Source organism: Selaginella moellendorffii, unplaced genomic scaffold, assembly GCF_000143415.4.
Source record: "Selaginella moellendorffii unplaced genomic scaffold, v1.0 SELMOscaffold_16, whole genome shotgun sequence".
In the NCBI taxonomy this organism is placed as follows: domain Eukaryota; kingdom Viridiplantae; phylum Streptophyta; class Lycopodiopsida; order Selaginellales; family Selaginellaceae; genus Selaginella; species Selaginella moellendorffii.
The window spans coordinates 1,013,068-1,138,867 of NW_003314277.1; the positions used below are offsets into that span (position 1 = coordinate 1,013,068).

Consider the following 125,800-nt stretch of genomic DNA (forward strand, 5'->3'; position numbering starts at 1 on the left):
ACTTCTGTTTTAGCCCCAATATTTTTATTAGGGAACAAAAACAAGCAAGATTTCTAGATGGTGTTTGCTGTATTGCTCCAACACTGATGCTAACCACATAAAGTATCTTAAAGACATTATAGTGATAAAATCTGATGCAATACCTAAAAATGGCTAATTGCTAATAGGGTCGCACTCACCTTGAATGAGATTGAAAACCTTAAGAAATTTTGTTTCAATCTTGAGAGGAGAGTTGAAAACATGAGCAATAGAACTAACACTATTCCCATAGAGATGCACATGAGACCAATAAAAAAAGGTAAGGCAATTAAATTTATTGGTACCATTTCCATGCAAAAGTAAAGTAAAATACACTATTTTTACCATAACATATAAATGTATGGTTTTAGCTCAAATGCTTGAGTATGAGATTCTCTCCACAAAATACATCACTATACTTGCAAAAGAGTATATAGTCAAAATAGAAGGTGAAGAGTACACAATTGTCATTTAAGATTTTCTTTGCAAATGTCCAAACTTTATTAAATGGAAAGGCATATACTCCTTGCAAGCATATATACTACATTTTTATCAACTCCTTACACTAAGATCTTAAAATGGACATTTATATACTTTACTATTACTGAATTATAGAAGATTTTTGGAGCTAACAAGATTTGCTAAAACTATCAATGTTTATTCTCTATACTTTATATAATTAAAAATAATACTTTTATTTCATATACTTGTGAGTGTTCTTCTCATATACTCATGTGTCTCCATTTCTAACTTTACCATCTCAAAAATATTTCATAGTAGTCTTTTGGGTGTGTGATGTTGCAACATATCGCAAGAGTATATATATTGTGATATTAATTATCATTATTGTTTCCACCGGAAGCTAAAAAATATATAAGACATTTCTTGAAAGTCACAGAATTGTAACTTTCTAAAATAAGTAGAAGGGCATTCTAATTTGTTGCACCTTATATCATTGTGTTTATCTCAAACTTATAATCACTATCTTTATTGTCCTCTCTCTTTTTTTTTTATGTATTTTAGTTGTGTGTAATGGTAATTCTTAGCTTTTAATTTATTACCTAGGGAAAAAAGATTACATGAGTTCAAATTACTAACACTAAATCCTACATACATTTTATGTATATTTCCTCTTTTCAAATGAAAGTGTGAATGAAGATCCATAAACTTTAAACACTATGCTATGATAAACCCCTTAAAAAAGTATTCTAAAGAGAATGCATTGAATAGAGGATAGAATCTCCTACTCTCAGCTTGAGTTTGTCGAGTTGTCAAACAACAATGGGTGATTAGCCAACTCTCTCAAATGTCAAACAGAATGTCAAGCACTGTTTGTATTGGTGTTAATGGGAGAATTAAATCTCTCTTTGATATTCAATAAACTTGTATCAATGGTTGTTTTTCCCTTTCAAATAGTTATATGACCTTGCAAAAGAATTTTATTTCAAATTCAATCATTTTAAAATTATTTTAAATATGATATTTAAAAACCAAAAAGCATATAGTACAGATTTTAAGAAAATGATAAAATTACTTTTTCTGTAAATAAATTTTATCTTGTTTTATATTCTAGCAAACCTTCCTATTATAGCATACATGTAATTCAATTTTAACTAAGGATGCATATCTAATTAAAGTTCATATTCAACACTTGTCACTGAAGGAAACTAAGATCTTAAGAGCTCATGTCTAAAAGATGTTAAAGAAAGGTGTTATTTGAAAGTGTTAAAGTCCTTCATCTTATGTCAAAGCCTAATAGAAATATTAGTTATGCATCAATTATTATTTGTTAAATAATGTATCCTAAATATATACCCTCTTACTCACATTACCAATTTCTTGGATAATCTTAGGTGAAACCATTAGTTCACTAAGTTATATCTTGCTTCTGAATGCTAATGGCTAAGGAAAATATTCCTAATATTATTTTCCATTCACCATTTGGTTTTTATAGGTTTTTAGTGATGCCATTTAGTTAGAGGTTTTCTAGTGGATGATGGAAGATGTTCTTTTTGATATATTAAAGATGATTACTAATTTTATTAATGATATTTTGATTTGTTCAAAGGGGACAAAGAGGAGCACATTCATGATGTTTGCAAAATATTAAATTAGCTATAAGAAATTTGTTTGAAACTCACTTGCATTAAACCAAAACCTTTCCCCATCCATGTTCCCAATCTAAATGCACGTTTGGATCTAAGGACTTTGGGTTACTGCATTTCTTACAAGGGTTTGTAAATTGATTTTGATAAACTTGTGGTAAAATAGATTATAGTTAAAATATATCAAAACTGTAGGAGTCTTCAACAACTCTTTGAGATTCATAAATGCTTATTCACTCCCTTTAGTTTTGAACTTTTTTATACCAAAGCATGTGAACAATATGCAACACTTCTTTAACAAGGTACAATATGTTAGATGTTTTGTTAATCAATCTTTTTTATTACATTACATCATGAAGATTGCAATTAGGCATTTTCAAATCTTAAGGTAGTGTTGATAGCTCCATTAATTTTAACATACCTTAACTATATTCAGCCCTTCATTTTACGTATAGATGGTTTTGATATCAATCTCTAGGGCATGAGAGTACAAGGGTCCTTCGTCAATGTTATCCTATTATATACACCAATTATACTTTATAGCTAGTTAAGATGAATTATTCACAAATAAATAAGTGTTTAGTAGTGGTTTAGGACTTTAAGAAGCTCTATGTGTCTTTGTATTGTTTTTGGATATTACTAAAGAGTGATCATACTGTAATCACTTTATTATTAAAGCATAAGAACATGGTTGATTGTATTGCTTGAAGCTTCAAATCTACAACTTTGAGATTATTTATTGCTCTAGGGGTTCAATAGTTGATATTGATTTTCTATCTCAAGCTCCTTTTCCTCCTCCTCTTTCTTCTTATATTTCTAAGGAGCCTATTATTTCAATATCATTGAAATTTTAGATGAAGATTCTATACTATTGGTAATTGTTGTGCATGATGTTTAGTGTTTACAAAGTGTAAAGTTAGCTTTGCATTCCCTGGATGATGTTTAGAAGGCTCAAAGGGTTGAGTTATGGTATTGAAGGTCCTATAAGAATCTTACATCACTTACTAATAACTTATCATTTTAACATTTATATACTAGAAATGAGATGAAATATCATTTGATATGTATATCTTTGTAGGCCAAAATATAAGATGGAGCACCATCATAAAACTTTTAGCACAATTATAAATTCTTGAAAAAGGTTTGTGGTGCTAAGTTTATAATACTCCCTCTTGTGTTACAAAAGGACAGTTAAAATTAATTGCAATTTCCCATCCATTTGAGTTAGTGGTATTTGATTTGATAAATTATTTTTCATGATTAATTATTAATAATGAGTATATCATAATTACTTCTTACTATCCAACTAGTTGGGTGAGTTGGTGCTCTTATTAATGCATTTACAATTGTTATTAAATACTTCTTTCTCATTTATGTGGTATTCTAACATTCTTGTCTATAGTAAATTCTCTTAAACAATGGTTCTAAATGGTCTAATATGGTTATGCATGCATGAGTTTAGTCCACAGTGTGGTCTAAAGGGTTGTATTCTATAACTATGCAATTCAAACAATTCTAAATTATTACCCATTTAAATTCTATAGTCTAAAATATAACCTTTCACACAATAGTTTGAAATTATGTATATATAACCTTAATCTTGCATTATGGCTAAGGTATTTGATGTTTGACGTATTTTATGTTTGACATCTCAATTATACCTTCTAAATACTTATCATCTATAAATGGATGGTTTGATAGAATGGTTTGTAAAGACTTTCAAAGAGATAATAATGAATATATAAACTTTTAACATTTAAATTGCAATAATTATTTGCATTTTCTCTGGTATATATATGTCATTATAGTGCATCCTATCTCTCTCCCCTTAGCCAACTAAAAAGGACGCAATTACTTAATGAAAGAGCCTTTAGTGGCTATTTTATCCCCATTTATCCCCTAAAGTTCTAATGATTCACGATAATAATATATCAAAATTTTATCCCATGATTACATGCATTACAGTTATGAAAGTGTAGATTTTTATTAATGCTTTACTATATAAATTTTTATATAGTTATAATTTTAAACTATGAATAAAGTTTAATTTGCCTTCACAAATGCATAAGCTACTAATGCTACATTTTGAGATTAATATTTGGCAAGCATTTTTCCATTGATCCAAGTGAAGTTTACTTAACACTTATGCAAAAATAACATTAAAACTCTTACCATCATCCAATTGTAAAGTAGAAAGTAAATTAATTAGAATTTGTATATTTTCTCAATCTTACTATATATGCTTTATCCAAAGGGCTCTTTCTTCAGTGTAAGTGACTATATGAAGTGTTCTGGCACAAGTTTATGAAATTTGGCACAATATTTAACAAATTGATCCTCTAAAAATTGTATATATACAATAGTTAAAATATTTCATATAAAAGGATCAAAAATTACATTACATCCGAATGTCAACATCCTTTAATAGGTGAGCTTTAGAAAGATCTGACATCCCAGGAAAAGAAATGGGACTATACATCCTTTTCTAAAAAACAGATGGAATACAAAATGTACAAAATATTTGATTACTCATTTATATAGAAGAGTGAAATCCAGCAACAGGGCAACCAAATCTTTTTTCAGGACTAGAAAATCTGCTCCGTGATTACCCTTTGCAGGCAGATGTTTAGTTTTAATTCTTACAACAAGGGATGACCAGCTTTCTCTTTTTCTTACCTCTTTCTCTGCGGTGGCTTCTTTCCATTCAGACGATGGTCTCTTGCAACCAGGAGATCAGCCTCAAAACCAAGGCTCCTTTCAAACTCGTGCAGCAAACAAACTTCAAGCTCAGAGCAGATGCTCACCACCTTTCTCGTCCAAAGAATCCTGTGCACGCCTGCTCTCGCCAAATACCTATCCGCGGACTCGGGCATGTCAAAGTTGATAACATGCTGCCTTCCACTGTAGATTATGTTGGTGATTAGAAGCAAACCACGCTGGCAAAAAGCCCGATTCGTCTCTTCAATGCAGTGCTGTGGCATGCCAGTGTGTGTTGCAGCCACTTCAAAACCCGCACTTTCCATCCCAGAAGCAACCAGTTCCACCTGCGATACCGAGTTGCAGTACACTGTCACTGTATCGCTCCTGATCCGAAACAACTTCCACACTTCCCCGAGCTTGGCGAGCTTGTCACTGGCGCTCTTGACAGCTGCATAGAAGTGCTTGACTGAGCTTAAGGTGATGCCTGGCCTGGGAATCCTTGCAGTCTCGCCCTTGCAAAACCTTGTTACAATGTCTTCTACGTCGGGAGATGGGTTTAGGGAGTGGATCCCCAAGATCACGTCTCGGCTCCAAAGGATGGAGCATATTGCCTCCACATGTACTTTGTGTGTCGAAAGAATCACATCCGTCTCCACCAGGACCGCTCTGTGTGGCTTCCAAGTCGTGCTGGCCCCGCACAGTGCTTCCTGCATCCTGTCCGGAGTCCCGATTACAATTCCGGGTGAAAGTTCATTCATGATCGCTGGCTCGCTGAGGTAAGTCACCTTAACTTCAAACAGTCCCAGGACGTCCACGAAGGCCTGCAACAGCTCCAAAAGCTGAGGAATCCGGTGGCCTGGAGCGAGAACTATTGAGGCGGTGCTTGTTGAATCGGGAATGAGGCCCGGCATGAAGGCCAGGATGCCAGACCAGTCCTGGCACACAACGTTGCGTCGAAACACGGAGAAATTCTGGACCGCATTGCAGAAGCACGGGTCAAGGAAACCAGAGCAACACGCTGCTTCTGAAACAATCAAAGCGAACTCCAGATGAAGAAAACAGAAAGAAGCGAAGATACATACCTGGGAGTGACAACTCTATAGCCCGCAATAGCTCTTTGCTCATGTTGATCGCTTCCCAGGGAGCAAGGTAATTGATTACATCCACCTTGGCAGGCCTGAAAATACAAAAGTTTGGGTGAGGCTAAACAAGGAAGGCAAACCTGCAAGGGGAAGGTTTCAGTGATACCGGGAGACTGAAAAACAGGAGGGACTCTACCAGGTCCATAACCTGTCAAGCACACCGTCAGATCGACTAAAGCACTGAAAGGAGCAAAACACCTACTCGGCTGAAAAACTCGGGGTTGTCGTCGTCAACAAGAACAAGCGCTAGAAGTGTCATGCTGGCCTTCAGCTTGCGAGCCTCTTGGGGGCTCGCCACAACTATATCCAGACAATCCAGCATCCACTCGTGCTCCTCCATGCTTCCCGCCAGCTTCCAAGGGTGGTAGTAGCAACGCAAAGTGTTTCACATTGGCTGGAGCTGTGACGACGAGCATGTTGTCAAAGACGTTGGATCTCGGCCTGACCAAACGCAGCAGTAGCTCGAGGAGGCGCACGGACTTGACCGGAGGCGGAGCGTCCTTGAACTCTACAAAAAGGAGTTTTAGATAAAAGAGAAGCTTTTTTTTACGGTTTTCTACCTTTGCAGCGCTCAATTCCGCGGTAGATCGAACAGATGTTGTCCCAGATACTGTGCTTGGACAAGTTGCCAGGGATGACAGAGCAGTTGAGGATGATGCCATGGTAACCAAAGAGGAAATCCGAGAGAGAGAAAGCATCAGGCTCTCGTTGCAATTGAATTGGAGCTTGCCTGCGGGATAGCACCGAATGAAGGAGAAAAGGACTTGACGGCACCAGGAGCTCGAGGAAACACACGGGATCCTCCATGCTCTATGGGGAGTATATATTAAAGGGTAAATCCACAAGGGGGAATATTTTCGATGGCTATGGCGTCGCATGGACTCTCTCGGCGGCTCTGGATTATCCCCGCTCCAACGCCGTGGCTGGATGATCGCCATGGCGATCAAATGCAAACAGGTACGGCACTTCGCATATGGGGGATCATTACAGTCACAAATCTTACTCCGCCGCCTCATCATGTTTCAGATGCACGAAACAAAGAGCGAAGAAAGTTGCAAAATGCCCGCACGTCAACGAGGATTTTTTGGCATCAACCTCCTTTTCCTGTTTTTGTAGGGGCAGGCAGAAAAATTGAAGAGCCGTGCTAAAAAGTTGTTGGTATATAATGCTCTTAGTTGAGTCCTGAATACAGGTGCTAGATTTCGAAAAACAACTTTTAAATCTAATCGAGTGGTTGTAGCCCACAGATATCTGAATTCTTCTTTTTTCATTTCCAGTACGATTTCGAGAAGGAGAAACTTGCACTTGAGGTAGAAGAGGAGAGAAAAGCGCGGCTGGATCGTGAAAAGAGAGGAATAACAGAAGACTGAAAATCTGAGCTCTTTAGTCTTAAGAGAGGTTTTTATGTTATTTGTTCTGAAATAATCTTTTTAGCAGGTTTACGTGGCATTTTGGACGCATCAGCTAAGGTTCTGGATAAGATCATTGTTTTATGTGTCCTTATTGCTTGTTTTTAGGAATGCCTTTATTGGAGCCCGTCATTTCTGTCGCATTCTCGTGACGAAATAATAAACAACGAGCAAGGACAGACCAAATGTTGCTGATGAAGATCGCCTAAACCAAAACTCGATGCGACTTCAAACACAGAAGACCAGGCAGTTCCGTGTAATGAGCTTGTAAGTCTTGCGTGCTGCAAAGCTTAATGCTCCAGATGCAGCAGGTCTAAATTAAAGATGGAAGGAACTCCAGGTCTAAATCCCGTTTTGATTCAAAGGTAAAAGCTCGTCTTCCTCTTCTCAATAAAATGTCACTGCTTTTTTTCAGAGCAGCGGATGCGACTGAGGAACTCCCTTATTTACTATCATAATTGAAATGGCTACTTAAGCTGCGGTGTACTCATTTATGCTTGATTTCCAGGAGCATGAAACAGCTTCCTCGAGAGAAAATACAACCAGCTCAATGTGGGAGGGAGAGAGAACCTGCCACTTGTATCTTGGATCGTCAGAAGGAAGCTGGGCGTCCGAGCCTGCTGTAGGCGACAGAGAAGCCGAGCAATGGGACTGGATCTTTATGCCGTGGCCGCTGACTACTGCACTCTGGGTCTAGACGGCGAGGACATCGAAATTGAGCTGGCGTGGGATCCTGTGAGGCGAGCACCCAGGGTATGTGTCCTCGATTTCTCTGAAGCCCTTCACAACGATCGACAAGGCATTCTCTACAAGGAGAGTTTCTACCCGAGGCCGTCCCAGGAGCTGCTGTGGGCAACATTCGCGCTTCACTACAGCGATCACAAGTTCGCGCGGTGGGTTGAAGAGATCTACAGAGGAGCTCTTCGAGAATTTCTCATAACCTAAGATCATTGTTTTTTTTTTTTAGAGATCTATGTTGTATCAAATTCTTGCCTCTCTTGACCTAGCCCAAGCGCTACGGCGACGTACAATGTATGTTCCTTTCCTGAGTTTTGCAATATTTGGATATCCAGTTAATATGCGCGAATATTCGCCATCAATTTCTCTGGAAAGTTTAGAGTTCGTGGGTGATGGTGATAACTTATATAATTTCTCAGTTGACAATGTCTATATCACCACAAGCTTTGCAAAGAGATCACCATTTCTATTAGCCAGAGTTGCAACTATGCCAAACTCATAATACTCAAGTTTATAAAACTCGCAATTGAATTTGAAGAAATAAGTAATGAAGTTAGAGTTTTTTGGTGGATGGGCTGGGATGTAAACATCAGGCATGCACAATTTTTGGTTTGCTGAATATTAAGCCAAGTCTCCAATTGCAAGGCGTGGCCAATCGGCTCGCTAGAGAGCACGCCACGCAGCACAACTCTTCCGTGTGGCCGTTTACTCCTGATCTAAGCATTAAGGTAGTGCATCAAAGAGCTGGCTGTCAACACTGGCCTGGTGCCTCTCTAGCCTTTTGTAAGAGCTAGATGCTAAAAATAGACTCTCGGGCTAAGTATTGTATACTAATAATATAATTTACAAAAAAAGATGTATAATTATTGTTGACACCCCTTTTTCTCCTGCAAAGGGCAACCAGATCCTGGGACATAGAAAATCTGTTCAGTGATTACCCTTTGCCAGCAGATGTTTAGTTTTATTTCTTTTACTAGTGACCAACTTTCTTTTTTTCTTGCCTCTTTCATTGAGGTGGCTTCTTTCCACTCAGATGATGGTCTCTTGCAACCAGGAGATCAGCCTCGAAACCAAGGCTCCTCTCAAACTCGTGCAGCAAACAAACTTGAAGCTTAGAGCAGGCTCACCACCTTTCTCATCCAAAAAGCCTGTACTGCACAAACTTGTGAAGAATCAAACTCGTAATCAAAGAGGCAGTCAGAGTGGTGATGTGGATTAGGACTGTAAGGTGGTGGAGCTACAGCACATGTAGAGGATTTTGAGATCCTGAGAATCTCAAAGCTGGAGAAGATTATAGATTCCTAGAAAATCATTATGAACTTACACATTATTCTTTTTCTTGCCTATCTCTAGCCGTGGCGGCTTCTTTCCATTCAGACGATGGTCTCTTGCAACCAGGAGATCAGCCTCGAAACCAAGGCTCCTCTCGAACTCGTGCAGCAAACAAACTTCAAGCTCAGGGCAGATGCTCACCACCTTTCTCGTCCAAAGTCTCCTGTGTACGCCTGCTCTCGCTAAGTACTCATCCGCAGACTCGGGCATGTCAAAGTTGATCACATGCTGCCTCCCGCCGCTGTAGATTATGTTGGTGATTAGAAGCAAACCACGCTGACAAAAAGCCCAATTCGTCTCTTCAATGCAGTGCTTTGGCATGCCAGTGTGCGTTGCAGCCACTTCAAAACCCGCACTTTCCATCCCAGAAGCAACCAGTTCCACCTGCGATACCGAGTTGCAGTAGACTGTCACTGTGTCGCTCCTGGTCCGAAACAACTTCCACACTTCCCCGAGCTTGGCGAGCTTGTCACTAGCGCTCTTGACAGCTGCATAGAAGTGCTTGACTGAGCTTAAGGTGATGCCTGGCCTGGGAATCCTTGTAGTCTCGCCCTTGCAAAACCTTGTTACAATGTCTTCTACGTCGGGAGATGGGTCTAGCGAGTGGATCCCCAAGATCACGTCGTGGCTCCAAAGGTTGGAGCATATTGCCTCCACATGTACTTTGTGTGTCGAAAGAATCACATCCGTCTCCACCAGGACCGCTCTGTGTGGCTTCCAAGTCGTGCTGCCCCCGCACAGTGCTTCGTGCATCCTATCCGGAGTCCCGATTACAATTCTGGGTGAAAGTTCATTCGTGATCGCTGGGAGGCATGCCACTTGAACTTCAAACAGTCCCAAGCCGTCCACGAAAGCCTGCAACAGCTCCGCAAGCTGAGGAATCCTGTGGCCTGGAGCGAGAACGATTGAGGCGGTGCTTGTGGAATCGGGAATGAGGCCCGGCATGAAGGCCACAATGCCAGACCAGTCCTGGCACACAACGTTGCGTCGAAACACGGGGAACATCTGGACCGCATTACGGAAGCACGGGTCGAGCAAACCAGAGCAACATGCTGCTTCTGAAACAATCGAAGCAAACTCCACCAATCACTAGAAGAAAAAAGAAAGAAAGAGAAAGAAGCGAAGATACATACCTGGGATTGACAACTCTATAGCCCGGCGTAGCTCTTTGCTCATGTTGACCGCTTTCCAGGGAGCAAGGTAATTGATTACATCCACCTTGGCAGGCCTGAAAATACAAAAGTTTGGGTGAGGCTAAACAAAGAAGGCAAACCTGCAAGGGGAAGGTTTCAGTGATGTCGGGAGGCTGAAAGACAGGAGGGACTCCACCAGGTCCATAACCTGTCAAGCACACGGATCAAGTAACGCACTGAAAGAAGGAAAGGAACAAAACACTTACTTGGCTGAAAAACTCGGGCTTGTCGTCGTCAACGAGAACAAGCGCGAGAAGTGTGATGCTGGCCTTCAGCTTGCGAGCCTCTCGAGGGCTCGCCACAACTATATCCAGACGATCCAACATCCACTGGTGCTCCTCCATGCTTCCTCCAAGGGTGGTAGTAGCAACGCAAAACCTCCACAAAGTGTCTCACATTGTCTGGAGCTGTGACGACGAGCACATTGTCCAGGACGTTGGATCTCGGCCTGACCAAACGCAGCAGTAGCTCGAGAAGGCGCACGGACTTGACCGGAGGCGGAGCGTGTTGAGATTAGATGCTCAGGTAGATGCTTAGCTAGGCAGTTAGGATGATGTGGCATTAGGCAGTTGCCACAGCCCATGTATATATAGCTTCATATATACAATATGAGCAGTCGTTGCCAGCAGTCGCTGCCTTTTTTATCATGGTATCGGAGCACAGATCTTGAGGACCTGTGAAGGATGAAGAAGAAGAAGAAGCTTCCAGATGCCAACGGCAGAAGCAGAGTAGCCTAGAGAGCAGCAACAAAGCAATGGCAGAGCCATACCAGCAGCGAGGAGTGGCAGATAGTAGCGACTCAGAAGCCCTGGAGCGGCAGAAGATGCTGATATGCTCCAAGAAAGGAGCAGCAGAGCAGCCAAGAAGCCCAGGAGCAGCAGAGCAGTGACTCAGCAGGCCGAGAAGCAGAATGGCGGCAGGAGTGGCCAAGATGCTCGAAGAGAGGAGCAGCAGCAGCCAAGTGAGCGGTGGCAGATAGCAGCGGCAGAGTTGGCTGAGAAGCCCAGCAGTGGCAAAAGAGCTCCAAGAGAGGAGCAGCAACAGCCAAAGGAGCGATGGCAAAAGAGCTCCAAGAGAGGAGCAGCAACAGCCAAAGGAGCAATGGCAAAGCAGCCAAGAGTGGCAGAGGCAGCAAGCCCTAGAGCAACAAGATGTAGTTGCTTTGAGTGGGAGTCAGTGTCAGTTGTATGCATGCTGAGTATCTTATGTTCAGGCTTTGTCTCAGTTTGTAGACACGCCTGAGTGGGAGTGTTGAGATTAGATGCTCAGGTAGATGCTTAGCTAGGCAGTTAGGATGATGTGGCATTAGGCAGTTGCCACAGCCCATGTATATATAGCTTCATATATACAATATGAGCAGTCGTTGCCAGCAGTCGCTGCCTTTTTTATCAGAGCGTCCTTGAACTCTACAAGAAAAAAGGATTTTTAGATCACAAAGAAGTTTTATTTACGGTTTTCTACCTTTGCAGCGCCTGATCTCCTGGTAGATCGAGCAGATGTTGTCCCAGACATTGTGCTTGGACAAGTCGCCAGGGACGACAGAGCAGTTGAGGATGATGCCATGGTAGCCAAAGAGGAAATCCTCGAGAGAGAAAGCATCAGGCTCTCGCTGCGATTGAATTGGAGCTTGCCTGCGGGATAGCACCGATTGACGAAGACAAGGGATGCTTGACGGCACCAGGAGCTCCAGCGCTGCCGCTGCCTGCCGATGGAAACACACGGGATCCTCCATAGCCGCAAGGGTAGAGAGAGAGTCACCCTATTGGGAGTATATACTATATAGTAAGGGATTCGAACGATACGGAGAGAGAAATGGCGCCAAATATGCATGTAATCATTGATGGCTATAGCGCTCTCGCCATTCTTCTCGCCTTGCTGTTCGTGTTTGCTGATCATCACAGTCACAAATCTTGCTGCGCCGCAGCCGCCACCGCCACTGGATCGCCAGGAATCCGACCTGCGGGAGAGCAAAGTGTCGCGCTTAGAGCTTCTCTTAGTTGAGTCCTGAAAAAGAGTCAATCCCTTTTCCCAGGTACTGTGTTTGCGTATGGGCAAACCAGTAGCGGGAAGACTTACACGATGCAAGGTTCTGCTAATTATCCTGGTATCATCCGAGACGTTTTTGACAGCATATTTTACTGGAGATCGAATCTCGGAATTGTGAGTTGCTGACTTCTGTTCATTTAGAATTCTAACAGGGAGTTCCTAGTTCGTGTTTCTTACATGGACATTTATAACGAAGAGATGAACGGCCTCTTAACACGAGAATTTCAAGGTAACATTTGCAAGTATTTCTCACATTCTTACACTTCATTGTACAGAAGGGGTTGTTTGTTGCTGGACTCAGAGAGGAAGTTGTTAACAGTCCTGACCATTCTTAAAGCTTGGAGAAGGTACTAGGAACGCCATAGAGGGGTACTGACATTGTTGCAGCACATCGTCATTTTGGCGAGACGAACATGAACAGATACAGTAGTCGATCTCACTCTATATTTCGAATGGTATGTATCGTGAATCACGCACACAAGTCATTGACAACAACAGAAACAGGACTCTGTTCGAGTGTGGTAAGCCTAGAATGTTACGATCTATACGTTTTCACTATAACTTGTGCTTTTCGATCTAGCCAGTTCTGAGCATGTTGCAAAAACAGGAGCTGGAGGAGTTCGACTTAAGGAGGGACAACACATTAGCAAGAGTCTCATGACTATTGGAACTGTTAGAAATAAGCTGAGCGAGGGTCCAGGAAAAGGTAACACTTTCCTCCTCCTAGCTTCATTTTTTTTTCATAAAGGTTATATAGCATACCTGGACAGCAAACTGATGCGCATTCTTTAATCCTCTTTAGACGAACGCGCTGGACCAAAAACATGTTTTTGAAAGAATGCCGCAGTTCGATATTGAATGCAAGTTGTTTATCCACAATGCAGAATGCTAGCTTCAGGCTACCGAATCTTTGAGAACATACCACGGTCGTTTTGGTCCAACAATGCCAAAGAAGCCACCAGAGGTTATCTTTGATCTAGGGCTCATGAACCAGGCCAAGAGATTCTTTAATGAGGTGCCACAGCGAGATCTTTGCTCGTAAGGTCACCATTACACTGGGTGACGTAACACTTCAACGACTCAGTGCGTCAAAGTTTCGTATCATCTGTTTCAGATACATACAGACGAAACAAACATAACACTTCAATTTGCCTCGAGATCGAAAAAAGCTTCACATGCACGCACGTCAATGAGGTATGTTTTAGTTGGCTGCCTCCTTGATCCCGGAGGCGCAGTTTGCAGCTGACCAGCCTTCTCATGCGTATTTTTTCATTTGCTGTTTTTGTAGATACAGCTCTCTTAAGCGGCAGGAAAAAGAAATTAAAGAGCTTCGTGAAAAGTTGTGGTATGTTTGCTCTTAATGTTCTTATTTGAGTCTTGAAAACTTATTTTAGGGGCTATGTTCAGACGATTAACTTTCTCCTTTTGCAGTAAGAATATCTGAGTTCTTAAGTTCAACAGCTCAAGATGACCATTCGAAGGTGGTTTGTCCTCGGTTTGAATGGTATTTGTTCTGGAGTACTTTTATCCGTACTTTTATCAGCAGGTTACTCTCCGACAGACATGGTCCCCGCGACAAGTCATTTTGGACGCATGAGCTACAGCGAGATTAACAGAAAGGTGGTGATTTTCAGTCAGAAAACGATCGTCTTCGTGAATGTAGGACTTTGCAGGTAAATAGTTATTGTTTGATGTTGGATGTTTAACAATTTTATAATTTTAGTTGCGAGCAACTGCTTAATGAAATTCAGAAACGGAAGACAATGTATGAATTGGCCGTTGACCCGTGTTCTCGTGGAGGACAGACGCTTAACGTGTGAATTGTTCATCGGGATATATGCTTGATTTGTAGGTGAAAGGTTTACTTTCTTATAGGAACGCTGGGCTCTCAGATAGCAATCGATGGAACTGCAGTTACCAAACTTCAAAAAGTTCCAAAACGTGTACATAACAATTACATGAAGAGAAACACAGTCGAGGATCAAGAGGAAGCCAACAACGAGCTTAACTGTCACAGGTACCATGAAAATATCAGCGAAAAACATGTTGCGATAGCAAATAAAATTGCTTTTCCTCTTGAATTCATAGGAGCGGAGGTATGAATTACAGATATGGAAAAGTCAAGGAGCTCTCTTTTGCGTCTTCTGCTATCCAGAAACTATGTTTTGGAGTATTTATTGAGAAAACCCCTTTTATCCGAATTACCGATCGCGTGATCCAGCTCGAACTCCTGGACAAAGGAGTGCACGGGAATATGAAGTTTGCTTTCAAGAAGAATCAGAGGAGGAGGACTTGGAGCGCGAGTATGATACGCACAAGGTCGTGTTCGAGTCATGTAGCCGCGTTTCTTCCACCGTCCAGGTCGCTCGCCTCATCGCATTCTTTTCTAGTGCAAACGAGATTGCAAGATCGCTCAACGCTTGAAAGCCTACGATGTTCCGGTCATCGTCATGGAGAAGCTGGAGACGTTTGCCATTGTCGGTTCTCTCAGATCACTGGTGGGAGGGGATCGTCAAAAGGAAGCTGCGTGCCCGAGCCTGCTGTAGGCTTCACAGAAGCCGAAGCAATGGGACTGGATCTTTGCGCCGTGGCCGCTGACTTGGGGTGATTCACTGCACACCTCCACCGCACTCTGGGTCTGGACGGCGACGACATCGAAATTCAGCTAGCGTGGGATCCTGTGAGGCGAGATCCGAAGGTGTGTCCTTGATTTCTCTGACGTGAAGCCCTTCACGACGATCGACAAGGCGGCGAGGAGCATTCTCTACAACGAGAGTTTCTACCCGAGGCCGTCCCAGGAGCTGCTGTGGGCAGCGTTAGTGCTTCACTACGGTGATCACAAGTTCGTGTGGCGGGTTGAAGAGAATCTATAAATATCATCTATAAATAGATAGTTTGGTATCAAGACTTTCAAAGAGATTTTCAATATTTAAATGGCAGTGGTTATTTCCCTTTTCTCTAGTGTGTGTATGTCATGTTAATGCTTTACTATATAAATTTTTATATAGTCATAATTTTATCTTACCAATAAAGTATAAGCAAAATGACTTAAAAGATAATTTATAGAGTTCAAATATAAAAAGAAAAAGCTTATAAATAAGAATGCACTTCATTTTTCAATCGATATTTAGGGTTAAGCATTTGTAAGTTGACTAAATTTTCCACATTTAACCACACTTCTAACCACTTGGAGGAGTCTCACTCACAACCTCTGTAAGTTCTATTCTGGACTTAAAGACTTGTTAGCTCCAAGAATGGCATCTATGCCACTTAACCATTACACTTGGTCTAAGTGCTCCATGTGTCAAATCCCAAAACCGACACCCTAAGGTACCATCGATATATCAGTCCGTTATGCTAAGGCTATGCCCATTCACTTTGGTCACATCGGTGGTCTAACACCACCTACATCACAATCCCGTCTCTCAAAGATTGAGTCATCCATCCATGAGTGATCATCCTAAATCTACTTCTTAACATCTTTAGGATGCCTGCAGACAAGGGGAATAACCTTCCCCAATATCTCTTTTCCGGTCCCCACTAAGTTCCTTTTTGTCTATGGCCGCATTCGCCAATACTACCACTGGATGAAGGCTCACAGGCCCAACCACCAAGTCCCACTGTCCACTAGGACTTCCTTACTGTATGATTGTATCCTTGGTTGCCACTCCAGAGGACTACTTCTCTTCCTTTCCACAGTTTGGGATTTTAGGATAACATTTCAAAACACCGTGGCTCTACGCGAGCCTCCTGGGTACTTTCCCCACCTTCCGCCTTTAGGTGCTCTAGCCATGAGCTTAGAGCAAAGTTCTGTTGAGCCACGTCAAATATCCAAGTAGGTAGTGCCACCCACACTTGGATTAGGAGCATCGATTATTCGATCTTTCGAGGGAACTAAAGTTGGCTTTTGAACACTTCGTCAAGCTATCCCGATTATCAGTTTATATTCACTCTAACCTTGGACTTCCCAATGGTCATCCCATCACCTAACAGCTGGGTATGGCATTCTTGGGCCAAACTGGCTCTATTGGGTTCCAACCCCCACACTCTCCCTACTATACTTTTGGAACCCTTTGCAGCCCGCACCCCCCCCCCCTTCCCCCCCCCCCCGGGGGACAATTGCTTTGGGCTTTCATTCAATAGCCTATATTAGTATTTGGACTCGGACTTGGTCTTGGTTCCGATTTTGGACTTGGACTCGGGCTCGGTCTCGGTCTTGGATCCATCTCGGGTCCATCTCAGACTCCATCTCGGGTCTATATTGGGTCCATCTTAGATTCCATCTCGAACTCCATCTCGGGTCCATCTTAGGTCCATCTTAGACTCCATTTCAACTCCATCCCAAACTCTTCCATGTGTCATGTGTTGGTCCTCTTGTGTCCCTTTTTTAAAGACTCACTTATTGCTCGTTTTGTGTTTGTTCTTCGAGCCCTTTGTTGGGAATTCCACTCTCGCTCTCGGCCTTTCAAGTTAGAACTTTTAATCCAAACGTGTTACACTCGTTTGACTTTCGCTTTGGCCACTACCACGTGGCACCTTTTCGGCTCCACTTTGGGGCTTAGGGATTTTGTGTCTCACAACATCCTTGGGTTAAAATAGTACTAAATCCATGGGTTTAAATTTAAAACCTTATTTAAGACCTTACATAGAGTTTTATTTGCTTTCACAAACACACAAGTTACTAATGCTATGACAAGTTACTAATGTTATATTTTGAGATTAGTATTTGGCAAGCATTTTTCCATTGATCCAAGTGGAGTTTACTTAACACTTATGCAACAATAACATTCAAACTTTTATTATCATCAAATTTATAAGTAGAAAATAGATTATTTAAAGTTAGTATATTTTCTCAATCTTACTATATATGGTTTATCCAAATGGCTCTTTGTTCAGTGGAACAGACCATATAAAGTGTTTTGACACAAATTTATGAAATTTAGCACAATATTCAATAAATTGATCCTCTAAAAATTGTATATATACAATAGTTAAAACATTTTATATAAAAGGATAAAAAAATACATTGCCATCATTTTATGTATCCCCAATGTTAACATCCTTTAATAGGATTTATTGCTATGAGCTTTGAAAAGATCTGACATCCCAGGAAAAAAAAATAGACTATACATTCTTTTCTCAAAAACAGATGGAATACAAAAATGTACAAAATATTTGATTAGTCATTTATATAGAAGAGTGAAATCCAGCAACAGGGCAGCCAAATCTTTTTTCAGGACTGGAAAATCTGCTCCGTGATTACCCTTTGCAGGCAGATGTTTAGTTTTAATTCTTAGAACAAGGGATGACCAGCTTTCTCTTTTTCTTACCTCTTTCTCCGCGGTGGCTTCTTTCCATTCAGACGATGGTCTTTTGCAACCAGAAGATCAACCTCGAAACCAAGGCTCCTTTCAAACTCGTGCATCAAACAAACTTCAAGCTCAGAGCAGATGCTCACCACCTTTCTCGTCCAAAGGATCCTGTGCACGCCTGCTCTCGCCAAATACCCATCCGCGGACTCCGGCATGTCAAAGTTGATAACATGCTGCCTTCCACTGTAGATTATGTTGGTGATTAGAAGCAAACCACGCTGGCGAAAAGCCCGATTCGTCTCTTCAATGCAGTGCTGCGGCATGCCAGTGTGCGTTGCAGCCACTTTAAAATCCGCACGTTCCATCCCAGAAGCAACCAGTTCCACCTGCGATACCGAGTTGCAATACACTGTCACTGTATCGCTCCTGATCCGAAACAACTTCCACACTTCCCCGAGCTTGGAGAGCTTGTCACTAGCGCTCTTGACAGCTGCATAGAAGTGCTTGACTGAGCTTACGGTGAAGGCTGGCCTGGGAATCCTGCTCGTCTCGCCCTTGCAGAACCTTGTGACGATATCTTCTACACCAGGAGATGGGTCTAGGGAGTGGATCCCCAAGATCACGTCTCGGCTCCAAAGGATGGAGCATATTGCCTCCACATGTACTTTCTGTGTGGAAACCAGCACATTGGTTTCTACGAGAACGGCTCTGTGTGGCTTCCAAGTCGTGCTGGCCCCGCACAGTGCTTCCTGCATCCTGTCCGGAGTCCCGAGTACAATTCCGGGTGAAAGTTCATTCATGATCGCTGGCTCGCTGAGGTAAGTCACCTTAACTTCAAACAGTCCCAGGCCGTCCACGAAGGCCTGCAACAGCTCCAAAAGCTGAGGAATCCGGTGGCCTGGAGCGAGAACTATTGAGGCGGTGCTTGTTGAATCGGGAATGAGGCCCGGCATGAAGGCCAGGATGCCAGACCAGTCCTGGCACACAACGTTGCGTCGAAACACGGAGAAATTCTGGACCGCATTGCAGAAGCACGGGTCAAGGAAACCAGAGCAGCACGCTGCTTCTGAAACAATCAAAGCGAACTCCAGATGAAGAAAACAGAAAGAAGCGAAGATACATACCTGGGAGTGACAACTCTATCGCCCGCAATAGCTCTTTGCTCATGTTGATCGCTTCCCAGGGAGCAAGGTAATTGATTACATCCAACTTGGCAGGCCTGACAGTACAGAAGTTTAAGAGAGGTTGAGGCTAAACAAGGCGAACCTGCAAGGAGAAGGTTTCAGTGATACCGGGAGACTGAAAAACAGGAGGGACTCTATCAGGTCCATAACCTGTCAAGCACACCGTCAGATCGACTAAAGCACTGAAAGGAGCAAAACACCTACTCGGCTGAAAAACTCGGGGTTGTCGTCGTCAACAAGAACAAGCGCTAGAAGTGTCATGCTGGCCTTCAGCTTGCGAGCCTCTTGGGGGCTCGCCACAACTATATCCAGACGATCCAGCATCCACTGGTGCTCCTCCATGCTTCCCACCAGCTTCCAAGGGTGGTAGTAGCAACGCAAAACCTCCACAAAGTGTTTCACATTGGCTGGAGCTGTGACGACGAGCATGTTGTCAAAGACGTTGGATCTTGGCCTGACCAAACGCAGCAGTAGCTCGAGGAGGCGCACGGACTTGACCGGAGGCGGAGCGTCCTTGAACTCTACAAAAAGGAGGAGTTTTACATAAAAGAGAAGCTTTTTTTTTACGGTTTTCTACCTTTGCAGCGCTCAATTCCGCGGTAGATCGAACAGATGTTGTCCCAGATACTGTGCTTGGACAAGTTGCCAGGGATGACAGAGCAGTTGAGGATGATGCCATGGTAACCAAAGAGGAAATCCTCGAGAGAGAAAGCATCAGGCTCTCGCTGCGATTGAATTGGAGCTTGCCTGCGGGATAGCACCGAATGAAGGAGAAAAGGGATGCTTGACGGCACCAGGAGCTCCAGCGCCGCCGCCTGCCGATGGAAACACACGGGATCCTCCATAGCCGCGGGGTGCCGAGTATATGGGTAGACTATTTAGGGTAAATATAGCAGCATGGACTTGGATTCCTTGTTTGTCCGAGGGGAAGATCGCGTCATCCAGCTTCACTACCTCGACACAGGAACGCACGGCAGCGTTTATTGCTGGAGGAACTAGGCATTCAAGGTGGGATCCCCGGAGAATTCCCTGGGGGATCTGGAGCGTGAGTTCCAAGCGCAGAACTTGGTGTTTCAATCGTGGGACAGTGCTTCTTCCACCATCGAGATCACCCGGCCGATCGCATTCTTCCCCCGTGCAGATAGGATGGCAGATTCCCTTGGCGTGGAGCTCCGTGGCTTGAAAGCCTACGATGTTCCAGTGATGATCACGGAGAAGCTCGAGCCTTTGCCGTCGTCGATTCTCTCCGATCAGTGGTGGGAGGGAGAAAGAACCTGCCGCTTGTATCTCGGATCGTCGGAAGGAAGCTGGGCGCCCGAGCCTGCGGTAGGCTACACAGAAGCCGAGGCAATGGGACTGGATCTTTACGCCGTGGCGGCTGACTTGGGGCGATTCACGGCACACCTCCACCGCGGCCTGGGTCTGGACGGGGACGACATCGAAATTCAGCTAGCGTGGGATCCTGTGAAGCGAGCACCCAAGGTATGTGTCCTCGATTTCTCTGACGTGAAGCCCTTGACGACGATGGCGAGGAGCATTCTCTACAACGAGAGTTTCTACCCGAGGCCGTCCCAGGAGCTGCTGTGGGCAGCGTTCGCGCTTCACTACGGCGATCACAAGTTCGCGCGGCGGGTTGAAGAGATCTACAGCGACGAGAAGGAGGAGCTCTTCGAGAATTTCTCATGATCTAAGATCATTGTTTTTTCTTTTTCTTAGCTAGAAAACTATAGAGATCTATGGCTGTTGTATCAAATTCTTGCCTCTCTTGGTGTTAGCTAGCCCAAGAGCTACGGAAACTTACAATGTATGTTTCTTTCCTTCGTGATCGGAGTTTCGCAATATTTGGATCATCCATAGCCCGCGAATATCCAGTTGCCGGGCGAGAATATGCCAGTTTTTGTTTCCCGCGAATATTCGGCGTCAAACACACAAAAAAGTTTGTGTGGCCACGTAGGGCTTTCTCTGGAAATTTTAGGGTTCGTGGGGGGCGTGTTTGCTGGGGCGGATATGGGGATCGGCGACGCACCTTCGGATCTCTTTGCAAAGCTCGCGGCCGCGGGCGGCGCAACCAGATCCTCCTCCATCGGCGCCCGCGGCAAGAGGAAGTCGGATTGCTGCGCGCCGCTGGAATGCCCCCTCTCCATGAAGCACGCCAGGGCCGCCGACGGCTCCAAGATCCCTAGTGCTGCTCCTACCCCCGCCGCCGGGATCGCCACTGCCAGCGCCGCCTCGCCGCCACCCAATCTTCTCCACCACCACCACAGTCACTCCGCCGCCGCCGCCGCCGCCGAGGAGGAGGAATCCGACCTCGCCCTGGCCTCCGGCGCCGCCGCGGTTGGGGCGATCGATGATTCGTATCCCTACGCTTGCGAGGGCGAGGATGGCAGCGGCAGCAAGCGGCGGATCTTGCCGCTGTGGGTGTCGACGATCGATGGCGGCGAGCACGAGTGGGAGGCGACGGCGCCCTGGAACGTCTTCACCAAGGGTTTCTTCCACGTCCGTGGCTCGGATCTTCGCGCGGGCTACTGGGTCTACTACAAGGGCCACTGCGTCGCGCGGGCGCTGGTGTGGAACGACGAATTCGACGAGATGAGGTACGAGCACCAGGGCTACTCGCCGATGATGCGAGGATTGGACAAGGGCAGCGTGTCGGCGGTGTCGGTCGGATTGATGGCCATCCTGGACGCCATCGCCTGGTCCAGGAGCTTGCTTCCATTCGCGCAGTGGCACATCTACGTGGACAATGTGGACGCGCTCAAGCTGGTGGACATGTACCAGAGGAACCTCCAGTTCATGAAGTTCCACCCCGAGAGGCCGCTGCTGGATCTCATCGTGGACGCTGCGCAGTCTGGCCGGATCCACTTGCACAAGAAGTGACGGGAGTGGATTGGATCGGATCCATCGTCGCAAGAGAAGCCATGATCGATCAATCAATCCAACAGGAAGGAAAAGGAAGAACGCAAACAGAATCCAGCAGGGAGAAGGAAGCGATGAAGGCGAGAAGATGAAAATTGGATTTTTTACAGCCGAGAAAAAGGAAGGAAAAAAAAAAAAGGAGTGAAAAGAGAGCTACTTATTCTTCGTTTCTCCTCAGTGTTTATACCCAAAGCATCAAAGAGCGCAAATTCCTTTTTGTAAATACCAAACAATAGGAAGAACACCCTCTCTTTTCTTATCAGCTTATCTATCTTGTTAACACAAAACACGCCCAAAATTTTCACAAAAAAAGAGTTAGAGAAGAAACCAAAACTTTTTTTTTTCTTTAATAGTACCTAGCCTGTGCTGCTGCGCTGCTGTTTATGCTGGCTGCCAGCAAGATGAAAGCAAAAGAACCAAGTAGAGAAGAAGTAGAAATAGAAGAAAAGTGAAGAAAAAAAACGAGAAAAAAAAAATTTTCGCCACATACCGACGCGATGATCCATCTTTCGATCAAGTATGAGCCGTTTGAGCAGCCGACGAGGACGCTGGCGGTGGCTGCTGCGAGTAAGACTCTGATCCTGGAGCACTGGCAGCAGCAGAATTCGCAGCGGCACCCTCGGCTGCTTGAACATACTGTCCCGATTGATCGTAGGCATAGGACTGATCATACTCGTAGCCATAGCCAGTAGCACCAGCGTACTCTTGATCCTGGTTGTAGCCGCCCGCCTGGTTGTATCCCGATTGATCGTAGCCTTGCGGGTACTGCTGGTCGTACGGTGCTTGCTGGTCGTAGTAGTACCCCTGCTGTCCATAGTTGTAGTTTGGATCGCCCTCGTTTTGCTGGCCGCCACCCTCCGAGTTTTGGTAGTAGTCGTAAGAGCCACCCTGCTGTTGGTTTTGGTCCCAGTAGTTTCCATACTGCTGTGAGCCGTAGCCTTGCTGCTGCTGGTAGCCATAGCCGGACTGGGACTGGGACTGGCCACCCCAGGCCGGTCGAAAGCCTTGCTGGTAGCCTCCGGCCCTCGAGCGTCCCTGCAAGGTCAGTGTATACTTAGCATAAACAGACACAAGCACAGGCATATAGAATGCAAGGAAGAAAGTATAAGAACAAAGAAGGGTTTTCGAAAAGCATAGATAATGTGACTACTCTAGAGACCTCAAGAAACATACCATTGGGAAAAGAGTATCATGGTTTTTTTTTCACACTGCTGATGAGACGAACTTTTGCCTCCTAATGCTTACTGTTGAAGGTTAGAGCCGCACAGAGAGAACATAAAGGGGACGGCAAATTTTCGCAAGGTTGTCTTACCAAGCAAGCAAAATGAAATGGTTACAAGGCAGGAGGACGACACGACTTCCAAGAATGCTATCACCAAACCTGAAATACTGATAAGAAATACCTCTCCAATGACATCTTTGATCATGTCAGTTGCAATGTCGGTCTGTTGCTTGGTCCCTACTAACGTCACGATCCTCTCCGTGGCACCTGGCTCCGTTTCTCTATCATGTTGCACCTAACAGGAGAAGAAAAACGTTAGGAAAATCTCCAGCCCGTTGGCTAACAAACAGCCCCTCAACTATAGATTTGATACCTGAATTCGTGCCCCGGATGTTTGTTGGAGATTTCTAATGGTCTCACCACCTTTCCCGATGATCAGACCGACCTGTGACGAAATCTAGATTAAAATAGCTCCAGCAAAGACTGCATAAAGGACCTTGTTATTTGGAACCCGGACGTGTATTGGATCTCCAACACCGCCAGTGCCTCCACCTCCCACAGGTCCTCCCACGATACCCTGCTGCAAAACAAGCGTTACCGTCAGCTCCCTTGCAAAAGAGAAAGACCAAAAGGCCAGAGAAGAAAACAAAAAAGAAAGACTTTCGCGTACATCTCCCACGACTTCTCTGATAAGTTGCTCGGCCCGAGAAATCTGTTCAGGGGTACCAGTGAGCTCAACCTGCCTTGTTACTGCGCCCGGATCAGCCTCGGCATCTCTGGTCACTTGAATCTTAGCACCGGATTGCTGTTGCAAGGTCCTGATAGTCTCACCTCCCTTGCCAATCACGAGCCCAACCTGCAAAACCAAAAAAACTCCATATCACCATAAGATCAAAAAAAAAAAGAAAGAAAAAGAAAAACAACAACAACAAAGGAACTTCTCGATACAAACCTTGGTATTAGGAACGTCCACTCTCTTGGTCTGGTGCTGGACGTACGAATCTGAAGGAGGCCGATCATCTAAATGAAAATTAAAAAGGGGAAGAAGATTGAGGATCGTCCTTTCTAGCAGCAATCAACCAACAGTAGCGAGTACCTTGATGCCCATAATGTCCCCCGGCGCGCTCCACATTGCTGGCCACGCCATCGTTGTCATCCGCGCTCGTCCGGGCTCTCTTGTACTCCACTTCCCCAACCAGGCGCGCGGCAATCTGCTCGGCGCGCTGCTTCGCCGCCTCGAAGCCCGAGAGAGGAGGAGGGACGCTCTTGTAAGACGGGCGCTGGCTGTCGGAAGAAGGCGGCGGCGGCGGAGGAGGACGCTGCTGCTGTGGCGGCTGCCGCGGTGGCGCCTCCACTGGCTCCTCGTATTTCCGCTTACTGGAGGCCATCCGTGGGGACGAAGATCGCCGCTCGTAGTCGCCATGAGCTGGGCGCCCGCTCTCCGCCATAGCTGCTGTACCCCCAAAGCCCTAATCCAAATGTACAAACCCTAATACTGGTGCCGGGAATATACTTCTCTCTCCTCGCTTGGGGCTTAGGGTTTATGGTCGTGAGGAGGAGCGATATTTTGCTAAGATGATCGCCGACTCGGGAGGGGGATCGCGCAGTGCTGCCTCTCTCGCTGGTATCTCTCCTGGATCGAGCGCCACATTCTCGGTTTCTATCTCGATCTCTCTGTTTGGCAGCTTGGAGGGAGTTTCTATGGGGAGGCCTGGCGTGCGGCTTCGGCGAGACGATCATGCATCCCGTGGACACGATCAAGACGCGGCTCCAGAGCGGCTTCGGCCAGGTAGAGAGATTTCGCTCCCTTTTCTTGCGTCGGTCGATCGAGCAGAGCTTCGCTTTCGCAGAATGCGAATCTTGTCCAGGTTTCCAAGACCATCGGCGCTAGGGACGGCATCCGAGGTGCGATATTTCGATCGTTTCTTCTACCGGCATTGACGCGATTGACAGGATTCTATCGGGGAGTCTTTCCGGGTGTCACTGGATCGTTCGTAACGGGCGCCACATATTTCGGTTTCATCGAGACCACGAAGGACTTGCTACAAGAGAAGAGGCCAAACTTACCAACACCATGGGCACTGTTCTTCGCTGGCGCAGCTGGTACTTTGGAGTTCCTTTTCTTTCTCTAAACGACGAATTCTCGCTAATGGATCTCTGTTCTCTTTCGATTTGCTTCTTCCAGGAGATGCTCTTGGCGCGGTGGTCTACGTCCCGTGCGAAGTTATCAAGCAGCGAATGCAGGTCCAAGGCTCTCGAAAGGCGTGGGAGACTGCGAAGCAGCAGCAGATAAAAGCTCCAGTCTTCCAGTACTACTCGGGGATGTTTCATGCGGCGAGAGCGATCCACGCGCAGGAAGGAACTCGCGGCCTTTACGCTGGGTGAGTTTCTCTGATCTGGAAGTGAGCTAACGAATGGTTTTCTTTTCTTCTTTGCAGCCTTCTCTCCACCATTGTGCGTGACATTCCTTTTGCAGGCTTGCAGGTAGTATACACTTTAACTTTGGTCGTCCGTTCTTTTGTTTTTTGTCCTGCTGACACTTGTTTGGCGCATTTGCAGATCGTTCTCTATGAAGCATTCAGGAAGACAGCCTTGAAAGTTGCCAACGGTGATCTTTCGTGCTCGCAGGACTTTTTGCTCGGCGGAGCGGCCGGAGGTGAGAGCTCAGTGCAAATGCCCCGCTTTAACTCTTTGTTCTGCTAGGATTCAGTGCGTTCCTGACGACTCCTTTCGACGTTGTCAAGACTCGGATGCAAGTCCAAAGTACATCGGCAAGGTGTGTTACTAAAGTTTGCTTTGCCAGATCTTCGATTGCTTGCTTACTTGCGACTCATCGAATCCAGGTACACTGGCTGGCTCGATGCGATCACCAAGATAAAGGAACAAGAAGGAATCAGGGGACTGTTCAAAGGAGCTGGGCCGAGAGTGATGTGGTGGTGTCCGGCCTCGGCACTGACGTTCATGGCCGTGGAGAAACTCCGGAGAGAGTTTAACGACCAAGGCGGGCTCCAGATCTTATCGCAGGCCGCGTAGGCGATTCTAGGATCAACGATTCGACCGAGAAAACGGTGAATTTTTTTTGGGCTCTCACCATCGACAATTGGATCGAGGCTCGATCGCAAACTCAGCTTTCTAGTTTGTTTTTCCAGCAGCTCGGATCTTGTTAGAAGAGACATTTGAATTGCGACGAAAGAGAAGCATCCAGATTATAGAACCACCTGGAAAGAAAGGAGTGAATTCAAGAAATCGAGCTAAGTGATGTTAGCAGTACCAGCGAAGATCGAGACTGTGGCGAGGTTTGAGAGAGCCATCGTCTTGTAGATCAAGAACTCGGTCACAAAGTGGCCAAGAGCGTAAACGAACGACGCGAATGTGACCCAGTAGAGCTCGCGATTCTCCAGATTAAACGCGCAAGCGAAGCAAAGCGTGCACGTTAGCAGCGTCCACACGCCAAACGTCCGCCCGTGGATTTCAGTCACTGCAAGCGAGAAAGAATGGATCGAATGGATCGAATCGGTCGCGAATCGATCATCTTACTTGAGGATTTCGAGAAGACTGCCTTGCGCAGGGCCCAAATGTCGAAGAATCCAAACCAGACTGCAGAGAGCCGCAAGATCCCAACAAGGATCAGCCATTGACTTAGCGCTCGCATCGCAAAGAATCTCAAGAACCCTAAATCTCTCACGAAGAGCCCTAAAAAATTAAAGCCATTTTGTTTATCTCGCCACCTTTTAGGTATTTTTAAAGGATCACCCTGTCAAAGCTGGCGGAAGCTTCATAGCACATGTCTCGTGCACATGGCGCTTTGGAATTTTAATCAAATTCCTTCTTCTCATATCTATCATGCGCCTCTTTCATGTACCATATGGTCTTTCTCGCGTACAGTAAATGGACGACCAGATCTCGCGGCAACGTGGCAATCCAACGGCTAAAATACAGGAAGCCCTCCCGACCGTCGATGCCCAGATCGACGGCTCTGCCACAGCCTTGCGCATTCCTTGCTGGGAGACAGTTCATCGCTCCCCTGATCCGCAACACGGCGATTCTCGCGACGGCGCTGCGCTTCGTGGAGTCTTCGGCGCGGTTGGCGTTTGCGTAGCGGGATGGAAGGCGCTCCATCGGCCGCTCGCTTGCCGCTAGCTCTCTAGCTCCATTCTCAGTGATTCTTCTTTCTTCTCGGTGTTTCATCCGGTTTGTGCAGCGATATCGAGCATTGGTGCATGGCAGGCTCTCCGTGGCGGTGCTCCTGGTGGATTCGCCGCAGCACTTACCAGATTTCGAGCTCTCGCGGTCGATATTTCGAGAGCTAGGGTGTTCTTGCGTGGATCGAGCAAGGTTTTCGCGAAATATCGGGCATCGGCAGTCCAGGGAGGCCTGCATTGGCTCTAGCAGCAGAGATTTCGTCGTCGCGGCGCGATGGCTCGATATTACGGCAAGATGCGCTCCTCGTTCGACTCGGAAGGGACGAGCGCCGGGCTCTCTCCACCGCAGTCGCCGCCGCGCCATCCAGTCTACTTCGTCCAGAGCCCGTCCCGTGACTCCCACGATGGCAACGAGAAGCCATCGTTCCACTCGACGCCCGTGATGAGCCCCATGGCGTCGCCTCTCCATCACCAGTCCTTCATCAAGCACTCGGGAAGCTTGCAGAGCGAGGCCAGCTCTGTGCCCCCTGCGCCCAAGCCAGGATCACGGAGAGTTCTTCCCCACGGCGGCTCGCTCCCTCCCCATCACAGGCCGCACAAGAAGGGGTACAAGCAATGGATCCCGGGGACCATCATGGAGGAGGAGGAGCAGCAATCGCACGGAGAATCGGGCAAGAGGAAGCCCCTCTCGCGGTGCTGCCTGTTCTGGATCAGCGTTCTCTGCTGTGTTCTTCTCCTCAGCTTTGGAGCGCTCATCTTCTGGCTCGTCTGCCAGCCTCACTCGCCCAAGCTCGTCGTCAAGGTATGGTTTTTACTTTGCTTGCAACAAGGGAATTAATGCGCGGCTTTGTTTCTTTCCTGGCTCTAGAAAATCATCTTCCACGAGTTTACCGTCGTGGCCGGGACGGACTCGGGCGTCCCGACGCGAGTGCTTACGTCCAATTGCACGCTCATGGTGAATTTCCGCAACCCATCGCAGTACTTTGGCCTCCACGTCCACGCTGCCGACATCAATCTGGTTTTCAACGAGCTCACGATCGCTACAGGCCAGGTAAGTTTCTCTCGTTTCTCCCTCAAGTTTGCTCTAGAACGTCACCGAGTTTGATTGAGTTAGTAGAGACTTTGCTCTGGAACTTAGAACTGTAGAAGCTCTAGAACTTAAAAAGAGACTTTGCTCACTGTGAGGCTCTAGATGAGACTTTGCTACTGTGAATTTCTAGTTTTCGCTTTGATCTTGATCTGGGCTTTGATGTGGACCAGATCCCAAAGTTCTACCAGCACAAGGACAGCATGAAAACTTTCCCCGTGAATGTGGAGGCGATCAAGGTGCCGCTCTACGGCGCGGGGCCGGATCTAGAGGGCTACACGAGCGGCGGTGGCGACGTGCCGCTGGCGGTGACTGGAACAATCCAGTCGCGAGCCCACGTCTTCCCGCTGGTGCGCCCAAAGTACCGCACTTCCTTCTTCTGCCGCTTCAAGGTCCATACCAGCCAAGTCAAGTTCCTCCGAGTTCTCGCAAACTCCTGCGCCTACGCGTGAGAGCCCCCACGCAATAAAGTCGGGTTTGTTTTGTTTGGTGGGATATTCGATTTGGCCTCTTTAATTATTCTTTTAGGTCATCCAAGTTGGTTTCTACTTGACGGCGGCGGAATATCTGTAGGGATGTTTGACGGCGACGGAATATCTTCCGCATAGTTTGTTTAGTGCCTTATTTTAGGGTTTATGTTCTTCTGCTCGAGCTAACGCGCTTTGTCGGCATGGATTTCCTCGGGAGAGGGTTCAAGGCGGCGAAGTGGTGAGTGGATCGTCGTCGCAGCGCCCGGCCTGGATCGGATCTGTGATTTGATGCCTGTCGTTTGATTGGAATGGATGCAGCAAGACGCTTCTCCGGCTGGCGATGTCCCGGATCAAGCTGCTGCGCAACAGGAGGGAGCTCCAGGTGAGGGGCATGCGCAGGGAGATTGCGAATTTGCTGCAAACTGGACAGGAGCCGAGCGCCCGGATTCGGGTATGCTTGTAAAATGGAACTCAAAAGTATCCTCTCGTTTTGTTGTTCTTCATCAAATAGGTTGAGCACATTTTCAGGGAGCAAAACATCATGGCTGCGTACGAGATTGTGGAATTGTTTTGCGAGCTCGTTGTTGTGAGGCTGCCGATCATCGAGTCCCAAAAGTAAGTCTCTCTCCGTTTTTTTTTTTTTTGTGTTTTTCTTTTCTTACCGAGCAAACTAATGCCAACCTGTTTTATATTTTCTTGCAGACAGTGTCCTCTCGATCTTAAAGAGGCAATTGCTAGCTTGATTTTTGCTGCTCCAAGGTGTTCCGATTTGCCGGAATTGCTCGAAGTACGTGGGCTCTTTGCGGTTAAGTACGGCAAGGAATTTGTGGCATCCGCTGGAGAGCTTAGGCCCGACTGTGGCGTGAATAGAAGGGTACCCTTTCCTTTTCATTGATTGGATGTACTAGACGGTTTTTTGATGGAAGCTGTGTTGTCTTTGCAGATCATAGAAAAGCTTTCGGTCCGTGCACCATCTGGAGAAGTTAAATTGAAGCTCTTGAAGGAGATTGCTGCCGAGCACAATATAGAGTGGAATGCAAGTGAAACAGAAGCTGAGCTCACGAAGCAACATGAAGACCTTCTCGTAGGTTCCTTTCGATCTTTCTTCTTTTCTCATGTTAAAGAAGTTCTTTTCAGGATGGACCAAGTCAGTTCATATCGTCTAGCCAGAGACCACTCGCAGCGTCGTCTCGAGTTTCTAGCCAACACGCTTCTGACAACGATATGCCTTCTGTCCCGTCCCAGAGCATGCGATCGCAATTCGAATCTCGGCCTGGAAACGTTCTCCAGATGCAGGATCTAGAACCGGAAGAGATTAAGTCAAGTAAGTACGAAGAACGGCAGCCAAGTATCCGTCCGGTGTCTCCGCCACCAGAACCAGCAGCACCTCAACGAGACAACGAAAGGCAATTCGTCCCGTTTATTTCTCCCCCGCCAGTCCACAACTTTGAAACGCCGCCACCGCCGCCGCCGCCGCCGCCGCCGCCGCAGTCTGTTCCTTCATTCCACGAGGAGAAAGAACCACCGATGGAGTACAAAGACGTCGTTGCTGCTGCTCAAGCCGCTGCGGATTCCGCCGAGCGTGCTGCCACTGCCGCCCGAGCTGCCGCGAACCTGGCCAAGGGAACGTCGTTCTCTCGAGCTAGGCCATCTCAGGAGGTTGATGCCGACGGCAGCGATGTTGAGATGCCCGCTCCGCCGGCCAGTTTCGCAAACAGATGGGACAGGACTAAACAGGACGAAGACGAGGACGAGAGCTCCGACAGCGACGACAACCATGCAACGTCCAAGTTCACTCCGAAGAAGCCATTCTTCGACAGTGACGACGAGAGAGACGAAGACGGGAGGAGGATGGACAGGAGAACGAGCGTGTCGCCCCCAAGAGCAGCGCAGCAGCCAGCAAAGTATGACCTCTTCGATCTCGGTGCTGAGGAGCGGAGAAACTCGGGTGGCTTCTCATCGTCGGCTCCTTACAAGCAGCAAAACAACATCCACGGCAACTTGTTTAGCGACGAAGGCCAGACGTTCTTCACCGGCATTGACGACGGCGCTCCTCCGCCCTCCTCGTCCTTCCACCGGCGAAGAGACAATCCCCCGCCACCTTCGTTCGACTTCTCGCCGACGCCTTCCATGCCTCAGTTCGACGAGCCCGAGTTTAATGGCGATGGAGACGATGGAGCATCCATTCCTCTCTCGAAAACGAGCAGCGGCAGTGGTGATCTCAAGTGGCAGAAGAGCATCCCACCGCAGCGAGCTCCACCCGAGCTTCCAAAGCCGCCGGCGTCGCGTACGGACTCGGGCGGCTCGTCCGGCGGCCACTCCGTACACCCCAAGCTCCCGGACTACGATGATCTCACGGCTCGCTTCCAAGCGCTCAAGACGAGGAGGTGAGCGAAGGTTAAAAAGAATTCATGTTGATTATAGCCGAATTTACACAAGGGCGATAGATACGATACTAGCATAGTACATAACTAGCTATGCTGCTCTCTCAAATAATCATTGATCATAAATATAGTGGCGACGTTATTTGTAAACTCCGCGATCTCTTACTAGTCTCCATTGCTGTCGGTCTGATCCAAAGTCACAGTGATAAATGGAAGAAAAAAACCTCTCTTTCATACCTTTCGACGCTTGGCTTCGCTCTCTTCTTGCGGCCCCTGGCACCAAACAAAGGAAACAATGAAACACAAAGGTGGAGCGCGAATAGAGAAATGGGATTCGTAGTACCTCGGACTCTGGGGTCGTAGACATGCAACTCTCAGCGGCGCCGCCACCCTCGGCTCCTCCGGCTCGTTTGCGTGACGCTGTTCTCTCTCCCTCTGCGCCCTCCGAGGCCTGCGGCTTCACGGTGGTGCTCGCTTCCATTTGGTTTCCCTGGGATCCCTCATGGGCCTACGAACTTGTAACACCAAACTAGGATAAAAACTTCAAACACAGGACAAACCTCGTCTTGGCGGCCTTGTTCTGCGGCGGGGAGATCCATAGGCGTTGCGCTTGCGTTTACAGCGAAGTCCATCCCGGTATCTGGAAGAGCAGAGATTAAAACCACCAGAAAAATAGTTCTTTTACCTGCAGAGCCGTTTTGCGCATTCCCTCGAGAGCTCGTCACGTCAACTGGGATCGTCACTGCGATACCAACTGGCCGCTGTCCTTCCGACGCCTGCAGCACTGCTTGCGTCCATGGATGAGCATGAACTTGTGCCCGGATGCCAAGCACCGGGACAGTAACAGCTTCTGACGACGACCGCAGGCCCCGGAACAAGGATGACGAGTGAAGATTGACGCTAGTGGCCGTTCGCGTCCTCATTGGTACCAGCCTCACGGAGCCGTTGTCTTGGACTAGCAGTGCTACGCTCTGATCGGGATTCTCCAGATCACTGGGAGAGCGAGCGGGATCTGGTGACTGCCTGGCTTCGGAGCCTTCGCCCGTTTGGCCGCCGTTCTCGTCCACCGCACTAGGCTCCAAGGCGGATGCCAGTAAGTCGGATGCAGTATGCTGGAGATGACGTAGGGAGCCGCCAAATAAAGGAATGTGTGTGAAGGGTCGACGAGTAGAATCACCCGCGTTTAGGTTCATGCCGACGGTCCTGGCACTTCCAGCTTCGGCCGCTGTTCCCAACGGAAATGCTCCCAAAGGCAAGCCTGTTTGGAACGGAAGAGGCTGGAAAGGAGTATCAATCAAGTTAAGCTTAAAAAATGTAAAAAAAAGAGAATCCTTACTTGCACCATCATTGGATTTGGACCAGACGGTGAAACGAACACTGCTGGACCAGAGTTTACAACAGCTTGAGCCTGTTTACGAGACATCAGACAAGGAAGATAAGCACGAAAGACTTACTGGAGATGGCCCAAGCTGCAACAATAAAGTTGTCCGACCAAGTTCCATTAGTAGCGCACCGAGTTGTTGCATTATGTTTCCACTCCAAACAGCAGTGGATTGCAGATCTACACGAGCCGCTGTATCGGATAGTGTCGCCTCCGTTTCTAGTTGGGAAGCAAGATGCTGAATTTTGAGAATGTTAGAAAAGCATCATCAGAGATTGATCGATTTTTACCGCAAGAGCTGAGCTGGCTTGACCATGCAAAAGTTCCTGAGCACGAGAAATAGTAGCACCCAGGGATGCTGGAGTTGGAAGGGGTCGAGAAGGTAAACCGGTCGCTGCAGACGAACTAGCGCTATTATACCTAGGCCTGGAGCTCGAGGACAAAAGGGGGTTATCTAAAGCGTCGTAGCCTGCATATACAAACGATGACATTCAAGCACCTGATCTGAAAGAGATATAGCATACCATATTCAGCAAAAGCTTGTTCCATTCTCGTCAAGTATTGCGATATGGTTGTTAGCGCATCTGGAACAACCTGTAAACTCGAGAGTTAATTCAAACATACACCACCAACCAAGTTACCTCTATGTTCCTAAAATGAATATTTTCGGCCGATGCTTGCGCTGTGGAGCGTCTGCCTTCGGTGGAAGGACCAGTAGCAGCAGCAGGGGTGGAGGTAGCGGTGGCAGGAGCATTTGAGGTGGAAAGACCTGATGAAGCCACTTGCATCTATGAATCGCATGTATAAGTAAGAAAAGAGAAGAAACACAGAAAGATTCCAGCTTACCACGGCAACACCTCGTCGATTGTCCAATGCTGTAGCGCCGGAACCGACAGAATTAAGAACAGCCGAGAGAATCTGTAAAAAACAAGGTAAGTCCAAGGACAACAAGAGATCAAGGATTCGCACCCTGCTTAAGTCGGGTATGCCTCCTTCCGGTACCTCTGGAATGTTGATGGTCCCGAGTAGCAAGCTATGAGTAACATGAGAGGGGCGATGGCGAGATGTCGAGTCTGATGGCGCTTGTGTCGCAGTAGCTTCTGGAAATTCAGTCCCAAAGTACCACCAGCAATCAGTACTAGAGTACCACCAGCAAGGACGCTTACCTTCAGTGACCGCTGGAGGTCTCGCAACCAGGTGTAAAGTGTGTCCATCTTCAACATCTGCAACACAGAAGATAAGGAAGAGAGAAAAAAATCAGATAAAAGAGCATACTGTATGAGGAGAGAAGCTGATCGTCCTTGAGGACTCTTCCTCGGCATATCAATCTCTGGTTTTGCGAAGGAACACCCACAACAGGAGCTAGACGATCTTTCAAGGCGGGGACGGGCATCTGAAAACCCAAGAAAACGAGTTTTTTTTCCCAAATGCATCCAATTAAAGCTTACGTCTTTGTCGACCCGGACAGTGTAATTGGAGGAATCGAGAGTCCTGATTCTAATCTCCACTGTAGTCACCGACGCTTGCTCGGAGCTCGCTGGAATACTGCCCTCCATCGGCGCTAGAGCAGACGCTATCCAATCAATGTCAGCTGTAATCCTTCGATTGCCGCCGCGAGAAACCCTACCTCTCGCCCCAAATCTGCCCAGCGCCCCTCGATTCCACCCCCGCAATCGCTGCCCCCTGCCCTGCTCGAGATGGATCGATCGATCCGAGCGCGCAATGCTACGCTCTCCCTCTCTTTGCTCTGCCCTAGTAATATTGACAGAGGTTATTACAAAGATCGACGGCCGGGATTGGCGAATCTGCGCCGTTGGATCCTCGAACCAAATGAATCCGACGTGTCCAATGCATTTTCAAATCTTACCTTTATTTTCTTCTCTCTCCTTTGGTTCTTCCATTAGAGCTATGGACGCTCTCCAAAACCTGTATAGCCAAGCGCGAGGAGCGTCCCAATTTCGAGGAGGATCGCCATACAACCAGCAAGAACAATGGTTCAATCCGCCAAGATCGAGCACTCCACCACCAGGTTTCGCGCAGCAAAGACCGATGCCTCCTCCTCCAGCAGAGTTTTACCAGCCGCAACGATCGATGCCTCCTCCTCCGCCAGAGTTTCTCCAGCAGCAAAGATCGATGACTCCACCGGAGTTCCTCCAGCGCCAGAGATCGATGGGCTTCGGCCAGCCGAGATCACTGACTCCACCACCGAGCTTCCAGCAGCAATCCTACGATTATAGCAGCTTCCACCAGCAGCCGCGATCACAGACTCCACCACCGGGCTTCCTCCAGCAGCAAAGACCAATAACTCCTCCCCGCCACATCAATCAGCAACAGTTCTTCCAGCAGCAATTCCTCCAGCAGCAAGCTCCATATCCACAGCAGCAGTACCAATTCTCCTACGAGCAACAATCCGGCCAGCAGCAAGCTTCTCCCTACGAGCAACAATCCGGCCAGCAAAGAGCGCCATCTCCTCCTCCTCGTCCCCAGCTCCAGCTCGGTGGAGGAGCTTCTTCCAGGCCTTCTCCAGCAACGAGAGTCTCCCAGGCCGTGGTTCCCGAGCCTTCCGCCATAGCTTCCACCTCGTCCACCCGACAGCAGGTCCACAGCACGCTCACGGAGCCCGTGTCGGTGACGCTCGCCCGCGACGCGAGAAGGGTCGCGAACAATCTCCAGCAGATCGTCGTCTTCAACTCCAACCGGAACGATCCGGCTAGAACTCTGCGCGACTGGGATCTCTGGGGACCCTTCTTCTTCATCATCGCTCTCTCTTGCATCCTCTCCTCCACCGCCAGCACCAACAAAGTAAGAACTCGTCGATCACTCAAAGCTTTGATCCACTGATTCGTGCTGTGCTTGATCGATAGTCCACAGTGTTTGCAGTGGTTTTCGCAGTGCTATCCGCTGGAGCAGTGTCTCTCACCATGAACGTAGTTCTTCTGGTAAAGCCATGCTCGAAGCTCCAAAACTTTGACAAGACCTTCGATCGCTATGCAGGGTGGCAAGCTCAATTTCCTCCAGAGCTTGAGCGTCCTGGGCTACTGCTTGTTTCCTCTCGACATTGGAGCGATCCTCTGCGCGGCTTACAGCGGCAAGCTGTATAGAAGCGCCATGATCTTCGCGACTTTGCTATGGAGTTCCTGGTCGGTCTATCCTTTCGTCTCCACTGCCGTGAGGCCGAGTAGAAAGGCCCTGGCGGTGTACCCAGTCTTTCTAATGTACATCTCAATGGGTTTGCTCGTCCTCGCGAATGACTAGAGCTAGAACTCGAGAAGATTTAAGTGAAATCTATATCAAAATGAAAAGCTTACATGGTCGTCTTCGACAGTGATCTAGTTCCTGTATGATCTATAGAGTGAATCCACCAGTGGCCATCGCCGTGACGAGCTTTCGATCTGGAGCTACCGTTCCAAAGCCACAGTCCTGGATGAACTGGCTCGACGAGGCGTGGAAGCCATGGAGCGAGCAAAGCTTCCTCTATCTTCGCCACCATGGCTGAGCTTCACGACGCCAAGAGAGCCTCCACTCTAGCGACGCTGGCTTCTTCCCTCTGTGCCGCTGGGCTGTGGTTCCGCTGGTCGAAGAGGTCGTGTTTCCATTCGCTAGCAGCAGCGCCCCTGGGATTCGCCACCACAGGCCCGCGAAACCTGTTGCTGTTGTTGTTCCTGGCTATGGCGTTCCTTCCTCCGGCTTCTTCCTCCCCCCATCGCCCTCGTTCCATCTGAGTTGCCACAACGTTGCCTCTGCCATTCACTCGCGGGAATCCACCTCTTCTGCCTGCCATCCTGTCACCGTCTCTGAACCTCGGGGGAGGGCCGTTTAGTCTGCCACCTTTCTTGTTTTCGAGCTCCAAGAACCGATCGTGGTGCCACCGATCTGCCTGGTTTCTTCTGCCTGGAGCTTCGGGGTTTCCTCCTTCCCAGCGCTCCTCAGGAGGCTTCCGAACTGGCCCTCGATCCTCCGGCCGACTTCCTTCGCCTGGAAAACCTGAGCACTAGCGTAAGAACAAAGAAAACTTCCAGCAGAGAAAATAGAGAACTTACAGCTCCGTGGTTTCGCAGTACCGTAGACACATGTAGAGGCAATTTAGAAACCATCTAAGACAACAAATGTGACAAGACGATACCGAATGGCCTGCGCCTGGGAGTTGTCCGTGAGCGCCAGTTGCTATTCCGATCATCGTGCTGCAAAAGCACAAGTATGGAGTACGTCTTTCAAGTCAGCTTTAAGACTCTACCGCCACTCTACCTCGAAGAAAGCTCCCGCACGAGGGACGAACTCGGGATTCTCTCCATTTTGAGTCTCAAATCTCCCTCTTTTCGGTCGCCTTCCACCCTCCTCGGCATTGTTGGCGTCTTCGAGAGCAACAGGGTCTTGCAAGCGGCGTCGACCCCTCCCCTCTTCTTCCACAGGAAGCTCATGCCTCTCAGTCGCCCACTTGTCCTTCCTTCTGCCCCTCACAGAAAATGTTAGAACAAAGAAATCCTGGAGCCAAGATCTCAAGCACAAGGACAAGGCAACAAGAAATCCTGGGAAACAATCGGAAAGCCAAGATCTCAAGCACAAGGACAAGGAAAAGAATGAACTCTATCAATCCAAGACCCACATTTCTCACAGGAAAGAAATTCCCTAAGTTCCGGGCCACGATCAAGACGCTTGACAAAGACATACCTGTGATTCGCACCATCCGCCGAGGAAATGACCTTGGATTGCAGGCGCTTGGCACCACCTCCTCCTCCTCCTCGTCCTTCCATGGCACTAAGAACCCTAACCCTAAAGTGCGATGGAAAGCAACACTATCTCCATGATTTCATCCGCTCATCTGCACGGCGGCATTTGTGCCACGTCATTACAATGATGTGTTGCTAGCCAAGTCAGCTATTCTACCTCTTTTTCTTGTGTTTTCCGCGACGGGAATAAAGAAATGGCGCCAGGACGAGAGATCGTTTGCAAAGGTCTGGTCCCGCAATCTTCTTTCGGTTGATCGATCGATCTTATCTTCCTCCAGCGGCGGTGTCCTGGGAGCCGGAGCAGCTCTCTTTCGAGGACATTCGCGTCGCTCCACCGCAATCCGGCGAGGTCAGGGTGAGAATCGTCCACTCCTCGCTCTGCCACAGCGATATTACCTTCTGGAAAGGCAAGGTGAGCACGCGCGCGCCTATCGATTCCTCCAAGATCGATCTAATCTGGTGTGATCTTGGCCAGGGATCGTTTCCAGTGATCTTCGGCCACGAGGGATCGGGGTGAGTGAGATTATCGATCGATGCTTTCTTGGGCCGCCTAGATCCATCCAGAGTTGCCATAACATTTGTGCCAGGATCGTGGAGAGCGTGGGCGAGAATGTGGACGGCGTTCGCCCCGGCGACCACGTCGTGTCGGTCTTCCAGCCCGAATGCCAGGACTGCCGCTACTGCAAGATGCCCAAGACGAATTTGTGCGTGGTGGCGTTCGCGGAGCTGAAAAGCTGGGCGATGCTGGATGGAAAGACTCGATTCTCGGCCATGGACGGGACTCCCATTCACCACTTTCTCGGCTGCTCGACCTTCTCCGAGTACACTGTCATGCATCACTCTCACGTCGCCAAAGTCGACCCATCGGTGGCGCTGGAGAAGATTTGCCTCCTCAGCTGTGGAGTTCCCACAGGTGAGAACTCTTTCGAGCTTGGTGACCAAGATCGTGATTCTTTTCGTGTTTCTTGGCTGATGATCAGGCCTGGGAGCTGCGTGGAACATTGCGAAGGTCGAGGCCGGATCTACGGTGGCTGTCTTTGGCCTTGGAACAGTCGGACTAGCCGTAAGCTTTCAGATATCAATCGTAGTCCTCTAGTACCACTTCTTCCGCTCATACTCCATGTGCTTGCTTCGTTCTTTTTGCTTATATTCCTTTTCGTGGCGTCCTTGAAGGTTGTGGAGGGTGCTAAGACCGCTGGCGCATCTCGCATCATCGGTGTGGACATTCAGCCAAGTAAACAACGCATTGGTGATCAATCGCTTTCTCTGCCTCGGATTTTATATGCGAAGTATTTCTCACTGTTGCTTTGCACAGGAGAGGACTTTGGGCTGACTGACTTTGTGAATCCAAAGGACTACAACGACAAACCCATCCACGAGGTTAGTCTCCTGTTGTTCATACTATAGATTTCTCGTTCTCCTTCGCTCAGGTGATCCATGAGCTGAGCGGCGGTGGCGTCGATTACAGCTTCGAGTGTGTTGGGAATCCCAAGCTCATGGTTGATGCTCTCAAGTCGCTCCATGCGGTAAGTCTTTGACGAGCCGCATTCCAGCTTCCAAGTGCTCTCACGCTGCTTTTGCGCAGTTTGGAAGCCTCATCATCGTTGGTGTGACTCCGGCTGGCCAAAACTTGAGCTTCGATCCAAACATCCTCTTCTTTGGCCGCCAGATCCTCTCGGGATCACTCGGTGGATTCAAGATTCGCAGCCAAATGCCCGAGCTGGTTGACAAGTTCATGACCGGGGTAAGAATTCTTTCCGATCACGCTAGAAAAGCTTTATGGATTGGAAACATCACGCGCAGGTGATCGATCTGGATCGATACATCACGCACAACTTGCCGCTGTCGAGAATCTCCGAGGGATTTGGACTGCTGCTCGAGGTGGAATGCGTAAAGTGCGTGTTCTCACACTGACGTCGACCTTAAATATCGCGGAACGATTCGGGGCATATTCCACTACCTGTTTTCCCTCGCCAAGAAAGAAGCAAAGAAATTAAGCGCGTTAGGTGTCGAGTCTCTACCAAATTCTCTCTTTCCTTCTCTACCAATAGGCTGGGAGGCGTTTTGATATTTTAGGGTTCTTGGGCATTGCGCGGCCGCCATTATCGATCGGCTTCTTGGGCGCGCAGTGGAATTTTGAATGGAATCGAGGAGGCCAGGGCGCTGCGCGTCGCCGACGAGCGATCAGCTCGTGTTCTTGCATGTGGATTGCGATTGCGAGCGCCAGGTTTTCTTGTTTCCTGCCCCGATTGATCGATTGATTGGGAAATTGCGGTCGTTTCTTGGTATTTCAGGGCGAGGGGAATTGTTCTGCGATTCTGGCCGGGAGCTGACGGCGAGCGATGGGGGAAGTAGCCTCTAGATACCGGCTGCGACGGAGCAATGCCGCGCTCATGATTTTGGCCATGCTCTGTTTTGGCGTTGCCAGCTTCTACATCGGCTCCGGCATCCACATTCTTCACGAATCCCAGAACTCCCAGAGTGTTCTTGCGCTGTCGAGCAACTTTGTGAGTGTAAAATCTGGTTTCTTCTCTTAGTCGCTCTTGTTTCTTTGCTCCAGACCGATGGAGAGCTCACGAACCTTGCTGAGATCCTGACCAATGCTGCCATGGACGACAACAAGACCGTGATTCTAGCACCGCTCAACAGTGCCTGGGCCAAGCCTGGAGGTATTCTAGACGTGTTTTTGGAGAGCTTCCGTGTTGGCGACGGCACAGTCCCTCTGTTGGATCACTTGGTGATCATCGCTCTCGACAAGGATGCTTACGACCACTGTCTCGACACCCACAAACACTGCTTCCGGCTAGAAATCGACGGCGTGGACCTTTCCGTGGACCAGTTCTACATGAGCCAAGACTACGTGAAGATGAACAAACGAAGGCTCTACTTCCAGGGAATTGTGTTGCAGCTGGGATTCAACTTCATCTTCACGGTATGGCTCGTTATTTTCTTCTCTAGATGGTCCAGAGATTCATCGTTTCCGGGGTTCTATATCTTTTTACAGGACCTTGACATTGTCTGGCTACGCTCACCAATCAAACACTTAGCCGAGGACGCTGATTTCCAGGTGACTTGCGACCGCTATTCACGCACTACGCCCAACATGGGGCTCGTCTACGCCCGCTCCAACGAGAGAACCATACAGCTTTTCAGCTACTGGCATACGAGGAACGTGATCGACCACGAGCACAACGAGCAGGAGATTTTCATGGAGTTCCGGCACTCTCGCGAGTTCCTGGGCCTGGGAATCAGGCTGCGCTATCTTTCCACCAGGTACTTTGGGGGGCTGTGCGACCGGAGCAGCATGGACATCAACACAGTGTGCACGATGCACGTCAATTGCTGCAAGGGGACTGCTAAGAAAGCCGCGGATCTCAAGCTCGTCATCGAGGATTGGAAGGTGTTTAAGTCGACAACAACGCCTGAGGAGCGCAAGAGGATTCGTTTCAGGGCCCCGAGGCAGTGCCGGAAGAGTCTAATCGAGTACCTCCAATGATACAATCCGTGATAAAGCAGGAAAAGGTTCGCTCACATCGTCGACATCGAGGCTCTATATTGTCTTCTCAGCATTTGTACACTTTGCTGGTGGGACACAACACTTAAACTGCGGGGAGGTAAAAAGTTCCTTTGGATAGCTTCACTGATTCTTAATTCTTTTGGCCCAGCATCGTCTCATACGGAACAAAAGAAACTCTAGTCCTCTTGTTTACTGTAGTGCCGTGTGCTGAGAATATGCAACACTGCGCTTCTAGATCGTCCTGTGTCGCTGTGAATTGTGAATGGCGGAATTCTGGAGAACGTTATAACATATTAGCGTGATCCAAATAGAACATTTAGATGAACAAACAGGAATCTCTGGATAACAAACAATAACTGAGAATGCCACTTAGCAGAATGTCCGGAAAGGAACAGAATATCCAATGTTCGAATTTATGACAGGTAAGCAAAAATTCCGTACATCGTACCATACCATCGAAGCGTTAGCTCAGGCAGCGGAATTCTCAAGCTTTAGGGTTCTTTAGAGCGCCCGGATGATCGCGATCGCATCATGAGGCGCAGTGCTACATTTTTTGCGGTGATTCTGGCTCTGGCCATGGTGGATTTCATTCTTCTTTGCAGGACAAGGAAGTAAGCAGCTCAGATGAAGCACATGGAAATACCGCGGCTTGTAATCGGGGAATTTCACTGAGCGAGGGGGCTTCTTGCAAGATCGGGAGGCTGGCATCGAGGTTTGTGATTCTTGATCATCGGCATGTTCCTAGAGCGCTGGAAAGATCAGAAGTCTAGAGCTTTCGCATTTGCTGTATCCTGGTTTGCTCTTTGCAGAAGAAAGAAATGGGCATCGGTGAGACGCGGGGAACTTTACTTAGCGATGGAGGAGTCCAAAACACCGAGATGCTCAAGGAGAGTGAGATTGCTGGATGTTTCCTATGTTAAGCGCGCTACAATCTTGGTTTGTTCTGCAGAACAAAGAAACGGGCATCCCATGTCGGAAGAAGCGGCCAGTTTACCTGACCGATGGAGCCACTGGGACACTGGAGCAGAGTGTGATTGCTGGAGGCGATCATTCAGAGGTATGTGTTCGCTTGCTAGGCCATGCACTATATACAAATTTCCAAGATGTCAACCATAAGGAGAGTTATAAGGAGAGACAACGATGCTAACTGGAGCAGCTGTCAAGGTTTGTGATCAAGATATGTTCAACCATTCTAACAAGAACTTGAAACAGGGGAAGTACAAGATCAGGAAGCTTAGAAAATTTTCTCTAAATATGTAAAAACCTATGGCTGCAATCTGCTTTCTTTTTCTTAAGACAATCTTTTTTAAGCTTATACAATACAATTTTAAGTCTTATTGCTTTTAATATTGGAATAAACAATTATAAATTAGTGTTATTTTTTAAGGATAGAGTAGTGGTTATAGTGGGGGACTTTTCTAGTTAATTACATAATCAAATTATAAGTTACTTTTTTATGGAGATGTTTTGGCATTTGGAATTGATTCTCAAAATGAAGTTCACCCTTTAAATTAATTAATTAATTAATTAAATTATATATTAAATATAATATTATATATTTAATTGAGTAAATTATATTTTTATTATATGTATTTCTTATTAATTGTTTTTTGGGGAATCTAATATCATAAAGTTTACCAAATGTTTCAGGTAAATTCATATCAATAAAATAATATGTGTGTTTTGTGTGTAGTCCAATTATATGCCTCGATTTTTCACAAATAACAAGTTAACAAAATGAAAACATTCATTTTACGAAGATTTCCTTAAAATCTTGGTAACATAACGTATATAAAATTGTAATTTATTTATATATTATATATTTATATTTAATTCTTTAAAGGTTTTTTTATACTATTGTTATTAAAGATTTTGCAAGAACGTTCCAATAAAGCCACTTTGATATAGGTATAATTTTTAATTTAAATGTCTTTCTATTTTAATAAAATTTATTGTATTAGGTTTTATTCCTGAAATTAATTTTGCAGTGGATAGTGCATTATAACAGATTAGCCACACTTCAAGTTAAATGTTTCTAAGGAAATTTTCAGAACTAAAATAACTATAGATTTTTATAAGCTTTTTCATTTCCTATTAACTGTAAGAATCAAAAAATAAAATTTTTAACTTTCAAAGATCTTATCTTAAATATATTTTTTGCTTGTTAGAGTGTTTGCACATTAGCAATTTCTTATAATCAATCTATCAATTCACACAGAAGCTTTGTGCTTAAATAGAGAATCCAAACATCCCTTTTCAGATAGTTTTTTAGGTTCTCTCCTATCACAAGCATGTATTATACTGACAAAGATTGCTTGCATTTAGCAAAACACTGATAAAATGATATACTTTGAGGCACTCAGAGATTCAGTAAAATGGCTGTTTTTGTGTGCATGTATCTATCATTGAATATGTTAAAAGGATTATAAAAATGAAGCTTACCAACATTCTGTTGTTGCCCCTGCTTTCAGTAATCAGAGCTAGATGAACTACTAATTGTTCACTAAAACCATGACCAACCTTGTTCAACACGTTTCTCTCCCGCTCTTGAAATTTGTTGGACTCGGAGAGCAAACACTTTACACATCGAAGACTGTAGATAAGAAATGAATACCAAAACTTATGTTCCTGATAACATCAGGCTTTGCTAAAAAACACTATGTTTTCTTTTATTTAATTACAGCTCCAAAACCTGCTGGTCTTGTTGTCTCGCGAGTACAGAGCTCCCTTTGAATACTTCACAATTGCTCCGAGAGGGTACCTGAAATGCTCGCCCATGCTGGAAGGCAGCTCTGGCACGTCTTGAAACAAGGTGGAAGTAGGCACCGAAAAGCACTCCTCCCCCCTAAGTGGATCAAAGTCTTGAATCTCTCCAGCGTAGCCAATGCATGCCTTGAAGTATAGGTTGTCTGCATCATCGATGCAGGCACTTACACCGATCACCAGCTTGACACTGGCCACCTCCATGATCCTCGCAACGTTCTCCCTCAATTTCTCGTGGCTTTCGTTGTAGAACGCTAGCTCCACCACAACAATCGGCAGCTCCCGCTTCGTCTCTGGGCAGCGCTGAAAGAGGGCGTGATCTACCATCTTCATGTCCCCATTGGGGAACTCCACCATGAAGTTCACCCAGTGATAGACGGGGCCGCAGAGTGGATCAAGACCGAGCTTGAGGAGTTGATCCATCAGAACAATGGCTACGTACCCCTTCATCCCTGCGTGGACTTCGGTGTTGTCCCCGCAGATGCTAACCTTTCCTCCATCGTGCTCGTATGCTAATCCATACTTTCGCACGTTATCCTGATCCGCCAATCGCTGAAACTCGGCAGACTCCACACCCGAAACACAGTGAAATGGGCCCTTTTTGAACTGCCTCTTGTAATCCTTCCTGGGATAGATCTTATCGCAAGCTACCTCACAAGCTCTCACAAGCCTATTCATAGAGATCTCCGCCATTAGAACCCTAAATCTAAATCGCTGCGCTCGTCGCTTTGAATCATAGCCGTCCACATTAACCTTGAATACTTTCGGCGCCCAGGTACCCGAGCTTCATCGGGACGAGGAGCTCCTGGTTTTGCTGGGCCTGGACGCCCACTTTGGCCGTCAGAATTCGCCTCGCCCGCCGGAGATCCTTGTCCAGTATCGATGTGAGCAATCAGGGCCTCGTGCTCGTTCGACTGAAGAGTATGGTTGTGAGGTAGAGACTCGCTAGTGCGTACAGGCAACCCTCAAGGGACGAGAGCTTGGCGGTTAGTTCCCGGAGCTGCGATTCCTTGCGTGTGATGGATTGTGCCATGCAATCGTTTGGAACATGTTTGCCTTAGGTACCTGGGCCTCCAATGAGAGAGTTTAAGCTCGTTGCTGGCCTTCGCTTGTTGTTGATGTTATGTTATACGAGGGAGTAACTTTTTAAAGTTTAATTACGTGCAGTTTCTTTGATCAATTTCTGGAGGCTGGTGTTTTTATCTGAGAGTACTTGTAGTTTTCTTCCTGCAAGAAAGTAAAGCTATTTGACTGTGCATCTTAGAATGAAAATTATACCCACAAGGATTTCAGTTGTTCGTTTGTCCTTTGAAGCTCCTTGTTTGTGTTTACCAGTTCATGGAGCTGTGTCTTGTATTTCTCTTCCTGAGAGAATTTGCTCGTTAGACCTGCTGCGTTTTGGAGTGAACCATAAACATTTACCTGAGAGAAAAGCCTCTCCTCAAGTAGGTGTTTTTGCTTGTTTGTTCTAGCTGTATTTTCTCTCCAGCTCATTGAGCTTGTTCCTAGCTCACGGACATATAGATCAAAACATCATTAATGAAGTCAATAGTCATATTTGGCATATTATAAATAATTTCATTCATCATTCACTAAAAATTATTAAAGCATTATTAAAACCAAACAGCATCACAAAAAACAAGTACAAAATAAATGATGTACAAAAAATAGTTTTGGGAACATTTTTCTCAACCATCAATATTTGCCAGTACCTAAAAGTAAAATTTAACTTAGTAAATCAGTTATTTTTCCCAAAAAATTTAATAAATCAATAATGTGAGGAAGAGGGTACATATTTAGGATAGTGACCTTGTTTAATAAATGATAAATGATGTAGAATTAAATACTCTTATCGGAGAATACCTAGCTCTTTTGGGTGTTAGTGGTGCCCTACATATAATGTTATTTTGCCTATATAGCCATTTTATGAGAAAAAAAGGTTTCATCACAAGATAAAGTTCATATAGTTAAAGACTTTGAGAACTTTTGGATAACTTCTGTCTTTAACATTTCTTTAACATTTATGTATAAATCTTAATCTTTTTTGGTGACCAACACCAAATGATAACTTTAATTGAATAAACAACCCCAATTGAAAAGATTACATATTGCAATCTTAACCCCAAATGGTAGATCAAAGTCAAAGAGATTAACATACTCTTCCTTGAGCTAGTCAATTTTTGCAGCATAAAGATTATTTGAGGGATCTAAAAAGAGAATATAAGAGCAAAAAGGAAATACAATAGAAAGTTATTATTATTATTATTATTATGATTTTTTAAAAATCTATTTTGATTTCTAGAAACCTCAAAGTGAAGTTGAAGGTGTGCCATATAGTAATGATCGAATCAAGAGTTTAATGAGCATAACATATTTGGACTAAAAACTCTAACTCGAAAAGTTCAAAGTAGAACTGAAACTCCTAATGAAGTGCTTAGGGAACGAGCACAAAGTAATTGATAAATGAGTCTCTGAAAAAAGGATACAAGAAAGACAAACAGGAGAGGGGGGTGTTGGGTTGGGCTATAGGGTGTAGAGTGTTTAAAAGTACAATAGAGAGATTGTGAAAGTTGGATTTCAGTGGAATTAGTTTAGCCAAGAAAGGCCAATCAAACCCAAGAAAGCTATATCTATATGGTGGGTGATAATGTAACCACTAAGGAGTTTAAGACTAAAATGAATATAAATGGACAAATGGGGTAATTTAATGAAGAGTTCAAAATTAATTTTATCTCCTCTAAAAAATCAAATGGTTGATGTTTCTAATTCAAGTGTGGGTGACATTACTTACTTAGATACTTAACATGGCTTATCAAAACATCATTTTAGCCACGTGGTTAAAGTACTCAAAAGCAAAAAGTGGGAGTATCTATGAAACTTGATAGGGTTACGGTATTTCAAAATGTCATCCTAAAGTTCTAAATTATGGAAAGGAAGAAAAATAAACATCTTGTATACTAACTAAAGGTATAATTATGTGGTGAGGAAGTCTTAAAGGTTAATAGGATTTAGTGGTCAAGCCTTTGGGCCCTAATCTAGTGGCAGTATTTGTGAGTATTGTTCTGGATGGAAAGGGATTTAATAAGAAAAAAGAATATTAAAGAAAAGTGTTTTTTATGTCTTTGGGCATCATAAGGTGTGGTTATAAAATGACCACTTATATATGGATGGTGAGAGTCTTTTATCTTTGAGTGTCTATAATAAAATTAAACAAATAAAGCATGTCACTCATGGAGGTTGTGATTGAAATTCTTCTAAATGGTCAAAAGTGTGGTTAAGTGACTAAAGTTGAATGGAAAAATTAATCATTTACAAAAATAATAATGAGACAAAAGTGATAAAAAAGAGGGAGAAACATAGGGACAAATTAGAACAAAAGTGAGCTTTATAACTTTCATCATTATCAATTTACTTTTCTCAATGGAAGGGACTATTTAAAGTGTTATAACAAATTAGATTGCAAGTTTATAATGTTTTATGTGATATCAATCCTCCAAAAATTATATATATGCAACATTTGAAATGCTTTATACAAAGATTAAGAAGAAATTCCACTAATGTCTATTCTTTCAAGATCTTAACCCATCAACTAGATAATTTTAAATGCCTTCCATCTTTCTGATAGGAGGAGATAATATGAAATCAAAAGGGTATAATGTCATTAATATAGTGAGATTTCAATAGCTATTATATAATTTAAGGTTTTTAATTTAATTAAATATACATATAATACACTCATAACTACTTTATAGTTTCATTCTTTGTATTTCACAACCTTTATCCTCATTGTTCTTTCTATTAATTTGAGGTTTGTTAATCAGAATGTTTAGGTCAATTAACCGTGGAGATTCGAACAGCGCACCTCCCAAGGCTTGGACGAGTCGCTCAAGCTACGCAATTGGCGGCCCTACTCCACTTCGCGCTCGCGATCGATCTCGCCGTGGCGCTGGAGCATGGGAGTTCAAGGTGCCGCCATCTCCTCCTCCTCCTCCTCCTCCTCCTCTTCCTCTCCATCTCCATCAGCTCCTTCCAGGGCGGCGGCGGTGGATCGGGTAGGCGACCGGGAGATGCTCATGCCTATCGGCAATGACCTCGAGGATCCTCTCAAGGAGGGCGCGCCCACGCCGTCTGGGTATCACTCCGGCCGCGAGGTAAGGGATTCAATCCACGAAATTTCGGAGAGAAATCTTTCCTCTATAGGCTTTCTACGCGGTCCTCCAGAGCTGGGCGTCCAAGAAATTCATGAGTGGATGGTAAGAGCTCTCTATCATCTCCTCCAAGGAAGGAAATTTTTTTCCTAGCCTCGACGAATACTATTTAAGTTCTTCTTTCGTATGTGTTCTTGCTGTCTGTTCTTTGCAGTGTGATCCTCTTTCCGCTGGCGATCACCTTCTACATCACTTGGTGGTTTGTGGAATTCGTGGATAGCTTCTTCCGGCCGGTCTATGCCCATCTGGGGATAAATTTCTTTGGTGAGTTCTTTCCCTGGATTCATTGATCTCTAAGATTTTTCTCGCGAATTGTTTAGGACTTGGATTCGTGACCACCATCGTCTTCATATTCCTGGTGGGAGTATTTGTTTCGTCGTGGATGGGAGCGTCGGTTCTTATGGTCGGCGAGTGGGTTATCAAACGAATGCCTCTCGTGAGACACATATACTCGGCGTCCAAGCAAATCAGTGCTGCGATCTCTCCAGGTATGAGGAACTTCGCACGATGGATTAGTTTTGCTTTGCTAATATTCTTTCCAACAGATCAAAATACCCAGGCTTTCAAGGAGGTGGCGATCATACGACACCCTCGTGTTGGAGAGTACGCAATTGGTTTCATCACGTCTAGCCTCATTCTCCAGGTTGATCAAGCTCAAAGCTCCAATGCTTCGTTTCATCGTCTCGTTGTCTCATTTGTTGCGTGATCTTCCAGAATGAATCTGGCGACGAGGAACTTTGCAGCATCTACGTTCCCACAAACCATCTCTACATCGGAGATATCTTTCTCGTGAACTCGCGGGACGTGATCAGGCCCAACTTGTCAGTTCGAGAAGGCATCGGTAAGTTCTTAACAGTCTTTTTCTACTTGGTTCTTAGAACTTCGAATCTTTGGTTTTATCAGAAATTGTAGCATCGGTTGGAATGTCCATGCCGCAATCGATCACTTCCATCGACAGGCGTGATCGAAGAAGTAGCAGCAGATAAATCAGTGAATTGTTTCTTTCCTATCGTGACTACAGTTTTGGTTTTGTTCTAGTCTTGTAAACTAAATGAATCAAGAGGTGAGAGATGAAAAACTGTGTGATCCTTCAACTTGTCAGAGATTTTCTTGTTCAAAGTTTTGTCTATCACGAGATTTCTCTGAAGACCGTCGTAATTTTCTCATCATCCAAGGGAGATCGATCGAAGGAAAAGGAAGAATATCGCAAGAACATCTCTCAGACAAATGCCTCGATTCGTGCTTCACTACTAGCGGAATTTCAAAGAGAAATCCAGCTTCTTCCGGCGTGATTCCATAGCCAGAGCACGAAGAACAATAGAACATTGCTCCGCGATAGCCATTGGGCACGCCAGGAAAGATGAAAGCTCAGACTCGTCATCTCTTTTTGTCATCACAGAGAAAAGAATACAAAAGAAGAGCAAAGCGGTCGATGCATCAGATTTAAAAAGCTCGAATTTCCTGTAAGCCTCATGCTTTGATCGGAATTGGATCTCTTTTCTCATCATCTGCGAGGAAGAAGGCGGCATCACTCAAGCCCTAGTGCTAGAACAAGAGCCCTAGAATCCACGGCGCACATTAAATCGTCGCAGTCTCACCGTTGGATCAAAATCTAGGGCTTCAAGATCTAGAATATACTACGAATATATTTCCACTTTAAAGAGTAGCTTCTCCTCCTGTTTCTTTACAAGAGGAGGAAGGAACCATCCCTTCCGAGAGCTCGCTGCTCATTTGCTCCTGCCTAAAATCGGTGCGCTTGCTCATCGCGCTGCTGGATAATCTCGTCTCCTGCACAAGAAATCGAAGGTTTTCTTTCTCGATCGATGAGAATTTCTACCTCTCTGTAAGGGAAATCGTCAGACTCCAGCATGTGAACGATGTATCCCATCTTGGGTCTCTTGATCGCGTCCGGATCAACGCAGCGGAGAGCCACAAGAAGCGCTCGCTTGAGAGCTCTCGTCGATGGCTTGGCATCTAGGCGGGAATCGGCAACTTCTTCCGATCGCCTACTTGCTACCATGAGCTTCACCCAATCTACCAAGTTCACCTGGAAAAGATCGAGCGAGCAAATCTAAGAATCGATGAGAGAAACTAGAGATTCTTTACCTCTGCCGAAGGTCGTGAGTAATCGACTGGATCTCTCCCAGTGATCATCTCCATGAGAAGAACTCCAAAGCTATAAACGTCGCTTCTCTCGTTGAGTAGACCAGTGTTAGCGTACTCTGGAGCGACATAGCTGCGACAAAGAACAAAAACTTTGATCGTTCGCGAGCAAAGAGGATTGAATTCTCATACCCGAAAGTCCCCATGACTCTGGTTTTTACGTGACTGTTGTCGGATCCGAGCAGCTTTGCGAGACCAAAGTCGGAGATCTTGGCATTCCAGTGTGCGTCTAATAGGATGTTGCTGGCTTTGATATCGCGGTGGACAACTTTGGGTTCTAGAGCTTCGTGTAGATAAGCAAGCCTGTGAGAAAAAATCGAGAGAGTTTATACAGACCCAAGACGATTGAGGATGAAAAGCTTACGCTTTGGCTGTTCCAAGAGCGATTTTCATCCTAACCTCCCATGTTGGAGAGTTGAGAATGGAGGCTGGGCCGTGAAGCCACTGCTCCAGATTACCATTGTCTACGTACTCATATACCAGCATCCTGTAGAAGTTCGTCATCCAAAGTGAAAAACTCTTTCATGAGAATTCGACGTACCTGTAATTTATCTCCACGCAGTAGCCGAGCAAACGCACCAGGTTTTTGTGCCTCACCCGACCGATGGCCTCTACTTCTACTCGGAATTCCTTCTCGGCTTGACCACTACGATCAAAAACAAAACAAAACAGAGGATCAAAAGGCATGAATCAATGAAGCAATTGCTACAGAATCTCGGAAAGGCTGAAAGAGGACAACAAAGCTAGAATAGTCGAAAAGAAGAAAGCAAGCTTTCGAAAGAAAAAGTATAACGTAGATGGGACTTCACAAAATGCCGGAAGGAATAGACAACAAGCAACAGCCACAAGACAAGCAATGCCCGAGCAAAAGCTTTGAAAGAAACAAACATACAATTCAGCTATGGAAGCATAAAGCAAAAGCAAAAACCGAAAGAAGATGTGAATTCCACACGAAAGAATTCCAAAGATCTTCTTCCAGGACGACAAACAAGCCAAAACAACGAGAAGCTCAAATCATTCGCAAGAAGAGCGAGTGGGACACGAGAAAACCAGACAATCCACGACGAAAAGAGAGATTTTTCTCTCCTGGATCGATCGAAAACTTACCTGTTGTTAAGCAAGCTCTTGACCGCCACTGGAGTTCCATCGCCCAAGCACCCGCGATAGACAATCCCATAGCCGCCCTCCCCCAACACATTATCCGGCGAGAAACCACACGTCGCCGCCTCCAAATCCCGGAGCGTGAACCAATGCCCCCACCCCAGCCGCGATACCACGCTATTCTCCCCACTTGGGCCCCCGCCAGCGCCACTAGTGGGGGTGTTATTCAAATTCTCCACCAGAGCCCCGGAATCCCCACTCCAGCCGTGCGATCCGGTTGTGGTCGTGGATGCCGCAACCGGGCTGTCCGAGTAGTAGGCTCCGCCAGCCCGGACAATTTGGAGATTCTTGGCGGCGGCGGCGGAGGACTCCTCCGTGATCTCGGAGCTGTTCCTCCGCCGGCTACCGCCCATCTCCACCCCGACGATCGCGGTGGAGCCGGCGGAGGAGGTGGAGGCATTGGCGGCGGCAGCGGCGCGGCGATTGAATCCGACGTGGACGTAGACCTTATCGGACTTGGAGTCGGAGGTCTTGTCCGAGATGGTGAGGAGGACCGAGTCAGCGGTGCCCGAGCTGGGCAGCGCGATCGGGACGACCTCTTTGATCTCCTTGGACACGGCGGGGATGCGGTGGAGCGACGACGGCGCCGCGGGCGTGGCGCCCCCCGAGGAGGAGGAGAGAGGCGGCGGTGGCGGCGGGAATTTGCGATGGTATGGGCTGGAGCTCTTCCTCCGGCGGCGCGAGGAGGCGAGCCAGACCGAGAGGAGGAAGAGGATGAAAACGATGAAGACGCCAACGCCGATTCCAATCACTACCCATAGCCGGAGGCCGAAGAAGCCCGTGGGCTTGGAGAGCTGGCTGTTGAGCATGCCACTGCCGCCCATTGGGAGGCGTCGCTCGATCGAGCCGATCGGATCGATGGGTGTTTCTCTCTTCTAGCTGCTAGATCAGGGTGTGGCTCGCCGGATATCCCCAATGTGGGTCGCCTCCATCTCGAGCACCCACATTCGATCCATCCATTGCTGCTCCCCCCGAGCCTCGCAGGCATCCAGATCCAAAACCCACTAGGAAGACCGAGCTCGCGACTCTGTTCTTGGCGCCGATGGATCAAATCAAAGTCGAGATTGAGAGAGAGAGAGAGAGAGAGAGCGAGAGGGCGAGAGAGAGAGAGCTCTTACTACTTTCGAAAAAATAACAAACAAAGAGAAAACAAACAAAGAGAAGATGGTGATAGTGATGAGAAGGGGGGGAATGCGAGCCAGCTAGCGGAGGGATTGGCGATCCCTTTCTTGTAGCTACAGTGATCGTGGTGGTGATCGTGGTGTGGGCGCCGCAAAATCGTCAAACTGGCCGTTTGAGAGAAATCGATGGGTTTCTCCCATTTACCGTTTGATGGGTCGGGCGATTCCACCCAGAAATCTCGTGGGCAGTGGCCAAAGTCGCAGCTTGGAGCGACCCAAGTGCCGATCGATCGCCTCGTACCTGATCCAATCCAAGGAGCTAGTTATTTAGCTTTCACTCCTTTCCCTCCTACGTTCCGGCGTTACGAGCTGGAAGAGCCCTACATTACATCTACGTGGTACTGGATGAGAATGACCTCCAATCTACTTTGGGAAATCAATGCCAAAGGCCAGCTCTTTCAAAACAATTCCAATTCACTTCACTGGATGAAATGTAGTATTTTTTCATTTGGTTCACTGCCAAATTCGTATATGATTCCCTCTTTCCGTTTGTAAGAGATATCTTGTAGAAAATGTATGCAGCAAGCAAACAAAGAACTTAGTTTTATAGTCCACCAACTTTCTCTCCTTTGTCTGGTTTGTTCCTGGAAATCTGTGAAGAACGGGATTAATAGGGAATGAATGTCAAAAACTACAAATAAAAAAGACAAATATTCGAATATACAAAAAAAAGAATAGAGAAAAAGATTTCTGCTAGAACGGAGACTCGACTCAATTGACAGACAGCACCACTTGGAATTGTGACTTGCTCCTGCCAAACTCTGCCTGTAGAGACGTGGCGTAAACAGCGCTTAAATTCCGTACAGAGGCACATCAGCGTCCGTGCAGTTGAGGAAGGATGAGATTTGTTTGTTTGCAAGGGGTGAAACTTTATTCTCCCTTCTCTCTCAGATTCATTCCAAAGCCTGGTGTACTTTATTTAGTCCCTGAGCTGAGAGAGAATGACAAGTTTTGTGTATTATGTGTGTGTGTGGCTTGAAAGCATCCTACTAGACAGACAATGCATAATTCCAACACATGGTGTCACACAGAAAAAAGGGGGTCTTTCTTTGCTGGCTAGCACACAATACCAGCAAACAGGCAACAAATACTAGACAGAAAAAGTGAGGAAATTTGGTTGGCTGGCTGGCTGCCTTGGACTCTCTATTCCTTTGGACTGAATTTGGACTAGATTGGACTGAAGGAAACTAGGGTGAGTTGGCTGGGGCTGCAACAAAAGAGCTCCAATTCCCAAGCCAGTTATGCTCTTTTAGTATTATGTTTAAATGGGACTTACACATGGCTAGAGAGACCTCCATGGCTGAGTTGCTAGTTTCCTTTGGTATTATATTTCTTTTTATTTAGGATTATATTAATTGGGGTAAAAACCTCTATATAAGAATGGTTCAATCTAAATTAGATGATCTATATACTATATTTCTAGAAGTAATATTTTAACTTTGTAGTATTTACAGACTTTAGACCATCCTCCTCTAGTTATCTTTATATTTTATAAGCTTTTGGATTTGGATTTCACAACCTAATACTATTCAAACCCAAGGATGTTTAACACTAAATATCTTAAAAAATTTAACCGATTGGAAAAACTTTTATTCATGGGCCCTTTCCCTTTATATTTGAACCTTAACAGATTATTTTTTAAGTTGTTCTATTTAATTAATTATAATTCACCATGTTTCCAAAGTTGGGAGCCACAACTCTCTTGAGAGCTCTACTCTCTTGACACCCTACCCCTCAAGTTGAACCCAATTAGAGGTAAATCAGATTTACAAGATATTAATCTTTGAGGGGTAAGGTCTAGTTGGAGGCAAATTAAACTTATCAAATATCAATCTCAACATATAGTGCGAAGCCAATTAATATCTAATAATAAATATCAGCCTTCAGATTTGGACTTCTCATGAGGTCATTTAGGCAATATTATTCAAAACCAAGGACATTTAACCCCAAATATTCTAAAACCCTTAACCGATTCAAAAAAGGGGTGCACTCTTATTCATAAGCTCTTTCCCTTTATATTTGAACTTTAATAGATCATCTCTCAAGTGGTTCTCTTTAGTTGTTTACAATCTAAAACCGAGTCTAAATTGAATCTAAGATTTGCTAGGGTAAAATCCGACAAGCAGAGGACTATAAAAGGTTCCAAAAGTATAATAAAGATAGTGATGTTAATCTTGAAGGAATTCTTTAATGGTGCTCCCAAACTAAGTTAGAACTAAGGGTTAGTAACCTTAGATGAAGTCCAAACTGAGGTATGTATTTTAGTCCCTAGCTCAAAGTTACTTATTACATGAGCAACTTTGGTAAAAAATCACTTGTGATATTTATTAGCCCCCAAGGGAAGCTCAAAGGTAACTCTGTTAAGATTCTTATTGACACAGGTGCTTAAAATAATTTTGTGGTTACAAACATAGGCCAGCAAACTAAACTAATGGTGCAATGGCTGAGAGAACCAAAGACTATAAAGTTTATTCAAGGTAACCAAAACACTGATAAGGTACTTCAACAAATAAGGGTTGAAGTAAGGATCTAAAAAGTGGACATGTATTTCACTATTTTAGACATGGCAGGATTTGATATGATCTTCAAAATGGATTGATTCAATTGGTTTATGCTAACTTTACATGGATAAGGTAAAAACCTAATGATATTACTAAATGCCTAAGGAGAACAATTTAGAGTGGAGGCCTAAAATCTAAATGTAGAATAATATAAGGCCAAATACTCTTACTTGAACTTAGTGTCTATAATACTAAAGGAACCAAGATAACATTTTTATGCTTACTCTTAATGAGGAGTGACAAAAAGTTGGGAACACCTTTAAGCTTAACCTTTGAAGGAAACAAGATTGATAGGTGAATGCTTTGGCCAAGTTCAATTGTGAGATATTTTATAAACCCGAGAAGAGAATTATCATGGCAAATGCTTTAAGTGGTAAAATGAACTTAAATTTGGCAACATTTAGTGCAACAACCTTCTAGAACAATGTGTAAAAGGTATATAAGGACAATGGTCTAGCACAGTAAATATTGGTGCAAAATATAAAGTGTTGCTAAAGAATACGAGGTGTTGCTAAGGAACAGAGAGGCATAAAATGCTCAACAATAAAGTGAGTTGCTTAGGGAAGAGAAAAATTAGGTATGTAAAACATAATAAACTTATTTATTATAAATAGATAAGAGTATATGTTCTAGAAACAAGGTGAATTAAGGAAAGTAGTTTTAAAATAATGTCATGATAAACATTTTATAAAATATAATGAAGTGCCCAAAAAAATGGGTTTGCTCTAAAGAATATATCACTAACTATATATGGTTAAGGATATTCATGACTTTATAAAGACATGGCCAACATATAAGCAAGTGAAAGCCATGACTAAGGCTAGTGGGAACTTGTTACAAAACTTTAAAATCCTAGATCGCTAATAAAAATGTCTTATAATGGACTTTATTATAAGACTTCCCTAAGTTAAAGGTTTAATGTGATATTCGTAGTGGTGGATTAATTTTCAAAAATGGCACATTTTATACTCATTATAATAGAAGTGAATACAGAAGGTGTGGCAAAGTTGTTTTTTGAACAAGTGGTTTGGTGTAAGAAAGGCCAAAGGAAATTATTTTAGATTTAGATAAAACTTTCACTAATAAATTCTAGAGAAATATTGCACCAAGCTAAAATTTAGTATGGCCTATCACTCCTAGATATGTATTAAGTATGGAGTCAAATATTGTAGTAATAACACTTCTTGATAGATGAATAAACAAAAAAGTTGAATAAACAATTGGAAGATTATTTAAGATGTTATGTTTCCGGACACTAAACGAATTGGGTAGGTTATTTAGGACTTGTGAAAATGTGTTATAACGACTCATCACATTCGAGTATCAAGGTGAATCCATGGGAAGTTATCAATAGATAAACTATTGAAAGTTTTGTAGAACTCAACTGGCTAAGTATTATAGAGAGTTACCTATAATGGAGGCATTAAGAGTAGAAAGACTTAATATTTGGAATTTAATGAAGAATTCTTTGAAACGAAACAGAGGCAAACTAAATATGTGAACTAGAAGTGTGAAGACATAGAGTTCCAATTTGGGGAGAAGGTATGGCTGAAACATCAAAAACCTAAGATTATCAAATAGAATCAATCAGAAATTAATCCAAAGGTAAAATATATATATTTCTAGAATGAAGTGATCTTGAGTTTTTTAAGCATGTTTGCAAGATCCTATAAGATTGAGGCCTAAATTGATAAAGTGGCTTACCATCTCAAACATCCTTAGGAGATGGGAAAGATATATCAACTTACTCAAGCCATACTTTAAAGACCCACTTCGCAAAGACTAAATAAGACCCTTACTTGAGGTTATCTAAAGGGATGAGGAATATGAAGTTCAAGCCATCCTCAATGTGAGTAGGAGTAAATGATAAAGACACAAGGTGAAAGAGTTCCATATGAAGTACAAAACGTTTCCACTCTACATAGCAACATAGGAGACAAAAGAGAACCTAGCAAATGCTCAAAATTTAATAGAGTAGTGTTGGGTTTCGAAGGCACACTAAAGGTAAGATAGTTAGCATGGGTTTAATTAAGTAAACCAAGCATAAGAAGCTTCAACCAACTCTCTTGAGGGGATGTCAAATCTTTAAACATATTCTATAGAGGTTGAGTTCAAGTCCCAACCCTCTAATAGGAGTTCAAGTCCCATTGACAACCCCCTACTAGGGTGAGCTAAGGGAGGTGTATAGTCTTATTGTCATGAGCTCCTGGCCAAGGAGGCTCCATTAAGTGAGAATGCTCTAGAGTCAAGGTCAACAAATTGTAAGATTAATAGGTTTATTCAATGTGGGCATCAAACTTTTTCTATGGGTGGTAGAGTTGTAAAGAACCAACTCATTGAGGTGTCGTAGGCTAGAAGATCCCCTAAAATCACAATCAGAATAATAAAAAATTTATTAGATGAGATTAACTTCAAAATCCAAAATCGGGTCCGAGACTAAGTTTAAAACCCAATATTGAATAGTGGTGCTTCCAAACTAAGTTGGGGTTGAGACTAGGGGTTAATAGACTTAAGTGGGAGTGATTATGAGCTTCAAGTGTGCCAAAAAGGCTCCTCAAGAAAGTGCTTAAAAGCAATTACTACTCCCAAAAAGGGAAATTGATTATGGTGCTCATGGCTTAAGTGGAGTGGTGTGTAAGCAATTAAATTTTCCATTCTATTTTAGTCATTTAATCACATCTTTAACTACTTGAACAAGTCTCACTCATGACCTTTATAAGTCTTGTTCTCGACTTGGGGATATGCTAGCACCGAGAATAGCATTTATGCCACTCAACCTTGGCATTTGGTCCAAGTGCTCCACATGTCCAATCTCATGATTGACACCTAAAGGTACCACTAAAATGTCAGCCTGTTAGGCTAAAGCCATGTCCATTCACCTTTATCACATCAATGGTCCAAAACCATTTACATCATAGTTGTAAACCACAAATTTTTCCTTTTCAATTTGCCAGCTTACCTCGTCTATCCGTCCAACACTACCTTGGCTTTTGCTAAATTCCTTTGCCAAAGTTCTCGCCTATGGTGCCAGCTCCTACTTGGTTTCAGCTACTCACTGCACAAGCGACCGAGCGTTAGCCATCCTTCCACGGATTCCCAAATCACTCCCAATCCCCCTCCCTGGGTTAGACTGGATTTAAGGTTCGGCTACACTCCCCACAAGCACAAGCAGCCAAGCACACCAAGCTTCCAGATTCCTAACATCCCATGGTACCACAAGACTTGATCATGGGACCCTCTAAATCCCAAGTCTTGAGTGCAACACTTGCTTCAAGACGCCGGGGCGAAACACCGTGGCCTAGCGGCCCGGTATGGGTACCTCTACCCCCCCACTTCCATCCCGAAGGAAGGCCCAAGCCCCTAGGGAGGGCGAGGACCAATGAGCCGCATGGTACTCAAGTGGGGCACCACTCCACATGAGCCGGGAGCACCGCAATCGGTTTCCCTTTCGAGAGTGGGAGCTGCTCTTGAGCACTTCCCTGGATGGCCCCTCCGGCACCAACCAAGTCCATGCTCACTCCCACCCAAGGCCCCTCGGTCCCAATCTCAACCTCAAGTCGGTTTGGAAGCCCCATTGGAGAGTCCCTTCAAAACTGGTTCCTGGACCTCACTATCCCTACTATACTTTTGGAACCCCCTGCACCCCCCCCCCCCTGGGAGACGCACGCTTTGAGCTTTCACCCCTTGACCCATATTAGTATTTGGACTTAGTCTCTGGCTCGATCTCGGACCCGATTTCGGATCCGACTTCGGATTCGGTCTCAGACTTGATCTCGGACTCAATCTCGGACCCGATCTCGGACCCAACCTCGGACTCAACCTCGGACTCGGTCTCGGACCCGATTTTGGATCTCGGACCCTGTCTCGAGCTCGGTCTCGAACTCGGTCTCGAACTCGGTCCCTGAGTCGGTCTCGGGCTCCATTCCGGACTCTATCTCGAACTCAGTCCTAGAGTCGGTCTTGGACTCGATCTTCAACTTGGTCCCATTCGATGAACTCTTTGTCATTTTGGTCATGCTTTCGGGGTTCCTTTAGCCTACGACACCTCGGCGAGTTAGTTCCTTACAACTCCACCACCCATAGAAGAAGTTCGATGCCCACATCGAACGTCTCTCTTTTTGATCCTACGACTTGTTGACCATGTTTCCGGGGGCATCCCCCCACTTAGCGGTGTGCCTAAGTTAGCCTCCCCGGCCAAGAGCTCATGACAACGGAATAAGGTGTCCTTATACTCCTCACCTCACCACGCCCTAGTATGGGGTCGGGACTTGAACCCAGCCTTGCTTTACTAGGGGGTTGGGACTCGAACCCAACCTCCGTAGAATACGTCTACGGATTCGACATCCCCGCAGGGAGTTGGGCGTAGCTCCCTACGCCTGGTCGACCTAGCTAACCCATGCTAATTAGCTTACCTTTGGCGTGCCTTCGGGTCCCAACATATGCCATTGCTCAACTTCTCAAATTAAAACTTTTAATTGAACTTTGCATAAGTACATAGAGTTCTGCCTTGCAGAAATTCCTCCACTAGATCTCATGCGTTCGCTAGGTTCTCCTCCGGTTCCCATGTTGCTTCGCAGTGTGGAAATCCTTTCCACTTCACATGGAACTCTCTCACCTTGCGTCCTTGTCGCTTGCTCTTGCACACATTGAGGATGGCCTCGACTTCGTATTCTTCCTCCCCTTGGATAACCTCAGGTAAAGGTCTTACTTGGTCCTTGCGAAGCGGATCCTCGAAATACAGCTTGAGTAAGTTCACGTGGAACACGGGATGCATCTTCCCCATCTCTCGAGGAAGTCGGAGACAGTAAGCCACTTTACCGATTCGAGCCTCAATCTCGTAAGGCCCCGCGAACCTGCTTAAGGAACTTAAGATCAATTCATTTACAGGAATACATGCATTTTTACCTTTGGGTCAACTTCCGGCTGATCCCACTTGGTAGCCTGAGGTTCTTGGTGTTCAGCCACACCTTCTCCCCAGCTTGGAACTCCACATCCCGGCGCTTCTGGTTCGCGTACTTAGTTTGCCTTTGTTGAGCTCGTTCCAAGGAATCCCTCACTAGATTCCAAATGTTGAGTCTTTCCGCCGTGAATGCCTCCACTGCAGGTAACTCTCCATGATACTCAGCCACGCCGAGTTCCACGGGACCTTCAATAGCTCGCCCATTGATGACTTCCCATGGACTCACCCCGATGCTCGAATGTGGTGAGTTGTTATAACACATTTCTGCAAGTCCCAAATGACTTACCTAGTTGGTTTGGTCTCCCGAGACATAGCATCGCAAATAATCCTCTAGCTGCCTATTCACCCTTTCCGTTTGTCCGTCTGTCAAGAAGTGTTAGTGCCATCAATCTTGACTTAATACCCATTACCTGTCTGTGGGTGATAGGCTGTGCTGAATTTCAACTTGGTGCGATACTGTTTTAGGAGTGTCCTCCAGAACCTACTGGTGAAGATCTTATCTCGATCTGAGATAATCTCTTCTGGCCTTCCCTGCACTCGAACCACTTGTTCGAAGAATAGCTTCGCCACACCTTCTGCATCCACTTCCGTTGTGGTGGGTATGAAATGTGCCATCTTCGAAAATCGGTCCACCACTACGAATATCGCATCGAACCCCTCGCTTGGGGGTAGTCCTGTGATGAAGTCCATCGTGAGACATTTCCACAGACGATCTGGAATGGGGATGCTTTGCAACAAGCCCCCACTAGCCTTAGTCACGGCTTTGACCTGCTAACATGTTGGACATGTCTTTACATAGTCTTGGACGTCCTTAGCCATATTTGGCCAGTGATACTTCCTTTTGAGTAAGCCCATTGTCTTGGGCACTCCGCCGTGTCCCGCGAGAGGTCCGTCATGACACTCTTCCAAGGCTACCTTCCTTAGTTCCCCTTCTGGAATATACACCCTCGTTTGCTTGTAATATATGAGTCCGTTGCATTCCGCATAGCCCGTTTTCTCTTCTGTTGGCAGCTCACCTCTCTGGTGAGCTTCCCGCGCCTCTAGATTCCTCAGCAACACTTCTTGTGCTAGACCATCGTTCTCGTATGCAGTCCGCACATCATCCCAAAAGGTTGTTGTCGCGCTAGATATTGCCAACTTCAAGCTCGCTTTTCGACTTAGCGCATCTGCCACGATGTTGCTCTTCCCAGGCTTGTACAAGATCTCGCAATCAAACTCGGCCAAAGCATTGGCCCACCGACCTTGTTTTCCCCTTAGGTCAGGCTGTGACAAGAAGTGTTTCGTTGCCACATTGTCCGTGTAAACTTTGAAGTGTCTCCCAAGGTAGTGTCGCCACTCCTTAAGCGCCTTGACCACCGCAAACAATTCCTTCTCATGGGCAGGCCACTTCTGTTGAGCCTTGTCCAACTTCTTCGAGAAGAAGGCCACTGGATGGTTGTTTTGCTTCAAAACTGCGCCCAACGCAAAGTCTGAAGCATCTGTTTCTACCTCAAAGTCCTTACCAAAGTTTGGTAATGCCAACACGGGAGCCTTCCTCAACTTCCCTTTGAGGTGGACGAATGCCGCCTCGCATTCCGCTGTCCATACCATCTTCCCTTTTCCCGTTTGGTCCGTTAAGGACAGGGTTACTCTCGAATAGTGTCTAATAAACTTTTGATAGTAGTTGCATAGCCCCAAGAATGCCCTTAACTTGTGTACATTCGATGGTCGCTCCCACTCCTGGATCGCTTGGACCTTCTCAGGGTCCACCTTGAGCCCATCCTTGCCCACCACATGCCCGAGAAACTTTACCTCTTGTTGAGCAAAGTCACATTTGCTCTCTTTAGCATACAGCTGGTGTTCCCTTAGTTTCTCAAACACCTTCGTCAAGTGTTTGGCATGCTCCTCTAGCATTTCGCTATAGATCAGGATGTCGTCAATATAGATGACCACAAAGTGATCCAGATAGGGTACAAAGATATGGTTCATCAACGCCGAAAACGTTGCCGGCGCATTGCATAGCCCGAAGGGCATCACCAGAAACTCGAAGCTCCCATACCTCATTCGATAGGTTGTCTTCTCGACATCTTCCTCCGCTACCCTGATCTGGTAGTATCCTGACCTTAGGTCGATTCTCGAGAATTATTTTGCCTTTCCCAACCTATCGAACAGGTCCTCAATCCTTGGCAAAGGGTATTTGTTCTTCTTTGTATACTTGTTGAGCAACTGGTAGTCTATGCACATGCGCATAGACCCATCTTTCTTTTTCACAAATAGCATCGGCGCCTCATACAGCAATTTGCTCAACCTAACATACCCCTTGTCTACCAACTCCTCTAATTGACGCTTGAGCTCCGCGAGTTCTTTTTCGTTCAAACAATAGGGTGGACGAACCACCGCCTCAGCGCCCTCGACCAACTCAATCTTATGTTCTATTGGTCGTGCAGGGGGCAACCTTGCCGGTAGCTCCTCTGGCATGGTATCCTAGAATTGGTCCAACACCCGCTGAATCACTAAAGGTGCTTCTTCCGTTCCTGTCTTTTTGTCACTTCTCACTGAGAGTAAGCACAAAAATGCAGCCTTTGTCCCTTTAGTGAGTTGTCCTCTCGTGGACACCAAGTTTATGCACGATTCTTTGGCCTTGCATTGCCCTACCTTTAAATCCTGGGCCTCCACCCTGGATCTTCTTCCTTGGGCATTCGCTAGTACCACAAGGTTCCTACCTTGTCCATGCAGGGCTACCACGAACCGATTAAACCAATCCATCCCGAAGATCACGTCAAATCCCGCCATGTCCAACACGGTGAAATCCATGTCTACTTTCCAAGTCCCTACTTCGACTCTTGCTTGTCGAAGTACCTCATCGGTGCTTTGGCTACCTTGAACAAACTCTATAGTCCTTGGTTCGCCCAGCCGCTGCGCTGTTAGTCCGGCTTGCCGGACTATGTCTGCAGCCACAGAATTATCCGAAGCACCCGTGTCAATAAAGATCTTAACAAAGCTACCTCCGAGCTTCCCCCGGAGGGCTAGTAGATGTCGCGAACGACTCTCTACCAAAGTTGCTCGTGTAATAAGTAGCTTTGAGCTAGGGACTGGATCACATACCTCATTTTGGACTTTACCCGATTTAATGGCTATATTGGCTCTAGCCTTCTTCGGGTAGGGACATTCCCTCGAAAAGTGTTCCACTTCACCACAGTTGTAGCATACATTGTTTCCCACGCTACTAAATGACTTGACCTTCTTATCCGTGGGTTTGTCTCTTTTTGCTTGACTCCCCCACGTACTTGCTCGTTGGCCACCGGATTTGCCTTTCCCGAACCCCGAGGACTCATTCTTAGAGAAACTCTTCTTGAATTTCCCCTTGCTATATGTTCCCCTCGGTTTGGCCCCTTTGTGAAACGTGGACCCCAACCCTGTCGCGTTCCCTTTTCGCAGGTTATCGTTGAAATGCACCTTGATAGCCGCATCTAACGCTTCCTTGTAGTTGGTTGGGTTCCAGCGCATCACTTCACTGCGAGCCCAGGTTTGCAAACCTGATATAAAGGCATGGAACGCATCCATATCCCCCATGTCCGTGACAAATATCCTCTTTGCCATGAACCCATTCACATATTCCTGGATGGTTCCAGTCTGCTTCAGCCTACTCAACTCATCTCTCAGATGCAGAGTGGCATTCGGAGGAACGTATGTTGCGCGGATCCTCGCCTTCATTATGTCCCAAGTGGCCACTGGTCCTTCGTTGGCCTCCGTCGTTCTCCACCAAGACTTGGCATTATCTGCCAAGTATGGTTTTGCACATAGGACCTTCTCCGAGCTTGGTAACCGCAACGCTCGGAAATAGTCCTCCATATCGTAAAACCAATCCTCCACCACCTTATAGTCATTCACTCCCTTGAAGACCGGTGGGGGCTTTCGTTTGTACTTAGGGACTGCCTGAGGGACTGATTCCACTTCGGTCTATTCGACCTTGTTTGGTTTTGCCTCAGTCCCTACCGAAGGGTCCGCATCTTCTGCGCTGCCAGCATCCGCAGTCTTTCGCTTTTTCTTCCGCTTCTCGTCACGCCTTAGTTTGCGTACGAGAGTCTCTAGCAGGGCATTGGTCTGTGCCAACTGTCCTTCTAGAACATCCAATCGAGCCTTGGACGACCGAACCTCGCCACCAGACTCCTGCTTGGAAGTTTCCTCGCTAGAGTCATCCTCATGCAAGGATTCCTCATCCACAGCCTCTTGTTCGACCGGAGGCTCCAGCTCTGGCGGAGGTTTCGTCTCCGCCTTGGTTCGTTTGCGCCCCGCCTTTGCCATCTCCCAGCAATCCGCCTCTATCCTTCGCTAGAACTGAGGAAAAGGCTCTGATACCAAATTGTAAACCACAAATTTTTCCTTTTCAATTTGCCAGCTTACCTCATCTATCTGTCCAACACTACCTTGGCTTTTGCTAAGTTCCCTTGCCAAGGTTCTCGCCTATGGTACCAGCTCCTACTTGGTTTCAGCTACTCACTGCACAAGCGACCGAGCGTTAGCCATCCTTCCACGGATTCCCAAATCACTCCCAATCCCCCTCCCGGAGTTAGACTGGACTTAAGGTTCGGCTACACTCCCCGCAAGCACAAGCAGCCAAGCACACCAAGCTTCCAGATTCCTAACATCCCATGGTACCACAAGACTTGATCATGGGACCCTCTAAATCCCAAGTCTTGAGTGCAACACTTGCTTCGGGACGCCGGGGCGAAACACCGTGGCCTAGCGGCCCGGTATGGGTACCTCTACCCCCCCACTTCCATCCCGAAGGAAGGCCCAAGCCCCTAGGGAGGGCGAGGACCAATGAGCCGTATGGTACTCAAGTGGGGCACCACTCCACATGAGCCGGGAGCACTGCAATCGGTTTCCCTTTTGGGAGTGGGAGCTGCTCTTGAGCACTTCCCTGGATGGCCCCTCCGGCACCAACCAAGTCCATGCTCACTCCCACCCAAGGCCCCTCGGTCCCAGTCTCAACCTCAAGTCGGTTTGGAAGCCCCACTGGAGAGTCCCTTCAAAACTGGTTCCTAGACCTCACTATCCCTACTATACTTTTGGAACCCCCTACAGCCGCCCCCCCCCCTGGGAGACACACGCTTTGGGCTTTCACCCCTTGACCTGTATTAGTATTTAGACGTAGTCTCTGGCTCGATCTCGGACCCGATTTCGGATCCGACTTCGGATTCGGTCTCGGACTTGATCTCGAACTCGATCTCAGACCCGACCTCGGACTCGGTCTCGGACCCGATTTCGGATCTCGGACTCCGTCTCGAGCTCGGTCTCGAACTCGGTCTCGAACTCGGTCCTCGAGTCGGTCTCGGGCTCCATTCCGGACTCTATCTCGAACTCGGTCCTAGAGTCGGTCTTGGACTCGATCTTCAACTTGGTCCCATCCGATGAACTCTTTGTCATTTTGGTCATGCTTTCGGGGTTCCTTTAACCTACGACACCTCAGCAAGTTAATTCCTTACAATAGTCTTATCTCTCAAAAACTAGGCCACCCATCCATGAGTGGTCATCCCTTGACCACATTTTAGCACCCTTAGGATGCCTAGAGATGAGGAACACCCTTCCCCAATATCCTTTCTTCAATCTCTACCAAGTCCCTCTCCAAACACGGTCGTGTTCACTAATATTGCTATTGAGTTATAGCTTGAGGGCCCGACCACTAAGTCCCACTGACATCTGGGACATCCTCACCATGTGACCATGCCTTTGGTCACTATGCAAAAGGATTACTCATCTTCCCTTCTATAATCCAGAACTTTTGAACAATATTTTGAAACACTATGGCTCTATACAAGCCTTGTATGTACTCTCCCCACCTTCCACCCTTAAGTGCCTTAACCATATAGGTAGAGCGAGGTTTGGATGAACCATACTAGGTATCCAAATAGGTAGTGCCATTCACACTTGGATTAAGAGCATTGACTATTCTATTTCCTAAGGGAGCTAAAGCCGGCTCTTGAACACTTCACTAAGTTACCCCATTTTTCCATCTATGTTCACTCTAGCATTGGACTTCTCAGTGGTTATATCATCACCCACCACATGAGTATAACCTTCCTTGGCTACATTAGGCTTTCCTAGCTAAACTGACTCCACTAAAGTCTTTCCCCTACTATACTTTTAGAGCTCACCAAACCCCTTAGGGTTTAGGAGATGATCACTTTGAGCTTTCACCCTCGGACTCAGACTTAGATTTGGTCTCGGTCTCTAACTCAGTCTGGGTCTCGGTCTTGATCTTGGTCTCGGTCTTGGTCTCGACCTTGACTCAACCTTGGACTCGACTATGGACCTAGTCTCGGTCTCCATCTTGGGTCTATCTTAGATGGGGCACCACTCCACATGAGTCGGGAGTACCGCAGTCAATTTCCCTTTCGGGAGTGGGAGCTGCTCTTGAGCACTTCCTTGGGTAGCCCCTCCGGCACCACCCGAGTCTATGCTCACTCCCACCCAAGGCCCCTCGGCCCCAGTCTCAACCTCAAATCAGTTTGGAAGCACCACTTGAGAGTTCCTTCAAGACTGGTTCCTAAACCTCACTATCCCTACTATACTTTTGGAACCCCTGCAGCACGCCCCCCCCCCCGGGATGCTTTGGGCTTTCACCCCTTGACTTGTATTAGTACTCGGACTCGGTCTTGAACTCGATCTCGGACCCGACTTCAGACTCGGTCTCGGACTCGATCTCGGACCCGATCTCGAACTTGACTTCGGACTCAACCTCAGACTCGGTCTTGAACCGATCTTGGATCTCGGACTCTGTCACAAACTCGGTCTCGAACTCGGTCTCGAGCTCGGTCTCGAGCTCGGTCTCCGAATCGGCCTCAGGCTCGATTTCGGACTCTATCTCGAACTTAGTCTCAGAGTCAGTCTTGGACTTGATATTAAACTCGGTCCCATCTGATGAACTCTTTGTCATTTTGGTCATGCTTTTGGGGATCCTTTAGCCTACAACACCTTAGGGAGTTGGTTCCTTACACATTCAACTAACAATTTCCATTAAAACAACTTACATTTTGCATAACTTCATTATTGATACAGGTGACATAGGGGAAATATACATTGAGCATGAGCCAGTGATTTATCGACCACAAAGCTGGCAATTGGAGCCTCATGTTGTTGCTACAAATCTTAGAAACATTCTCACTAATTATGTAGTAGACTTAAACAAATCCACTTGAAGTTCACGAATTATTTTATTTAGCTACAAGTATCTTTAGTGTATTGATTTGCATGCTTACTAATATGTCATATTTTGCTTGCTTTGTGTCCACAAAAGTTTTGCAACTGGATCCTACGCTATAGTGAATGGAAATTTTCTTATGGATGGATTTGGAAATGCCAAGTAGGAGTAAACAAATGGTATGTAGTCTTAAATATATTACAATTACTTTTTATTCTATTTTGTTTTTTTTTTTTTTTTTTGTGCAAAAACAAGCCTAGTTGATGATCTGAGTGATGAGTTGATTGAAGACCAGATGCCAAAGAAGGCTTTGAGTCCAAACAACAAGTTGAACATAAGCTACCAATTGATGGTGTTCTCAATCACCTATTCCTAAAATTGATCTATTTTCTAGTAAATCATTACATCTTCATTAGTTCAGCATCTCTCTCGTTGCTTCAAAGATAGTAATCAGCAACACTGTAAATTACAAAAGTGAAGTTCATGAATAAGAAAATGAATTGACTTACCAAAGAATCAACAATTGCAAACAAAGCTTGAGATATTTAATCCACACTCTTCACCATTTGGCTATCCATAATTAGAGTATGCTTCATGAATTCTTCTTTCTTTAGATTTTGACAACAAATTTCCTTCTAGCTTTCTTCCATTGTATTAATAAGGCTCACATTATTGTCATGTAGTGCTCTTGCAAGTTGTTCTACAAGTTGTGTGCAAGACTTCTTCCTCAACCAGTCTAAACTATGTTTTTCAGGATTGTTGTTATTTCCTGTTATTGCCAAAAATGATTATGAACAAAAACTACAAAACATACCTTCAAGCTTTAGTTCTCCACATGGAGGTGATGATGATCGTTGTTGTGAAGCTCTTGGTGTCAATAATGGTGATCACTAAAATGTAACTGGTGAAGACATTAATTCTTAAATTTGTCCTTGTGAATTCACAATTTGACGGTCTTGAAGCCCCTTGTCCATCATTGTGTAGAGTTGATTATAAAATTTTGGTTTCACAACATTGCTTCATTATCATGTTCTAGTAACTGCTTCTGCTAGTAGGAACATGATATTTACATAACTTGATTTTGTTGAACTCTTTATAGATATACTCCCACCGAAATTGGCATTGCCCAGGCAAATGGTTGACATAATGTGTCAAATAGTAATTGCAAACTTAGTGAACGACTGGAAGTCTGAAAAATCCAAAACTTACTCAAAGACTTGTTGCTAACAAACAACTACAATCTTTTTTTGTGCCTCTCCTAAATGCTACTTCATTGTTATAAGAAGAAATCATGCTTCTTTGTTTCATTCAGAATCAATAATTCATTCAAAGACCAATGTCCTTGATTTCTAACTGGTTTTGGAGGCTTCAATGGAGTAGGAGCAATAAAATTCCCCTTGCTGAATTAAGAACTATAATATAGGACCTCTTGTTGATATTGAGTGGAAAACATAATCTCCAAGTCATTTAGCTGCTACTCTCCCATTCCGCTCAACCCTAAAACCAAAAATTGACATGTCAACAATAGTTGCAGGAGGAAATAATTACCATATTAACATTTTAACCTACTATTGCAGGTTTGATAGTGGTCAACCAGCTGGGCTTTTTTTAAAAATCATTCAAATTGATTTCATTGTCACAAGGCCACTGTCAAAAAAATGACAATGACGGTGACATGTACTAGGGCAACTTCACTTCAAATTGCTGATATGGCTATCAACATTTGACTGTAATGGTCACATGTGCAGCATTGGAAAGTTTATTCTAACCATATGGTTAGGGCATCTTGGTGGTGAAGGTAGTGGGAGTACCCACAAAATTTATATTAGGTTATAATGTTTTAAAATGTTATCTTGAAATCTCTAATTGTGAGGAAACAAAAATGATTAATCCTTTTGCTTAATAACCAAAAGTATTACAGAGTGAGGAAGTTCTAAAGGTCATTAAAACTTAGTAGACCTTTAAATCCCATCCCAATAGCAATGTTGGTGAGCACTACCATGAATTGAGAGGGACTTGGTGCAGATTAAAGGAAGAAAACTAAAGGAATGTGTCTCCTTAAACTTTAAAGCATTTTAAAGATGCTAAAAAGTGGTTATAGGGTTAGAGGAAGGATTATTATACACTAGTTTTATATTATAATCCTTTAATATCTCTAATTCATGGGTTATGAACATTGGAGTAGAGTGGCTTAGGGTAGCTAGAAGGCTACAAAAGAATGTTATATAGCAATGGCTCTAGCATCATGTGAAACATTGACTTAAGTAGTATAAGGGAGATCACTATGTTTTAGTCAATCAAATACCTACTTAAATAGTAATTTGCAAAGAAAAATTACTCATTCAAATTATGGCATAAGTATCAAGAATTAGATGGTAAAAGATACTAGGATAATGAAAGTAAAAATTCCTTTTTATATTTAAAATAAATATTAATAAAAATGATAACATTCAGATATGTTGAATAAAGAAATTATGTTACACATAAGTAATGACTATGTAAAATCCACCAAATAACATTAGGATATGCTGCTAGGTAAATTTTTAAATTACAATCATTTTGAATAGTTAAGTATGAAGATATTATACAATTAGGTTGATTAGAACAGTATTTATTGGTTGTCCATAATACTCTTTTATTACTATATAAGACAAGGTTACCATCATTTTGGAGTTTTAGTACACAAATAGTATCATGGTTTATAAAAAATTTTGTTCCCCATATCTTTACGGTTTTATAGAAAATAATAACTTGACAATTTGATGTTACCATTAAAATAACTTTACCATTTGGAGAAAATAAATATTAATTTTGTTGTAGTTGTTGTGGATTATATAATGTATGTTGTCTAAGAAAGCATACAGGATTAGAAGTTTCACTAAAGTTAAATTGTAACCTATTATGAAATACCCACTCTTGAATTAATTTATATTGCATAAAATATCCTTTATTTTCATTTTCAAAAAAGTCTGGACAATTAAGTTGTATATAATTAATATTTGCATAAAAAATCCTTTCAAAAGCAGCTATCAAAATTTTACCTGTAATTGTTTCTTCATTTTCACATTCATACTTTATTTTGAATCTGAAATCAAGAATTTCTACTGAAGTACTAATAAGCTCACCATCTGAATAATCCATAGGATATATTTTATTATAATCTAATTTAGATAATAGCTTTTGAAATATTGTACTAATTTTTACAATGTCCCGAGGATTTAAAATTCTAAATCTCCCAAACTTTGGTTTATAAATTGGTGCTATAACATATCTTGGAAAAAGAAAAACTATAATAAAAATGAAATTTAATTTTTGTATCATTGTTTAGTGATTTATAGACTTCAAAATGACTTTAATTGAAACTCAGATAGTTTTAATATTACCACAAATATTCTACAATTGTTCTTTTTTATGTGAAAGATGAAAGTGAATACGGGAATAATATATAGCATTTACAAAAATTTCTAGTTTATATAGTTATGTTGGAAGAATCCCATAACTTACACCCACTTATTGTTGTGAATGTTTGCTTCTATTCCACATCCATTATTTTTAATGAGAAATAAAAACTAATTGATTCAAGATGTAATTTTATATTTGGGGTGGAAAACAAAGAACATTTGAAGTGGTTATTTGGCTTCTTCCCCGGCATTCTTGTAGCATATAAAAAGACAAAAAGAGAAAAATTAGTGATGGACACGTGGATATGTTTTCCCTTTGTAAATATTTTAAATAAACAACTTAGAGTAATTTAGTTTTACTTTTTTAGCTTACTGTAATAATAATTTTGAAATTAAGAATGGAGAAATTTTTTGCTAGAATTCACAGCATATTAGAATAAACTCTTTAAGATCTATTTAGTAAAATTTTAGCATTTCCCAATTTACCTTTACAATTTCAATAATTCCCAATCTACCTCTTCTTTTTAAGGACATCACACATTGGTGACTTATTCTAAAACCAGGGGAAACCCAGAGTTCCTTTAAAGAAAATTGTCCAAATATTTTCTCCATAGCCATTGTGGCTATGGAGTCATTCTCTCAGAGCTGGAAAATATAAAGGCTAAGTTATGGCAATAGAAAATTTGCTATCTGCCCATGTTGATTCTCTTTCGAAATGTCTACACAAGATCTTTCAAATGCAAGTCTGTATTGTGAGGCCAAATGCATCTAAGGCCTCATTGCATCCTGGTTCTAGGCAGATTGGAAATTGTAGGAATATAAAAAAAAATTCTTAACACTAATTTATGCTTCTTTTCTTTTGCCTGGCATATTCTTAAAAAGATATTTGTTCATAGGGTTTAGGGTTTAGGACAGGAATATGCTTCTTTATACCTTTCTGCGGAGAGGGCTACATTCTAGCAGGGAGAGCGCGGACTGATACATTCGAGCTATGAGCACCAAGGGTTAGGTTTTTATGTCTTTGCGGCAGCGCGAGCTATGGCTGCTGCTGCTTGATCGAGGAGGAGGACGAGCGATTGTCCGCCACTACACCGCCAGGAGCTTCCCCAGCGGTAAGCCAGAGCGCGAGCACCTCACGCCCGATTTCGTGCGTCGCGCTGATCTGGTGACCTCGATTGTGGAGACGATCAAGGACGTGAGGCTCGACGGCAGCTCCTGGTCTGTCCATAATATCCGCAATGTGCTCGGCCCCGTCCACGGCCAGGTGCTTGGATCCCACGTCGCAGCGGTGCTGCGATCGCTCAAGGTCACTGGGACGGCTATCAGTTTCTTCCGATGGGCTGGAGAACAGGCCGGATTCCAGCACGATGTCTTCACTTACAATTGCCTCATGAATCTCCTGGTGGCCGAGAAGAACTACTCGCAGTGCTACGCGATCCACGAGGAGATGCTCAAGGCCGGGATCGCGCCCAACACTTTCTCCTTCAACATCTTGATCCGGAGCTTCGCCAGGACGCGCCGGGCCGACGACGCTGTGACGTGCTTCGAGATCATGAAGAGGAAGAGGTGTAAGCCCGACTTGCATACGTTTCTGATCCTTGTGGATTGCCTGTGCAAGGCTGGGATGGACGAGAAGGCTTTCGAGGTTTTTCACGAGATGATGGCAATGGGATTTGTTCCTCCGGATCGGGCACTTCACACCGCGATGGTGAGAACGCTGCTCAAAGCGAAAAGAGTGAAGGAAGCTCGAGAGGTTTTCGGACAGATGGAGAAATGTGGCTTCCCTCCCGACGCTATTGCTTACAACACAATGATCGACGGGCTCGCCAAAGCTGGCCATGCACAAGAAGCTCTCAAGGTTCTCGACAATATGCTCGCGAAAGCTTGCGTTCCAACAGAAGTCACGTATGGGATTCTAGTGAACAGTCTTTGCAAGGCAGGAACCTTGGAACGGGCCGAGGAGCTGTTCCGAGTGATGGCAGCTAGTGGTTTTCGGCCGAATTCAGTCATCTACACGTCTCTCATCCACGGATTCGCAAAGTCGGGAAGAATGAAAGAGGCTTGCTCTCTCTTTGACGAAATGGTGGAGGCCGGGTACCGTCCAGACGTGATCACCCACACGGTTATGATAGACGGGCTGTGCAAGTCGGGAAACTTTGAGCAAGCTGCAAAGAGCTTTGAGGAGATGATGCGAGGCGGGTGCAAGCCAAACGTGGTGACTTACACGACGATCATCCAGGGCCTCAGCAAGATCGGGAGAGTGGCCAATGCTTTCAGGATTATGAAAGGGATGATAGCTCATGGATGTTTTCCAGATTCTGTGACGTACATTTGCCTTCTCGATGGCTTCTGCAAGCTCGGGAGGCTCGACGAGGCTGCCCAGCTCTTGGACGAGCTTGACAAATGCTCCAGCTCTCCAAACTTACAGCTCTACTCGTCACTTGTAAATGGACTGTGCGATGGTGGCAGCGTTGAGAAGACACTCGACGATCTATTCGAGCAGAGCAAAGCCGCAGCAGAAACCTTGGATCCCGGCCTGTGCTGCAGCATCATCGTCGGGTTGTGTAAGACCGGCCGGCTCGACGAAGCTTGCAGGATTTTCCAGAGAATGGTGTCGGAAGGATGCAAGCCCGACGCAACGACTTACAACATCCTGATCAACGGGCTGTGCAGGAGCCGAGAGAACCGAGTGGAGCGGGCATTCGCTTTGCTCCACGACCTCGAGAAGGTTGGCTACTTGCCAGACGCCGTGACTTACACCCCGCTTTGCATCGGCCTGTGCAAGATTGGCGAAGTTGACAGAGCTGTGAAGATGCTCGAGGAGGCGTCTAGCCGGGGTTGGAACGCCGACGTAGTGGCTTACACTGCTCTATGCACCGGCTTGTGCTATCAAGGCCAAGTCGATCGAGCAGTGAGCTTGTTCCAAGAGATGGTCCGCCAGGGTGGTGCTCCGGACGCTGCTGCCTATTGCTGCATCATCAACGGGCTGATCAAGGTGAAGAAACTGGAAGACGCTTGCAAGTTCTTCGACGAGATGATCGGCAAAGGCCAGAAGCCGACGGTTGCTACGTACACGGCACTCGTCCAGGCGCTGTGCCATGCCGGGAACGTCGACGAGGCGTTCCACAGGTTCGAGAGCATGCTTGCTCGGGGCGAGCTTGTTGGAAGCGTCATGATCTACGACGCTCTCATCCACGGCTTTTGCAAGGCGTTGAAAGTGGACGCGGCGCTTAAGCTGTTCGAGGACATGATCTCCAGAGGCAACGTTCCCACTGCCGTCACATCCGCTTCGCTGTTTGATGGCCTGGTGAGGTCCGGGAAGACTGAGAAGGCCCAGGAGCTTTTACAGGAGATGGCTGCTGGCGGCTCTCCTCCTCATGCTGCTACTTTCACAGCGATCTTGGACGGACTTCGCAAGTCGGACGAGTCTGGCAAGCTGCTAAAGTTGGTCCAGGAAGATGGAAGCAGCAGCAGCAAGCAAGAAGCTGGAAGCGCTGTTGAAAGTCCAGGCCCGAGGAATGGTGACAGTCCAGAGAGGGAGGAACAGGATGAACGAGCTGGTAGTCATGATGGAAGTCTCATGCCGGATCAAAGCTCTACAAGAGACTGTGACGACCTGGACGGCGACTTGAGAAAGGAACAGGACGAGCAAGCTGTGGGCGATGATGAAAAGCTCTTACAGAATGAAAGCTCTGGCTTTCATGATGGGGACGACGAAAGCCATCAAAGTTTTGGAAGAAATGGTGGCGAATCTCCTGGAAAAGAGAGTGAAAAAGCTGTCGAAAGCCTCTCGGTGGATCGAAGTTTTATGCCTGATACAGAGGGGGATCAAAGCGAGAACTCTCAAGCTCCATGCCCCGAGACAAAGGATGGAGAGGAGGAACTCTTACGTTCTACTGATGACGATGAAAAACACACAGGCTCTTCACTCCACTCTAAGTTGTCAAGGCCGAAACGTCGGTGGCTTCCTTTTGGTGTATGAGAGATCTTGGAAACCATCAACTCGGATCCTGATAGCTCCATCATCTCAAACCTGTGAGAGCTCGTTCGATTGCTCTTTCGCTCGCTCGCTCGGCCCTTGAAACGATTGCTCGTCAAACTTTGTACATCTCCTCGATGCTCCTCTTCATCTTCTTGGTGCCCCGAGGCTTCTCGATCGGCTTGTTCATCCCGGCCATCTTGTTGTTGTACTGCGCACGAAACTTGTCATTGGAGCTCCACCTGAAAGGCCGGAAAAACTTCGATTAGAACGAATCAAAGGCGAGGGAAGAACAAACTCACGGCGTGTCCCATCGCGTCGTGTCCTCGTTCACGAGATCCGTCCACTTCACTCGCCCACTGCGGCCAAAGTTCTTGACTTGCATCACTTTCGGGAGTATGCTCTTGTTGAGCTTGTCCTCTCCAGTCGGCTCCGAGTAGTCCCGCTTGTAAATGTCGTTCCCTCCAGGGACAGCCGGATCCTTGTCGTCGGACATGAAGAACACTCCCTTGTGATAGTACTTTTGCATGTACTTCCACTTCTTCTTCGGAGCCGGGGCCTCCTTCGGGTTCTTCCGATCGTACTCCTTGCGTTCTTCCTCGCTCATCTTCCTCAGCCTCTCGATCTCCTCCTTCTCCTTGTTGGCGTTCTCCTTCTCGTCCCTCTCTCGCTTTATCCGCGCGATCTCTCTCGCCTTCCAGGCCTCGTACTCTTCTTGCCCGTTGGTCTCGTCGTCGGTGTTAACTTCGTCACCATTCGTGTCCGTCACCTTGTTCTTCTCGCGCTCTTCCTCCTTCCGGATCTCTTCCACCAGGAGGTGCTTGGACTCGATCTTCCGCAGCTCCAGCTTCTTCTTCCAATCCTCCATCATCGCAATCTCCTCCGCCTCGAGCCGCTCGCGTTCCGCGATAGTCTCCCGGTCGGACTTCCTCACGAAAGTTGGCTTCATCATCGGCATCCCTCCCAGCTCGTCCTCCGAGTCGGTCTCTTCCTCCTCCTCGTCTTCCTCGTCTTCTTCCTCTTCGCCATCCTCTTCATCCTCCTCCGTGGCGGCAGCGGCGGCCTCCTCCTCCTCCTTTTGCTTCTGTAGAATCCTTTCCCTGTTCTTCTTCCGCCGCTCCTCCACCGCCTCCTCGTCCTCCACCTCCTCCGCTCCAGCATCTCTAGCGCCCGACTTCTCTTCCTGGCGGGTGGACACGATCTCCGCCTGCCGGATCTCTCTGTGCCTCGCCACCGCCTCATCGCGGTTCCTCCGGCTCTCGGCCAGCCGCCGGAGCCGAGGATCATCCTCCGCCCTCGCAGCGGGTCTAGCGGCAGCAACCTCCTTCTCGTCCACCGGAGCTTTCGATTTCTCTGGCTCCGGCTTCTTCTTCTTCTTCTCGAAATTCTCCTCCTCTTCTTCCTCCTCCTCCTCCTCGGCCGCCCATTCTGGCTTCTTGCCCGGCCAGTAGCGCTGGACCTTGGTCTGGCCGATCTTCCCTCGCAGCTTTTCCCTCACGGCTATGGCGACGTCTGTCACTCCCGCCGAGACTGACATCGTTCTTGCTCGATCGAAATCCCTCCCACTGTGCTAAGATCTAGGCGAGTACCTGGTTCGTGTAGCCCATTCCAAGCGCCAGGAACCCTAACCCTAATTGTAAAACCTTTCCTCTTTACTCTTTCTTCGTCATGGCGTCTGGCAGCAAGCTCAAGGCGCTCATCGATGCTGCTGACGATCTTCTCGCCGATCCCGCGGCAGCGTCCTCGGATCTACTCCGCGAATCGATCAATCAGGTTCGTATGTGTTTTTGCGTGATCTAGAAAGAGATTAGAGCGTTTTTGTTCGTGTAGCTCAAGAAGAATGTGGAGAAACTGGATGCTTTGTCGCAGAGAGATCCAGATCTACCCGCTCGACAGAAAATTCAGGTGTGAAATTCTTTTTTTTTGGCGTTTATTGTCGCGTGATTCTTTCTTTGGTTAGAACATGAGTGCCGAGGTCGTGGGAAGTAATCCTTACAGCAGGTTGATGGCTCTCAAACGCATGGGAATAGTGAATAACTATGAGAAAATTCGGGATTTTTCAGTAGCGATTGTGGTGAGCATTGTCTTTCCTTGTTGTTGAGCTTGTCAAACTCTTCTCTTTTTTTTTCTCAGGGTGTTGGAGGAGTTGGAAGTGTTGCAGCGGAGATGCTCACTAGATGTGGAATAGGCCGCCTCCTTCTCTATGACTACGACACTGTGGAACTCGCCAACATGAATCGTCTTTTCTTCCGTCCCGAGCAAGTACTGTCGTTTTGAGTGATCTTCTGAGTTCCTTTTCTGTGTTCTTCGTTTTAGGCAGGCCTATCGAAAACGGATGCTGCCGTGCAAACCTTGACCAGCATCAATCCGGATGTTGTTTTGGAGGTAAAGCTTTTCTGGTAATGACCAAATGACCAAAGCTCTCCAGCCTGCTGCAGGGGTATAAGCTCAACATTACGACAGTGGAAGGATTCGGGAGCTTTATGGAGAGTCTTGCACGACCTTTCAAGGAGAAATCGAGTGCTTCTCCGAGTGGAGTTGATCTCGTTCTTAGTTGTGTGGACAACTACGAAGCACGTATGGTAGTAAATCAGGTAAAGCTTTTTCTTGGTTTTGTGTTGAAGCTTTTCTCATGTTTCCTTGTGCTAGGCCTGTAACGAGCTTGGGCAAACTTGGATAGAGTCAGGTAAAGCTAATACATCTTTTCAAGGTGGAGCCACATAATTTTTGGAACAGGAGTTTCTGAGGATGCTGTCTCTGGTCATATACAGCTTTTGATTCCTGGCGAAACAGCCTGTTTTGCTTGTGCACCCCCGCTGGTAAGACTTTCCAGATTTTCTATTCCTTGCATTCATGCGTGGCTTCAGGTGGTCGCATCTGGAATTGATGAGCGAACGCTTAAACGTGAGGGAGTCTGTGCTGCTTCTTTGCCAACCACGATGGTGTTATTGCGGTTACGGTTTCATTCGTCTCCGTCTTGACCCTTTGGAATGTTTTGCAGGGAATTGTTGCGGGTCTACTGGTCCAAAGTACGCTCAAATATCTGTTGGAGTTTGGACAAGTGTCGAGATACCTGGTAAGTGGATCATTTACTTCTCTTCGCTATCCAGTTCTTAAAGAGCTGCGTATATCAGGGCTATAGCGCACTCAAGGATTTCTTTCCAACGATGGAAATGAAGCCCAATACCCAGTGCACAAATGCTGCCTGTGTGGAGCGTCAGGTAGGCATTAATTACGAGGAAAGCAAAGTCGACCGATCGAGAGATGTGTTGAATTTCTGTACAGCATGAATACGTGAAAAAGAAGCCCGAGAGAGACGCTCTTGCGAGAGCCAAAGCCGAGGCGGATCGAGCAGTACAGGATGTTGCACCCCTTCACGAGGACAACGAGTGGAACATCACGTAAGTTTTCTTCTTCTCGTTTCTTCTTCGTTGTTTGGTTTTGCGCTCTCGGGCTTACTCCTCCTGTTTGGTTTCATCGCAGCGTAATGGACGACGACGACGACAAAGACGTGTTTTTGGATGCTCAAACGACGCCGAATTCGCGTAAGTTCTTCGTTTTCTCATTCCTTCTCTCCAGAGATCTTGCGAGGGAAATCTCATACGTTGGCGATGTGTGCAGAGATTCTTCCCGAGGGATTTCTGCGAGAGCTCCCAGACGCGGACGATGCGTTTCGCAAACTTGATGAGGCATTTGTTGGTGGAGCCGCAGCGCAAGATAACGATCTAGAAGAGTTAGAGCGGCAGCTCCAGGCTCTAAACTCGGATTAGCTTTAGCTTAAATGCGATGTCTTTGGCACTAACCAAACCCCCCCAACGTTCCAAAATTTGAAAGGCGACAGGAGTAAAATTTGAAAATTTAACCCTGTGTCGCCGGTAGCACTTCCCGGCACGCCGGCAAAGCGGTCACGCGTGCGTTTGGGCTTTCCGGCCATTAATCCCGGCCGGCAGGTAACCGTTGCCAAAATTGCCACTGCCCGTCAAAGGCCTTTGGAAAGCCGCCCGTCGCTGCCCGTCACCGCCCTTCCCATCGAGCAAATACCGTTCTGTGGGCACTCGGATCCACCGTCCGTCCCCCAATCTTTCGAATCTCCACCGTTAGATCCGCCAGGTATGGACGCGAGCTAAGGAGCTAGGGTTTCGTTTGGTAGCGAGCATGGGGCGCCATGGAGTTTCTAGGGTTTGTAGCGCCTGCTGGGAGCTGAGATTGCGGCAGGCGCCTTGGCGCGGGTGTCCCGGGGCCTTGGATTTCGATTTCCAGCATAGATCTTTGCAGCTTACTTGAGCCGGGGCATAGATTTTCAACAGGTATGGTAGAAATCGCAATTAGGAGCAGTAGCAGATAGATGGCATCGAGCAAGGTCAAAGGCAGCAACAGCACGACTGATGATCCGCCCCACTCCTCCATTTGTTCCTCTGGAGCGGACACGGACGACGATGCGACGAATCAATTGCCTCCGGTGCAGGGGTATGGCTTGGATTTCTCGTGAATTGGCTTGATTTTGGGATTCTGTCCAGGCGAATTGGCGGGCCAACGAGGAGATCTTCCAAAGGAGGCTGGACCGCTGACGAGGTGATTGAATTATCCATTAGTACCGTTTGGTTCTTCCAGGACTTTTGTTTTTTAATCTAATTTTATTTCTTCGTCCAGGATGATGTTCTGAGACGAGCTGTGCAATGTTTCAAGTCGAAGAATTGGAAAAAGATTGGTATGTTGTGTCGATCTGATGCTTTCAGTTCTGTGCTCAACGACGTCTTTGGTTTGTTTCCAGCCGCGTTTTTCAAAAATCGTACCGATGTGCAGTGCTTGCATCGGTGGCAAAAGGTTTTAAATCCCGACCTTGTGAAGGGTCCGTGGACGAAAGAGGTGAGAAGAACAACAACTAGTTGATACTAGCCGTGAAGTTTGCTCATTTTTGGTTCTTTGTAGGAGGATGATAGGATAATTGAGCTGGTGAACAAGTATGGTGCTAAGAAATGGTCAGTCATTGCGCAAAACTTGCCTGGACGGATCGGAAAGCAGTGTCGAGAGAGATGGCACAACCATCTTAATCCTAATATCAAAAGGGATGCTTGGACTCAACAGGAAGATCTTGCTCTAATTTATGCACACCAACGCTACGGAAACAAATGGGCCGAGATAGCGAAGTTTTTACCCGGAAGGTAGGTGCTCCTGCTTCTGTTGAATAATCGGCCTGACTTCCGCATTTACAGGACGGACAATTCCATCAAGAATCACTGGAACAGTACCATGAAGAAGAAGGTTGATCCAGCACTTGCAAATGACCCGATTTCGAAAGCCCTCGCAGACTATCAACTTCAAATGGAGGCTAAGCAGGCACAAGCGGTCCCAAGGCCTCCGCATCCCAAAATTCCTCTGGCTCCCGGCTTTGATCCATCGCTTCGACAGAAAAGGATTGCGTCTACGGAACCCGGACTGATTTCTCAGCCACCTTCGGGATTGTATCCTGCGTATTATTTGTCGGGAGAGTGCTCCATGGACGCAGCCAGTCAGCCTACAACGGAAGATCTAGCTCAGTCCAACTCGCTCGACGTTTCGACTGCGACAGAACCATCTGCAGCGGCATATGGACAGGATCAGAATATGGTTGAGCACTTTGAACCGGTTTTCTCATCGCTGAACGAGATGAAGCTCGAAGAAAGTGCCGGGGAAGGGACTACCAAAGCAGATGCCTCACAAGAAATTACCGAGGAACAGGATCTTCTTTTCTACGAACCGCCTCGCCTGGCCAGCTCGGACTTGCCTTTTATGAACTATGACCTCAGCAGTGCGCATGAAGAGTACAGTCCTCTCGGGGTGAGACAGATGATAATGCCGTTCGTGAATTGTACAACACCGTTCACGTACTCTCCATCCAGCTTCACCAGTCCCCAAGAAAAGCTGAGGTCTGCTGCAAAGAGTTTTGGAGGAACGCCTTCTATATTGCGAAAGAGACCGAGGCAGCTCTTGAGTCCTTCGCAGGCTGGTGGTGGTGACGGAGCCAAGTTTGCAGAGCCAAGGCTGACGGATAATGCTGGGAATGCGGCCAGCAAAGCGGAAGGCAGCGCGGTTTTACTGTCTCCTCCTTACAACGTTTCTTCAAAGTTGTCTTCAATATCAGAGGCAAATGATATTGGAGTGGACGAATTTCGAAGACTCAGGCAGCACTTCCAGGCATGCAGCGCTGATATCAACGCAGAGTGCAGTAAAGGCGACTCCGAGGAATCTGCTCGTGGAGAAGGAGAGGTTAAGTCGAAGAGGGGAAGACTTGGCGATGGTGGTGATGCCTCAAGCGAGAAGCAACAAATCCAGGTATTCTACTCTCTTCTTACTGCCCTGTTTGTATTGTTTTTATGACATTTTGTCGGCAGCAAACATCGTCCTCTGATCGGCCTCTTCTGTTGGATCCTGGAGAATCACCGCCACCCCATAAAGCGAAGGGAAAAGCAAAGCTGACGATCAAAACTCCTAGCCGGCTTGGCGTCTTGGGTCAGAGCACACTGAACTCCGCTAATAAATGGCAAGTCATGTTTCTTTCTTTCTTTCTTTGCTTGGTACAGTTTTAACCGGAATGCGTGCAGTGATCGTTTCTTCAGCGGTTTGTCACCACTTTCGAAGTCTCCGTGGAGGCTTGATTCGTTCCTCTCCTTGGGAAAGGATGGCTCGCCTTCGCTTCTTCAGGTGTGCAAAGATTTTCTTGCAAGGATTTAGAGAGTCTCGCTAACGGTCTTTCTAGCAGGGGATGAATTTGCCAATGGATGGTGGAGGAGACGACGCGCTGGGCATTATGATGCACCTGAGCGAGCATGCTGCCACAGCGTACTCGGACGCTGAGGAGGTGCTGGCCAAGGTACCGTCCTCTGAAAGCGCGGTCACCCCCATTCCACTTCGTAAGATGCGAATGGATGAAAACATTTTCTCTCACGACTCCAAGGAGAACATGACAGAGTCGGATGACAACGCAGGGGGCACCTCGGGATCGTTACTAAGTTGGCTCCTCGTAAGTTTTGCTCGTCCTTCTCTCTACATCTCTTTCCCAACTTGGCTTAAGTAGTAATCTGCCTTGCAGCCTTTCCAAGCGGAGATTTGCTCGCCAAACATGGACCTGACGAACTTGCTCCGCGGACCACTGGCAGCCGACGACACGGGCCAAGCTGCTGCGGCGGGGCTGCTGGATCCATTCAGTCCGTCCATGTATCTCTTGAAAGAGTACCGGTAATTTATCATCATATACCTCTAAATCTCTCAGCTTCCAGGTTCTCTGTTTCCTCTCGAGGAAAGGTATGTACCCATTTTTGTGTAAATGTAGCAGCGCTCATACTGGTTTTTAAGCGTGACTTTCTATCTGTATTTACTCACTCTCTCTTTTCTCGCTAATGACACACGGTTTGTTACCGCGAGCAGAGCCCCGCGGTGTCAATCGACCGGAGCCTTCTAATCTCCTCGTCGAGGCCCCGGATTATCCTGTCGTGGACGGTGTAGACTCCCGTTTGCAGTAAGTCGGCCTTCTGCTTGGTGAGCCTCACTATCTCAGACCTCTGGAATGCAGTTATCTGTGATAGGAAGGGCTCGCTGTCGTCAAACGAAGGAGCAACTATGTGCTCCATCGCTGCTAGTCTCTCGAAAAGCTCTCCTTTCGGTGGTGGTGGTGGCGGCGGCGGCGGCGGCGGCAGTGGAGGCTTTTGAGGCACTGGATTGCGTTGCTCGGGCTCGGCAACTGCTGGATGACTGGTTGCCGGGATCACAGCTTCCTTGTGCTCCTTGGTCTCGTGCTTGCTTTCGTCAGGTTCGCTCTCTTTGGCATCGGCAGTGGCCTCTTTGCTCAATGCCTCGGTATTTACTTGGCGTCGTGATACAGCAGCGGTGGCAGCAGCAGCGGCGGCAGCTGCGGCGGCCGTGAGAGCCGTTTGCTCCTGTTGCTGGAGGCGCTCCACTTGTTCTTTCAGCTGCTTGAGCTCGAGCTTGTCTTGGCTAGCTGCGCGAAGATGTTCCTGGAGCATTGCCGTGAGAGCCGTCGTGTCCCGACCGCCGCTGCTAGGCCGCGGGGGCGGTGGCTCTTGCGAGCGCTTGCGCATGTTTGCGAGTTCTTTGGCCAGCCGTATCACCTGTGAGCAAATCCCTCCCTCTATTGAGTCAAAAGGAAAGAGAAAAGGTGGTGGAACTTTCTTGATACCTGTGCTTTGTACTCGTCTCGGGTCTTTTCGGCTGCGTCAGCTTTCTTTTCCAGCTCGTGGCATTGGTGCTTGAGGACTAGGATCTGGGCTGCGAGGTCGGCCTCGGAGGATAGCCTCTGTGCGGATTTGTAGGCCGCAAACTCCTTCTCCACCGCGGCCAGCGTCGCGTTTGTGCTTGCCAGGCGCTGCTCCACGGCAGCGTATTGCTGCTGGAGCATCACAAACTTGCCGTGCTCCATCTCGATTCGTTGCTGGTAGTCGGCTTGCATTCTCTTGGCAACATTCTGAAACGCACAAGCAAAAGATTTGAGCATTGGCAAAAGTGAAAAGAAAGAAAGCGAGAAAACCTCGGCATCTGCTACTCGCTGTGCGCATTCTCGTTTCAAGGCTTCCTTTCTCAAAGCCGCTTCTTCTTCGGCATGAACCAGCGTTCTATCTCGTTTCTCCACAGCTAGTAGCTTCGTCCTGGAACAAAAGAAGAAGAATGACTCTCAGGGCGCTACGAAGGAAAGCTCGTCTCATAGTTCTTTTGTCTTCCTTACCTTAGCTTTGCTTCCAGATTAGCGAGCTCAAGTCTAACCTTGTCCAAGGCAGCAGCTTGATCCTTTTGTTTCCTCTTGGACTCCTCTTCCAGGGCCTTGATCGTCGCGACTTCCTTCTCCTTGAGCTCTGCGCGCCACCTCGCTTCTTCCGACCGCCGCCACATCTCAAACTCCCATGCCAGCTCGTACTCGACGTGCTCCCGGAGATCATCGCTCTTCTCGTCTTTGGCAGCACAGTGCACCACGTCTTTGCTAACCGGTTGGAACGAAACCGATGCCTTCTCGTGCTGCACGGCAGGAGCAGTCGAAGCAGCAGCAGTGGCCGTGGTCTTTTCTTTCTCGGCGTTCCTCTGCCCATTCTTTTTGGAAGCTCCTTCGGCCGCCGAAGTATCGGTTTGCACAGCCACGGCCTTCGATCCGAGGTACTGGCTGATGTTGTTCTTGAGAAGAAGGAACGACTCTTCCAGCCCCGGACACGGATGATTCAGTGATGGCTCCTTGCCTTCCACGCGCTTGTGCTGTGATCCACTGACGGGTCCTAGTTCCTCGGCCGCGAGCACGATCCTGATGGAACCAGTCGTGACCTGTCTTACAATTAGCGCGATCGGAAAAACTGGATGCAACCCAAGTTACTTGTTTCTCGTTCCTCACAGTCACGTAGCCATCGAGTCGTGGGTCGTGCATCAACGGAGCCATGGAGATTCGAGCAATTCCTATCACGCTGTCCGCTGCATACCTGTGGAAGAACAAAGAGCTTGAAACCAAAAAGGAATTTGTTTTCTTGGTACCTATCGCGATGATAGACTTCGGCTAGAAGATGAGGATCTTGTGCCAGTGTCGCAGCCAAGCCAAGCACAGAAACCGGCAGCTCCAGAGCAACGTAGCTGAAAACCAGTTTGGCAGCACCAGATTATCATCTGTAGAGAAGTGTATCATTATAAAAGCTCGCAATCCTTCTAACACTCAAACAAACAACAAAGAGCTAAAGGAAAAGCGTTTCTCTCTTCTTTTTTTTTCTCTCGGGGAAGAGATCTCTCTTCTTTTCTTCCTACGAGGAAGAGGAGACTCACCCATTTGGAATGGTGACTTCGCTGCATCGCTCCACGAGAACAGGAGGATGGCTCCTCAGCGGCGCCGTAAGCTTGGCCGCATTGCTCCCCGGAGTGGCCGACTCGAGGGCCAGCTTGACGATCTCCGGCGGTAGCACCACCTTGACGAACGCATTCACGGCGCGCATTGGCAGGCGCACGCCCGCCTTGAAGCTCCGCACATCCACGCTCACGCGGAAGAGCCGCAAGGCGGCATCGCCAGCTCCACCCCCGCCTTCCATGGACCAAGAACCCTAAATTTCCAACGAACTAAAGAATTTTTCTTTTTTTTAGGGCAAAGCTTCGCATTTGAAATTTAGGGCAGGACCATACAAATTCCCATTACCAAAGGTTCATAATCGTGTGATCAGTGGCTAGGGTTATGGGTGGCGGCTTCACTTGCGTTGTGGGCGGCTTGCCCTGGTATGCCGATCAACGAGACCTGGATGGATTCATCCGGTTTGGAGATATCACCAGCGCCAAGGTAATAAAGATTCAATGCCTTTTTGTTTTGAAATTCTCTTCTTTTCTCAATTAATTAGATCATGCGTGACGAGAAGAACTTCCCAATGGGCTATGGCCTCGTCACCTTTAGCAGCGAGAGAGGCATGCGCAAGGCCATTGAGAAGATGAACGGCAAGCCCTTGCCGGACACGGGCTACGAGGTCCACCTGCTAGACGTGTTTGAAGCAACACCGGGGAGGGACTCTTGGAGCTGGGACACGCGAGAGTGCGAGAGGTGTGGACTGCCCGGCCACTGCAAAAAGGATTGCAACTCCATTCCCCCTACCGATCCAAAGCATGTCTTTGCGGGAGAGCTCAAGCCCCACCCATTCAGACCTGAGGTGCGTTAAAGCTTGCAATTTCTCCGTGAAAGTTTGTCATCTCTCCTCCTTGTGTGTGTGTGCGAGGTTATGCGGTACACGCTCACCCGTGAGGACTGGCCATGGGAGCCCCCGGCGCCTGATTACACCCAGAGAGAATGGCGGCAGGTGAGGAGAACGTATTGGAACATGACGGTCGCTGTGGATCCAAATCGGCTCCGGAAGAGCGTTTTGGAAGCCTTTGATCGCTATGGCCCCTGGGAGTTCTTCCATGATCCTATGGACAGAGCTGATGGCTCTTTGCGTCCGGTCCCCAGGATTATCAGGCCGACCTTTGTTTTCTAGTAAATAAAGGGTTCACAAAATTTAGACTACAGTTGCAACGAAACCGATGCCTGCACAGTCGAAGCAGTTTCTCAGTGTTCCTCGGCCCATTTTGTCTTTTGGAGCTCCATCCGCCCAAGTATCGTTTCACAGCCACGGCCTTCGATCCGAGGTACGGGCTTAGAAGAAGGAACGACTCTGGATGATTCAGTGATGGCCTCTTGGTACCTAGCGAGGATCTTATAAAACCTCGCAATCCTTCTAACACTCTAGCTAAAGAACTAAAAAGCTTCTCTCTCTTTTTTGAGAAAACGAATGGTGACTTACCAAGAACCCTAAATTCCCAACGAACTTTCTAGGGCACATTTGAAGTTTAGGGTTCTTGAGCTATGGCAGTGCTGCTAGGCAGCTTGTCGGCTCCTGGCATCCATCCTCTAGCCAGGAGATCACCACAGAGGAAGGGCTTCTCGGCGTCTAGGTTGTCAATCCGGTGCTGCGAATCTTCTCCTCCTCGCGACTACGTGCCAGTGGTGAAAATGTGTGGGATCACCACACCCGGGGATGCCAGTCGCGCGGCGGCGGCCGGGGCGAGCTACATTGGGATGATTCTCTGGCCGCGATCCAAGCGATCCGTGTCGATCTCCCTCGCGAGAGAGATCGCCGCCGCGGCCAGGGAGCAGGGCGCGGTGCCGGTGGGGGTTTTCGTGGACGAGGACGCGCACACGATCGCGGATTCGTGCCGGGAGGCCGGGCTAGATTGCGCGCAGGTAAGCCAGTGCTCCAGGGAATTGGGGAACTCTTCCAGGATGATGAGATTGGCACTGGCAGCTCCATGGAAGCGGTGCTAGAGCAGCGCTCGATGGCCTCGCATCGTCCTCGTCATCGCTACGAGTGATCTACGTAGCTCACGCCGACAAGGATGGATCCATCCAAACTCCACAGCCTGTGGCGGGGGCTCCCGTGGAGTGGACACTGATCGATAGCATTCAGGGTGGAAGGTATGCGATCTTTTCCTTGCGTGTTCTTCGGCTAGAACAAACTTTTTTTTCTCTGTGGGACTTGACAGTGGCGAGAGTTTCGATTGGGAATCCTTGAGTCGGCCAGGCTTGGGCTTTGTTGGGAAGAGAGGATGGTTCTTGGCTGGAGGATTGAAGCCCGAGAATGTGGGAAGGGCGATCTCGCTGCTGAGGCCGAGTGGAGTGGACGTTTCGAGTGGGATTGCTGGGCCGGATGGGATTGCCAAGGACTTGGATCGCATCGCCTCTTTCGTGAGCGCCGTCCACAACTGGAGGAGCCAGCGAGAAGAGAATGCTCTGCTATTATGAACAAGTTCCACTTCGCTTGGAGCATTTACCGCAAGAAGGCATTTTGTGTTTGGGAAGATTCCGTACTACACTTGGCTTGGAGTGAGACGATTGTCTTTGAGAGTTGTGAACGTCATTGGCGTTGTTTCTTCTTCAGCTAGCTTCGGCCGATTGTCTCGATGGATCGAGGTGGTGCTTGGAAAGATCACGCGTTTTCAGTTACCCTTTGGACTTGTGTAGAGTTGCAAGCGCCCAAAGGCACTTGCATTATTTGATCAGCACTATTTCTTGACGATCATGATCGCGTTTTTAGCTGTGTTTGTGACAATCCTCCTTGGAATGGACAATGGTGGAACGCAGCAGCCCATAAGCGAAACGGCCAGAAGTGCCGGCAGTAACACTTCTTCGCTTGGAGCACGAGAAGGCATCTTGTGTTTGGACTCGGAGTGAAAGAATCAACTCAGTCCCAGTCCCTTACGCTCGTGGCCTGATAATCCTGGGGAACTCACGGCAAGAGCCATCATATCTTGGCGCATCATTGTGGAAGTACTCCTCGGGCGGTAAGATAGTGAAGGCTCTCAAAACGCTCTCCTGGATTTGCTTTGAATCCACAGGGACCTTCATCTTCCAATACGGTCTCATCACCTGCCGGCATTATCTCTGGCTGTAAACAGGCGACGGGGCCTCGCAGGGCGCGTCCTCACGGGTGAGCGTGTACTCCATTTCCTTGAGATTACAAACTTCCAGGAGAAATTACGAACTTTAACTCACCTCAGGTCTGAATGGGTCGCGCTTGAGCTCTCCCGCAAAGACATGCTTTGGATCGGTAGGGGGAATGGAGTTGCAATCCTTTTTGCAGTGGCTGGGCAGTCCACACCTCCCGCACTCTCGCAAGTCCCGGCTCCAAGAGTCCCTCCCTGGTTTTGCTTCAAACACTTCTACCGGGTGGCACTCGTAGCCCGTGTCCGGCAAGGGCTATCTTATCAATGGCCTTGCGCATGCCTCTCTCGCTGCTAAAGGTGACGAGGCCATAGTCCATTGGGAAGTTCTTCTCGTCATACATGATCTAATTGAAAAAGAAGAGAATGTAAAAACAGAAAGTGCAATTTACCTTTGCGCTGGTGATATCTCCAAGCTGGATGAATCCTTCCAGGTCTCGTTGATCGGCATACCAGGGCAAGCTGCCCACAATGCAAGTGAAGCCGCCCATGAGTGCTCTATGAATTACAGCCTTCCGAAAAAATATCTATCCAATTGTGAGCTTTGTTACACTTCATACAATCAGCTGTTGAAAATTTACATTTTAACCAGCCAAAATAGCTTAAGCTTTTGTAATGATGCTATAACTCACCTGTCTGAATGGGGGTCAAAGGTATGCTTTGCATCAGTTGGCTGGGCAGTCCACACCTCTCGCCCGTCCCTCCCTAAACTAAACAAGAGGGTTGTTAATTGAATTTAAAGGACAAAGTTCAAGGGTTTTTTAATTATTACTTTGCTGATAAGACTGTTTATCATGGTAAAACAACATCATTGACGCAAATCTGGGAAACTTAGGAATCTCTTTGAATCAAAGCAAAGCAACAATAAAACAGCAAAGGGGACATACAAAACAATTGACGTGTGGAATAATCTTGGGCTCATGAGAGATCAAATTGGCCATCCTCTAGTGACCGGCAGATAATTTTCTAAAGAAAATACACGACTTTTCAAAACAAAGACATTGTTTTAAACATTTTTAAAGTGAAAAAAATTAGTTGTGGTTACTACTAGAGGTTTTATTTGCAAGAATTATTTTATTCACATCATCCCAAAAAATAATCACTCCATTCACAGTATACTCTCTCTACCTGAATCCTCCCTGCTGCTGCGATGGGTTATACATCCCCATCCCCATGCCATTCATCATGGGCGGCGCCATGGGCATCATGCTAGGATGCATTCCCATGGGCGGTGGAGGCACCATGCCCATGCCCATGCCCATGCCCATACCCATTTGTCCACCCATGATGGGTGGTGGCGGCGGAGGTGCCCTGTGCATTATACTAGCACCAGCCAGCCCGAGACCAGAGCCCGACCCCATTGCCTGGCCTTTCGTCGCTGGCACCGACGATGTTTTCTTTTCTTCTCTTCTGGAAGCCGAGACTTTGGATTCCGTCAAGTGGATCCCCAGCTCCGCGAGAGGATCGCTCTTTACTGCAAACAGTGAAACAAATGTGAGTTGGGGGGGGAAAAGAAGCAGAGATGTCATACGTACATGGTCCTATGTTGAGGTTCACGAGACCCGAGCTGAGAGTGTCGGCCCAGACCGCGGACTTTGGCTGGAAAGGTTCCTGCTGCTTCGGCTTGGCGTGCAGAGTTGTGTCTTGGACCGAACTTTGCTGTTGCTGCTGCTGCTGCTGTGGAGCAAAAGGTTGTGAATAAGTTGGAGTTTGCTGCTGCTGCTGAAGAAACGACTGCGGCTGCTGCTGCTGCGGGAAACCGGCCTGTGCAAAGTGCGGCGGACGGAAAGTTGGTGGCTGTGGCACGAAAGACTGGGCCTGCTGTTGGAAGGCCGGTTGTTGTTGCTGAGGGAATTGCTGCTGCTGGAAGGGAAACTGCTGCTGAGGAGGGAACTGTTGTTGCTGCTGTGGACGGAAAGGTGGCATTTGCTGCTGCGGAGGAAACTGTTCCTGGGGTGGAAGCTGCTGCGGAGGGAACTGCTGCTGCGATGGTAGCTGCTGTGGAGGAAACTGTTCCTGGGGTGGAAGCTGCTGCGGAGGGAACTGCTGCTGCGATGGTAGCTGCTGTGGAGGAAACTGTTGCTGCGGCTGCAACTGCTGCGGAGGAAACTGTTGCTGCGAAGGAAGCTGCTGCTGCAACTGCTGCGGAAGAAACTGTTGCTGCGATGGAAGCTGCTGCTGCAACTGCTGCGGAGGAAACTGTTGTTGTGCATGGAATTGTTGCTGAGGCAAGCTTTGCTCTTGCTGCTGCTGTGGAAGTTGCTGCGGCGGCGATTGACTGTTTTGCGCTTGGAAAGGATTGTCAGAAGACAATTGCGATGGCAACTCAGGCTGAGATTCCTGTTCGTACTGCGACTGTGGAACAAGGGCCAACGCTAGAGAGTCTTCAAATGAATTCGCTACACCATTGGTTGCGCCATCGGGAGCATTAGCGTGAAACTCTGGCGTACCGAAAGGATTCGAGGGGTCAAGATCCTAAACACCAAAGCACGTGATTATAACATGAACTGCGATTCGTCCCCATACTTACGGTGCTTGACGCGGAGGGAGCACTAGTGGGAGCAAATAGCTCCTCGACAGCACTTAGAAATGTCGGAGGTGCAGTTCCTGCCGATGTCAGTTTTGGCTCGTGACCAAAAAGATCTTGGTCCGATGAAGAACCTATACAAAGGTGATCAGTCTGGCAACAAAATAAAAAGAAGAAACACAAAGTTGAGCAGTACATACCGGGTATGGAGCCTCGTGGGTCAAATTCATCAACTGGAGAGCTTTCCGTCTTGGTTTCTTCTCGTAACTCTTCCTCTTTTTTAGCGTGGCTCTCTAAAGGAGCAACAGTATCGTTCCTGCTGACATACAACATATGCAAGTAAGCGCCGGTGCACGCATACATTAAGTACGTATATACCCCTTGCTTTGAGATCCATTTGCCGGACTAGAAACCTCTTCATAGCTCGGGGGATTCGACCTCCCTCTTGACTGCTTTCTCTCGGATTTCCTGAAATCGCGATTGAGAATAAGTAAGCATTATAACGACAACTGCATACATACCAGTCGTCGTCATCTTTGCTCCCACTACTTCTGCAAATTGCATAGTCAGAATGGGAAGAGTTATAAGCACTGAGGTTGCATACCTTGCATCCTCATAGCCACGGTCTCTATCAGTGCCATCATACTTGTCGGAATAAGGACGATCACTGTCTCGGCCATAGCGATCATCATCTCGGTATCTGTCTCCGTCTCTGTATCTGTCGTCATATCGATCCCCGTCCCTGTATCTATCTCCGGAATAGCGACCACCCCCATATCTATCATCGTCGTCACGGTCTGAATAAGTACCGCCAGTGCTCGAGTAAGAACTCGAGCGATAAATCCCTCCAACAGAAGATACGCCACGGTACCTGCATATGCAAGCATTGAGTGACAATCAACTGACGGGTGATCTACGTACTTGTCTCTGTTCGCAGCTGCTTTTTGACGAAATTCACGAATTTTTTCTTTGTCGTTTATAAGAGAAACTAATGCCTGGGCTTTCCTCCTTACAGTAAGTCCTTGGTCCCTACCACTAGAGTCCACATATTGAAAATCGACTAAAGTCTGCAAAACAACGCGGCTAAGAACTAGAAATAGTTGTGCTTGTTCTGCTACGAACCTGGATTTGGTAAGTGTGCTCCCGCAGTTCATCTATGAATCTTTCAGCGCCATGACCAACAAGAAACTCCATCACCGTCAGAGACTGTTACAAACACAACAAGAAGTTCAAAAAAACTTTGCTTGCATTGGAAAAAAAAGGGTTTAAAAACCTTACCTTCAAGACATGACGCCAGTTCCTGCCTCGGTCATTCAGACGCTTCCATAAAATAGTCATGATCATCTGATACTCGTTACTGCAAGAAGGGAAAGCACAAAAAGCGATCAAGCACTGTGAAAAGCAAAACAATCTTCGAGATTACAAATTCCGAGTCGCTTGGGCGATATCAGCCATGAGTGTTCCATGAGGACCCCAAGGCTCGTTGCAAGTCGCTTCTAAGACCTTCGAAAACAAAAATGTAGCGCTACATGTAAGATCTCGAGAGCCAAAACCAAAAGACCTTTACCTTTCTCTCGATTTCTGGAACTTTAAGCACCTTCTTGTTCACTTCTCTCTTCCTGCAATACCAAAAAAAATGTTGGGCATCACCAGGAATTCCCCCCACTGTTCGAAGAAAATCGAGCGAAAACTCACATATTCCGGACCGTCTTATCCAGCGCCTTCTTCAAATCCATTTTCGCTACACCCAACAGGCCCTCGGGAGCTCCGGATCTGGGATCTCCGCGCTAGGTCGCGATATTCAGCCGGATCTGAGGCAGCCGCAGCGAAATCTCTTCAGATGCCATCGCCGGAGGCGCCGTCAGCAATGCTTACCACATAAAAATCGCGAATTGACGCGCGCGAGCAACGCAAATCCGGAGGAAACGATGAGCCGCCTCTCGGAGGAGCATCAGCGCACGCGCACGAAAATGTAGAACAGGGAGATTCAGTAAAGAGAAACCCCTATCGTGGAGCACTTTTGGTCGTCCATTGGTTTAAAAGAACGGCGAGATGTGGCCCAACTTAGTATACTGCATAGCCCCAGGTGGCGCCCCCAGGGCCGTCGGATTGCCCGAGTCAACTTTTTAAAATTTAGGGTTAGGGCTCATGCGCTGTGGATGGGGACGTTGCAGCGTCGTGAGAGCGGCGCTCCACGGATCGATCGCATCGCCTCGATCGATCAGAAGCAGCAGCAGCAGCAGCAGCAGTGATCGGCGTCTCCGATTTTTCTTCGATGCTGAGAATGAGGTGCCAATCTTCTACGCGAACAGGATCGGTAGCTTCTGGTTCGAGCAAGATTTCCACGCGCTCTTCCGGAGAGCATACAGAGGGACTAGCGGCGATGGAGCAATGGATTACGCGAAGCTCGATCCGGCCGCCTGCATTGCGGCGATGGAGACGATCGGGCACACCCCGGCCAACAGGGAGATTGGGGTGTGCACGATTCCAAAGCTCTTCCACGAGAAGGGATGCTATCGAATTCGCCAGTGGACAGGGGAGCTGATGGGGCGAGAGTTTTTCTACCACGACGTCCTGCTGAGGCCGCTGGAGCTCCAGAGATTGCTACTCGAGGAAGAGCTCGCCAAGAACGGTGTTGTTCGTAGAGCAAGGTACTAGAGCGAGGAAAAAAAAGGTTTTCTTTTCTTCACGTCCGAGAGCTTCGCACAGATTCGCCAAGACAAAAGCGTGGATCGAGTCGGCCGCTGTGAAGCACGGGTTGGAAGTAGAGCTGATGAAGCAACAGGGATCCAACCTCGTCATCTTTCTGTCCCGGCAGGGATTGGAAAGGCGCAGCGCGATCGTCAAAGAGCTGGAAAAGGCTGGAGTTTGCGTCGAGGATGGGATCAAGCTCCAACTTTGGAGGCCCGAGGAGGATGCGCTCTACGCAGACACTCCACTTCCCTCGGAAAAAATGGCGGCCGAGAAGATGAGACGCATGAACGAGCGACTTGCGATGACGCATTGTCAACTTTGTCCAAGAACAGAGGTACTCTTACGTTCTTCTTCTTTTTTTTTCTTTTTGTTTTTCTGAAGCACGACTTTTTCCAGGGAGAACCTGTGGAATGGTACGAGGAATCGCCATCAAGGCCATTGTACGGGAGAGATTACGGATTCACCACGGACAAGCTGGTGATAGACATCGATACAAATCGATGGAGGAGGAACGAGAACGCCATACCCTGGGAGGAGAGACTGCTAGCCACGCCTGGAGGGAAATTCAGAGAGGTACTCACCATTGTCGACATTGATGGCACGCCAGCAGATTTAATGCTGCCGAAAAAGAGAGTTCGGGGTTGGGGTGCTGCCAAGTTTGACAGTGGCAGCGCCAGGAGAAAGTCGCCGTCCCGGAAAATCAAATTTTTTACAGACTTTCTCAAGAAGTAAAATAGATCGCACAAAAGGTTGGTTGAATTCACATGTATTTTCTCTTACCAGATTCTAGTTTTTTGCAGGATCTACCTCAGGAGTAAACTGTTCGTTGCAACGTCAAGCTGTTCATTCCTGTCGATGACGTTCGTATCCTCCAGATGTATTATCAGATGTATCTTCTCTTACCGGATTCTTTTTTTTTTTTTCCCAGGATCTACTGCAAGCTGTTCGTTGCTACTTCAGGCTGTTGAAGATGTTGCTCGAATTTCTGTCGATGACGTCTCTCCTGGTTCGTGTCCTCGATTCGAGAGTATCGTCCCGGCTCCCAAGAGCAAAGCCTGTCCACGATCGAGAAACTTAACTTCACCAGCGTTCCTCCTCAGTCCTCACAAGCACGACTAGGCAAATCGAGAAAGCCTGTGGAAACCAGACTTTCAGTCACTCTCGGCTTCTTCCAGAAGATCTCGTCCCAGATCACGGCAAGGTGATCTCGAGGACTGTGGATCTTGCACTCTCGCTGCTAGCGCCGATTCGGCAGAGAATTGCCATGCTTGTCCTTCCGTGCTGGTAAAGTCGGCATTGCTACAAGTCAGGCACAAAGTTCCATGGAGTTTTCTAGCGCTGGAAGTTTTCTAGTCCCGTTTCTAAGTCCGTTCTAAGCGTTCATTGTTACTCCAATTGAAAATCGCCCTTTTTAGGGCAACCATAGTATAGTCCTCTGTTTTAGGGTTTTTCTCTGGAAGCGCAGATCAAATGAGCTCCCAGGTACCGCCGTATGGAGCCCCGATCCGGCCGGGCGGATTCCCTCCACAGTATGGATCTATGCCGCTGCAAGCTCCCCCCGATGGATCCTTCATCCGGCCGCCACCGTATGGATCTGCGCCGCCACCGCCGCTGCCGGGATCTCAAGCCGCTGCTCCTCCTCCCGGAGCTGGAGCTACGCCAGTGCCACAGTATGGCGCGTCGAATCAGCCGGGCATGGTAGGTTTTCGGCCACAGTATGGCGGATCTCTGCGACCTCCGCCTCCATTCCAAGGTATGGCGCCGCCTTCTCGTCCATTCCAGGGCCCGGGAGTGGGATCAGGACAGGAAATTTCGAGCTTCCAGGCGAATTCAGGCATGCCGGCGCCATTCCAGAGCCAGTCGGCGTCGATCCAAGGGCCTCCCCAGTTCCAGGGCCCTCCTCCATCGTTCCAGAGCTCAATCCAGGGGCCTCCATCTTTCCAGAGCCACCCCTCCTCGATCCAGGGACAGCCGCCGCAGCCATTCCAGAGCCATCCTCAAGCTCCTCCACAGCCTCTACAGATGCAAGGGCCTCCACTCCAGCCTCCACAGTTTCTAAGCCGGCCGCCAGGGCCTGGTTACTCGCAAATGCCGCCTCCTCCTGGCCAGAATTGGAGACCCTCTGTGAGTATCGGGTTTTTTGGAGAAAGCTCTCTAATGCTTGTTTTCTCTGTTGCTAGATTGGAGATAATTTACAGCAGCCTGGCTCTCCCTCTACGACTCCTTCGCAACGCATTGATCCATCTCAAATTCCCCGCCCTCAGCCCAGCTTCGCTACGTCCGTTTATGATACAGTTTCTAGCGGTCCAATTCCTCCGGTAAGCCTGCGAAACTCTTGTGTTCCTCCTTTTATAACTTTTTCCTTCGATGCAGTCTTCGACGAGTGATTTTTACGTGAGAGATGCCGGAAACTGTAGCCCAAGGATTATGCGAAGCACTCTTTATCAGGTAAGGTGGTAAACACTGGTGTTTCTGGCGTTCTGATTGTGAGAAACTTAGGTTCCATGCACCGCGGATTTGCTAAACACCTCGAAAATGCCTCTGGCTCTGATAATTCAGCCACTCGCCCTCCCTCACGTGAATGAAGAGCCTATCAAGGTACTCAAGAGAAGCAAAGATTGTTGTTTTTGGTAGCTCAAATGCTTGGCAGGTTGTTGACTTTGGAGAAAGTGGGCCAGTTCGGTGCAATAGATGTAAAGCATACATTAATTCCTTTATGAAGTTTATCGACCAAGGACGCCGTTTTGTTTGCAATATTTGTGGTAAGATGTTTTCTATGCAAGCATGAAATCTAACGTGCTACATCAACAGGACACACAAACGAAACTCCGCGAGATTACGTTTGCAACCTCGGACCGGATGGACGAAGGAGAGACGCTGACGACAGGCCTGAACTCTCTCGTGGAACAGTCGAGTTCGTTGCAACCCAAGAGTATTTGGTACGTATTAGCAATATACAGACAGTCGTAAGAGTTAAAATAAATTTTGTAGCTTCGACCTCCAATGCCACCAGTGTTCTTCTTTCTGGTGGATGTCTCAGCTAATGCTATCAAGACGGGAGCGGCCGCCGCAGCTTGCAGTGCTATTCAGAGAGTTCTGGCGGATATTGCAGTAAGCTCGGTGCATAGTTTTTTGTGCTACTTGAATCATTCAAAATTTTGCTTTACGTTCAGGAAGGTCCTAGGACAATGGTTGGAGTTGCAACGTTTGATTCAACTATACACTTCTACAATTTGAGTAAAGACCTGCAACAGGTTTAGATAATGTTCTTTTTTTATTCAAATCCTTCCTAAGTCGATATCGACAGCCATCCATGCTCGTAGTGCCAGACATACAAGACGTATATGTTCCAGTTGAAAACGGACTTGTGGTTCCTGTCGCTGAGGTTTGTAGTTGACCTTTCTAGTTTCTGTATTCATCTTTGATGATTGAAGGGCCGCGAGCACATGGAAACTCTTTTGGAGAACATACCCAACATGTTTCATGACAACGTGGTTCAGGAATCAGCTCTTGGTGCAGCAATGAAGGTGCTTGGGCTTTAAGTTAGATACCTTGATACAAGGTGTTATTCTGTTGCAGGGGTCATTTCTGGCTTTGAAACCTACTGGGGGAAAGCTCTTAGTTTTCCAATCAGGTACTATGGACTAAAGCTTTTGTTTCGAACGTTCTTAAATGGGGTTTGCAGTTTTACCATCTATTGGCCTTGGAGCTTTAACCCCAAGGGAGGCGGAGGCGCGAGACAAATCTGCGGTATGGAGATTTACTTGTTTAGCATGTGACTCTATTGTTTTATTCTTAGGAAGCGCACAAGGTGTTACAACCTGCAGATAAAACTTTGAAAGCCATGGCAGAGGAGTTTTCTTCGTCCCAGGTACCAAGCAACTAGGTTTGTCCCTGCAACATGTAAGCTTTCGATCATGCAGGTTTGCGTGGACTTGTTTTTGACAACCCAAACATACGTCGATATAGCATCACTTTCAGTTGTGCCCATCACAACTGGAGGTCAAGTATGTTACTGTCAATCTCCTTACTTTTTGTCCGACTGACATCGTGTTCAGGCTTATTATTATTTTCCCTTCTCTGCTACCATGGATTCAGCTAAGTTGTATAATGATTTACGATGGAACTTAACCAGGCCTCAAGGACTTGAAGCCGTGATGCGTGTGCGATGTAGTCAGGTAAAAGATATGAACTGGTTAGAACCTGTCTGAATCTCTCTTGTAGGGAATCAAAGTCCAGGACTACTTTGGCAGCTGTAAACGGGTTACCACTGATGTCGATCTTCCTGCGGTAATTGATCTACATGGAACTAAGCTCCTGTAATGCAGTGTGTTTTTCTAGATTGATTGTGATAAATCCATTCTGGTCACGTTCAAGCACGAAGACAAATTCCAAGAAGGAGCGGACTGTTGTTTTCAGGTGCGCTTGCATTTACATAATGCTATTGCCTGTTCTGACTATTGCCAAACTTGTCAATGCTTTTGTAGTCGGCGTTACTCTACACCACGGTCGATGGGCATAGACGTATCAGAGTTAGTACACTATCACTTACTTGCACGAACGTTCTGAGCAACCTTTTCAAAGGCGCGGATCTAGATGCACAGTTCACTTATCTTTTGAAAACTGGTAAGTAATCTGTGTGATTTTCGTTCAAGGTTCTGAAATTGCCTTTGATACAGCTGCTCAAGGCGTGCCTGTCTCCCCTCTTTCGCAAGTTAGGGAGCAAACCATTGGACAGTGTGTTCAGAGCTTGTTTTCGTATAGAAAGTTTTGCGCAACTGCATCTTCTTCGGGCCAGCTTATCTTGCCCGAATGCCTTAAGCTGCTACCGCTATATACACTCGGTAAGTTTCGTGTCGTTTGTTTTTTTAACTTTTCACAATGTCGTTTCCTTCTTTACAGCTCTTACAAAGAGCGTGGGTCTCCGGCAAGATGTTCGTGTTGATGAAAGAGCTTACTGGCTTATGCGAGCTACAAGCATCTCGGCATCCCTCGCGATACCGTTGGTGTATCCCAGACTATTTTCCGTCCACAACATACCAAAGGTACTAGTTATCTCTTTGGTACTCTGATTAAAGCGCGTTTTGCATAGCTGGACGAGTCGAGTCTACCACCGACGCTTCCTCTATCAAGCGAGAACCTGGACCCAGAAGGAATCTTTCTTTTGGAGACCGGTGAGGACGCTTTTCTATACGCAGGGAAGGCTGTCTCCTCTGAGCTGCTTCATCAACTCTTTGAAGTGCGGTCTGTGAACGAAGTGATTCCCGGACAGGTACTTCATTCCCTCGCTCGTATGACTCGTAATTTTCTTACTCTTGTTCTCTTTTGCAGTTTTTGTTGCAAGAGTACGATAACGAGCCATCAATTTTGCTGAACAAGATGGTGAACGAGATCCGTCGCCAACGCTGCTCTTACCTGCGGTATGTTTCGATAAAAAAAGCTCTCACTAGTCTTTCTAACGCGGATGCTTGCTATTCTAGGTTGCATTTGCTGAAGCGGGGAGATCCTTTAGGTGATCAAACACTCTCATTTTTTTTCTTTTTCGAGGCACTCTTGCTCATTCGGTTTTGTTACAGAGATGATGTTCCACTCCTTCATGATCGAGGACAAGAGCGGGCTGGGCTCGTCTTATGTGGAGTTCCTTGTCTACGTGCACAGGCAAATCCAGGTAAAAATGCAGTCTGGGAGCTGAGCTTATTAAAAGCGGAAGAAATTCATTCAATAACATTCCCCATTAGTCATGAATCTAAAAGATTCTCAAGCATAGCATTTGCAAGAATTATGTTTTGGCAAACCCATTTTACTCCAGACGTTGTAAAACATTAATGTTTTTTACTACAATGAAAGCACAAATACCCAAAACGTCTGACTTCGCGCTTGACACGGTCGAAGATCTACATCCGTATCCGCGCGGCTTGACATTTTACTTTTCAACGTCGAAAAAGTCAGCAAGTTATCCGGAACTATAACACGCTCTCCTGCACTATAGATCCTCCCACTCCATACTCAAGCACATCAAAGCTCACACTCAAGCTCCTCCAAGTTTCTCTAGCTTTCTCCGATCTCGTTCACAAGTCTGGGATCACATCAAAGCAAGAGGCGTTCTTAAAAAAGATGGCGAGCAACAAGATGCTGCTGGCGATGCTTGTGGTGGTGCTCCTGGTGGGAGTTGACATTGGAGGAATTGCAAGTGCGAGCACCCAGGGGCGATGCAAGCCGGGGTGGCACTGGGATGGGAAGAAGTGCGTCTATTGCCAGCCAAACTGGTACTGGTACAACAATTCTTGCCACCGCTGCAAGATGGGCTCGCACTGGACTGGAAGTTCCTGCAAGAAGAACTGAAGTTGCCTATCAAGATCCAAGCTTATGTAATATGTCAACGACAATAAATATTGTGGTTGTGCTGTTTCTTGTGATAACCTTTTGGTGAATAAAATGTGTGTGCTTTTCTTTCCATGACATCCCATTCTAAGGCTCGGTTTCCTCATCCAGAATCCGCTTGACGAGAGACTTGCTGCCAATTTCACTTTTAGTTTCTAGCAACTCGAGCAGCAAGATTATCGAAATACCGAAGTCTTGCGCTGCTGAGTTTCATACTCGAGACAAGAGATGAGAGAGAAATGTGAATCATGCCTCTTAGTTTGGCCACAAGTGGACTTTAAGAAATTACGGTTCGTAAATTTCTTGCAGTTTCTAGCTATTTACTTTTAAAAATATTATCATATTTTTTAATGCATTGTCTTTTGATGATTTCACGGGACTTAAATAGAGACTGTTTCATCTGGATTGACCCCGTCAATCAAGCACAAACACGACATGTCGTGCCGGAGACGCAGTAAAAACCGTGTGCATAGCTACTCAGCCTCAAATCCTCCATATAAATTGGTCCCACATTGGCAACACCATAACACAGCAAAGCATTTAATCAAGAGAAAGAAGAGATACAAGAAAAGCAATCAGTTTGCATTTCTATTGACGATACAATGGCGAGCAAGTCACAGCTGATGCTTCTGGCCACGTTTGACAATCCTCCTGGTTGGAGTGGACGTTGGTGGAATCGAAAGCGCAGCAGCCCAGCAGAAATGCAAATCTGGCTGGAACTAGGACGGCCACAAGTGCATCCAGTGTCCCAAAGGCTGGTACTGGTATAGCAACGATTGCCACCAATGTCTCTCCGGTTGGAAGTGGAGTGGAAGCAAATGCGTGAGTTGCCCGAGCAGCTGGTACTGGTACAACAACAAGTGCCACCAATGCCAATTTGGCTGGAAATGGAGCAAGGACCATTGCATCAAGAACTGACCAAGTTGGAATCCAATATTTGATGGATCGTCACAAAATAATTGTCCCATGTCCATTTGGTTATGAAAGTATATGAAAGATGTGAGCTCGAACTCCCGACCCCAGCTTTCTTTCTTTCTAACCTTTATTTATCCTGCGGCTGCATTCTACGACTGATTTTTACTTTCAGCCAAGATACTCCACGAACACAAAAGAAGGCTTTAGTACAAGAGAAGCTACCAGAGAAGTGTCTATGTCATCTTTTCGACATTGTTTGAGGTAAACTTCAAGAAAAGTTTACGTGAATTTTCTAGTTCACTTGGTTTCCATCCTTCCCCACAGGATTGTGTTGTCTCAAATGCGGACCAAATCTGGATCAATCGGTACCCAGTCCAAGCCAAGGCCGCATTGTATCACAGCTTCACATTTGATTTTTTAACGTAGATATTGTCAATGAGTAGCCCTGAACTAACTTGGAGAAGCTTGAAGTGTTGGATGGGAGGATTTACAGTTCTAGGCTGTGACCACGTCTTATAGGATTAGCACTCAAAGTTTCTTATCGTTTGCAAGTCGAGACAGAGGCAAGAGGAGAGCTTTAAGAAAATGGCGAGCAACAAGAAGAGCGTGAGGCGGTGCTCCTGGTGGGAGGCATTGCAAATGCAAGCGCCCTGACGTGGGAATGCAAGTCGGGTTGGCACTGGGATACGATTAGGAAGACGTGCGTCTCTGGTACAACAATTCCTGCCACCGATGCCCGGAGTACTGGTTCTGGTATACCAGTTCTTGCCACCGTTGCTCTGTTGGCACTGGTATGACATCGGTTGCCACCGATGCGAAAAGGGGCTGGCGCTGGACTGGAAGGTTCTGTAAGAACTGAATTGCCCATCATTTCCATGCTGAAACGTGTATAAAGCCAATTGTAATAACCTTTTGGTAAATAAACTGTGTCGTCCATTCTACGGTAGCGGAAGTCCCATTTCCTCGGCAGGATCGGAAGAGATTTCATCCTGCCTTGCTGCTTGAGTTTCATTTTCTAATATTTCATAAAGTTTTTTTGGAATGTTTAGAAGCTTGGAGGCCTTTTCTCCACCATATCAATAAGTGCGTTCACTTTTGAAAACATTATCATATTTTTTAATGCATATGAGGCAATTCATATAAAATAGTGATTGATCGCAACGAGATAGATAGATAGATAAACATACCGGGATATTTTTGATAATTTCACAAGGAAACTCGAGGTTGTTCATCTGGATAAAGTCGTACACTTGTTTCTTGACCACGTCAATCAAGCACAAACACGACATATCGTGCCCGAGAAGCAGTAAAAACCGTGTACATAGCAGTGTTAGCCTCAAATCCTCCATATAAATTGGCACCATAATACAGCAAAGCAAAGAAGGGATACAAAAAAAAAATTAGTTTACATTTCTAGATCAGATGGAAGTGGAGTGGAAGCAAATGCGTGAGTTGCCCAAGAAACTGGTACTGGTACAACAAGAAGTGCCACCAATGCCAGTTTGGCTGGAAATGGAGCAAAGGACCATTGCATCAAGAACTAACCAAATTGGAGGCACAAAATGAATTGTGATTTTAAATCTGATTTAAATACAAACTTATTGGGAGAAACATGGGGTGAGAGAGGCTCGAACTCTCTACCTCAGGTAGAATCAAAGGGCTAATGGAGCATTGGTTAAAAAAAGAGGAAGTTATGGTGTGCAATTTAGCGGATGATCATATGCAAAAATTGACATGTTGTCTTCCAATTCGTCTATAATTTTATGGCCATAATATGCCCATCGGATGGCCATGGCATGTTTCCATTATCACTCCATACACTCATTAGCATAACTTTGATTTGTTAACTTAGGGTTGGTAGCTTGTCCTGGTCCTTAATGTTGCTGCCCAAGACAGGATTCAACTGGCATGGTAGATGAGTTTTTCTGGTAGGAGGTGAAATTTATTTCTTGTTTGTAGATCATTTGTTTTTTTCGGTTGCAGTGTCAAAATTGTTTGGCCTAAAGTATTTCCTAATGGTGTGTGTGAAACCACCTGATTTATGGCTTTAAATTATCCATTGTTATACTAATTGTGTACTAAATTTGTACAGTCGCAAGGCTTTGGAAATCTAATTAATTTTGTTACTTGAATTCTCTAGACTAAAACTACTAGTTACCTTGCAACTTACCTTGGAATTTCAAAACCAATGCTGTACAAGTACATGAGGCTTATTGATCCCAATTGGAGGCATGTATATAACATGATGCCATCAAGAGAGGTATTGAATATTATCCAAGCTAATATTTCTATGAATCATGTTGTCACAAATTGGGGGATTATCAACTCCTGCTTAGGCTATAGAATTGCAAGATATTGATTTAGTCGACGCCAAATAGGAGCCAAACTAATATTTTAAATGATCGAACATATATTCCAACCACTATCCCTACTATACATTTGGAACCCCCCCTCCCTCCCCCTGGAGAACACATGCTTTAGGCTTTCACCCCTAGCCTCCCTTAGTACCAATAGTTAATTTTTAGGATAAACTTAAAACTTATTATTTATGGAATGGCATTAGATTGCGTATTTGGACACAGGACCAACACTATCGTGTTTAAGACAATCTTTACATTCCGTAAATATGCCAAATTAGTAAATCAAGGCACATTCCATAAATAATAATGGACTAAACGTTAGGACATGATAGCGAGTGTGTTTGGTAGACATAGTAAGCTATCATTTAGCAATATTGAGGGACTAATCTCAATATACAGAGGTTCTTGTCACTAGCCAGTGCAAGTTATAACGAGACGGGAAATCCTTACCAAGCACAAAAGGGGCTACTAAAGGGATCCAACTGTACTGACCTTTTGCTGTTATGGCAGTGAAGAAAGAGTGTCTATAAGGACTAGCTAATAAGTATCTTTCGACACCCGAAATCACGTTTGTGACACTCTCCCCCCTTAGGGAAGATCAATGTCCTCATTGATGCATACCTGAGTTTAGCAAATTGTCAAGGAAATAACTCTGAAAGTTAATAGAAAGCATATTATGTAGGAAACACATTGACTTAAATGAGTGATGGAACTACCTCTCCTCTACATTGTAAGAAACTAAATTTTCTATTTTATTTTAGTCACTTAACCACATCTTTGACCATTTGGAGGAGTCTTGCTCACAACTTCTATAAGTCATATTCTTGACTTGGGACATACTAGCACCATAAATGGCATTTATGCCACTTAGCCTTTACATTTGGTCCAAATGCTCCACATGTTTAATCCCATGATCAACACTCAAAGGTACTACTAACATATCAACCTGTTACACTAAGGTCATGTTCATTCACCCTTATCACATTAATAGTCCAAGACCATCTACATCACAGTCCCATCTCTCAAAAATTAAGTTATTCGCCCATGAGTGGTCATCCCTTGACCACACTTTAACCCTTAGAATGCTTGGAAACATGGGGAACACCCTTCCTCAATATCCCTTTTTTAGTCCCTACCAAGTCCTTCTTTATTCACGGCCATATTTGCCAACACTGCCATTGGGTCAAGGCCCAAAGGCTCAGACTACTAAGTCGCATTGTCCTTTAGGACTTCCTCACCATGTGATTGTATTTAATCACTATATTAGAGGATTATTCCTCTTTCTTTCCACAGTCTGGGACTTTGGGATAACATTTCGAAACACTATAACTTTATGCAAGCCTCGTGTACTTTCCCCACCTTCTGCCTTTAAATGCCCTAGCCATGTGGTTAGAGCGAGGTTCTGAGTATCTAAGTAGGTAGTGCCACCCACACTTGGATTGGGAGCATTGACCATTTAATCTCCGAAAGGAGCTAAAACTAGCTCTTAAACACTTTACCAAGCTACCCTACTTTTCTATTTGTATCACCCATTATATGGGTATAGCCTTCTTTGGTCACACTAGCATTTCTTGGCCAAATTGGCACCACTAGAATCTTCCCTTTACTATACTTTTGGAGCTCACCAAACCCTCTAGGGTTTAGGAAATAAACACTTTGGGCTTTCACCCTTGGACTACTCAAACTCGGATTTGAATTTGAATTCGGACTCCTTCTCAAACTCGGACTTGGACTCCATCTCAAACTCGGACTTGGACTCCATCTCAAACTCCATCTCATACACTTCCACATGTCATGTGTTAATCCTCTTGTGTCCCTTTTCTAAAAACTCACTTACTATTTGCTTTATGCTCGTTCCTTATAGAAGTTTCACTCCTACTCTCAACTATTTAAGTCAAAGCTTTTAATCTAAACATGTTACATTTGTTTGGCTTCTACTACTCAAGGTGTGCCTATCTCCCCTCTTTCTCAAGTTAGAAAGCAAACCATTGGATAGTGTGTTCAAAGCTTGTTTTCATATAGAAAGTTTTGCGCAAATTGCATCTTCTTTGGGCCAGCTTATCTTGCCCGAATGCCTTAAGCTGCTACCGCTATATACACTCAGTAAGTTTCATGTTGTTATTTTTTTTAACTTTTCACAATCTCGTTTCCTTCTTTACAGCTCTTACAAAGAGCGTGGGTCTCCGGCAAGATGCTCGTGTTGATGAAAGGGCTTACTGGCTTATGCGAGCTACAAGTATCTCGGCATCCCTCGGGATACCGTTGGTGTATCCCAGAAAATTTTCCGTCCACAACATACCAAAGGTACTAGTTATCTCTTTGGTACTCTGATTAAGGTGCGTTTTGCATAGCTGGACGAGTTGAGTCTACCAACTCGTAATTTCTTACTCTTGTTCTCTTTTGCAGTTTTTGTTGCAAGAGTACGATAACGAGCCATCAATTTTGCTGAACAAGATGGTGAACGAGATCCGTCGCCAAAGCTGCTCTTACCTGCGGTATGTTTCGATAAAAAAAACTCTCACTAGTCTTTCTAATGCGGATGCTTGCTATTCTAGGTTGCATTTGCTGAAGCGGGTAGGTGATCAAACACACTCATTTTTTTCTTTTTCGAGGCACTCTTGCTCATTCGGTTTTGTTACAGAGATGATGTTCCACTCCTTCATAATCGAGGACAAGAGCGGGCTGGGCTCGTCTTATGTGGAGTTCCTTGTCTACGTGCACAGGCAAATCCAGGTGAAAATGCAGCCTGGGAGCTGAGGTCACTAAAAGCGGAAGAAATTCATTCAATAACATTCTCCATTAGTCATGAATCTAAATGATTCTCAAGCATAGTATTTGCAAGAATTATGTTTTGGCAAACCCATTTTACTCCAGACGTTGTAAAACATTAATGTTTTTTACTACAATGAAAGCACAAATATCCAAAACGTCTGACTTTGCGCCTGACACGGTCGAAGGGTTACATCTGTATCCGCACGGCTTCACATTTTACTTTTCAACGTCGAAAAAGTCAGCGAGTCATCTGGAACTATAACACGCTCTCCTGCACTATAAATCCTCCCACCCCATACTCAAGCACATCAAAGCTCACACTCAAGCTTCTCCAAGTTTCTCTAACTTTCTCCGATCTCGTTCACAAGTCTGGGATCACATCAAAGCAAGAGGCGTTCTTAAAAAAGATGGCGAGCAACAAGATGCTGCTGGCGATGCTTGTGGTGGTGCTCCTGGTGGGAGTTGACATTGGAGGAATTGCAAGTGCGAGCGCCCAGGGGCGATGCAAGCCGGGGTGGCACTGGGATGGGAAGAAGTGCGTCTCTTGCCTGCCAAGCTGGTACTGGTACAACAATTCTTGCCACCGATGCCCGCACAACTGGTACTGGTACTCGGGTTCTTGCCACCGCTGCCCGATTAACTGGTACTGGTACTCGGGTTCTTGCCACCGCTGCCCGATCAACTGGTACTGGTATGGCAACTCTTGCCACCACTGCCAGATGGGCTGGCGCTGGACCGGAAGTTTCTGCAAGAAGAACTGAAGTTGCCCATCAAGATCCAAGCTCATGTAATATGTCAACGACAATAAATATTGTGGTTGTGCTGTTTCTTGTGATAACCTTTTGGTGAATAAAATGTGTGTGCTTTTCTTTCCATGACATCCCATTCTAAGGCTCGGTTTCCTCATCCAGAATCTGCTTGACGAGAGACTTGCTGCCAGTTTCACTTTTAGTTTCTAGCAACTCGAGCAGCAAGATTATCGAAATACCGAAGTCTTGCACTGCTGAGTTTCATACTCTGAGGAAACAAGAGATGAGAGAGAAATGTGAATTAAAGTCGTAGTTTAGCCAGTTTAGTTTAGTTTACTTTTTCTTAGTTCTTGCTTCTGAGTGGACTTTAAATACCCATCAAGAAATTACGGTTCGTACAAATGTTATCATATTTTTTAATGCATATGTATCAGTTAGCAACTCAGGTAAAACAAAAATCCATTATCTTTTGATGATTTCACGGGACTTAAATAGAGACTATTTCATTTGGATTGACCCCGTCAATCAAGCACAAACACGACATGTCGTGCCGGAGACGCGGTAAAAACCGTGTGCATAGCTGTCTTACTTGGACTCAGCCTCAAATCCTCCATATAAATTGGTCCCACATTGGCAACACCATAACCCAGCAAAGCATTTAATCAAGAGAAAGAAGAGATACAAGAAAAGCAATCAGTTTGCATTTCTATTGACGATACAATGGCGAGCAAGTCCCAGCTGATGCTTCTGGCCATGTTTGTGACAATTCTCCTGGTTGGAGTGGACGTTGGTGGAATCCCAAGCGCAGCAGCCCAGCAGAAATGCAAATCTGGCTGGAACTAGGACGGCCACAAGTGCATCCAGTGTCCCAAAGGGTGGTACTGGTATAGCAACGATTGCCACCAATGTCTCTACGGTTGGAAGTGGAGTGGAAACAAATGCGTGAGTTGCCCGAGCAACTGGTACTGGTACAACAACAAGTGCCACCAATGCCAATTTGGCTGGAAATGGAGCAAGGACCACTGCATCAAGACCTGACCAAGTTGGAATCCAATATTTAATGGATCGTCACAAAATAATTGTCCCATGTCCATTTCGTTATGAAAGTATATGAAAGATGTGAGCTCGAACTCCCGACCCCAGCTTTCTTTCTTTCTAACCTTTATTTAACTTATCCTGCGTGAATAATTAGCTGCATTCTACGACTGATTTTTACTTACAGCCAAGATACTCTACGAACACAAAGGAAGGCTTCAGTACAAGAGAAGCTACCAGAGAAGTGTCTATGTCATCTTTTAGACATTGTTTGAGGTAAACTTCAAGAAACGTTTACGTGAATTTTCTAGTTGGTTTCCATCCTTCCCCACAGGATTGTGTTGTCTCAAACGCGAGGACCAAATCTGGATCAATCCGTACCCAGTCCAAGCCAAGGCCGCATTGTATCACAGCTTCACATTTTACTTTCTAACGCAGATATTGTCAATGAGTAGCCCTGAACTAAACGTGCTAATCCTGTAAGACGTGGTCACCGCCTAGAACTGTAAATCCTCCCATCCAACACTTCAAGCTTCAAGTTTCTCAAAGTTTCTTATCGTTTGCAAGTCGAGACAAGAGGAGAGTTTTAAGAAACTGGCGAGCAACAAGAAGAGCGTGAGGCGGTGCTCCTGGTGGGAGTTGACATTGGAGGCATTGCAAATGCAAGCGCCTAGAAGTGGGAATGCAAGTCGGGGTGGCACTGGGATACGAAGTGCGTCTCTGGTACAACAATTCCTGGATGCCAGTACTGGTTCTGGAATACCAGTTCTTGCCACCGCTGCTCTGTTGGTACTGGTATGGCATCGGTTGCCACAGATGCGAAAAGGGGCAGGCGCTGGACTGGAAGGTTCTATAAGGACTGAATTGCCCATCAAGATCCATGCTGAAACTTGTATAATAGCCAATTGTAATAACTTTTTGGTAAATAATATGTGTCGTCTAGCGAAGTCCAATTTCCTCGGCAACAAAATCAGAAGAGATTTCATCCTGCCTTGCTGCTTGAGTTTCATTTTCTAATATTTCATAAAAAAATTCTGAATGTTTAGAAGCTTGAGGCCTTTTCTCCACCACATACATGTCACTCAATAAGTGCGTTCACTTTTAAAAACATTACCATATTTTTTAATGCATATGAACCAGTTAGCAACTCAATTTATATTCATATAAAATAGTGATTGATCGCAATTAGATAGATAGATAGATAGACATTTTTATAGTCACCGGGATATTTTTGATAATTTCACAACAAAACTCGAGGTTGTTTCATTTGAATAAAGTCGTACACTTGTTTATTGACCCCGTCAATGAAGCACAAACACGACATATCGTGCCCGAGAAGCAGTAAAAACCGTGTACATAGCAGTGTTACTTAGACTCAGCCTCAAATCCTCCATATAAATTGGCACTACTCTGGCACCATAACACAGCAAAGCAAACAAGGGATACAAGAAAAGCAATTAGTTTACATTTCTAGATTGACGATACAATGGCGAGCAAGTCCCAGCTGATGCTTCTGGCCATGTTTGTGACAATCCTCCTGGTTGGAGTGGACGTTGGTGGAATCGAAGGCGCAGCAGCCCAGCGGCAATGCAAATCTGGATGGAACTGGGACGGTCATAAGTGCATCCAGTGTCCCAAAGGCTGGTACTGGTATAGCAGCGATTGCCACCGATGCCTCTCCGGATGGAAGTGGAGTGGAAGCAAATGCGTGAGTTGCCCGAGCAACTGGTACTGGTACAACAACAAGTGCCACCAATGCCAGTTTGGCTGGAAATGGAGCAAGGGCCACTGCATCAAGAACTAACCAAATTGGAGGCACAAAATGAATTGTCCTATGATTTTAAATCTGATTTAAATAAAATCGCAAACTTATTGGGAGAAAAAATGGGGTGAGAGAGGTTCGAACTCTCGACCTCACACGAAGTAAAGCTTAAATCATAAAAACTTTGTTTTGAAAGTGCTATGAAAAGTTAAAAAAAGAGGAAGTGGCGTAGATTGTGTGCTCGGGAAGGATTCCACGAGCGTATTGCTTCCAGCCAAGATGCCCTCTATGATCGCAACAGAAGGCATTACTACAAGAGAGATTCATCTTTGGACAAGGCCGGCCATTGTTTGAGGTAATTCAAGTCATTTGATTTCCATCCTTCTGTCACCTCATTGTTTCGCAGTTTCACATAACATTTGACTTTTTAACGTTGAGAAAGTCAGCGAGTCATCCGGAACTTATAAGACGCGGTCAATCCCGCACTCAAGCACATCAAAGTTCACACTCAAGCTTCTGCAAGTTTCTTTAGGCAAGTCTAAGAAAGTTCTAAAGATGGCGAGCAACAAGATGCTGCTGGCGATGTTTGGTGCTCCTGGTGGGAGTTGACATTGGAGGAATTGCAAGCGCGAGCGCCCAGGGGCGATGCAAGCACTGGGATGGGAAGACGTACGTCTCTTGCCCGCCCCGCTGGTACTGGTACAACAATTTTTGCCAGCGATATCGATGCCCGCACAATTGGTACTGGTACTCGGGTTCTTGCCACCGCTGCCCGACCAACTGGTACTGGTATGGGAACTCTTGCCACCGCTGCCAGATGGGCTGGCGCTGGACTGGAAGTTTCTGCAAGAAGAATTGAAGTTACCCATCGAGATCCAAGCTCATATAAGATGTCAACGCCAATGATCATTGTAACCTTTTGGTGAATAAAATGTGTGTGCTTTTCTTTCCATGACATTGCATTCTAAAGCTCATGCAGAGTCCACTTGACAAGACACTTGCTGCTGAAGCATACAAAGTCTATGGAAAGGCTGGAATTTTTCCTGATTTAGGCATTCTCCCCAACAAGCAATTATCTCTTTTGGCATGTTGGCATGTAATATAAATATTTGGCTCTTAGGAAAGTTAGGCATCTCCACACTTCTATTATTTGCATTACAAATCAAGTGTTCTTTCTCTCTCTCTCTCTCTCTCTCTCTCTCTCTCTCCACTCATCCAGTGCCATCCCTTACCCACTTCTTTCTTGAGATTAAAGAGTGGAATTTCTTTTTTTTTTTTGCCGTTTTTCTATGTTCTTTTGGCAGGTAACAAAAGGTAGAAAAAGTGTGCACCAGCTGCCAATTTCACTTTTAGTTTCTAGCAACTTGAGTAGCAAGATTACCGAATTGCACTGCAGAGTTCCATACTCTGAGATTTCATTCAGGAGACAAGAGATGAGAGAGAAACGTAGATTAGTTTCTAGCTATTTACCTTTAAAAACATTATCATATTTTTTAATGCTTAACTCGTAATTTTTGATGATTTCACAGGACTTAAATAGGAATAATGAGACTGTTTCATTTGGATTGACCCCGTCAATCAAGCACAAACACGACATGTCGTGCCGGAGACGCAGTAAAAACCGTGTGCATAGCTGTCTTACTTGGACTCAGCCTCAAATCCTCCATATAAATTGGTACACATTGGCAGAACCCAGCAAAGCAGTTAATCAAGAGAAAGAAGAGATACAAGAAAAGCGATTAGTTTACATTTCTAGATTGACGATACAATGGCGAGCAAGTCCCAGCTGATGCTTCTGGCCATGTTTGTGACAATCCTCCTGGTTGGAGTGGACGTCGGTGGGATTGCAAACGCAGCAGCCCAGCAACGATGCAAATCTGGATGGAACTGGGACGGCCACAAGTGCATTCAGTGTCCCAAAGGTTGGTACTGGTATAGCAACGATTGCCACCGATGCCTCTCCGGATGGAAGTGGAATGGAAGCAAATGCGTGAGTTGCCCGAGCAACTGGTACTGGTACAACAACAAGTGCCACCAATGCCAGTTTGGCTGGAAATGGAGCAAGGGCCACTGCATCAAGAACTAACCAAATTGGAGGCACAAAATGAATTGTCCTATGATTTTAAATCTGATTTAAATAAAATCGCAAACTTATTGGGAGAAAAAATGGGGTGAGAGAGGCTCGAACTCTCGACCTCAGGATAACCTAGAAGCTATGAGACCTACGCGCTGACCAACTGCGCCACCACCCCATAACAAAATTAATAAACCATTCTTTTAGTTTAACCTTTCGCAGCACCAAAAGGTTATTTTCGTTAATAAATTTATATGGTTTATTGTTTAACTAATATGGTTCATTGTTAAATTTATCAAAACTCACATAATAATAAATTAGCTCCAGGCCTCTATAAAACTTATCAACTTCCTGACACAAATATTCAGGCAGCCACAATGTTGAAGCCTTACCTTCTCTTTCTCCTCTTTGGTTTTCTGATTTTGTCTGTTCATTATCGGGGATGCCTAGGCCGCCGTGAGGATGATGATGACGATGATGACAACCATGACGACCGTGACAATGATGGTGGTGACGATGACGACACTGAACTTCCACCCCGCGAAGCCCTTTCCCGTGCAAATTCTGATAAAGTCAAACTTTACGTCGGCCCCGACGAGGAGTACAAGACGATCACAGAGGCAATCAATGCTGTTCCCCTCCAAAACAAGCAGCGGTATATCATCAACGTCGCAGCAGGAGTTTATCGGTATGTTAGTGGTGAATGTGAGAAACCAGCCATTCTTTTGTTTTGTTTGGGCTGTGCAGTGAAAAGATCATAATCCCTGCAACAAAAGACTTCATCACACTTGTCGGTAACCCTGACGCCAAGTTTTCCACGGTAATTGTGTTCAATGGGAACACCAACAATTCCGTCAAAACGTTCAACACCTCCACATTTGCAGTTGAGGCTAATTTCTTTGTAGCTCAGTACATTACTTTCAAGGTAAAAAAACAAAACTCGAATCCAAGCTAACAGCATATGCAATACTGACTTATTGTTGTTTTTATGATTTAGAACGATGCTCCGTTTGCTTACTCCGGAGCTGTGGGAGGCCAAGCCGTGGCCCTTCGCGTCTCGGGTGAATACGCGGCATTCTACGACTGCTTTATTACTTCCAGCCAAGATACCCTCTACGATCAGAAAGGAAGGCATTACTACAAGAGAAGCTACATTCAGGGAAATGTCGATTTCATCTTTGGACAAGGCCGGGCATTGTTTGAGGTAAACTTACAAGAAAGTTTTACCTTTTCTTCTTACTTGGTTTTCATCGTTCCCACAGGACTGTCTCATCATTTCAAACGCGAGGAGCAAATCTGGATCGATCACTGCTCAGTCCAAGTTCAATGCCACATTGGACTCGGGCTATTCGATTTACAACAGCTACATTGGAGGGACGGGCCTGGTGCATCTGGGTCGTCCGTGGAAGGAATATGCTTCGGTAGTATTTGTCAACAATTACCTGGACGAAGTCGTCAACCCGACTGGATGGGACCAATGGGCTTACAACCCAGCCGCGGGGTAAGGACAGTTTCCTCACCACATAGAAAGAGAAAAGGTGACGGGCCTAATCTCTCTGGATTCTGCAGGACTGCGTTCTTTGCCGAACATGGGAACTTTGGTCCCGGCGCGGACAGCACCAGGCGTGTTAATTGGATCAAGCAGCTGACCTCAGATCAAGCTTATGAGTACAGCGATATAAAGTTTATCGATGGGCAGGACTGGCTCTACTTGGAGTGATGAAGATTCTTTTCACTCAAGTTTTAACTAACCACTAACCCAAGTTCCTCAAATTTGCGATGTCATCTAACAAAGAAAAAGAAGAAAAATTCCCATTGAAACTAAAGCCTTTTGACAAATCTCTTTAAAGTGCTGTTGGAAGTATCGGACCATTAGCATACAAAGCCACGAGCAGCGCAGACATGGCGGCCGAATTGTAAGTGGTGGCCTCGTTTTGCATTGTGTTGTCTCGCAAGTCGGAGTAGCTATCGTTTTGAAAGGGCCCTCCGACCAGAGCTCCGGTGGCGACGTGTGGATTTGGAGCAGAAGCGTGGAGCCACCGGAATCCATCTTTGCACCCAGTCGCTGCGTCCAGAGGTATGGATGCTTCTCTATGATGGAGCTGCTGTGGAAAGTTTGCGCCATATCCAACGAGGTAGCTCTTGGACATGGGGTTCTCTCCCAAGATGTAATCGGCCTGTAAGAGAACTTTTTTAGCCTGAGACCACAAAAGTTCTAAGTTCTAGTTCCAACTTTGTAACTACTTTTAAGTCTCGAATTCTATCTTTGAAGAACTCTCAAAGTTTTTAGTACCTGTGAAGCCGCAAACGCCCGAAGATCTTTGGCCGCGAAGCTGTTCCCGGAACACCGGAACTGCTTAACTCCCGAGCTCGAAAGATAGTCCGCGTACACGACCGCTAAGAAAGCCGAGCCAACGGCGTGCTGGACAGCGTTCCTTTGGCTCACCCACAGCAATCCACCGGTACTCCTGTTCGTGCTAGCAGTGGGAGACTGTGGAAGAAACGCACAGACCAGGTGTTCGGCAGTCTTGCCATACTTCACCAGCGAGCTTCTCACCATTACATCACTCTCCTCCGGCTCAAACAAATAGTGTCGCGATAGCAGCACCTAGAAGAATGGAAGTGTGAGAAGAGTGTGGAAGAATCGAAGGAAAACAACACAAGAAAAGAAATGGAAGTCAAAAAAACACTAGAAAGTTTGAGAAAGTGTGGAAAAACTTGCCTGAATGCCCGGTTTCTTGTCATCCCAGCTAAACCAAGCAGGAGCTTTCTCCCATCCGGCGCTTAGCTGTGCCAGCTTTCCAGTCGCGTAGGCGAGGTACTTTGAGTCCTTGGTCGCGTAAAACATCCACGAAGCGGCCCAGAGGAGCTCGTCCTCGAAGCCCGTAGAGTTATAGTACAGCTGATCGGATGGAAAGCTGGCGGTGTAAGATCCACGATGCTTGTCTGCAAAGGCGAAGAGCTGCGTTGCGTGTGAGAGGAGAGTTTGTGCGTACGAGGGGTCATCGTTTCGAAACACGAGCGAGGCTGCTGCCATGGCCGCCGACGTCTCGGCCGCCACCTCGGTCCCTGGGTGTGATGGATCCAGCTTGAAAGACGGGCGAGCAGTGTCCATCTTCTCGGCTCTCTCCCAGCATGCGTGATCCAGCCTTGGGCTTCCTACCTGGCTATCACGAAAGTACAAAAGTTAGAAAGAGGATAGCTTGATCATAGAAGACGAACATACTACGAGAACTAGCGAAAAACTGAGTTCTTACACTTGTACCAGACGAAAAGATCATTCCAAGGAACATCCACAATAAAAACGTGAAAGACAAAATCGAATCTTCTCAGGAATTCGAAAGCATCGGTGGAAGGAAAAAACACCTCAAATTACACGCGAAAAGGAGAAAACATATCTAAGTTACACAGAAAGCTGTCTCTCTCTCTCTCTCACACACACACACACACACACACACACACATACACACATATATCTGAAGAACCATCTATCAACGACAAGAAATTACACTCACATGTAGCCGAGAATACCATCTATCTCTAGCTCAATTTCACGCGACTAACATAGAGAAAGATTAGCTCTAGCAAAAGAGAATGCAATCCAAAGAACCATCATTCTAGTTCTAGGTATTAGCAAAAGAAAGAACAAGAGAAACATACACAAGGAAACCATAGCAGCTAGAGGAAAGAGAGGAGAAAAAAAAACGTGTACCTGGAAGTAGAGCTCGTTCTCTGATGCGTGGGCCTTGATGAGATAATCGGTGATCCATTTGAGCGATCCAGTGACCGAGTGGAGTTGCTGCGTGGCGGTGTACTCCTTCCTATACTCGAGAATGCTCCACGAAAGAATGGTGGCCGTGAACGCCATTGGAAAGCCAAACTTGATGTAATCCCCAGCGTCATACATTCCGCCGCTTAAATCCACGTGTGCATCGCTACCGTCGGATAGCGCCGAATCTCCTCGCCATTCTATGGGATTGTCTGGGGGTAGCTTTCCCGCTGCGGAAGATCCAAACCATTAGAACGAACGAGGAAACGCAAAATCCAGGGGGAGGGGAAGGGACCGACAGCGACCACGAGGGACCCAATGCGGAGTTCTCGCAGCCAACGTGATCGATTTCGGGGAATTGCAAGGGAATCGATCGTCGACGAGGAAAGAAAAATCTACTCACATTTCTGGATGTCGAAGAACTGGAGAGAGATCTTGAGTGGCTCCGCGTACTTGGCGTAGACAGTGCCTCCGGAGTCCTGGGATGGAGGATACGAGACGCTGGCGGCTGGAGGCTGGGCATTTGCTGGAGGGATCTTCCCTCCAGAGATTGGGGACGAGGAAGAAGAGGAAGAGGAGGAGGAGCTCCCGCCTTTGTGCCTGTGCTTGTGCTGCGCAACGAACACTGTGACAACGGATAGAACAGCCACCAATGCTACAATGCCGGCTAAAACCCACCATTGCCATCCCCCTTTCTCTGTGTGGCGAAGCCTCCTCACCATAGCTGTGAGCTGTGAGAGGAGGAGATCTCGATCAATGCCAGGAGCAAGGAGGAGAGGAGGACAACAGAAAAGAGAAGAAAAACTATTCTTTCATCTCTCTCTCACGCAGAGGAAGGAGATCTTGGATTTCTTTCTCCAGCTTCTTCTCTCTCTCTCTTCTTTTCTTTTTCTAAACTGCTTTAAATGTATTGATCAGATGGATCTCTTAACTCAATCGCATTCAATGCAGAACGGACGGGTAACAGGCTGCTCTGGTACCTGGCCGTAGAATATAAAAGGTCACATTTACATTTACGTACAAACATTTACATTGATCGTCAAGAAAATCAGTCTTTTTTATCTGACGTGATCGCCTGTGAGAGAATTGTATGCCAAACAGGCTATGCGTTGGAAGCAAGGAGAGTGTTTGAAACCATGCCCCGAGTGATTGACTAATTCGATAATCACTGCGGTCGCCCAGAACTTTAGAGAGGCGAGGAGCTCCTTTGACAGCCTACTAGGGAAGGTTCTTCTGGCAGGATCGCAAGATCAATCTTGCCAAGGGCCTGTTTGATTCGATGGAGGAGCGAAGCACAACGTGCTGCCTATGCATTTCGAAACGGCCAAGATCTTCCATCTGAAAGATTCCAAGATTCATGCTAAACGCGTTAGCCGAGCTTTACAGCCGTCTCCAGAAAACAGCCTCGCATCTTCGAGCTTGAGACGAGTAATCCTCCACCATACGAAATTGAGTACGTGCCGCCAAGCATAATGGACAATGCATGACATCTTTTGGGGTGGACAGGCACAAACCGCATCCAATACGAAGTTCTTGAGTTCAAATCTCCTCGCCGCCCACCAGTTCATGGTCCATGCAACAAGAAATTACGAAGAAATTGCAAACCTTTGAGTCAAAATAGAGGGCTAGATAACATCTCCAAACCGATCAAACCAAGAAAAGCCACCTCTCAAAGACTCTAATTGCAGGCTGGATTGCTTCCTCAACACGGCTAATGGGAATGCTACAATCGAAGCTGCAAGAGCTTTTATTCCTGCAAATGCCACAGTTTTCCTTCAAACTCCAGCATTGCTGGTCTATTACAGCAAATCTTTATTCCTGCAAATGCCGTGGTGAAGTCATATTACAGCAGTGTTGTGTGATCACATCCTAATGCAGCGGCTTCCACCACCACTCCAGCTCAAACCAGGAGGGCAGCGATGGCAGCCATTTCTATACCAGTACCAGCTGCTTGGGCAACTCACGCATTTGCTTCCACTCCACTTCCATCCGGAGAGGCATTGGTGGCAACCGTTGCCATACCAGTACCAGTCTTTCGGGCACCGGATACACTTCTCACCATCCCAGTTCCATCCGGATTTGCATCGCTGCTGGGCGTCCACTCCCACTAGGAGGAGTGTCACAAACATCGCCAAGAGTATCAGCTGGGACTTGCTCGCCATGATGATTGATCTCAGAATTGTGATATCAGATTCTAAACTATGATCTAGATCTCCAACTTCGTGGTTTGGGGAATTTATAGCACCGAGATATTGGAAGGGACAAAGGCTAAATAATCGTCTTCACTCGGCTTTGACGTCTTACCACTTTGTTGCTCTTGATATAGTCAAGAACCTGTGGAATCTTCAGACCCCGGAAGCTGCTGTTTCTTACTTATTTATGATTTATATATATAAAGTGATAGTGGGGGAGGCTTGCTGGCCGTTGGATCCCAGGCCCGGCATGGTTGTGGGAAAAATCATGTTGATGTTTGGATGGCCAATCAATAAGGGGCATGCTGTCTGGAAGAGAAGAAACTCATCGGGTGTTGTGGGTAAAAGCTATGGATTAAAGAAAACACGCGTTAGTCCAAGAATCACATTGCACCCAGGACAGGAGAAATTTGCCCACTTGTTTGTGACATTGCTGCCTCTTGCAGATCCCAACATGAGATACTCTTCCAATTTCCAAATTCACCAAAGTCCCACAAAATATCAGGGGCACTACTACAAAGATTGGCAGTGTTTCTTCCAGCCCTATGCATTCAAAAACTTTAAAACCATCTTGCTCTCCCCTGTCTCAACATATCCCAATATGTTATGATGCTTCCTCTGGTTAAACACTACTCAAGCATCTAACATGCTCTTACAATTTGTGTAAGTGTTAAGCAGGGTGTTGGAGATCGAGTGGCAGCAAGTTCTAAGCCACAATGCTCCTGGCTGCCAGGGAATTAAATATATGCTGGCTTTCTTAAATGTGGAGTCACAGCTTATAAGCTCACTTTCTTAAAGTGAGCTAACATTGAAAACAGCTCTAACATTGCATCTGAGTTTATGGCTTCATTGTTGCTGCTTGCTCAGCTCGCAGCTTTGTTAGCACATGATGACGGCAGAGAACAGATTTGTGGAAAATCTGGTGCTACTCTAGAGGCTCTTGACAGGATGGAGGATCAAATGTTTTTCTTCTGCCTAGGATACAGCTAGTATGTTTAGAGCAAGCTGTTTAGCAATCGTCAAATCAGCATTGACATTGCTACCAGCAATAGACATAGCTACATGGCAACAGTAGGTATGAGCAAGAGCCAAAGGTATGTGTTATTTTCTTCTCCCTACCAAAGCAATTTTACATTAATTTCTAACTATGATAGGTTGTCCAAGAGAACTTCAACTTCAAGAGTATAGAAAAGGTATGTAAACTTTTTTTGCACCACTTGGGCTAAAAGTTTCTTTCTTCTAGATTTTGAGAGCTTGGAATCATGATGGTGAAGGATGGACATTGAGAGGAGGAGAGATATGTTAAACAATAAACTTTGTCAACTGGCCAGCATTTGCTGGGCGATTTCTAGTAAGGATATGAAGTTGGAAACATGGTCAGCTTGTTAGTTAGTGAAAACTAAGTTTATACCTCCAAGATAAATCCACAAACGTGATACTGAGCCTCCAACTCCCCTCCAGCTCCACCATCTCTTACACATGTCTCAACACTGTTATCAGCCACACATCTACCACCAGCTCACCAAAGAAGGTGAGGATAGGTTGTGCCAGGCTGTTCTAAGTTGATCAAGATGGGATCACTATGTTTCTTTATTTGGTTGCAAAGATTTCCCCATCTAGTAACTCATAGTCATGTAAGATTCCCTCTCCAAAAGAAGATGGCAAGCCTCTTCTATTGGCTACTCCAACTTGTTAGAGACGTCCTCCAACAGGTGCTCATGCTTGAGATCACTGTGTTTCTATAGTCAGTTTCAAATAGGACATGGTGTCAATGGCCAATTGCAAGCCAAAAATTTCCTCATGAAGATTTTCTTTCTAAAGAAGATGAAATTTTTTTCTTAAGACAAAACACTTAGAATTGTTCAAGGGGTGAGGTAACCTCCAAGCTTGAGATTCTTGTATAATGATGTCTGTTTTGTTACATTTCTGCCATGCTTCACATCCACGTTCTGACCTCTTACTACAATGATATTTACATCTCTTGAAACTTTGGCTACAGATCTAGATAAATCTTATAATATTTTTGAAACTGAAAACATTCATATATGATTATAATAAAATTAAGAATATCATGAATCATAAACTAAATGCTATAAATATTATTATTTAAAACTTCAAATACATGGAAATAATGTGATATATTCAAATGATAATATTGTTTGGTCATCATTCAATATATATTGTAAAAATTGTCTTGTATCATAATTTTTAATGACTGCAATTTGCTACCTTTTCAAATAAATCAGAAAGTACAGATGTCATTAATAGTTTATTTTAAAATAAACTAAGTTTTAAAATGATTTTGTATTATCAATCTGATTTTTTCAAAGGCATATCAAAGTTGAGACTAGATATTACATGTGATGAAGGAGCCAGCTAAGTGATAAGTTTAATGATGATAACAAATATATGATTTATATAAGATATAGAAATCATTAAATAATTTTCTTTAAGCTGGAGCATTAACTAACAACTTTTGCCAAACCATCACAATTGCAAAGGAGTGAGTGAACATTAGGAAAATCTTGTTTGGTAATAAGCTACAGAACAAAATACTAATCATTTTCTCATGTTAATAAAAACACTTATTCTTGATGTTCTCCTTTTGATTGTCTTGCTTATATTATTTTTTTGATTGTCTTGCTCAACTCTCCACTTTGAAGTGAAAGATACAAAGAAGTATTTTGGTAATGAAATTCCATTATCATCTTGATATCTATACCTGCATGTATCCTTCCATGATTTTTTTACCAAATAAGTAAAATGATAAAAATAAAAACCAGGAAAATAATTTATGTTAATTTTTTAATACTAAGTGAACATTTTTATGTAATCCACTTCTAATTACAAACCATTCCTCTCTTAAAATTTACTAAATTTCCAAGCACAAGTAAAAGCAACCAACTTCATCCACTAAACCAACATCACCCATGTCATACCACATAGCACACATATTTTATCTAAGCCTGTGTAACTTAATCTTGGGGACAGTCCAAATGTTAACTAAATATCCCTGTAAACATTAGGTTAATATAAGAATACAGTTAATATTCAGTCATGTAAAATATGGGTATTATATGATAAGCATGACATGGGCATTAGATAGGTATATTCATTTTCCTTCAATTTGACATTATCTATGCTCAAAACCGGAAAAGAGCATTTTGGGAGTGGGAGGGTAGTGAGAGGGACAAAGTTGAAATGGAACATGAGTCTATAACTATTGTAGTCCAAATACTTGAGGTCGTTGATGAGGAATTTGATGAACTTAGGGAGGTATATGTTCTATCATTCCTAGACATATGTTGCTATAGCTATAGTAACGGTTTTCATGTCCATTTGTCTTCTTCTTTGTCTACACTTCTAAAAAAGGTCACAAAGCACATTTCTTTGCAATTTTTTCCTTGTCTCCTCTTTTGGTAATTGTGTCAAGCCAAGTTGCTAGCAAAACAATCAACTGGTACCAAATATTTGAGATCATTGCTTGAGATGAGGGGTTCTTGTTATTGACGACTTGGTGCAATGAACCTTTCAGATCCCTACAAAAGTACATCTCCTTAAGATATAAAAGAGCTCATGGAGATGGTGTAATATGAATGGTTAAGTTAATCAAAATGTAGGTTCTCATTATATCTTCATTTCTATAAGTCTATTTGCCTTTCCTTGGAGGAAGTTGCCCCAAAGTGCTGATTTATAAATTATTGTTGCATTGCCTTGAGAAGATTACCTAAGAATCACTATGTTCCCACACCTTTTGTGTTGCCAAATATTTGCATAAGATGTGTCTCTATTGCGCTATAGACCTTGCATGCTATGTCTGGGCAATGAATTGCTACTAGTGAGAGAAGGCACTCCTTTTGGGTGAGCCACATGAAGTATCAGATCTTGGTCAACCAAATTTTATTCACACATTAAGGGTAATTTTGGGAGTGGATATATTGAGCTCTTGCTATCTAGGTGTTTTGCCTTTCCTTGGAGGAAGTTGCCCAAAAGTGCTGATTCATAAATTATTGTTGCACTGCCTTGAGAGGATTGCCTAAGAATTACTATAGAAACTTCCCATACCTCTTGTGTTGCCAAACATTCCCATAAGATGTGTCTCTATTGCCCTGTAGACCTTGCATGCTATGTCTGAGAGATGAATTGCCACCAATGAGAGAAGGCACTCTTATTGGGTGAGCCACATGAAGCATCATGTCTTGGTCAACCAAAGTTTATTCACACATTAAGGGTAGTTTTGGGAGTGGATATATTGAGCTCTTGCTTTTTTGATGAATGTGGAATAGATTGGAATATAGATCAGTTTTTGTCTGAGCTTTATCTCATATTGGAAGAAATCTTTACATGTATTACCCCTCCATTGCCACTTCATTAGGTCCTATTTTAGTTTATCTAGTGTCTATTGTCAAAATCAATGAAGGCAAGCATATCGTTTCTTTAGTACAAGTGGATCTACACTTGCCATCTTCTTTTTAATTTAGATAACATGGATTAACTTGTCACGATATAGATTTGAGAATTTAGAACACTACCATGTGGCACACTTTTTGGTCTACTTTGGGGTTTAGGGATTTGTGTTTCACAACTCCACCACCCATAGATGAAGTTCAATATCCTCATCGAATGATAAACCATTTTATAAAGTAACCCTAGCATGGATTACCCTTTTCATCCTAATATTCGTTAATGATTTAACATCGAAGGCTCACCATGCCTTACCCATCCTTTAAGGAGTATAGTCTTTCCAACTTAGAGATTCATTAAACTATTTATGGTGGTCATTCCCCTTTTGTTCATTTAGTTCATGCTAAATTTATTAGAGACATCTTTTTTATTTCAATTTTATTACTCATTTAGGAGTAGTCTCGGCCTCTCCTAACATAACTATCGCACTTTGGAACTTTAATATTAACATTTTGAATTAATTTCCTAGGTGTGTCCGACACCTTGCATTACACTAGTTATGCAAACCTCACTTCCCCATTTTAGGAAATTCTTTACTAGAGGGCACCATCATCCTTTCTTTTATTTTATACCACTCTTAACATTAAGTTTCATTTATCTATAATTCGTGCTAAGGTTATCCATGGCTCTATCATCTGGCTACTTTACCACTCTATATCTTTTGAAGCTTATACCTTCACTAAATTGGGGATCTATATTTGGAAATATATTTTCTTTCCCATAATCCATTAGTATCCACTATATGGGTGTTCCTCACCTAATTTGTCATTTGGATTCCTTTCAATAATTTTCATGGCCCATTCTTGGCCATTAATTTTTTGTTCCTATCTTTTGATTGTTACCAATCAATATAAGATCACTATCTCCATCTTTGAGATATCATTTTGGTTCCATAGTAAAGGCTTTACTTTTGCCAAATCTAGAGAGTGTTTACCCTTAGTAAGTATTTATAGTATTTTTTGTTATGGGCTTTATCTATGGCCTAGCTTTATGACCTTCCTATAGGTCTTTTCTAAAGATTATTTTTTTGGACTCACTATGCCATTGGATTGACATAACTAATTTCCCTTAGGTGTCCTTCCTATTTGGTCATCTTGACCAATTCACACCATTATTAATAGTTCAAATCATTAAAACTTTATTCCTTAACCTCATAAGGACCTTCTCGTTATTTAACCATAAGATCACCTAGTGATCTAACTTTGACACCTTAATAAGTTTACTAATAGATATTAAGTCTTCTAGACCTTTAAGTTGTTGATTATGACCTCAGGGGCATTCCCCACACTTAGCAGTGCACCCAAGCCAACCTTTCCGGCCAAGGGTTCATAACAACTAAGATTAAGTGTCCCGATCTCATTCACTATGTCCTTGATGCCACTTGCATCAAAGTGTCAAGTTAAATATGTTGAGCTTTCATAGTAAGCAATTTAACTGTACATCACGACTCCGGGGCATCCCCCAATTGGTGGTGTGCTCAAGTTAGTCTCCTTATTGAGAGTCTATAACTACTGAAAAATGAATGTCCTTATATTCAAAACCATCATCAAACTTTAGTGAGTTGGGACTTGAACCTAAGCATTAAAGGGTTGAGATTCGAACCCAACCTCCATATATACATCTACAGACGGCATTATTTAGGATGCCTGACATAACTCCCTATGCTAGTGCACCCCACTTTAGGGTTTAGAGCGCAATATATAGTAGAGATAGTGAGTAGGTTAGGCATGGCTATAGCTCAACTTATGTTAATAGCTTGGTTCCTTGTGGGTTTACCTATTAATGTTTTAGAAAAGGGTTATACCATTTATTTACTATAGCTTATTAGTTGATTTGTTAGCACTTGGAGTTAACACCAACATTTGCAAAAATTCAAAATTAGCACTCTAGACTCAATCACAAAAACCATATCTTTAAATATCTATATTGCACTAACATTCTTCTTCAATCACCTTCAAAATCAAATATTAAACTAAAATGCTAATAGAAAAAATGATATAAAATCAAATTTGAAGAACAACTCCTCAATCACTTGATATAACAATGCCACTTCCACTAACACGAATGTTAACAATACTAATGTCTCAACTACACACTTTTTTTATTTACCAATCTAATATTGAATATATAGGCATGATGTTCGATGTTAAGGCAGATTATTGGATCATGAAAATTTGTGTTAATGTGAACCCCTGCAAAGTTGTAGGTAATAGAAATTTAGTTGAGTTTTGAGAATTTACAATCCTAAATTGAGAGTCATTTTTTTCTAGGATAGGAAATTTTCCATAAAATTTCTTAGACTTTTTTAATGGCTAATCTATTAATCATTTTGCTTGAAAACCATTCTGTTTTTGTGAGCTATTACAAGTTAGTGAAAAGGTTAAAGTTGACTTTAATTAGATTAAACCTTAGTAGGGTTTGTATGATGTAACTCGGAAGGGATGTTGGGCTAAAACAATTGAGTTGAATAGAATTTAAAGTTGGTGTAAGAAAGTGATTATTGCACTTTATTAAAAAGTGAACCTTGTGCCTTTCTTTTGTAACATTGGTAGGTTACACCTTGCATTTCATTAGTCTTTATAAATATAGGGAGCTTTCACTCATTTTTAGTTATTTGTAGTTGAAATGTTAGTACTTGCATTGTAGCCTTATCTATTAGGAGGTTATGCTCCATCTCATAGTCTTTAATTTAATTTTGGGTAGGTGTTGATTATACATAGCTAGTTTTTTCAGTTATGCTCTAAACTATTGGCTAAACATGTTAGTAAATTTATTGCTATATGATTGGATTCGAGTACTCATTTTATCTATGATCCTTTATGTTATCTTTTTGTTGGACAAATATATAACTCAATAACATGAATTTAGTGTTTGTGTCTTGTGAAGGCAAATTGAAGAGTGATTGTTGATTGCTTTGCAACTAATGTTTACTTGTAAATTTCTTCGAAGATTATTGACATTTGTTTTGCTCGATAAAGATTTAGCAAGGATGAAATTGTTTTACCGAATAGTGTTATAAAGGATCATGTCATTAAACTTATATGGTTTTTCCATATTGGTATGTCAATTCTATTTTTGTTGATATTTTTTAGTTATGTTTAGTCTGTAGTGTTGAATTGTATTGAGTCTTGGATGTGGCAATTTATTCCATAATGACGTGTTATCTATATTTGAGTATTGTTGAATGATTGGTTTGGATACTAAATATAATATCTTTAACTTTGCTAAAGAACTTTAAATGGTGATTTACTCTTGCTTTCTACTAGCTTTATTGATGATGAAGTGATGTCTTGACATTAATATTATTAGAATTAAGAGTGAAATGAGATGATTTGTTGTCTCTATAGGCATATTAAGGAAGTTAAATTTTCCTTGTGGTGGTTCAAATGTTTTATGAATAATTGGGCTCAATAGAGATTAATATTTCATTTTATTAATCTCAATAAGTGTTGATAGTTAGTTGTACCTTTGTGTCATTGGCATTTATGCAGTTTGTTGGTTAGAAACTCTGTTGTCAAATAAATTGAGTGGTAAGTTGAGTTAATTTTATTGTAAACAAGATTGTTTAGTAGAGGTTGAATTTTAATTTTTTTTTAAAACAGGATTTAGTCCTAAACTATGCTAGCTTTGCTAAAGAAAGAGTTGATGATCGATATTGAAATTATGTTAGTACTAAATTGAGATTATATCGATTATTAATGATTTTTATTACGCTTGTTATGACGTTTACATCTTACTATAAATGGTGGATTCACAAAGGATAAGTTTGGTGGTCACTTGTTGAGTATAACTTTATTGTGTTTGGTTTTTAGATTTATGCAAAAATATTCTTTATTAGCTTTTGTATTATAAAGTTTACCTTATCGATATTTTAAGGAAGGATATTGTGGATTGTACAATGATTTTTTTGATTAAAGTTGATTTATATGAGATATTAGGTGAGACTTAATTATAAACTTCTTTAAGTTTTTGGTTTTTTTTGAGTTTTAATACCCATTATTCAATTTATTAAGAGTTGTTATGGAAGGTATTTTAGTTTATTAGCTTCAATGTTAAAGCTAGCTTCCACATCTAGCAATCATTAGTGATAATTGACTGTTATCTAGGATAGTTGATTATATTTGTAAAAGGTTTTACTAATTTATTATTGATGTTGAATGATTTACCTTTTTTTATGATGGTAGATTATTTCTTTGATGATGATTTTACATCTCTTTATTGATGGGATGATTGATGATCTTTTATAATGGTTAATTATTCTTTTTGATGGCTTTTGGCTTAGCATATTATCATATATTTTTTGTGGCTTGCTCTAAATTGGTCTCTTGGGTTTAAGATATTAATAAGATGTTACTAATACTTGTTTAAATAATTTAAGTTCTTTAGTATTCCTATAACTTTAAAATATAATGATCTTGGTGGTTTCTATACTCTTGTTTTATCAGATAATAACCCTATGGACTCGAAGTTCCCTCGGTAAAACGACCGCGTGCGCTGCCGTCCTGGGGGTGGGTTTGTGCGCCCTTTTTTTTTTTTTTTTTCTTTT

The 125,800-nt window shown here is 45.5% G+C and overlaps 27 protein-coding genes, 2 long non-coding RNA genes and 1 other non-coding gene across 42 annotated transcripts; 16 read left to right on the forward strand and 14 right to left on the reverse strand.

Moving 5' to 3' along the window:
* Window positions 1-4,718: 4,718 nt before the first annotated feature.
* LOC9641800 (ATP-dependent RNA helicase eIF4A) lies at window positions 4,719-6,729 on the reverse strand. Its single transcript, XM_024676047.1, has 4 exons — window positions 6,526-6,729; window positions 6,168-6,473; window positions 5,906-6,113; window positions 4,719-5,847 (listed from the first exon to the last, which is right to left on the reverse strand). Exons 3-4 carry the CDS (start codon window positions 5,946-5,948, stop codon window positions 4,796-4,798), a joined length of 1,095 nt encoding a protein of 364 aa, XP_024531815.1. The 5' UTR covers window positions 5,949-6,113; window positions 6,168-6,473; window positions 6,526-6,729; the 3' UTR covers window positions 4,719-4,795.
* Window positions 6,730-9,432: 2,703 nt separating this feature from the next.
* LOC112340465 (ATP-dependent RNA helicase eIF4A-like) lies at window positions 9,433-10,449 on the reverse strand. The gene has a single exon (XM_024676164.1). It carries the CDS (start codon window positions 10,447-10,449, stop codon window positions 9,433-9,435), a length of 1,017 nt encoding a protein of 338 aa, XP_024531932.1.
* Window positions 10,450-10,577: 128 nt separating this feature from the next.
* On the reverse strand, window positions 10,578-10,952 carry LOC9641801. Its single transcript, XR_002992543.1, has 3 exons — window positions 10,844-10,952; window positions 10,718-10,785; window positions 10,578-10,672 (listed from the first exon to the last, which is right to left on the reverse strand). It is a non-coding gene; the product is annotated as an uncharacterized LOC9641801 (long non-coding RNA).
* Window positions 10,953-11,838: 886 nt separating this feature from the next.
* LOC112346640 lies at window positions 11,839-12,357 on the reverse strand. Its single transcript, XR_002992531.1, has 2 exons — window positions 12,099-12,357; window positions 11,839-12,043 (listed from the first exon to the last, which is right to left on the reverse strand). It is a non-coding gene; the product is annotated as an uncharacterized LOC112346640 (long non-coding RNA).
* Window positions 12,358-15,292: 2,935 nt separating this feature from the next.
* On the reverse strand, window positions 15,293-19,521 carry LOC9641803 (ATP-dependent RNA helicase eIF4A). Its single transcript, XM_024676165.1, has 7 exons — window positions 19,384-19,521; window positions 19,262-19,329; window positions 19,120-19,214; window positions 18,014-19,061; window positions 16,641-16,707; window positions 16,425-16,493; window positions 15,293-15,487 (listed from the first exon to the last, which is right to left on the reverse strand). Exons 1-7 carry the CDS (start codon window positions 19,519-19,521, stop codon window positions 15,293-15,295), a joined length of 1,680 nt encoding a protein of 559 aa, XP_024531933.1.
* A 2,894-nt stretch (window positions 19,522-22,415) lies between these two features.
* Window positions 22,416-24,801, reverse strand: LOC9641804 (far upstream element-binding protein 1). Of its 2 annotated transcripts, none has more exons than XM_024675963.1 (7): window positions 24,414-24,801; window positions 24,270-24,337; window positions 23,988-24,173; window positions 23,814-23,894; window positions 23,691-23,762; window positions 23,499-23,612; window positions 22,416-23,130 (listed from the first exon to the last, which is right to left on the reverse strand). In XM_024675963.1, the coding sequence occupies exons 1-7, from the start codon at window positions 24,763-24,765 to the stop codon at window positions 22,609-22,611; spliced, it is 1,395 nt and encodes a 464-aa protein (XP_024531731.1). In that variant the 5' UTR covers window positions 24,766-24,801; the 3' UTR covers window positions 22,416-22,608. The 2 variants fall into 2 exon arrangements, with proteins under 2 accessions (XP_024531731.1, XP_002971260.1); XM_002971214.2 differs by having other exon boundaries at window positions 23,814-23,897.
* Window positions 24,791-26,587, forward strand: LOC9642364 (S-adenosylmethionine carrier 1, chloroplastic/mitochondrial). The gene is made up of 9 exons (XM_024675964.1): window positions 24,791-24,941; window positions 25,003-25,106; window positions 25,168-25,222; window positions 25,271-25,420; window positions 25,503-25,698; window positions 25,756-25,801; window positions 25,877-25,973; window positions 26,021-26,093; window positions 26,161-26,587. The coding sequence occupies exons 1-9, from the start codon at window positions 24,893-24,895 to the stop codon at window positions 26,348-26,350; spliced, it is 960 nt and encodes a 319-aa protein (XP_024531732.1). The 5' UTR covers window positions 24,791-24,892; the 3' UTR covers window positions 26,351-26,587.
* On the reverse strand, window positions 26,370-27,023 carry LOC9641805 (ergosterol biosynthetic protein 28). Its single transcript, XM_002971215.2, has 3 exons — window positions 26,855-27,023; window positions 26,589-26,795; window positions 26,370-26,535 (listed from the first exon to the last, which is right to left on the reverse strand). Exons 1-3 carry the CDS (start codon window positions 26,967-26,969, stop codon window positions 26,450-26,452), a joined length of 408 nt encoding a protein of 135 aa, XP_002971261.2. The 5' UTR covers window positions 26,970-27,023; the 3' UTR covers window positions 26,370-26,449.
* Window positions 27,024-27,343: 320 nt separating this feature from the next.
* On the forward strand, window positions 27,344-29,065 carry LOC9642498. Its single transcript, XM_002971013.2, has 3 exons — window positions 27,344-28,261; window positions 28,328-28,510; window positions 28,720-29,065. Exons 1-3 carry the CDS (start codon window positions 27,734-27,736, stop codon window positions 28,996-28,998), a joined length of 990 nt encoding a protein of 329 aa, XP_002971059.2. The 5' UTR covers window positions 27,344-27,733; the 3' UTR covers window positions 28,999-29,065.
* Window positions 29,066-29,123: 58 nt separating this feature from the next.
* LOC9641806 (IST1 homolog) lies at window positions 29,124-31,550 on the forward strand. Its single transcript, XM_002971014.2, has 6 exons — window positions 29,124-29,254; window positions 29,335-29,467; window positions 29,528-29,631; window positions 29,719-29,890; window positions 29,960-30,100; window positions 30,154-31,550. The coding sequence occupies exons 1-6, from the start codon at window positions 29,217-29,219 to the stop codon at window positions 31,405-31,407; spliced, it is 1,842 nt and encodes a 613-aa protein (XP_002971060.2). The 5' UTR covers window positions 29,124-29,216; the 3' UTR covers window positions 31,408-31,550.
* On the reverse strand, window positions 31,415-34,520 carry LOC9641807 (mucin-19). The gene is made up of 16 exons (XM_002971216.2): window positions 34,409-34,520; window positions 34,230-34,354; window positions 34,057-34,174; window positions 33,948-34,004; window positions 33,751-33,881; window positions 33,628-33,699; window positions 33,423-33,569; window positions 33,306-33,375; window positions 33,072-33,250; window positions 32,855-33,019; window positions 32,737-32,808; window positions 32,086-32,677; window positions 31,961-32,040; window positions 31,744-31,908; window positions 31,638-31,673; window positions 31,415-31,586 (listed from the first exon to the last, which is right to left on the reverse strand). The coding sequence occupies exons 2-16, from the start codon at window positions 34,335-34,337 to the stop codon at window positions 31,566-31,568; spliced, it is 2,013 nt and encodes a 670-aa protein (XP_002971262.1). The 5' UTR covers window positions 34,338-34,354; window positions 34,409-34,520; the 3' UTR covers window positions 31,415-31,565.
* Window positions 34,521-34,663: 143 nt separating this feature from the next.
* On the forward strand, window positions 34,664-36,054 carry LOC9642499 (protein YIPF6). The gene is made up of 3 exons (XM_002971015.2): window positions 34,664-35,583; window positions 35,646-35,720; window positions 35,776-36,054. The coding sequence occupies exons 1-3, from the start codon at window positions 34,690-34,692 to the stop codon at window positions 36,034-36,036; spliced, it is 1,230 nt and encodes a 409-aa protein (XP_002971061.2). The 5' UTR covers window positions 34,664-34,689; the 3' UTR covers window positions 36,037-36,054.
* On the reverse strand, window positions 36,053-37,547 carry LOC9641808 (eukaryotic translation initiation factor 3 subunit A). Of its 2 annotated transcripts, none has more exons than XM_024675891.1 (4): window positions 37,450-37,547; window positions 37,027-37,225; window positions 36,905-36,962; window positions 36,053-36,756 (listed from the first exon to the last, which is right to left on the reverse strand). In XM_024675891.1, exons 1-4 carry the CDS (start codon window positions 37,530-37,532, stop codon window positions 36,281-36,283), a joined length of 816 nt encoding a protein of 271 aa, XP_024531659.1. In that variant the 5' UTR covers window positions 37,533-37,547; the 3' UTR covers window positions 36,053-36,280. The 2 variants fall into 2 exon arrangements, with proteins under 2 accessions (XP_024531659.1, XP_002971263.1); XM_002971217.2 differs by having other exon boundaries at window positions 37,027-37,228; window positions 37,450-37,538.
* A 123-nt stretch (window positions 37,548-37,670) lies between these two features.
* On the forward strand, window positions 37,671-39,510 carry LOC9642500 (alcohol dehydrogenase class-3). Its single transcript, XM_002971016.2, has 10 exons — window positions 37,671-37,733; window positions 37,787-37,920; window positions 37,984-38,021; window positions 38,096-38,421; window positions 38,489-38,571; window positions 38,682-38,757; window positions 38,824-38,888; window positions 38,939-39,034; window positions 39,094-39,252; window positions 39,312-39,510. The coding sequence occupies exons 1-10, from the start codon at window positions 37,703-37,705 to the stop codon at window positions 39,420-39,422; spliced, it is 1,119 nt and encodes a 372-aa protein (XP_002971062.1). The 5' UTR covers window positions 37,671-37,702; the 3' UTR covers window positions 39,423-39,510.
* A 49-nt stretch (window positions 39,511-39,559) lies between these two features.
* LOC112346583 (uncharacterized protein At4g15970-like) lies at window positions 39,560-41,378 on the forward strand. The gene is made up of 4 exons (XM_024675877.1): window positions 39,560-39,735; window positions 39,803-40,015; window positions 40,069-40,440; window positions 40,513-41,378. Exons 2-4 carry the CDS (start codon window positions 39,851-39,853, stop codon window positions 41,002-41,004), a joined length of 1,029 nt encoding a protein of 342 aa, XP_024531645.1. The 5' UTR covers window positions 39,560-39,735; window positions 39,803-39,850; the 3' UTR covers window positions 41,005-41,378.
* Window positions 41,379-41,500: 122 nt separating this feature from the next.
* LOC112346584 lies at window positions 41,501-42,340 on the forward strand. Of its 4 annotated transcripts, none has more exons than XR_002992499.1 (5): window positions 41,501-41,583; window positions 41,628-41,737; window positions 41,835-41,912; window positions 41,975-42,189; window positions 42,238-42,340. XR_002992499.1 is itself a non-coding variant. In XM_024675880.1 (5 exons), the coding sequence occupies exons 2-5, from the start codon at window positions 41,844-41,846 to the stop codon at window positions 42,261-42,263; spliced, it is 264 nt and encodes an 87-aa protein (XP_024531648.1). In that variant the 5' UTR covers window positions 41,501-41,737; window positions 41,835-41,843; the 3' UTR covers window positions 42,264-42,340. The 4 variants fall into 4 exon arrangements, 3 of the variants coding, with proteins under 3 accessions (XP_024531648.1, XP_024531647.1, XP_024531646.1); XM_024675880.1 differs by having other exon boundaries at window positions 41,501-41,737; window positions 41,975-42,082; window positions 42,129-42,189; XM_024675879.1 differs by having other exon boundaries at window positions 41,835-42,082; window positions 42,129-42,189.
* A 5,329-nt stretch (window positions 42,341-47,669) lies between these two features.
* LOC9642501 (protein LIKE COV 1) lies at window positions 47,670-49,090 on the forward strand. The gene is made up of 7 exons (XM_002971017.2): window positions 47,670-47,939; window positions 47,989-48,041; window positions 48,151-48,260; window positions 48,317-48,484; window positions 48,542-48,639; window positions 48,711-48,837; window positions 48,900-49,090. Exons 1-7 carry the CDS (start codon window positions 47,742-47,744, stop codon window positions 48,980-48,982), a joined length of 837 nt encoding a protein of 278 aa, XP_002971063.2. The 5' UTR covers window positions 47,670-47,741; the 3' UTR covers window positions 48,983-49,090.
* A 522-nt stretch (window positions 49,091-49,612) lies between these two features.
* LOC9641810 (probable receptor-like serine/threonine-protein kinase At4g34500) lies at window positions 49,613-52,831 on the reverse strand. The gene is made up of 7 exons (XM_024675875.1): window positions 51,267-52,831; window positions 50,701-50,805; window positions 50,524-50,646; window positions 50,292-50,462; window positions 50,103-50,232; window positions 49,834-50,043; window positions 49,613-49,784 (listed from the first exon to the last, which is right to left on the reverse strand). The coding sequence occupies exons 1-7, from the start codon at window positions 52,142-52,144 to the stop codon at window positions 49,653-49,655; spliced, it is 1,749 nt and encodes a 582-aa protein (XP_024531643.1). The 5' UTR covers window positions 52,145-52,831; the 3' UTR covers window positions 49,613-49,652.
* An 18,700-nt stretch (window positions 52,832-71,531) lies between these two features.
* On the forward strand, window positions 71,532-74,860 carry LOC9642502 (pentatricopeptide repeat-containing protein At3g22470, mitochondrial). The gene has a single exon (XM_002971018.2). The coding sequence runs from the start codon at window positions 71,622-71,624 to the stop codon at window positions 74,586-74,588; it is 2,967 nt and encodes a 988-aa protein (XP_002971064.2). The 5' UTR covers window positions 71,532-71,621; the 3' UTR covers window positions 74,589-74,860.
* On the reverse strand, window positions 74,381-76,195 carry LOC9641811 (microfibrillar-associated protein 1A). Its single transcript, XM_002971220.2, has 2 exons — window positions 74,888-76,195; window positions 74,381-74,827 (listed from the first exon to the last, which is right to left on the reverse strand). Exons 1-2 carry the CDS (start codon window positions 76,120-76,122, stop codon window positions 74,701-74,703), a joined length of 1,362 nt encoding a protein of 453 aa, XP_002971266.1. The 5' UTR covers window positions 76,123-76,195; the 3' UTR covers window positions 74,381-74,700.
* A 14-nt stretch (window positions 76,196-76,209) lies between these two features.
* Window positions 76,210-78,447, forward strand: LOC9642503 (ubiquitin-like modifier-activating enzyme 5). 2 transcript variants are annotated; one of them, XM_024675968.1, is made up of 14 exons: window positions 76,210-76,358; window positions 76,416-76,490; window positions 76,546-76,659; window positions 76,719-76,847; window positions 76,902-76,970; window positions 77,024-77,179; window positions 77,235-77,271; window positions 77,322-77,404; window positions 77,453-77,527; window positions 77,587-77,661; window positions 77,720-77,806; window positions 77,871-77,986; window positions 78,069-78,130; window positions 78,207-78,447. In XM_024675968.1, exons 1-14 carry the CDS (start codon window positions 76,254-76,256, stop codon window positions 78,353-78,355), a joined length of 1,332 nt encoding a protein of 443 aa, XP_024531736.1. In that variant the 5' UTR covers window positions 76,210-76,253; the 3' UTR covers window positions 78,356-78,447. The 2 variants fall into 2 exon arrangements, with proteins under 2 accessions (XP_024531736.1, XP_024531735.1); XM_024675967.1 differs by having other exon boundaries at window positions 77,322-77,527.
* Window positions 78,448-78,622: 175 nt separating this feature from the next.
* On the forward strand, window positions 78,623-82,755 carry LOC9641812 (transcription factor MYB3R-5). Of its 5 annotated transcripts, none has more exons than XR_002992527.1 (13): window positions 78,637-79,052; window positions 79,103-79,157; window positions 79,236-79,293; window positions 79,357-79,451; window positions 79,515-79,747; window positions 79,799-80,897; window positions 80,957-81,105; window positions 81,167-81,266; window positions 81,322-81,585; window positions 81,655-81,866; window positions 81,990-82,080; window positions 82,135-82,371; window positions 82,444-82,755. XR_002992527.1 is itself a non-coding variant. In XM_024676057.1 (10 exons), the coding sequence occupies exons 1-10, from the start codon at window positions 78,931-78,933 to the stop codon at window positions 81,640-81,642; spliced, it is 2,178 nt and encodes a 725-aa protein (XP_024531825.1). In that variant the 5' UTR covers window positions 78,623-78,930; the 3' UTR covers window positions 81,643-81,746. The 5 variants fall into 5 exon arrangements, 3 of the variants coding, with proteins under 3 accessions (XP_024531825.1, XP_024531823.1, XP_024531824.1); XR_002992528.1 differs by having other exon boundaries at window positions 82,447-82,755; XM_024676057.1 differs by lacking the exons at window positions 81,990-82,080; window positions 82,135-82,371; window positions 82,444-82,755 and having other exon boundaries at window positions 78,623-79,052; window positions 81,640-81,746.
* Window positions 82,756-84,771: 2,016 nt separating this feature from the next.
* On the forward strand, window positions 84,772-85,243 carry LOC9642504 (glycine-rich RNA-binding protein RZ1A). Its single transcript, XM_024676166.1, has 2 exons — window positions 84,772-84,873; window positions 84,932-85,243. Exons 1-2 carry the CDS (start codon window positions 84,772-84,774, stop codon window positions 85,241-85,243), a joined length of 414 nt encoding a protein of 137 aa, XP_024531934.1.
* A 665-nt stretch (window positions 85,244-85,908) lies between these two features.
* On the forward strand, window positions 85,909-87,139 carry LOC9641814 (N-(5'-phosphoribosyl)anthranilate isomerase 1, chloroplastic). The gene is made up of 3 exons (XM_002971022.2): window positions 85,909-86,304; window positions 86,366-86,535; window positions 86,604-87,139. Exons 1-3 carry the CDS (start codon window positions 85,927-85,929, stop codon window positions 86,860-86,862), a joined length of 807 nt encoding a protein of 268 aa, XP_002971068.1. The 5' UTR covers window positions 85,909-85,926; the 3' UTR covers window positions 86,863-87,139.
* A 1,475-nt stretch (window positions 87,140-88,614) lies between these two features.
* LOC9641815 (clathrin interactor EPSIN 1) lies at window positions 88,615-92,104 on the reverse strand. 2 transcript variants are annotated; one of them, XM_024676079.1, is made up of 14 exons: window positions 91,963-92,104; window positions 91,783-91,898; window positions 91,655-91,706; window positions 91,511-91,590; window positions 91,366-91,444; window positions 91,210-91,293; window positions 91,009-91,154; window positions 90,692-90,958; window positions 90,609-90,635; window positions 90,466-90,555; window positions 90,288-90,403; window positions 90,091-90,221; window positions 89,096-90,035; window positions 88,615-89,034 (listed from the first exon to the last, which is right to left on the reverse strand). In XM_024676079.1, exons 2-14 carry the CDS (start codon window positions 91,821-91,823, stop codon window positions 88,685-88,687), a joined length of 2,403 nt encoding a protein of 800 aa, XP_024531847.1. In that variant the 5' UTR covers window positions 91,824-91,898; window positions 91,963-92,104; the 3' UTR covers window positions 88,615-88,684. The 2 variants fall into 2 exon arrangements, with proteins under 2 accessions (XP_024531847.1, XP_002971268.2); XM_002971222.2 differs by having other exon boundaries at window positions 90,609-90,638.
* Window positions 92,105-92,235: 131 nt separating this feature from the next.
* LOC112346617 lies at window positions 92,236-94,206 on the forward strand. Its single transcript, XM_024675985.1, has 5 exons — window positions 92,236-92,738; window positions 92,797-93,115; window positions 93,178-93,509; window positions 93,582-93,641; window positions 93,710-94,206. The coding sequence occupies exons 1-5, from the start codon at window positions 92,236-92,238 to the stop codon at window positions 93,747-93,749; spliced, it is 1,254 nt and encodes a 417-aa protein (XP_024531753.1). The 3' UTR covers window positions 93,750-94,206.
* On the forward strand, window positions 94,177-98,643 carry LOC9642505 (protein transport protein Sec24-like At4g32640). The gene is made up of 24 exons (XM_024675984.1): window positions 94,177-94,905; window positions 94,962-95,099; window positions 95,155-95,229; window positions 95,281-95,379; window positions 95,432-95,543; window positions 95,593-95,720; window positions 95,773-95,892; window positions 95,955-96,035; window positions 96,089-96,166; window positions 96,216-96,308; window positions 96,361-96,415; window positions 96,467-96,531; window positions 96,581-96,652; window positions 96,705-96,788; window positions 96,840-96,959; window positions 97,006-97,071; window positions 97,123-97,200; window positions 97,269-97,407; window positions 97,461-97,625; window positions 97,684-97,826; window positions 97,874-98,053; window positions 98,113-98,201; window positions 98,262-98,293; window positions 98,358-98,643. Exons 1-24 carry the CDS (start codon window positions 94,252-94,254, stop codon window positions 98,471-98,473), a joined length of 2,982 nt encoding a protein of 993 aa, XP_024531752.1. The 5' UTR covers window positions 94,177-94,251; the 3' UTR covers window positions 98,474-98,643.
* An 11,880-nt stretch (window positions 98,644-110,523) lies between these two features.
* LOC9641817 (putative pectinesterase 11) lies at window positions 110,524-112,564 on the forward strand. The gene is made up of 6 exons (XM_024676168.1): window positions 110,524-110,677; window positions 111,280-111,517; window positions 111,577-111,649; window positions 111,827-112,033; window positions 112,092-112,330; window positions 112,399-112,564. The coding sequence occupies exons 1-6, from the start codon at window positions 110,524-110,526 to the stop codon at window positions 112,547-112,549; spliced, it is 1,062 nt and encodes a 353-aa protein (XP_024531936.1). The 3' UTR covers window positions 112,550-112,564.
* Window positions 110,923-111,007, reverse strand: TRNAM-CAU. Its single transcript is given in 2 exon segments — window positions 110,923-110,958; window positions 110,970-111,007. It is a non-coding gene; the product is annotated as a tRNA-Met (tRNA).
* A 56-nt stretch (window positions 112,565-112,620) lies between the features above and the next one.
* Window positions 112,621-115,446, reverse strand: LOC9641818 (endoglucanase 2). Of its 2 annotated transcripts, XM_024676122.1 has the most exons (6): window positions 115,277-115,446; window positions 115,002-115,209; window positions 114,542-114,828; window positions 113,552-113,992; window positions 113,123-113,437; window positions 112,621-113,006 (listed from the first exon to the last, which is right to left on the reverse strand). In XM_024676122.1, exons 1-6 carry the CDS (start codon window positions 115,283-115,285, stop codon window positions 112,674-112,676), a joined length of 1,593 nt encoding a protein of 530 aa, XP_024531890.1. In that variant the 5' UTR covers window positions 115,286-115,446; the 3' UTR covers window positions 112,621-112,673. The 2 variants fall into 2 exon arrangements, with proteins under 2 accessions (XP_024531890.1, XP_024531889.1); XM_024676121.1 differs by having other exon boundaries at window positions 115,002-115,446.
* Between the last annotated feature and the right edge of the window lie 10,354 nt (window positions 115,447-125,800).

Coding starts and splice junctions, on each gene's coding strand:
- LOC9641817 (XM_024676168.1), top strand. CDS start 110,524: ATGGCGAGCAAGTCCCAGCTGATGCTTCTGGCCATGTTTGTGACAATC. Junction 111,650..111,826: donor CTGACGCCAAGTTTTCCACG/GTAATTGTGTTC, acceptor TTTATGATTTAG/AACGATGCTCCGTTTGCTTA. Junction 112,331..112,398: donor GCTTACAACCCAGCCGCGGG/GTAAGGACAGTT, acceptor TGGATTCTGCAG/GACTGCGTTCTTTGCCGAAC.
- LOC9641806 (XM_002971014.2), top strand. CDS start 29,217: ATGGATTTCCTCGGGAGAGGGTTCAAGGCGGCGAAGTG. Junction 29,632..29,718: donor CCGATCATCGAGTCCCAAAA/GTAAGTCTCTCT, acceptor ATTTTCTTGCAG/ACAGTGTCCTCTCGATCTTA. Junction 29,891..29,959: donor ACTGTGGCGTGAATAGAAGG/GTACCCTTTCCT, acceptor TTGTCTTTGCAG/ATCATAGAAAAGCTTTCGGT.
- LOC9642499 (XM_002971015.2), top strand. CDS start 34,690: ATGGACGCTCTCCAAAACCTGTATAGCCAAGCGCGAGGAGCGTCCCAA. Junction 35,584..35,645: donor CCACCGCCAGCACCAACAAA/GTAAGAACTCGT, acceptor CTTGATCGATAG/TCCACAGTGTTTGCAGTGGT. Junction 35,721..35,775: donor CCATGAACGTAGTTCTTCTG/GTAAAGCCATGC, acceptor ATCGCTATGCAG/GGTGGCAAGCTCAATTTCCT.
- LOC9641803 (XM_024676165.1), bottom strand. CDS start 19,521: ATGGAGGAGCACCAGTGGATGCTGGATCGTCTGGATATAGTTGTGGCG. Junction 19,330..19,383: donor ACCCCGAGTTTTTCAGCCGA/GTAGGTGTTTTG, acceptor TGTGCTTGACAG/GTTATGGACCTGATAGAGTC. Junction 19,215..19,261: donor CTGAAACCTTCTCCTTGCAG/GTTCGCCTTGTT, acceptor CTGTACTGTCAG/GCCTGCCAAGTTGGATGTAA.
- LOC9642505 (XM_024675984.1), top strand. CDS start 94,252: ATGAGCTCCCAGGTACCGCCGTATGGAGCCCCGATCCGGCCGGGCGGA. Junction 95,721..95,772: donor TTGCAACCCAAGAGTATTTG/GTACGTATTAGC, acceptor TAAATTTTGTAG/CTTCGACCTCCAATGCCACC. Junction 96,789..96,839: donor CCATCACAACTGGAGGTCAA/GTATGTTACTGT, acceptor CATCGTGTTCAG/GCTTATTATTATTTTCCCTT.
- LOC9642504 (XM_024676166.1), top strand. CDS start 84,772: ATGGGTGGCGGCTTCACTTGCGTTGTGGGCGGCTTGCCCTGGTATGCC. Junction 84,874..84,931: donor GAGATATCACCAGCGCCAAG/GTAATAAAGATT, acceptor TCAATTAATTAG/ATCATGCGTGACGAGAAGAA.
- LOC9641818 (XM_024676121.1), bottom strand. CDS start 115,320: ATGGTGAGGAGGCTTCGCCACACAGAGAAAGGGGGATGGCAATGGTGG. Junction 113,438..113,551: donor ACAAGAAACCGGGCATTCAG/GCAAGTTTTTCC, acceptor CCATTCTTCTAG/GTGCTGCTATCGCGACACTA. Junction 113,007..113,122: donor GGGCGTTTGCGGCTTCACAG/GTACTAAAAACT, acceptor GTTCTCTTACAG/GCCGATTACATCTTGGGAGA.
- LOC9642500 (XM_002971016.2), top strand. CDS start 37,703: ATGGCGCCAGGACGAGAGATCGTTTGCAAAG. Junction 38,422..38,488: donor CAGCTGTGGAGTTCCCACAG/GTGAGAACTCTT, acceptor GCTGATGATCAG/GCCTGGGAGCTGCGTGGAAC. Junction 39,253..39,311: donor TTGACAAGTTCATGACCGGG/GTAAGAATTCTT, acceptor CATCACGCGCAG/GTGATCGATCTGGATCGATA.
- LOC9642501 (XM_002971017.2), top strand. CDS start 47,742: ATGGGAGTTCAAGGTGCCGCCATCTCCTCCTCCTCCTCCTCCTCCTCC. Junction 47,940..47,988: donor GGTATCACTCCGGCCGCGAG/GTAAGGGATTCA, acceptor TTTCCTCTATAG/GCTTTCTACGCGGTCCTCCA. Junction 48,261..48,316: donor TCTGGGGATAAATTTCTTTG/GTGAGTTCTTTC, acceptor CGAATTGTTTAG/GACTTGGATTCGTGACCACC.
- LOC9642498 (XM_002971013.2), top strand. CDS start 27,734: ATGGCTCGATATTACGGCAAGATGCGCTCCTCGTTCGACTCGGAAGGG. Junction 28,262..28,327: donor CGCCCAAGCTCGTCGTCAAG/GTATGGTTTTTA, acceptor TCCTGGCTCTAG/AAAATCATCTTCCACGAGTT. Junction 28,511..28,719: donor TCACGATCGCTACAGGCCAG/GTAAGTTTCTCT, acceptor GATGTGGACCAG/ATCCCAAAGTTCTACCAGCA.
- LOC9642502 (XM_002971018.2), top strand. CDS start 71,622: ATGTCTTTGCGGCAGCGCGAGCTATGGCTGCTGCTGCTTGATCGAGGA.
- LOC9642503 (XM_024675967.1), top strand. CDS start 76,254: ATGGCGTCTGGCAGCAAGCTCAAGGCGCTCATCGATGCTGCTGACGAT. Junction 76,359..76,415: donor TCCGCGAATCGATCAATCAG/GTTCGTATGTGT, acceptor TTGTTCGTGTAG/CTCAAGAAGAATGTGGAGAA. Junction 77,528..77,586: donor CTTCTTTGCCAACCACGATG/GTGTTATTGCGG, acceptor AATGTTTTGCAG/GGAATTGTTGCGGGTCTACT.
- LOC9641804 (XM_002971214.2), bottom strand. CDS start 24,765: ATGGCGGAGAGCGGGCGCCCAGCTCATGGCGACTACGAGCGGCGATCT. Junction 24,174..24,269: donor TGGACGTTCCTAATACCAAG/GTTTGTATCGAG, acceptor TTGGTTTTGCAG/GTTGGGCTCGTGATTGGCAA. Junction 23,131..23,498: donor TCAAAGATGTCATTGGAGAG/GTATTTCTTATC, acceptor CTGACCTTGCAG/GGACGCTCGAGGGCCGGAGG.
- LOC112346584 (XM_024675878.1), top strand. CDS start 41,557: ATGAGGCGCAGTGCTACATTTTTTGCG. Junction 41,584..41,627: donor GCAGTGCTACATTTTTTGCG/GTGATTCTGGCT, acceptor TCTTCTTTGCAG/GACAAGGAAGTAAGCAGCTC. Junction 41,738..41,834: donor ATCGGGAGGCTGGCATCGAG/GTTTGTGATTCT, acceptor TGCTCTTTGCAG/AAGAAAGAAATGGGCATCGG.
- LOC9641800 (XM_024676047.1), bottom strand. CDS start 5,948: ATGAGCAAAGAGCTATTGCGGGCTATAGAGTTGTCACTCCCAG. Junction 5,848..5,905: donor TATAGAGTTGTCACTCCCAG/GTATGTATCTTC, acceptor TGATTGTTTCAG/AAGCAGCGTGTTGCTCTGGT.
- LOC9641810 (XM_024675875.1), bottom strand. CDS start 52,144: ATGGGCGGCAGTGGCATGCTCAACAGCCAGCTCTCCAAGCCCACGGGC. Junction 50,647..50,700: donor TGCGTGGAGATAAATTACAG/GTACGTCGAATT, acceptor GAACTTCTACAG/GATGCTGGTATATGAGTACG. Junction 49,785..49,833: donor ACGATTTCCCTTACAGAGAG/GTAGAAATTCTC, acceptor TTTCTTGTGCAG/GAGACGAGATTATCCAGCAG.
- LOC112346617 (XM_024675985.1), top strand. CDS start 92,236: ATGCGCTGTGGATGGGGACGTTGCAGCGTCGTGAGAGCGGCGCTCCAC. Junction 92,739..92,796: donor GGTGTTGTTCGTAGAGCAAG/GTACTAGAGCGA, acceptor AGCTTCGCACAG/ATTCGCCAAGACAAAAGCGT. Junction 93,642..93,709: donor TGTTCATTCCTGTCGATGAC/GTTCGTATCCTC, acceptor TTTTTTTCCCAG/GATCTACTGCAAGCTGTTCG.
- LOC9642364 (XM_024675964.1), top strand. CDS start 24,893: ATGATCGCCGACTCGGGAGGGGGATCGCGCAGTGCTGCCTCTCTCGCT. Junction 25,421..25,502: donor GTTCTTCGCTGGCGCAGCTG/GTACTTTGGAGT, acceptor TGCTTCTTCCAG/GAGATGCTCTTGGCGCGGTG. Junction 25,802..25,876: donor TTCCTTTTGCAGGCTTGCAG/GTAGTATACACT, acceptor GCGCATTTGCAG/ATCGTTCTCTATGAAGCATT.
- LOC9641812 (XM_024676055.1), top strand. CDS start 78,931: ATGGCATCGAGCAAGGTCAAAGGCAGCAACAGCACGACTGATGATCCG. Junction 79,748..79,798: donor GCGAAGTTTTTACCCGGAAG/GTAGGTGCTCCT, acceptor CCGCATTTACAG/GACGGACAATTCCATCAAGA. Junction 81,267..81,321: donor GCTCGCCTTCGCTTCTTCAG/GTGTGCAAAGAT, acceptor CGGTCTTTCTAG/CAGGGGATGAATTTGCCAAT.
- LOC112346583 (XM_024675877.1), top strand. CDS start 39,851: ATGGGGGAAGTAGCCTCTAGATACCGGCTGCGACGGAGCAATGCCGCG. Junction 40,016..40,068: donor TTGCGCTGTCGAGCAACTTT/GTGAGTGTAAAA, acceptor TCTTTGCTCCAG/ACCGATGGAGAGCTCACGAA. Junction 40,441..40,512: donor GATTCAACTTCATCTTCACG/GTATGGCTCGTT, acceptor ATCTTTTTACAG/GACCTTGACATTGTCTGGCT.
- LOC9641815 (XM_002971222.2), bottom strand. CDS start 91,823: ATGGATTTGAAGAAGGCGCTGGATAAGACGGTCCGGAATAT. Junction 90,639..90,691: donor CGTGGCTATGAGGATGCAAG/GTATGCAACCTC, acceptor TGCAATTTGCAG/AAGTAGTGGGAGCAAAGATG. Junction 90,222..90,287: donor CCCACGAGGCTCCATACCCG/GTATGTACTGCT, acceptor ACCTTTGTATAG/GTTCTTCATCGGACCAAGAT.
- LOC9641808 (XM_002971217.2), bottom strand. CDS start 37,532: ATGGAAGGACGAGGAGGAGGAGGAGGTGGTGCCAAGCGCCTGCAATCC. Junction 36,963..37,026: donor GTGCGGGAGCTTTCTTCGAG/GTAGAGTGGCGG, acceptor GTGCTTTTGCAG/CACGATGATCGGAATAGCAA. Junction 36,757..36,904: donor TCCCAGGCGCAGGCCATTCG/GTATCGTCTTGT, acceptor CAGGTTTTCCAG/GCGAAGGAAGTCGGCCGGAG.
- LOC9641814 (XM_002971022.2), top strand. CDS start 85,927: ATGGCAGTGCTGCTAGGCAGCTTGTCGGCTCCTGGCATCCATCCTCTA. Junction 86,305..86,365: donor CCGGGCTAGATTGCGCGCAG/GTAAGCCAGTGC, acceptor TGGCACTGGCAG/CTCCATGGAAGCGGTGCTAG. Junction 86,536..86,603: donor GATAGCATTCAGGGTGGAAG/GTATGCGATCTT, acceptor GGGACTTGACAG/TGGCGAGAGTTTCGATTGGG.
- LOC9641807 (XM_002971216.2), bottom strand. CDS start 34,337: ATGGAGGGCAGTATTCCAGCGAGCTCCGAGCAAGCGTCGGTGACTACA. Junction 34,005..34,056: donor TCAGCTTCTCTCCTCATACA/GTATGCTCTTTT, acceptor TCTGTGTTGCAG/ATGTTGAAGATGGACACACT. Junction 32,809..32,854: donor TGCAGCTTGGGCCATCTCCA/GTAAGTCTTTCG, acceptor TCTCGTAAACAG/GCTCAAGCTGTTGTAAACTC.
- LOC112340465 (XM_024676164.1), bottom strand. CDS start 10,449: ATGTTCCCCGTGTTTCGACGCAACGTTGTGTGCCAGGACTGGTCTGGC.
- LOC9641811 (XM_002971220.2), bottom strand. CDS start 76,122: ATGTCAGTCTCGGCGGGAGTGACAGACGTCGCCATAGCCGTGAGGGAA. Junction 74,828..74,887: donor ACGACGCGATGGGACACGCC/GTGAGTTTGTTC, acceptor CCGGCCTTTCAG/GTGGAGCTCCAATGACAAGT.
- LOC9641805 (XM_002971215.2), bottom strand. CDS start 26,969: ATGCGAGCGCTAAGTCAATGGCTGATCCTTGTTGGGATCTTGCGGCTC. Junction 26,796..26,854: donor AGTCTTCTCGAAATCCTCAA/GTAAGATGATCG, acceptor TCTCGCTTGCAG/TGACTGAAATCCACGGGCGG. Junction 26,536..26,588: donor CACAGTCTCGATCTTCGCTG/GTACTGCTAACA, acceptor CTTTCTTTCCAG/GTGGTTCTATAATCTGGATG.